Here is a 144,179-nt window from a genome sequence, read left to right as displayed (position 1 = left end):
AAGTCATTGGAACCTCTACAAAACTTCAACAAATCACTGCCAAATCACTGTCATCATCATTAGGCAAACTAGGTTGATTAGGATTCCAACCAATAACCATACTAAATATATGGGCCATCAAACTTCTCCAGAAACACTCTGTCATCAATATGCAACTCCAGAATATGTTAGACTTCCTCCAACACCTATACAACCATCTCAAGCACCCACTAACACATGTAGATCCTCTTCAAGACCAAAGGATAACATCATCAACACGAGAGACATAATCCAAGACATGGAGACCATGGAGACCCAATTAACAAGGATACTCAACTCTAACTCTTGTAGTAGACACCAAGACCTATATGCAACAACATGATCAAGAAGATCACCATCATAGGAAGGCCTCCAAGCTAGTGCAACACACCATAATCCAACTCAACAACAACATGATCATTAGGATCATGACATAGGACCATATACACATCATTCATAAACAAGCCACTTGCAGCCACACATACACATGCATAACCAACTCACCTGCAACCTAAGAAACTAGGTTGACATCAATGCCAACCAACAACACATCTAAAACACTGCAACAAACATTAATGCCAACATGATTTTTCTTCTGTAGAAGTAGTATTATAAAATCCCTTCCCTTTCTCGATTATTTTGGATCTACCATATTTCTTATAATGCCCTTATTTTCCCCTTCCCCAATATACCTTTACAAATTTTCCTAGAGATATAGATATTCTTCTATATTTATATGTCCCATTTGAGGAATTATTTTTATTTCTATTCTATGAGTGTCATGTTACACATAAAGTTCTACGTTCTAACTTTCCATGTTTTTCCATCTCATCTCCTTTGATGACAAAGAGGAGACTATTCCATCAAAAATTAAAGAGTTGCATTATTACCTATGGAAACAACCAAAATATCCCATGAGTTTGGTGGAAAACACAACAAATTGATTCACTTATCTTCATTTGAAATATTAATATCAATGGATAATATCATAATATTATAAGCTAAAAGTATGTTTAGAGAGAAAAACCCTTGATTCATTTCCAGGAGACTAAACCGAAAGAGGACAAACTTTTGATTAAAGGAAATAGTGTATAGGGAGGTCGTTAAGTCTCAACAACAAATTCAAGAGGTGATTCAGGAGGAGTTTTCACACTTTGAGATGCTTTATTTTTTTAGAAGCTTCAAGTATGGAAATCTCCTCAATGGGTAGCTCTCAATCTCCTCCATTTTCCCATGCAAAAGGTGTGTTCTATAATTAATATCTACATGCTAGTATCTTATCAAGACAAAAGTTTTTGTTGGAACTCTCTTCACAACTTGGATGATCTAACTCAATCCTCTAACCTCAATTTTTTGGGTGATTTTAACACCATTTTACATCCATGGGAGAAAAGAGGTGGCTCTTAGGTTAGCAACTAGTCTAGAGAAAATATGGAAGATCTAATGGCACATTTGGACTTGCATGACATAAAGCTATCAAACAGTAAACTTATGTGGAATGGAAATAGGGTGGGCCTGGGAAATGGGATGGCAAGGTAAGATAAGTTCCTAGTAAGCAATCAATTTTTTGTCCAACATTTTTCTCTATCCTCCACAACTTTATCTTGGGGAAGTTCAAATCACAAGCCCAATATTTTTAGAACTACATGAACTAAACTATTATGTTGCTCTCCCATTTTGGTTTAACCCTCTTTGGATCCCTTCAAAGGCGTCTCTGATATTATCTCCAAATCTTGGAGCATTTGGGTCTCTAGGTCCCCTATCTATATTTGGGAACAAAAGATCAAAATGGGTAAAATAAACCTAATTTCCAGGGAGAAAGAAAAGTATAAATCGAGATGAAAGGAGATAATGTCTCTCAAATTATATATGGAAACAATTCATAAAAATGGAGTAAGAAATCTCACCTACCAATATAATAATGGAAGAAAAACAATCATTTTAATCTTATCATTCTTCCTTGAAATCAGAGGAAGAACTTTGTAGGCTAAAATCTAGGCATTTATGGCTCAAAACAAAGGAAAAAAATACAAAATTCTTCCATGAGCATGCAAAAATGAGGATATGGAAAAATAATGTTAAATAAACTATGACATAATGAAAGAACTTCCTCATTATATAGGATCAAGGAGGACACTCACAAGAACTAGAAAAAAATATATTATGAGCAAGGTCCCCCCCGCCTTCAAGGATGACGAGGAAATGCTAGAAAACATCTCTCTCCTAGTTACTAAAAAGGAAAATAAGCTACTGTTGAAACCCATAACAGAATAGGAAATTTGGACAGTCCTAAAATCTTTCAACCTGGATAAAGCGCCTTGCCCAAACGATTTTTCAACACACTTTTATTAACACTACTAATAAAGCATCAAATTTGACTTGTGTAGTATGATTGATTTCATGTTCCACCACTCTAGGATCTAAGGAGGGATCAACTCCACCTTCATCACCTTGGTGCCGAAAGAGGTCAAGCCCTCTTTTTCTTCTAGGTTTTGACTTATTTATCTAATTTATAAAGTTTCTTATAAAATTGTTTAAAAAATTATTACATCTCATCTTAATATTTTATTTCCCAAGAGAAACTCTAAAAACCAATAGGATTTTGTGAGTAAAGAAAAATATTGGATAATAACATCTTGGTGAAATAATCTATTCACTCAAGAAAAATCAAGATAGAAAAAGGAACGACCATCAAGTGATTCATGGAAAATGCCTTCAATAGAGTAAAGCATTTTGTTCCAACATTTAATTCAATAGGATGTGGGTACACATTTTCATGGTACGTAAGCAAAGCCAACAATATTCTCTCAAATCAAGGATCTATAAGGCTATCCAACCTTAGTTGTTTAATTTTAATTAATAGTTATTAGATAATTAATCAGAGGTTCGACCAGTCATGGCTTGTGCCAGGCTGGTGTGGTTGCCACAATTATATTTAAAATGGCAGGGGTTGATCTAAACTTAAAAAAGAAAGAAAGAAATTACAGATATGACCATAAATACAAAGATGCAATAGAAATAGCACCTCATTTCAATAATAGAAATATATTTAACTATGCTTACAAACAAAATGGAAATAAACTAGCTCGGGCGACGGTAGCTTATCTCTGAGAAGAGATGTGGTGGCTACATGCCTTCGAATTGTGTTACAATGAGGCTCAAGGGCCTATTTATTATTTAATAACAAGAGAAAACCATAAACAATCAAAACCTAATGCCAAGAGATGTAATGCCAAGAGTTTGTGGGCCTCGTTGGGGTTAGTTGGGAAGCCAACTTCTTGGGGTCGTAACTTGGTCATATTATATTTTTTTGGTGCATATGATACCTTTTTGGAAATGTCTATCTGAGTACTATAGGATTTGCGGCAGGCCCCTTCCTACAACCATAGGCATGCAATGGACCTAAAAAAACACCATTTAGGGGGTCAAAACTGCTCCGGAAGTTTAGGACTCGAAAAATTTGCTAAAAATAGTAAATGCTGAAATAAACAAGGAAAGAAATGAAACCAACTAGAGGTCTAGGTGGAATAGGTAGGTGGCCACCAATATCCACCTGGATCATTCACCCCCCCTTAGGAAATAATGGTCCCCATTGTGTGCAGAGCCTCCATGAGGTGAGGAAATTTTTGTTGAATCTGGTTCCCGTTGAACCACTTTCCTTGGCGAAGGAGTTGGCCTGCTTTGATAACTCAATATAGCTGGATCCTTTATTGGCGAGTGTTCTTGACCTGTGTTTCCATGAGCTGATCAGTTTTTGCCTATTCCATGCAGTCCAGATTGAGCTCTGCTGGTGTGAGTTGTTCTGCAACATCATATGTGTCCAACAATGGTGGAAAGTATGGTCGAAGGTGGTGTAAATTGAACACTAGGTGTAGACCAAGGAAAGATGGGATGTTGAGCTCAAAGGCATTGTCATGGACAACCTTGGTGATGGTGTATGGCCCATATCGGAGCGGGCAAATCTTGCGGTGGGGTCCAATGAGTTGCTCCTTCTGCAAATGTAGCCAAACTTTGTCACCCACCTAGAACTTGTGCGACAATCAATGATGATCATGGCGCTACTTATACTTAGGATTGGCTCTATCCACTATATCATGGACCTGTTGGTGGATTTTTTGAATGCACTCAATAAATTTTTTAGCCCTGTCGGCTTCAGATTGGACATGAGCCGAATCTTCCTGTGTGGCTGCAAATGGTATGGCCACATCAATGGGACATAATGGCTGAAATACTAGCCCTACCTAAAAGGGGTTATGGCCCATTCAGTTGTGGAGAGATTTGTTGTAGTTGTGCTGGACATAGGGGAGACTTTCATCACATGTGCATGGATGCTTTGAGTTGTACATGCACATAATGTGTATGATTATCCTATTGACAACCTATGTTTGGCCATTAGTTTGGCGATGGAAAGTCGTGGACTTAGTAAGTTTTGTATCTAGCATCAACCAGAGACTTCACAAAAATGCACTCAGTAATCTACTATCCCGATCTAAGACAATGGATGTGGGATCCCAAAGTGTACCCACACTCGTTCAAAGAAGAGCTTAGGAGTGGCTTGTTCTGTGATACTCTAATTACAGACAGCCATGATGGCCATGTTAGATAATCTATCAACCATGAAAACATAGTCATTGTCATGCTTAGTAGAAGGAAAGCCTGACATGTAATCCATGGAGATATATTCCCAAGGTCTACTAGGAGTAGGTATAGTAGTATATAGGCCTTGCTTCTTGATGGTTGGTTTGGAAAAAGCGCAGGCAGTGTAGAGTCTAATATATTTCCCAACATCCTGATGAAGTTTTAGCCAATAAAAATACGTCTGCAGTACCGCCACTATTTTCTCTACTCTGAAATGTCTAGCAACCCGACTGTAGTGCACTTCCCAAATCATTTTGTCACACTGACTTGAGGGAACACAGATGTGTCCCAGGTGGCATAATAGTGCATCCTGAAGGTGAAAATTTGGAACTTGCTTCCCTTCCAGGAGTGTCTGGTATGTGTTGCCGAATTCTAGACTACTTTGGTAAAGTTGCAGCCACTTTGAAGTCTTGTGCCCACATGAGTCAAGCACAGTGATCAGCACCATGCCAGATGGTCGACTGAGAAAATCTACAACATTGTTGGTGAATACCTTCTCATACTTAATGTTCAGAAGGAACTGTTACAGGTAGTTGGACCATTTATGGCAGTGATCATTCTATAACTTCCCTTGTGTTTGTATGAATTGCAGGGGTCGGTGGTCTGTGCGGATGACTATTTCTTTCCCTAGAATGTAATTCTTCTATTAACGGTAGACTTTCACAATGGGATGCATTTATTTGTCGTAAGTCGGATACTTTTCGACTGTGTCTAAAAGTGTCTCACTGTATTAATCCATTGGATGCCCCTACTGAGTAAGAGCTGGACCAATAGCATAGTCGGAGGTGTCTGTCTCAATCTCAAATGGTTGTTTTAGGTCTAGTAATGTGATAATTGGTGTAGAGAAAAGGTGATGCTTTAACTCGTAAAACGCCTGTTGTTGGGTTTCAGACCAAATTTTTTTTTTTCTCTGCCCTTGGTGACTTTACTTAAAGGCCAAGTGATATGAGAGAACCCCAACATGAACCTGTGATAGAAATTGGTCAGACCCAGAAAGCTGCGGAGCTCTGTTAGAGTCGTTGGGACTAGCCAATCCTGAATGACTTGTATCTTGGCTAGGTGCACATGCATCCCCTACTCATCAATGATGTATCCTAAATATTGAACATGGGTCATGCCAAAAGTGCATTTCTCAAATTTGGCACACAACTTATGTTGTCGTAGGGTTTGAAGGACCTATTGAATATGGTGGAGGTGCTCTTCCAAAATCTGGTTGAAGATTAAGATGTCATCTAAATACACCACCATGAATGCATTGGTTAAGGGTCACAAGATGTTTTCATCACTCTCATGAAGTTTGTAGGGGCATTCGTCAACCCAAAAGGCTTGAAAAACCATTCGAAAATTCCCTCCTTGGATTTGAAGGCAATCTTCCAGACATCGTAGGGTTCGATAGGCACCTGGTGATAACCCGACTTCAAGTCAATCTTGCTGAAATATTTGGCCCTTTTGAGCTGGTACAGAAGGTCATCAATCCGCAGGATTGGGTGCCTATTCAAGATAGTGATCTTGTTCAACGCCCATTAGTTAATACAGAGTCTCTAGGTCTCATCCTTCTTCTATACTAGTACAATCGGGCTCCCACAGGGTGATGAGTTTGTATTTATGTGCCCTTTCTGAAACAATTCCTAAATCTACCTCTTGATCTCATCATTCTCCATAACATAGCGTCGATAGAGGAGTTGCTGTTCCTTTTCATTTATCTGAAGTAACCAGCAGTGTACACTGGCAGCTAAGGGCCCGGCTTCCGATGGAATTCACTGCTTCACTTGTGTCATATATTTTCAATTATTTCAAGTGTGATAATTTGATAGGATTATTTCTTTCTACTATTTTATTTCGTTGTTGTTCCTTATTTCTTTGCGTTGTCAGAATAGCTCTGTTTTATATAATTTACAACATTGTTGTTTAATTAGTTTCCTTTCGCTTTGGATTGGGTTTCCTAGATGAATATCCTGCTCGATGTAATAAACCGTAATGAGAATTAACTATTGTTGTTAGGCTCTCAAATTGATGCTATCGTTGTTTTTCAGACTAGTGTGTTTGATTTAAACTCAATCAGTTTCTAAGAGAAGAGTTATCACCGTTGTACTCTTAACTGATACTGTTGTTACTTGAATTGCATATTGCTATTACTTGAATTGTTGTAGGATTTGATTTCATTAAAGGATTGAGTTTTTTTTTAATTTCAATTAGAATTTACTTGCTGCATTCGTTTACTCTTGTATTTGGAAGATCTATATTGCAATTTAGAAACATTGCTCTCTGATTTAAATAGCTGCCACATACTGTGTACACTCTTGAAATAGAAAGACTTGCCCAGATTGATAATTAATGTGAAGATAATTAGGAGTTGAAAAGGCACCTTTTATCACTCAACATTTTGGCGTCGTTGTCGAGGAGAGTGTAGCCATTTCTAAGGAGTAATGCACATCTGATGATCATTATTGAAGAAGAATTGGGTTTTGAAAACGAAAGGTAAGAACCTATGTAACGAGCAAGTAAAGTGCTTGCTCCTCCGCCAGCTTTTCAACACAATTACATAAATTTGAAGTAGGTATTTGTTGCTTATCTGTTAGGAGAGATCTGGGTATTAAAAATGAAAGGTAATAACCTACGTACAGAGCACATAAAATGCCTACTCCCCCGCCCGCTTTCCAGCAGAATTATTAAGAACTTAGGGTAGAGATAAACATTTGAATTGTTTGCATGACTAAGAAGAAAAAACCTAAAAACAATCCAATTCCACTACCCAAACCAGACAGATCTAAGGGACTGGTGACCCTTGGACGATCAACGTTCATAGACGACATCTTAAAGAAAGCCGAATCTCAGCCATCAGTAGGTCCTAGAAATGTTGCTTCCAGACAACCTACTATCTCCCTTCGGGCCACAGGCTCACCATCTGTAGCCTATGCTGAGGTCCACAACGAAACAGTGGGAACTGAGCAGAGTTTTCAAGAGATTGAAAATTCGCACCCAATTTGCTCACAAGAAGGGAATTCTTGTAATATTCTTGAAGGAGGAGGAGAAATAGGGGAAACGGAGGAACCCAGATCCCCTCAGGTAGTAATTCAACAAGGAACACCTAGTATCCCAGATCGAGGGAGTGTTGTTAAGATCATTCCCACCCCTTCCAATCATCCTAGGAATAACTCTCTAGAGATCCCAGAAGGGTATTGGAACATATTTGATCAAATGGCCATCCACCCACAAGCACCTCAGACCTCTACATTGCAATATCCCATCATTGACACAGCAGTCAACACACCCATGAAAACTATTCCTCTCCAAAATATTCCTACCTTTCATGGATTAACATCAAAGGATCCAGATGCATTTCTGTTTGAATTTGATGTATTATGGCGAGGTTATGATTATACCACCGACCCCCAAAAACTGAAACCGTTTCCTTCCACACTAAAAGGAGCATCCTTGCGATGGTTTATGGGATTAGGTGGATGAACAATAAATGATTGGGATCAAATGAAAAATGCTTTCCTAAAAAATATCAAGACTATTGCAAATCTATGGAATTGAAAGATGAAATATTTCAAATGATAGCAAGACCCAGTGAAACATTAGAAGAGTATGTAGAACGCTTCCAATATAACCTCCAAAGATCTCCCTATGCAAATCTGCCTTTACCTAATAATGTGATGAAAACTACACTGATTAAAGGGATGAAAGACCAATGGATAAAGACATTAAATATTATGGGTAAAGGTGACATATATCAAGAAGATTATGCTGATATTATTAAATTGTGTATCAGGTGCTCAAGAGGCATTACGAGATTGAAACCAGTAGAACATGACATGCCCACCAGGGACAGCAAAATCTATGGCGGAACTATAACTCGTACAGAAATCGGCAAACTGCTAGAGGATTTTAAAATAGATATATTGGGAACTCTGACCACGCAATTAGACATCATGCAGGCCAAGAAAAAACAAGCCGAAGAAGAATAGAACCTGGTGATATTTTTCCCTAGATGCAAGAAGAAACATAGTCACAAAGAGTGTTCACTAGATATGGTACAAACCTGTGACATATGTACGAAAGATCACGCTACAGAAAGTTTCCCATCAATACCAGGATTGAAAGCAGTCTATAAGGAGGCAAAGGAAGAAATAGAACTAGTCTACCTACTAAATTAGCTTCACCAATGGAAACCACGACAAATAGGTACGTCGACTGATCCATCATCTTTCTTTCAAACTTTGCAATATAATTCGCAACAATACCCAGGAGCCATGTGGCAGAATCATCCACCTTTTTCCAATTGGTCACAACAACCATTCTTTATGCCACCCTGGCCCAACCAATCAAATCAAAATAACAATTGGCCAAATTCCTCTTACTTCCCACCGTTTTGGAAGAATAATGCATATCAATCCAAATGGCCACCCTCGACTTCACAGAACCGGAACTGGCAGTCAAGCTGGCAAGGACCTACAAATCAGCTAGCAGGAACAATCCCCCTAGCTCAACCCACACTGCTAGCACCCTACACATTGCAACAAAACCCTCAGACCAACCTACAACTGTAGCTCCCAGCCCAACCCAACCCGATCCCGAACAACAGATCGGTTCAATCTGTGCAAATTATTGAAGGACCAGATCCAGAAACCGAGTTAAGGGAGTGCAATAAGCTTCAATTAAGATTTGGGCCGATAATAGAATTAGAGGGGGGTAAAAATAAACAAATTGAAGATCAGTTACCTGTAGAAAAAGCACCATAAGTGGAGAACATGGTTAAACAGAAAACTCACGATCAAACGATCACCTCTTCTCCACCATTCCTAGAAAGATTAATCATACCCTGCCCAATAGAATAGCCCGATTTCGATCTTCTCGGAGAATTGAAAAATTTGTGTGTAACAATACCGCTCCTCCAGGCTATTCAGGACATTCCGATTTATGAAAAAACTATTAATGAATTGTGTATGAAAAAGCCAAAGAGGAAAATAAAAACAACCCCAACTTTCCATGTAGTCGGTACCTTATCTGATTTACTATCAGGCAGAGAAACACCTGTAAAATATGAGGACCCAGGAAATCCTATAGTCACTGTGCAAATAAATGGATGCTCCTTCCCCAATGCATTAGTCGATTTAGGAGCAGCAATCAATATTCTTACAACCACAACTTGTCAAAAGCTTGGCATTACATCCTTGGACCCAACCATGACCTTGTTGGAACTAGCTGACCGATTGGTAGTCAAACCAGAAGGCACATTACAGGATGTAATGGTGTCAGTAGACTCCTAGGAATACCCTGCAGACTTTTTGATCATCAATCCTAGAAACCGACTCGATGGACATCCCCTAATTCTAGGTAGACCTTGGCTAGCAACCGCGGATGCTTACATAAGCTGTTGAATAGGTAGCATGATTATAGAAAGAGGAAGCAATGTAAAGAGTTTAGCCTTATATCCTCCAACTCAACCAAGTTTAACAATAATCAAAACTAGAAAATGACCTGTATCATATCTAACTGAAAACATTAGATCGCCACTAAGCATAGAAGATGCTCTTGAATTTAAGGATCAAACAGAAGATGACATCATTAATACTTACATTAACCAACTAGATGTCATATCCCATCTAAAATGTCACATGATCGAAGCAGCCCTCAATAATGAAATCGAAGAAGATCCCTTAAAAGATATTAACGATCAATCAATACCAACAACTTATGTTTATAACAGCAAAACCATAGAAATTGAGCCAGGAAAAAATTTGAATATTAACAAAAATTTGATTGCTGACCAAGAGAAGAATCTTGTTCAACTCCTGAGAAAATATAAAGAGGCCTTTGCATGGGATTACCTAGACATGAAAGGGATTGATCCCCAATTATGCATGCACCACATTTATACAGAGAAAGATGTCAGGCCCATTCGACAACCTCAACAGAGGTTAAATCCTCATCTTAAAGATATTGTTAAAGCTGAACTACAAAAATTGCTAGATGTAAACTTCATCTACCCCATATCTGATAGAAAATGGGTCTCTCCATTAGTAGTGGTGCCGAAAAAGAATGGAAGGTGGCATATATGTGTTGACTATAGAGATCTTAATAAATCCACCCAAGAAGACCATTTTCCCTTCCGTTCATTGACCAGGTCTTGGACACATTGGCAGGAAAAAAATTATTTTCTTTCCTAGATGGCTTCAACGGGTAAAATCAAATTCAGATTGCCCCTGAAGATCAGGATAAGACTACCTTTACCTGCCCTTGGGGAACATTCGCTTACATGGTCTTACCTTTTGGGTTGTACAATGCACCTGTCACATTTCAGAGGACTATACTCAACATTTTTTCAGATCTGATAAATGAAGGACTCGAGGTGTACATGGATGACTTTACACCTTATGAAGATGACTTTGAGCCAGCATTACAAACATTAGAGAAAGTTCTGCAAAGATGCATTGCCACCAGACTCTGTTTAAGCCGTGAAAAATGCCACTTGATGATGACTGAGGGCCTCATCTTGGGTCACTATGTCTCAGCAGCTAGAATCCAGGTAGACCCAGCAAAAATTCAAATAATTCTTTTAATACCTACCCCTTCCACACAAACTGAGGTATGCAGTTTTTTGGGATTTTCTGGCTATTATAGAAGATTTATAAAAAAAAATTCTTAAATTGCTGCACCACTATATGCATTAACAGAAAATATTAATTTCATTTGGACTGATAAATGTGATAGTTCTTTTGAAGATTTAAAACGTCTTGTATCAACAGCCCTAGTATTAAGGGGCCCAAACTGAGATTTTCCATTCCAGATTTCATCCGACGCTTCAGACACAGCCATTGGAGCAGTTCTTGTCCAAGAGGAAGATAAAAAGCCATATGCAATATACTATATCAGCAAAAATCTATCTCCTGTTGAATTAAATTATACTGTTATTGAAAAAGAATCGTTGGCTGTAATATATGCTATCAATAAATTCAGACATTATATAACAGGATACCCTATGGTTTTATACACTGGTGACTCTACTATTAAATATCTAGCTAATAAACCTGTTACAAATGGAAGAGTGAAAAGATGGTTGATTATTTTGCAGGAATTCGATATCACTATCAAAGATCGACCAGGAAAAGAAAATCCAGTAGCAGATTTCCTTTCATAAATGCCAAAGACAGATGACTCTGCAATCGTAGAAGACTATTTTCCTGATGAACATTTATTTTTTGTAACCGTGAAAACACCGTGGTACGTGGATGTTGCAAATTACTTGGTAGTAGGCAAGTTACCCAAGCACCTGACGCCTAAGGAAAGAAAACAAATTGTACAACGCATCACGCGATTCTCTTGGATCAAAGGCTATTTATTTCATACAGGGGTCGATATGCACATTATAAGATGCGTCAAGGAAGACAAGACCTTTGAAATCTTGAAAGCTTGCCACGATGGGCCTTGTGGCAGACATTTTGCAGATTGCCGGACTGGTCACAAGGTATTACAAATGGGCTATTATTGGCTCATCATTTTCAAAGATGCCAAGAAGTTTGTCCAGGCATGTGACAGTTACCAAAGAATGGGACATCCTGGGTAGTCTGATGAGATGCCCTTGCACCCACGGATAGTCATTGAACCTTTTGAGCGATGGGTGTTAGATTTCATCGGTCCAATAAACCCATCATCTAATCAAAAGACATATATATTAGTTGCAATATAGTATGTGACTAAATGGGTGGAGGCAGAGGCACTACCAAGGGAAACAGAGGACTTGGTAATCCACTTTTTTTTCCAACTATTCATGCGATATGGCTTGCCTAGAGAGGTAATTACCGATGGAGGACCATAATTCATAGGCCATAAGATCGCTGCAACATTAAAGAACCATCATATCAGGCATAGAATCATGACTCCATACCACCTGCAGGAAAATGGCCAGGTAGAAAGCATCAATAAGGTAATCAAGGCAATACTCACAAAGATAGTTGCATCACATAGACGTGACTGGGCTACCCGATTTCCCGAAGCCCTGTGGGCATATCGCATGACATGGAGAAATACCATGGGATATTCCCCATATCAACTAGTGTTTGGAAAAGTACCTATCTTCCGAATTGAATTTGAAGTCCAGACATTGAGGATAGCTCAGGAGGTAGGCTTGGACTTAAACGAAGCATATATTAATAGGCTACATCAAATCAATGAATTGGATGAAATTCGACTATCAGCTCTTCAACACACTACACTGATCCAACAACAAAGAGCGAAATGGCATGATGCCCTTATCAAAAAGAAAATCTTCCACGAAGGAGATTGGGCACTCATGTATGATTCTGGGTTCCACGATTTCTCGGGAAAACTCCCGACCAGATGGTTAGGACCTTATGAGATACAAAAGGTGCAAGATACTGGCACCCTCACATTAGCCACCATCGATGGGTTTGGCTACTCTTTTAAAGCGAATGTACATTGAGTACGACTCTATCACAAACCGCTTACCAGGGATTCCTTTTTCCAACAATTACGAGAAGATTCCACCATAAAAATTCTTGCTGAGGAGGGTGTTAGCTCTCGAATCTGCCTCAGGCTAAGGAAGGCAAAACTCAAGGCAACATCAAACCATGCTCAGCCTCGTAACTAGCCCTACGAGGACAGGAGAGGTCTCTCTCCAGTCAATCTCGATAAAATGAGCAATAGAGTGCGAGATGACTTTAAAAGGGAACTGATTTTAGGCTAGTAAAAGATATGAAAAGGGGTTTTAACAAATGATTGGGTTTCCTGGGCTGCATGGTCAAAGGCACAGATTACTCCATAAGGCAAGGTAGGCGAGAGTTTAAGCATCCAAACTGAAATTATATGAAATGGAAGGACTGTTAAGAAAGTTGAAAGGGGCATTAATGTATGAATCCCTTTCAGACAGAGGAAGAAACATAAAACATGAATGCTTCTCCAGGGCAAAGCAGTAAGCCGAATTTTACCCTTCTCAGTTAGAAACATTCAAATTGAAAATGATTTATGAATGAAATGAAAAAACATTACAAGATACATATGAAACAGAGAAAAACATATGCCAAATTTCAAGCCACAAGAATCTTATAAATCAGAGATGTACTCTTCAATTAATCTCTGTCAAACAACTGTACAATAAAGCTCTTTGTTCTCCTCCACGCACACCTCTCAGAACTCTCCTCTACAAATGATTTTTCAATACATTAAATAAACTATGAGAGGTGATAACTGATCGATGAAAATAAGGAGCAGTTTCACCTAAAATAAGTCTGCTCTTAAAAGGAGCAGCGTTACAATTTATTCGCTGATAACAAATGAATTGGTAGAACCTGTAGCTAGACTTTCTGAACTGCAACTGAGGCCAAAAATAGGCAAATCGACCCTATTTCTCTGCTTATGGTTGGTATTCTGCATTTAATTTGGGTTTGACTATTTATTCACTTCCATTACCATTATACCACCCTCCCAAAATATCACGACAGGTGTCTCTGCTGAGGGCACGTTTCCATGCTGCCACATATGTTCTTTAGATGAATCGAATGCCCAAATAGTGCAATGACTGCCACCTAGGAAATGCCACTTTCATTTCGATTTATTTGTTGGAAGAAACAGAACATTAACTCTAACTCCCCTTATTATCAATCCTGTCATAGAAGAAAACAAATGAAAGCCTCCTCCAATGTGTCTACATATATGTTAAGCAGACAGAATCGTCATAACATTTTATGTTATAACGTTGCACCTCAGAGTTTAAAATGGCCTGAGACAAAAGCATCTGTGTATTTCAAACATATGCAATGAACTTTTCCAAACAACAATATGTGAATATCGTTGCTTGTCTTCCAGCTGTTCAACGACACCGCGAACCATATATAACAATTCAAAACATGTCCAGCAATATAGAACCATAGCGTTCCTCTACACATCTAAAGGGAGTCAAATGGTATCCTTCCTTTTCAACTGCGGCATCTTGTGTTACTCCAATATCGAGCAGATTCATACTGCAAGAAGCTCTGCTGTCTCCTTGAAAGTGGTGTCATCCTGTCAGCCGCTCAATCCAGAACTTCTTAGTTCTATCGTCGATCAAATTGGAATGACAGAGAATGAAATACAATTCTCTCTTCAACCAAGGCTTGTTTCCCAACATTAATAACACCACAATCATGCTAAAATCTACTGAGCAACCTTTAGAAGCCTACTTGCAAGTCGATGGAGCCGATTTGATAAGAAACTGGGCACAAGACAAAAAATTTCTGGGCTCTGTCACTGTATGGGTAGCGCCCCTGCCCAACGGGTAGCGCCCGACAAGTGGGTAGCGCCCGTGTTAATTAATACTGGCTGTGGAACTTATGTGGGTAGTGCACCTTATGTGGGTAGCGCGCACTCTGTATGGGTAGCGCGCACCTCCACTCCATGGTTCTGTAAACAAATTTTCGCTCTCCACTTCTCTAATTCGACCTTTACTCCATCACATTGTTCCCTCTCCAGTGATTGCCTTTGTCCAAACTCGAATTACAGAGAAGACTTCTTAGTCCATTAACAAATTTTGGATCCACACTCAAAGGTTGATTATGTTGTGCCTTATCTACGAGAGAAAGCATGAGTTTTCTTGCCAATGTCTGGCCAGCTACAAGCCACACATGGTTCACTTTCAAGATTATAACCATCAACTCCACCAAATAGTTGGGCGCGTTGTATAATTTGGCATTCTGACATTTGGATGAAAAACTCTGTTTTGTTTGATTTCTTTGTCTCTAATTGTTGATGATGTTCTTTTTGTTTGTGCTTTTGCAGGGACAAGAGCTGCTGAAGCTACTGCCATTTGAAGAGCTGGAGAATTTGAAACATTTTGACAAATCACATCGGCTAAAAAAAACACATTTGATGATTTCTTCTTCAAAACAGGGTTTTGAAGAAGAATCAATCTCACATTATTGACGATGACATCCTTGAAAAACTTACTGAACCTTCCTCTGGCCTGCACAAGACCAAACCCTGGACTCAAGAATTAAAATGACTCTTTAATGACTGCAAATGACGAGAAATGAACCTTGGTAAATTTGAATGCAGCGGACTGACAAGACAGAGTCTAACATCGGCTCCAATGGGGATGTGTTGTGGGGAAAAATGCCTATGCAGGACGATCCTATCCACCTAAGGTGTGACAGTGCCTTAGCAACAAACGAGTGCAGCTACACTGATTTCTTCCTTTATGAAACGTGAAAAAAGAGAGATCAATAGACTTACCGGTGTCTTCTGTTTGTCCCTCGATCCAATCTCCCTTCTCTTTGGGTGTTCACAGCTACTTGCCTTCTTGCTTATCCAGCTACAACTTCCTGCAAGATCACAAGAGAACAGCTACTTGCGACAAGAGAACAGCTACTTGAGACAAGAGAAGAACACTACACAAAGACAAATGTTCACATTCATAACTAGTTTAGGATTAGAAATAAACCAAATACACTAATACATTTATACATCAAAATACATCAGCATATAGGAGAAACCAAGATAGCTTTATTGATGAATAACAAGGTTCAGGAAGAGATACAACCCAGAGGGCTCCAATCCAGCATCTCCTTCCCAGCAAATGGAATTCCTATCTTCAGCCCCTTCAAAGCATTAAGCACCCAATGATTCCAGTCTCAAACCAACAACAATTCTTTGCAATAATAAAATTCCAGCCCCCAGATCTCATGGAGGAGAGATCCATATATAGATGTTTGGAGAGAGGATGAGTCAGCTTGAGATCTGACTAGTGTCCTCTCCCTCTATTAGTTCTTGAGTCCACTTGGAGGTTCTTGCTTCCACTTGGAGATTTGGAACCTCTTACTCATCACCAATCGAATTCCCTGAGGCAAGTGTCATTTTGGAAGCTTCCTGAGCATTGACACCTTGAGGAATGAGTCTGCCACTTGTCCAAACTCGCTCAGCACAGGTAGCTAGTGTTGGAGTTGACATTCAACGCAGGTAGACAGTGGAGCCACTGACATTCAGCGCAGATGGTCAATGGAGCAGTTGACATGATCCTGAATTGACTTGTTTTTGAGCAGTTTCAGGTGGAGAACTTTTGTGAATTGCTATGGTTTGTTAGCCTTGTTCCTCTAGGGGTAGGAACAACATGTTTAGGGACTTTGGATCCCTTAGATTATGGACATTTCATGCTCAATGCTGTAAGGCACAAAAATGTCTATAACAGTTGCCCCCTAAAGTATGAGGCTGTTTATCGGGCGAAATGCTTTATCAGGGGGATCCGAAGTTCATCCAATGCTGGGAGGAGACCTGTAATACAATACAATACAATACATTATTTTTCATACTACTTTCATGATCTAGCTGAGGCGGGCATTCCCATGCTCAGCTTTATAAATTCATTTTTCTGTACATAGAACAGACAATCGTCTGATGATAGACTGATAATTTTGATGAAATTATCATCCTTTGAGTAGGATGATTATCTGTTGCAACGATGTACATGTCAATGTCTTTATCTTTCCTGAATATATATCGCAGCCCGGATGGATGAAACTAGATCCGGGGTCTTCAAACTCTTTCGATCTTCACTCTAAGTACAAGTCGATCCATGTGAGAATTGCTCTGAAGTCGAACATGGAAAGACATTGCTTGATTACCGGTCAATGATGTAAACCGTTAACAAGCGCGAGAGGAATCACCGATAATGATAATGACCCTCAAGGTACTGCAGTACAATTCACGTGGTGTGAATAAAGGACTTGGCGTCGAACACCACGCAAAATCTTTCGGTCGAAGGTCATTGATGTATACCTGTCGTCGGAAGTGAGAAACTTGCCATTGAGGCATGCAAGCTTCAAAGTACTGAAGGGGATGTTCCTAGATCAACTTCTTGGATAATGAGTTGATGTCGACAAGAAGCGATCCGTCACAGGAGGGCCTTAATGAATCCCACATCAGTGACACGGAACGGAGCTAATGATTTTAATGGAGGTGAAAACGATCTGTGACATATGATTCAGGGTGGCGGTCATGAATGGATGAAGGATAATGTATGGCAGTGGATGGGACACGGTTGACTCTTTCTGAACGACTTCTCTTGAACATATGGCGACACTGATGCGATGGATCGGTAGCATTACCCCAAAAATGGATGGTATGGCGAGACCATGGTGATGTGACCGGTGAATGAAACAACCCAACCCGATTGTGGTACGGAGGAAAAGTGTCATGTTCAAGAGCGACTTGCTACCATCAAAGTTTTCTTTAGTTTCTCCCAATTTTTCCCCAGTCATTGCTGACCAGTACCTCTTTATTTTTGTCAAGCTTGAGGAGGATAACATATTCTTGTTCTATAACCTGCCCTTCGGGCAAGCCCATCGCTATGTTTTAACGAGCCTAGCGATAGTGAAACTCGTTCTCGTCTAAAGACAAGTTTGTCGCTATTTAATGATTTTAACGAGTCTAACGACAAGGATAACTCGGTCCTTTTCATTTTTAGAGAGTCTGAAAAGGTACATAAAGTTAACTCCAAAATTCCTTTTTCGTCATCTAATCCCTTAAGCCCGAAAAAGTATAAAACAATACAGAAGGGATGAGTTTTCGATAATTTTAACGAGCCGAACAAAACAAGCGCTCGATCTTTTTGTGTAATAATCCCTCAGGTCCAAAAAGATTAAAATCTAGAGGAGGGATAGCTCTTTCGGTCGCTTTAACGAGATGGAAGGCCGAAACTCGGCAATCTTTTCATATTTTACGAGTCTGTTGAAAAGAGCTTAAAGAAGACTCGTCTTTTGAGGAACGAGTGATAAACAGGGATAGCAGCTGATTCCAGGTACAGGTTGGAATTTTCCAATCACGGCAGTGTCACAAGGATGGCTAGGTGAAATCACTCTTCGCAGCTGTTCCTCAAAATGGGTAAACAATCATATGGAGGTGAACGATCGGCCAAATGAAAAGTGGAGGTGACAGGTGCAAACACGACCAAGGCTTTAATGGCTGATGATATTACATTCACGGTGGTTATTTACCGGGTAGGTTCATTTTTTATTTTAAAATGAGCTTAAACACTAGAGGAAACTCTTGCTCATTGCTTATGTTTATTTTTTAACGAGCATGAAGTCCGCGTTAAAACTGCTCGGATCTTGTGTTTATTTTTTAACGAGCATGAACTTTATGCTAAAACTGCTCGATTACCCAGTCATATGATAAGAGTGTCTCATCAAGATTCTATTTTTTATGGAGCTTCATCTCACTAAGCTTTGCTCCGGATCCTTTCTTTATGCAAGCTCGGAAACGACTAATCCTACGAGTTTAATGGGTTAGAGGTCCTAAAAATTTAAAAAATAAATAGCCGCCCCTTGCTAACACTCCAAAAGGTTTGCATGCTCCCAGGCATAAAGTATGATTTCAAGGTTACCCCTCAATTTGCAGATAAAACATTTGTTTTACCGGGAGAGGCCTACCTCTTTCAGGCTACCCAAAGATTGTTCTATTATTATTTCAACAAAACACTTCTTCGGCGATGTCTACCGAGATAAACAAAGGTGAGTGACGATACCCGCCCTCTCACATAGCTTTGACAAGAGAATCTTATTCCAGAACAACCCCTCTTCCAACCACGGACGGGGTACAGACTAGTCATATTCTCCCGTGGAAACCTACTCTATACCCAAAGTTTCCCTGCCGAAGCAGACCAGGACGCATGCCCCCTGGGTTCCAGTCATATCCTCCCGGATTACTCGTGCTCATCAGAAGGACGGACCGTGGGTTGAGACACTTCTTGCGTGTATAGACCATTTAGGGATGGTACATGACTATTTGCGATGCGTGATCCGAGAAACGAAAGTTGGTCCACGAGCTTGACCATTCTTCCTTCATGCGGAAAACACATTACTCTAAAGAGTGAGGAGACAATAGCTCCCATGCAATATATATAGTCTCGTCCAAGGAGTAGGTTATAATCCAAGGGTCCTTGAACGACCATCACATTCATTTGAACGGTCTTCCCTTTCAATGTTATAGGCACATTGGGGAGGATCCCTAAAGGTCGACTGGTTCCTTTATCAAAACCTGATAGATTTCTCATTTCAGGTAAAAGCGCTGGCGAACCAAGCGCTTTCCAAGCAATAGAGGAAAGGATACTCACAGATGCCCCCTCATCAATGATAGTGCCAGCCATTACCATTCTGTATATTTGAACGATAATTTTGAATGGTATGCTTGCTGGCAACCGGGGTCTGCCTAGTTGGTTCCAGTCAAAGGACACAACCAGGTTGCTTGGTGGTGGGACCGAATATACGGCCGGATATCGCTCTGATGAACTTCCTTCCTGCGATAAAGGAATGGTGGCATTGCCCCCTTGTTCATCAGAGTCAATGTTAATGAAGAGAATTTGGACGGTGTCGTCTTTATTCTCCTTTGTGATGGTATCATTCGAAGATAGAGCCTCTGAAGGAAAAACTGGGTCAACTGCTGTATCAACCTTTTGACATTCGTCAGGCATGGATCCAGACGGTTCATCTTCAATGATAGGTGTTTTGGCTGATCACCTGGGCGGGTCAGCCGGGTTCTCAACTAGCGAAGGATTTGGCAGGAGTCTTTGATATCCAGGAGGAAGTTGCGCTTGTAAAATCGGGCGATCTTCCAGAACTCTTTTTTCCTTGTCTAAGAAGGGACAACAGTGGATGGTATGATCGCCTTCACACAGTCTGCAGGGAAATTTAGCTTTCCCTCTCTGTCCTGGGGCTTCACTCCCACTAGTTGACGGTGAGCAATCAACATGGCTATCAGAGGTTGATGCTACCGAATTGTGCAGACGGGGAGACTAGTCCCTTAGTATTCGAGGGATACAGGGACAATCTCTATGGAAGTGGTCTCCCTTGCATATGACGCATGGCGATTTAGGCATGGTCAGTGCTATGTGTGGATTTTTGTCAGACGACTCTCGTTTGCCCCCAGTCGCCTTTGGCTCCTCCTTCTTCTTTTCTTTCTTCTTCTTCTCCTTCTTCTCCTTAGGAGCCTGGTTTTTGGTTTTACCAGTTCCGTCAAGCGAAGAGGAAGGAGGAGAGGAAGATGAAGTAGAAGGCTGGTGGGTGACTCTGGTCTGGTCTGACTGTTGACTTGACTGTTCAGGAATGGTGACGTTCTGAACGACATTGGTCGAAAAGAGCCAAACTGGCAGGCCAATTGTCAGTCCTGGAAGCGACGATGTGGCCATGTGGGGCGTACCAACATCTCCCCAAGAGGAGAAGGGACTAGGATTCCCACCAAGGGGAATTCCTTGGTTGGTGTGCTCCATCTTTCAACCTAAAGATCAACGCAGGAATTAAAGGGTGATTGTTTCGTTTAAAATAAATTTTAACGACGCTTTAGACACAACTTGCTTTTTCAGTTTTAAAGAGTCGAGAAAAAGCTAAAGATGACTCTAGTCTCCTTCGATGTTTTAACGAGCCTGAAGTGACAAATGCTCGGATGGAATTTTTCTGTTATAGAGTCTGAAAAAGGCCAAAAGGAACTGCTCTGGAGTTCTAGGCAGAGGGTGTGCCAAACTTTTCGCAAAACCGCAGAATACTTTTTAGGGTACGGGCGGTCGATCTTCGTGAATGCTGTGTTCACTGCATTGTGATCAGTAGGGCGGCCGACACGGCTTCCTAAGGATAAAGGATATATGCCTATAGGGGTCTCCCAATATATACGCGACGGTACGTGGGAGCACAATCCGTACTAGCGCTATCGTCCCTCAGGAGGAATCACCCACCTTCCATGAGATCGACAGTCACTAGGCTTAACGATGCCGGAACACGTCTCTAGCCTAGACCTCTATGTTGTGCATTATGTTACAAAGTGTTGTTAGGTTCATTCAGTTTATTTTAGGTTGATCTTTTTAAAGTTTGCCTTTCAAGGTTCACCACGAGATGTATGATACAAATTCCTAAATGCAGTCTAAAGATGATAAGCAAGCTTTATTATCTTTTCAACTTTGAAAATCCTAGCTACTAAGGGAAAAGAAAGACACCATCTTTTCTCAAAGAGCAATTAGCACACTTTAATGCACATTTCCTAAATCCAACATGCAAACTATCAAATGCAAAATGCACAATGCAGGTGTTTGTTTTCCGCTTTCTTAGTATTGATGCCTACAAAGAAAGCTTTTTGTACAACTTTGAATTTGCTTTTAAATGATCAATACAAACAAGTTCACTTCCTCGAAATCAGAGAAGATAGAAGAGATTATAACACTTAACGATTTTCGAAATAAAGACTTGTTTTGACACTTCAAAAGAGACAAATTCAAACCAATAAGCAAAAGTAAATGTATAATCAATCTGCAAACAGCTAATGAACTCTTTTCTAATATCACAATCAATCAGATCTGAATCAAAGGCTACAGGATGACTATTTTACTCATGCAAAGGAAAACTGTAAATGACGCCACAAACACATAAAAACACTCACAGTCTTTTTGTACAAAAGGAGGCGGAATCTAAGCAAAGAAAAGGAGTTATCTGACTGGTACCTATGCTGGTTAAAGGCTGCAAAAACAGAGATCAAAACAGGGCAACAGAGAGCAGAGAACCCCAGCTACACAAGGCCAAACTGGTTCAGCGCAACCTCAATGAGGATTTGACATTCAGTGCAGGTAGCCCTCATGGGACCTGCGTTGAAATGCAGACTGCCTTCACAGCAGTTGCGCTGAAGGAGAAACTCTCGTTTCTCCTGGGTTCTGGGTCACAAATTGCTCAAAAATCAACAGTTTTAGGCCAAATCAGAAACACAAGAAAGGTATGATCAAAGGGATGCTTTGAAAGCTACTAAGATCTATCACAAGGATCACCAAATCATTTGTGGATCCATTGTTTAGATCATAGACAAGTCCAGCAATTGGATCAAAGCAGTAACTTTCTACTTTGCATCCGGGAAAGATGCAGTTCGATTGTTGCTGTCAAGTCTATGATGCAAACAAATCATAGAAACACAAACAAAATGACTAAACAAATTCTCCCTAGTGGAGTCGCCAATTTGTTGTGGGGAAAAATGCCTATGCAGGACGATCCTATCCACCTAAGGTGTGACAGTGCCTTAGCAACAAACGAGTACAGCTATACTGATTTCTTCCTTTATGAAACGTGAAAAAAGAGAGATCAATAGACTTACCGGTGTCTTCCATTTGTCCCTCGATCCAACCTCCCTTCTCTTTGGGTGTTCACAGCTACTTGCCTTCTTGCTTATCTAGCTACAACTTCCTGCAAGATCACAAGAGAACAGCTACTTGCGACAAGAGAACAGCTACTTGAGACAAGAGAAGAACACTACACAAAGACAGATGTTCACATTCATAACTAGTTTAGGATTAGAAATAAACCAAATACACTAATACATTTATACATCAAAATACATCAGCATATAGGAGAAACCAAGATAGCTTTATTGATGAATAACAAGGTTCAGGAAGAGATACAACCCAGAGGGCTCCAATCCAGCATCTCCTTCCCAGCAAATGGAATTCCTATCTTCAGCCCCTTCAAAGCATTAAGCACCCAATGATTCCAGTCTCAAACCAACAGCAATTCTTTGCAATAATAAAATTCCAGCCCCCAGATCTCATGGAGGAGAGATCCATATATAGATGTTTGGAGAGAGGATGAGTCAGCTTGAGATCTGACTAGTGTCCTCTCCCTCTATCAGTTCTTGAGTACACTTGGAGGTTCTTGCTTCCACTTGGAGATTTGGAACCTCTTACTCATCACCAGTCGAATTCCCTGAGGCAAGTGTCATTTTGGAAGCTTCCTGAGCATTGACACCTTGAGGAATGAGTCTGCCACTTGTCCAAACTCGCTCAGCACAGGTAGCTAGTGTTGGAGTTGACATTCAACGCAGGTAGACAGTGGAGCCACTGACATTCAGCGCAGATGGTCAAAGGAGCAGTTGACATGATCCTGAATTGACTTGTTTTTGAGCAGTTTCAGGTGGAGAACTTTTGTGAATTGCTGTGGTTTGTTAGCCTTGTTCCTCTAGGGGTAGGAACAACATGTTTAGGGACTTTGGATCCCTTAGATTATGGACATTTCATGCTCAATGCTGTAAGGCACAAAAATGTCTATAACAGGATGGCAGCTGCCGCTTCTTGGAGGTGCCAAGAACTGCAGATATTTGGGAGAGTAGACAGTGCCTCCATCCATTGGGCGATGGAATCATTATTTCAACAAACAACACGAAATTTTCAACTCATTAATGGACTGAAACTTGACTGAAATGATTAAAAAACTGACTCAGCAAACTTCCAACCAAAACTGTAATGAAACTCAGAACGAAATGCTGCCTTTTGGCTACTTATTTATTTACAAAATCTACCCTACTTTGTTGTAAAAACAATAGATCAGGTAATACTGAAATGCCAGATTAACCATTCAAGTAAACCTGAGAATGATGCTGCTTGAGAATGTTTCCACCAGGACACAAATGTAATTGCTGGCAACCCTTCATGCACTTAATGAGCCTGATCATGTAAAAGACAGTTTGATTTGTTAGTCAAACTGAAAAACATTTCCATGTACATCAGAATAGGATCGCGAAAGCCAGACTTTGTTTGCTGCCCCAACTCTGCAATACATACATCCAGCTGCACACGATCAACGCAAACATCGGTAGGCAACTCTATTGTTTCTTGTTTCGAAGGAGGAAGAGTTTCCAAGAAATTTTTAGGATCTCGGAAATCATATGACTGGATCTACTCATTCAATTACTGAATTTCCTTCTCAATTCTTTCAACAACTAACTCACAGACACCAGTTTTAGCTTCAAGAGGAAACTTTGGAGATTTCAAACATTGGAGCAAAACAGTGAAAAAATCTTCCTTAATTTCAAAATCTGCTAACTGATTTCTTATTTCTTTTACAGCTTCACATAGTGCAGGGTTTGCCACGTACCCTACCATTGCATGAATGGATCAGCGAGCACTGGAATGTCTGGATCGAGTTGGAGTCGCCAGGTGAATGTTTCAGCCTTGCCAGTGTCTGATCGTTGTCCACCATCAACAATCAGATCTGAACTTGATACACGTACTGGGGAAATTCGCAAATCAAGGGGCACATTCACAAGCTAAACCGGAGATCGACTGAAGCAGCTTTTATCTACTATGCACTCGCAGAGCAAGAGCAGTTCGAAGGCTACCTGGCGTGACTTCAGACTCCGTCTATAGCAAATGACAGTAATAAGAAAATTTCTCCCCAATATGGTCGCCACTATGTTAGCACTCAAATCTGCCTCAGGCTGAGGAAGGAAAAACTCAAGGCAACATCAAACCACGCTCAGTCTCGTAGCTAGCCCTACAAGGATAGGAGAGGGCTCTCTCCAGTCAATCTCGATAAAATGAGCAATAGAGTGCGAGATGACTTTAAAAGGGAACTGATTTTAGGCTAGTAAAAAGATATGAAAAGGGGTTTTAACGAATGATTGGGTTACCTGGGCTGCATGGGGCAAAGACAGTAAGAGCAGAGATTTAATCAAAGGCATAGATTACTCCATAAGGCAAGGTAGGCGAGAGTTTAAGCATCCAAACTGAAATTATATGAAATAGAAGGACTGTTAAGAAAGCTGAAAGGGGCATTAATGTATGAATCCCTTTCAGACAGAGGAAGAAACACAAAACATGAATGCTTCTCCAAGGCAAAGCAGTAAGCTGAATTTTACCCTTCTCACTCAAAAACATTCAAATTGAAAACGATTTATGAATGAAATGAAAAAACATTACAAGATACATATGAAACAGAGAAAAACTTATGCCAAATTTCAAGCCACAGGAATCTTATAAATCAGAGCTGTACTCTTCAATTAATCTCTATCAAACAACTATACAATAAAGCTCTCTGTTCTCCTCCACGCACACCTCTCAGAACTATCCTCTACAAATTATTTTTCAATACATTAAATAAACTATGAGAGGTGATAACTGATCAATGAAAATAAGGAGTAGTTTCACCTAAAATAAGTCTGCTCTTAAAAGGAGCAGTGTTACAATTTATTCACTGGTAACAAATGAATTGGTAGAACCTGTAGCTAGACTTTCTGAACTACAACTGAGGCCAAAAATAGGCAAATCGACCCTATTTCTCTGCTTATGGTTCGTATTCTGCATTTAATTTGGGTTTGACTATTTATTCACTTCCATTACCATTATACCACCCTCCAAAAATATCATGACAGGTGTCTCTGCTGAGGGCACATTTCCATGTTGCCACATATGTTCTTTAGATGAATCGAATGCCCAAATAGTGCAATAACTGCCACCTAGGAAATTCCATTTTCATTTTGATTTGTTTGTTGGAAGAAACAGAACATTAACTCTAACTCCCCTTATTATCAATCCTGTCATAGAAGAAAACAAATGAAAGCCTCATCCAACGTGTCTACATATATGTTAAGCAGACAGAATCGTCATAACATTTTATGTTATAACGTTGCACCTCAGAGTTTAAAATGGCCTGAGACAAAATCATCTGTGTATTTCAAACATATGCAACGAACTTTTCCAAGCAACAATATATGAATATCGTTGCTTGTCTTCCAGCTGTTCAACGACACCGCGAACCATATATAACAATTCAAAACATGTCCAGCAATATAGAACCATAGCGTTCCTCTACATATCTAAAGGGAGTCAACTGGTATCCTTCCTTTTCAACTGCGGCATCTTGTGTTACTCCAATATCGAGCAGATTCATACTGCAAGAAGCTCTACTGTCTCCTTGAAAGTGGTGTCATCCTGTCACCCGCTCAATCCAGAACTTCTTAGTTCTATTGTCGATCAAATTAGAATGACAGAGAATGAAATACAATTCTCTCTTCAACCAAGGCTTGTTTCCCAACATTAATAACACCACAATCATGCTAAAATCTACTGAGCAACCTTTAGAAGCCTACTTGCAAGTCGATGGAGCTGATTTGATAAGAAACTGGGCGCAAGACAAAAATTTTCTGGGCTTTGTCACTGTATGGGTAGTGCCTCTGCCCAACAGGTAGCGCCCGACAAGTGGGTAGCGCCCGTGTTAATTAATACTGGCTGTGGAACTTATGTGGGTAGCGCACCTTATGTGGGTAGCGCGCACCTCCACTCCATGGTTCTGTAAACAAATTTTCGCTCTCCACTTCTCTAATTCGACCTTTACTCCATCACATTGTTCCCTCTCCAGTGATTGCCTTTGTCCAAACTCGAATTACAGAGAAGACTTCTTAGTCCATTAACAAATTTTGGATCCACACTCAAAGGTTGATTATGTTGTGCCTTATCTACGAGAGAAAGCATGAGTTTTCTTGCCAATGTCTGGCCAGCTACAAGCCACACATGGTTCACTTTCAAGATTATAACCATCAACTCCACCAAACAGCTGGGCGCGTTGTATAATTTGGCATTCTGACATTTGGATGCAAAACTCTGTTTTGTTTGATTTCTTTGTCTCTGATTGCTGATGATGTTCTTTTTGTTTGTGCTTTTGCAGGGACAGGAGCTGCTGAAGCTGCTGCCATTTGAAGAGCTGGAGAATTTGAAACATTTTGACAAATCACATCTTCTAAAAAAAACACATTTGATGATTTCTTCTTCAAAACAGGGTTTTGAAGAAGAATCAATCTCACATTATTGACGATGACATCCCTGAAAAACTTACTGAACCTTCCTCTGGCCTGCACAAGACCAAACCCTGGACTCAAGAATTAAAATGACTCTTTAATGACTGCAAATGACGAGAAATGAACCTTGGTAAATTTGACTGCAACGGACTGACAAGAAGGAGTCTAACAGAGGGCAACCCGTCCTTAGCATCGACCCAGTGAAAAATTCATTTGTTTTTGAAATTTGTACATAATTTTTTATTTCTATCTTGATTGAATTTGCTTGTATAAATTGTATATAAATTCTCTTTTTTTTCTACTTTTCCTTTGTTGTTCCCTCTAAGGAACAACTGTTGTTCCCTCCAAAGAACAGTTATCGTTCCCTCTAAGGAACAACAATTTTGTGTACAGATTTTCGTGTTGTTCCCTTCAAGGAATAGTTGTTGTTCCCTCTAAGGAACAACTATCGTTCCCTCTAAGGAACAACAGTTCCTTGTATATTTGTTTTCATGTTGTTCCCTTCAAGGAACAGTTGTTGTTCCCTCTAAGGAATAGTTGTCGTTCCCTCTAAGGAACAACAGTTCCTTGTATATTTGTTTTCGTGTTGTTCCCTTTAAGGAATAGTTGTTGTTCCCTCTAAGGAACAACTGTCGTTCCCTCTAAGGAACAACAGTTCCCTGTATATTTGTTTTTGTGTTGTTCCCTTTAAGGAATAGTTGTTGTTCCCTCTAAGGAACAGTTGTTGTTCCCTATAAGGAACAACAGCCCCTGTACATTTTCTTTTTGTTATTCCCTTTAAGGAACAATTATTGTTCCCTCTAAGGAAAAACTGTTGTTCCCTCTAAGGAATAGCAGTTTCATGTGTATTTGCTTTTCGTTGTTCCCTCTAAGGAACAACTGTTGTTCCCTCTAAGGAACAGTTGTTGTTCCCTCTAAGAAACAAAAGTTTCATGTGTATTTGCTTTTTGTTGTTCCCTCTAAGGAACAGCTGTTGTTCCCTCTAAGGATCAATAATTTCGTGTGTATTTGCTTTTTGTTGTTCCCTCTAAGGAACAACAATTTCGCATGTGTTTGTTTTCTTGTTGTTCCCTCTAAGGAACAACTGTTGTTCCCTCTAAGGAACAACAATTTTGTATGGATTTGTTTTTCCCGTTGTTCCCTCTAAGGAACAGATGTTGTTCCCTCTAAGGAATAACAATTCCGTATGTATTTGTTTTCTCGCTGTTCTATCTAAGGAACAGTTGCCATTCCCTTTAAGGAACAACTGTTGTTCCCTCTAAGGAACAATTGTTTTTCCCTATAAGGAACAACTGTTATTCCCTTTAAGTAACAACAATTTCGTGAATATTCTTTTTGTTGTTCCATTAAAGGAACAATTGTTGTTTCCTCTAAGGAACAACTGTTGTTCCCTCTAAGGAACAGCTGTTGTTCCCTCTATGGAACAATAGTTTCGTTTGGATTGTTTTCTCGTTGTTCCCTCTAGGGAACAATAGTTTCGTTTGGACTTGTTTTCTTTCCATTCCCTCTAGGGAACAACAATTTTGTTTGGACTTGTTTACTTGTTGTTCCCTTTAAGGAACAGTTTATGTTCCCTATAAGGAACAGTCGTTGTTCCCTCTAAGGAATAGCAGTTTCATTTGCATCTGTTTCCGCTATTCCATCTAAGGAACAACTGTTGTTCCCTCCAAGGAACAGTTGTTGTTCCCTCTAAGGAACAACAATTTCGCGTCCAATTATTTCTCTCTTTTCGCTATTTCTTATAAGGAACAGTTGTTGTTCCCTCCAAGGAACAACTGTTGTTCCCTCTAAAGAACAACACTTTCGGTGTGCAATTTTTTTCCTGATGTTTCCTATAAGGAAAAACACTATCATGTATATATCCTTTTGTTGTTCCTGACACGGAATAGCACCATCCGCGTGTATTTTTCATTCATTGTTCCTTATAGGGAACAACTGTTGTTCCCTTTAAGGAACAACACATTTTTGTGTGTCTTTTCTTGTTGTTCCCTACAAGAAACAACACTCTTTATGTGAGGTTTTATTTAGGAAATAAGCACTTTGTGAATATTATTTCACTTTTTATGACCCTCTATCAGGCACAAGGGTACAAATATATATGAAAGGATACAAATCTAAGCATTACTGAAACAAGCAAGTATTGAATATTATCATCTTTAAACAAGATTGCATTGTATTGATCGAAAAAGAAAGGACACAACCATCTATATCACTTCACTGTCCTCATTTCCATTATAAATCAAAGTGATTGATTATTTTACCATGTTGGTTCTTCCCTAAACCCTATAACTCTCTCTGTTAATTATCATCAAAAAAGGTTAAGGGCATACTTTCTTCTATTTGATATGTTTATACTTCTTCCGCCATTCCTACTCCTGAGGAGTGTTGAGCCACCCTTTATGTATAAATAGGAAGTGCTTTTCTAAAAAACAATATATATATCTATATATATATATATATATATATATATATATATATATGTTTACTAACAATTATATGATTTTGTTACAGATGGAGGATAGGGGGTCTCATCACGAGCTAGTCTACCATGATCATAAGGAAGTAGCAAAGTGGCATTCCCACTATGGCCACCACACCAGGGATATGATCCAATGGATGAATCAAGAAATAAAAATTCCTTGGAACAGGAGGTCTCATCACGAGCCGGCCTGCCCACCTTTTTCTCCTTCCTAGTGAATGGCAATGTGTTCATCTAGTCACCAAGCCAGCACATTGGTTTCCACTCTGATAGCATAATGCACTTTCCTTATTTTACATAAAGGACCATGGTTCCAAAGGGTTAGAAAGCGACTCTGTCAAGTCTATAAATGTCTGCAGGCAGTAGAAGCTCTGTTGATGGTATTGAAGTAATATTTCCAACATCAATAGCTATTATAAGTCCCTTTCCTTATTTGGTATCTTTACTATAGAGCAATTATGTTCCTAATTTATGTTGAACCTTTATGCATGGATATCTTCTAAAAAAATCAATCTAAGCTTTAAGAGGAATGATGACGGTAAAGTATCTTTTTTCTGTCAGATGTCCATTTTCCCTTTTTGAAATCACCTCATAGCATCTCCTCACTAATTGATAATTATCGTATATGCATTGATTTCAGCACTCCGATATCTCTTGCGATCCTTTCATAAATAGGTGTACCTTACCACTTCCACCATCCTTGTACGTCGCCACCAGCATGATTTTCCTTCATTTATTCGGTCGAAGGTGACCTATCATTTCAAAGGGGGGCGAGGGTGACTCCCAAAGTACTTATGCATGCATGTCAGTCCTTTATTTGGTTATGTTGAACTATATGACATTCCATAATAGTAAGTTGTTAACAGTATTAACGTTGAAAAATATCATCCAATATAACGATCATAACAACTTGTTGTTCCATCGCTGGCTCTGTCTATTACTGTGTTACCTGTGCTAACTTTCAGTGTGTAGAATTTAGGCAATATGGGAGGAATAACAGTGTGCAGGGAGCCGCTGATACTGGCTGTTTCTAAGGCTGCCAGAGAAATTCTAGTCTGAGCCGGGTGGCTAGCATATTTCACACGATTTCAGCAACCCAACGAAACAATCGACATAGAATTCCTGCAAAATTTATATAACGACCAATCTATGGTGAGGGGCAGACAAATCACAATCTCAGATGCTATGATTGCAGAAGTTTTTGGATTACCAGCTGAAGGACTCGTGTGGACGAATAAACAACTGAAGCTACAAGACGCCATGGAAATCTTTAAAGATGAAGGGTAAGAGCTAATCATCAAAGGAAAATGAGTTCAACCATCATCCCTTGGAGAACCGTGGGGAGAACTAGCCAGAGTCATTTAGAATTTCATTACATGTGACGGGTGAAAAGACGTGGTAAGGTCGCGTCAACTTAAATTGTTAGCAATATTGAAACAAAAATGTTTAGTAAATCTACCTGCATATTTGAATTTCTTACTGCATGATTCTGCTGAAAGAATAAGAAAATCCCAACACATAGAAACAATCGTAAGTCATCATTGTTTAATTAGGCTGATTGTTACCTACAACCTCACCCAACAACGAAAAATTTGGGAAGAAATAATATTTTCCATAGAAGGGGGTTTAGCTTTAACTTCTCCTAATCCTGTTCCAAAAAGGAAAAGGACTACCCGCACAAAAAACATTCCACAAAAATGTAGACACTCTACAAGAATAAGGACAAGCTTGGGAACAGCTGAAAATCCCCAGGGTAGCAGCAGCCAGCCCATAGAACTAGCTAGTCCAGAAAATGAGCAATATTTACAATTGGAAGGACGGGATGACCTGGAGTAAGAATTTGAGGAGGAAACATAGCACTCTAGTGAAGAGGAAAGAAATGAAACAGAACTTCCCTCAACACCAAATACAAGTCCCCCACGAGACTTACTTCATGATATTGAATTGGCCCAGATTTTGGCCAATATGAATGAATTTACACAGTTCGAAAGCTCGCTGAACTTTAACATTGGAGCAACCCAATCGTAAGAAAACTTTGGCCACAATAGGAGCATACTAGAAAATGTAATCTGTGAAGTAGAAACAAGAGCAGAAGGCATTCAGGAAGAGACGTACCAACCTGGCGATATACCTCCAGCCAGGTAGACCTAAATATAGAAAATTTAGACCAAACAGAGGACATGGAGATAGACCAAGAAGATGACAATCAATCTGGGGACGCAGTTATTTTAGAGCAGAGTCAAGACAAGCAACTAGGCCCGTTAGGAGAAAAAACTACTAGCAAAACACTCACTCCCCTAAAAAGAACAAAGACACAATTAAAAAGCTCAGGAAAGAACAGCAGAGGCTGCAGAAAACAGTGAAGAGGCTCAAACGAAAAATAAGGGATTTATTAGCAGGGAAAGTCCTAGACAAAACTCTAGAAACAATAAATGTGGCCATCCAAACTGAATTGCAGGAAACAGAAGCTATGGGGACTGAAACTGAGCCTATACCCACAGAACCTATTAGGGAACAACAGGCAATTTTTGCAAAAACAACTACCCAAACAGAGACCATACTTTCTCAGGACTTAGCCATTCAGATAGAGATGGCACCCTTCGACAACACATCTACCCAGACAGAGGGTTGGGCCTCCTATAGCAAAGGAACATAGACAATCAACATCCATTCTCATAGCAAGAGTACACAAACAAATACCCAAGCCAAATATATTATGATGAGCAACAACCCCAGCATTGTGAATCTTCAAGCAGATTTAGCCCAGGCTCAGCTTACCATAGAATGCTTTGAACTAGAAACAGTAACCCAGCAGAAATACCAGGAATTACAAAGGCAGTTGCGGGACATGAACATCTCAGAAAGTGATACATTTGATAAATACTGAAAGGCAGAAGAGAGGACTGAGAAAATAAAGCTCAGATTAGGGAAGGTAAGGAGTCAAATGGATACTATTTGCTCCTTATATAATGACATATTAGCATGCAGATCTCCTGCCAATAACTATGCCCTATTTTTGAAGGAAAGATACTTACAATTGAAGATCAAAGCTGTCAAAGTTGGAAAACTGATAGAGTTGAAAACAATTGAGGATTTTATAAACTGTTGCAAACATCATGGGGCAAAGGTTTAGAGGTTGTTGTGTGAATTTTATTTGCACAATTTTGTATTAGAGGAAGAAACTGAAAAGAACCCCAGTCCTTTTGTAGGGGATGTACAATTTCAAGCTTTTATTTCATTCGTTGTTAACCAACTGAAATGGCTCAAGGCTCATAACACGTTCCAAAGGCAGGAAAATGGACTGGACCTTTGGGTTAGAGGTGAACCAAAACACCCATTACAAATGCTGGCCAATCACAAAAATTTGATGAAGAAGGAAGGAGTAATCAAAACTCTGGCGCTATTCAGAAAGAAATTGTCCAAAAAGGAGTAGAGTATTTCCTCTCCATTCAGGAAAGCTCCTTTGGACGTAGCCAGGCTCAGATGGATAGTTTCCAATAACAATGTACAGAATAGAGAGCCATTTAATTACAAAATTTTTAAAATGGTTGCAGAATGCTTTGTCATTTATAGTAATCTCATCTTAAGGGAGGGTCCTTATTGGCCAGGATGTCGGTTCCGTAGCCCCATTATTTGGTATCCTGATGAGGGGTACAAGGCTATATATGAGTTACCTAAAGGACAAATAGGACACATCTTTGAAATCTTGGCCAAGAATCATGGTTTCAGACCACTTTACGAACTTCCTTCTCCAACTTATTCCTTGACTGCTCTGCATACCCACTACATGGTTTTCATGGGGACATGAAAAAGGGTAAGCAGGGGAGTATGTTGGTTCATGGAAAAGGTATGCATTTACTATTAACTTATTATCATTTTCCTTTATTCTCATCCTTTCTATATCTCAATGCGCTAATCTATTAAGAAATTACGGTAAGAAATATAGAAATTATTTGCAATTTTGCTTTGGCTAATTATTATCCTTCCTTATGCAGGAAAGTACGAAAGGGACAATTGTTGTTCCCTAACTAAGAAATAGGGAAAAAGAAACAAGCCAAGGAAGGAGCACAACAGTTACAGACAAGGCCAAAACAAATCAGAAGGATTAGCGTGAGAAGGGAAAGATGTCTGAAGTTAGAAAATTGCGCAAATCCCTCAGGATCGAGAGATCCTGAGGGATCGCTTTTACTATTTATATTTTTACCCCTTTCTCATTATAAAAGGCAACGATTGTAAGTAGAAAGGGGGACGACTGTTGTTATTATTATTTTAATTCTCAATTACAGACTTTCGCTGTAGCAAAGAATGCAAATACGTTGTAATACTCTATCATGATTAATATATAAGAGGAATTGTTGTTCCTTTTCATTTATCTAAAGTAACTAGCAGTGTACGCTGGCAGCTACGGGCTCGGCTTCCGTGGAATTCACTGCTTCACCTGTGTCATATATTTTCAAATATTGCAAGTGTGACAGTTTGATAGGATTATTGCTTTTTGCTATTTTATTTTGTTGTTGTTCCTTATTTGTTTGCGTTGACAGAATAGCTCTGTTTTATATAATTTACAACATTGTTGTTTAATTAGTTTCCTTTCACTTTGGATTGAGTTTCCTAGATGAATATCCTGCTTGATGTAATCAACTTTAATGAGAATTAACTACTGTTGTTAGGCTCGCAAATTGATGCTATCATTTTTTTACAGACTAGCGTGTTTGATTTAAATTCAATCAGTTTCTAAGAGAAGAGTTATCACCGTTGTACTCTTAACTAATACTGTTGTTACTTGAATTGCATATTGTTGTTACCTGAATTGTTGTAGGATTTGATTTCATTAAAGGATTGAGTTTTCTTTTAATTGCAATTAGAATTTACTTGATGCATCCATTTACTCTTGTATTTGGAAGATCTATACTACAATTTAGAAACATTACTCTCTGAGTTAAATAGCTGCCACATACTGTGTACACTCTTGAAATAGAAAGACTTGCCAGGATTGATAATTAATGTGAAGATAATTAGGAGTTGAAAAGGCACCTTTTATCACTCAACAACAACCTTATCCATTTTTTGCTAATGTGTAGAGGAGACATATCTGGAAGTCATTGCTACAACCTTCTTATTGCCCTGAGGGTGAATCATAAGGAAAAAAACTTCCTAGTCTGGGAAATCATTGCATTTATTTGTAGTGATTAAAGAGATGGTGGTAGGTAGGGCTACATCCGGTATCCTGTACAACTTTTTATCCAAATTAATAATCACAGAGAGAGGTTTAGACTCATATATAACATGTTGCTTCCACAAGTATGGGTGTCCTAATAATACATCACAAATTTCAGGAGGAGAAACATCACACAATACCTCATCCGTGAAGGGCTTGATGTTGTAGGGTAGGCGACACCGTTGGCTGATGTAGAGATCTCATCCTTGGTGAATCCACCCGGATGGTTTACATCTATGAATATGTTGTAGTCTTTAGGTCCAACTACTTCACGACCTCTGTTGAAATGAGGTTTTTTCGGCTTCCACTGTCGATAATGAACTATAGTGGAGAACCCTTCACCCACATATGTGAGTGGAAGAGGCGTTCCCCCTCCTCTGGATCTTCAGGCTTGTTCTTTTGGATCTTGGTGGTGGCCATGATGGAACTGGGCTCCACATTAATGACCAACTTCCTGTTTTCATTCCCCTTATCTGGTTGTGACTCAGACTTAGAACATGCATATCATTTAGAGGCCTTCAGCTCGACCACCAATGAATGCTTGGCCCGACACTCACTTGTGTTGTGAATGAAGCTCTTCATGGTGTTTTTCTTTGCTAGCCCCGCCTTGAATTTTTCCTTTGATCTGTGGTTTGGCGATGCCTTTCCCTTGCTTCATATTTGTAGATCCAAAGTCTCGCTTCTTCTGTTTAAACTTTTTCTCAATCTTGACAACATATTGGTATGTCGTGATGAGCGAGGAAATGTCTAGGAACTCCATGTCATCCTAGATGTACTTGTGTAGATAGTTATGGTACTTGAGTACCAAATGTCGCTCAGAATCCTTGATGCCTAGCTTCGTGCAAAGGGTATGGAAAACATTTGTGAACTCTGGCACATCTTGGTCCCTTCCTTGTCGTAGGATGGTCCACTTTATTTATTTAAATTCATAGCTCCTGACAGGTTACTATTGTCCCTTGATGGCATCTCAGAAAGAAACGCAAGTGGGTGAGGCTGAAAAAAGTGAGGGTCACTCTCGTCCTTTTGTTCACTGTAGGATTTCCACTAGTCCTTGACGTGTGGGGCGGCTTTGAGAAGTGAAAAAGTAATATTTTCCTGATTGGAAAAGTCATGAACTGAAAAATATCCTTCCAACATATTTAACCATTTATCTACAATGTTTGCATCTAACTGGCCCTCAAATATGGGAATATCAAAGTTAACTTGTACCTTAAAAGGAGTGGCACTTCCAGAGTAGTTGATGGATGAAGATGTGTCACTTGTGGGTAGTCATCAAAGGATTTGGGAAAAGTTATCCATCATCGTGTTCCTCTGTCGCTCGAGCAACATTGTGAAAGGATCTCCTACACCCTCATCTTTCTTTTCGTCTGCCATGGGAGGCCATCGAGGTTTGCGAGGATGGGCTTGCAACGGTTCAACCAGATCGAGCCCTAACTCCTTATACCCTGACCTTGTTGGCGACATGCAAGGAAAAACAGAGAAAGAGAAGAATTCTCTAATACCACTGATCCGAAATTATACAGGAACGCAAAAAATTACAAATATAACCATAAATATAGAGATGCAGCATAAACAACACTTCATTTCATTAATAGAAAAATATTGAACTATGCTTACAAATAGAATGGAAATAAATTAGCTCGGGTGATGGTATCTTATCTATGAGAAGAGATGTGGTGGATACATGCCTTTGAACTATGTTACAATGAGGCTCAAGGGCCTATTTATTATTGAATAACAAGAGAAAACCTTAAACAACTAAAACCATAACCCCAAGAGATGTAATGCCAAGAGTTTATGGGCCCCATTGTGGTTAGCTGGGTAGCCAACTTCTCTAGGTCGTAATTTGGTCATATTATCTTTGCTTGGCATGTATGATACCTTGTTGGAAATGTCTCTCCGAGTACTACATTATTTGTGGCAAGCCCCTGCCTATGACCATAAGGTTGTAGCAAGCCTCAAAAGAACGTCGTTTAGGGGGTCAAAATTGCTCCGGAAGTTTAGGACCCGAACAAAATACTAAAAATAGTAAATGATGAAATAAACAAGGAAACAGATGAAACCAAGTAGAGGTCTAGGTGGAATAGGTGGGTGGCCACCAATATCCACCTGGATCAAGGGTAGAACAGGGCGATGTTACAAACCCCATGGAATGCTAACCTGATGTTGTTCACACATATCAAATCCATGTCAGTCATGTATTCCAAGAAACCAAAGGACATATCAAGATGTTTAGTAACCACATCAACAACAGGTTCAAATTTAGTATTTCATCAAGTTTTGTCAATCATTCCAGTTGTAAATCAAAAGAAAATTAACATATGAATTAATCAAATTGTTGTATTAAATTTTGTTTTTGAGCCTTCTCAGGTCCAATGTTGAACCTTTGCTTCATATGGTGTATTTTTGGCCCTCCAGAACAATGTTTGAACCTATGCTTTGATACCACTTTGTAATGCTCCCTCTCGCTCCCTTGAACTATCTTGGGATGTGGAAGGTGTTACATAATAACTTAATCCAACCTCCAAAGTTTGTCATGAAGATAGGATTATGAAAAATGCTCCTTTTTCAAATTTTGTGGAATTAAATTTTGATATTTCCATCATACTTGGCTCAGTTAGAGCTTTCCAGTGATATAAATTTCTCCTCGATCCAAGTTCTCGATGAAAGTTCTAGTGAAAGTTATGGTGAAATTTCCTTGAAATTGCTGCAATTGGAGTATATTATTCTAACTAATTAGTAGTTTAATTGTTTACAATAATTAACGAATAAATCACATCGCAATTATTCAAAAAATAAATATTTTGTGAAAGTAAAATCAAGAACCAAGAAATAGATGCACACAAATAAAATGAACACCAATATTTTTGGACTGAAAAGTCCTTGGAAAATCCCCGAAGGGAAAATTGGTACAGCAGCTGAGGGTTTATTTTATTATTATGTAGAAAATATTTGAGAGTATAATAATCTGGATGCCCAGCTTGCAATCCTTTGAAAAATACACTGGAAAAATATATGGGAGATAATTGTCTCCCTCTACAAATCAACTCAACCTCCATTATCTTGGTCACACTCGTTGCTGGAAATTCACGCTATGCCATAAATGTGCATTGTTGGCTTGGAATAACTTGCACTTCTTGTAAAATGGCTCTAGGTGAGCCATCCTACCTCCCTTTTCCTCTATAAAATAGTTGAATTTCCTTCCAGATGATCTCCTGACCTTTGGGAACTGAAACAAACCCTCTTCGACAACTTGCATTGGGGTTTCTAGTTGATCACACTAGCTTTTGTTTCCCTCTTTGTAGATAATTTGGCCTCCCTTTTCCTACCTCTCTAGCACTGGAAGCTACTTGGAAATTCTTTGAAATCATCCTCCTAAATCATTTGTTTCTCCCTCCGGCTCAAACTACACCCTCACTGAATTTGTGAATTGGGTAGCTCAACATGCCAAGATAATTAATCTTTGATGTGTTTTTCTCCAACCCTTTGAGCTGCTCTTATAATATCTTGTTGAGAATTCAACAACCAAGATTAAATCTTCATCAACAAGTAAGATCAATTAGACTTCATCAATATAAGTCTCTGGAGAAATATTGAAGATCCTTAATTAATTAACTTTAATTAACCAACTTCCCTAAGTTAAACTTAGGAAGTAATTAAATTATTTTCTAATTAATTTAATTAAGGTGTTTCAAAGCCATATCTTGTGAAACCATTTCTGGGTATTTGATATCTTATGTTACGTAGACTCTTAGCACCACCTAAGACTAGAAAACATGTTTTATGCTACCAAAATACATAAACTAACAATCACCATTGTACCTAGCTCGGTGAGAGATTTTCGATGATATAAATTTCTCCTCAATCCAAGTTCTAGATCAAAAGTTATGCTTTTCAAAAAAATTGGCCTATTAAAGAAGGCCAATTCATCACCAAGGAACCACATGGCTTCCACCTATTCCAAGTGGCATTTCCATGTTAACCTTACGGGGTCCACTAGCACTAGGCTATGGTGGTTCACGATTATGCACACAACAAATGAGTTCATTGTGTAATGCATCTAAATGTTGAGATCTCTAAATGAAGTGGAGTGCCCAGGTCCACATCACACTAGATTTGGACTCTCTCAGCTCCAATCTCCACCTTTGTACAATGTTAACCAAGTGGCCATAAGCCCACAAGCCTAGCCAGCCCACCTTAACACATTTGTAATCGGATCGGGAAGACCTACCTCTTATTTTATTCTAATGTCTGAAGGCCAAGAGTCTAATGGGATCCACCTCTGAGCCATGTCACAACATAATAGCACCACCAACCACTCTATCTATCATTATTTGGGGCCCAATGGCCTAATAGTCGAGAATCCACTAGACCCACTCCCAACCAATTTCAGGATCGATCGGCCTAGTCTTCACCATCCATTATAACATTATCAATTTGGAGGCCAAATAATCAAAGGGATAGCAAGACCTACCACGACCCATGTCATGTCAGACCAAGGAACATCGATTTTGGTTTAGTTCAATTGTGTGATAGTTTCCTTGAAGGTCTAACGACACGAAGTTTGGTAGGTCCTACCCAGTAGCATATCAGACTGGCGAATATTGACCACCAAACTACTTTTGAATAAATGGATTTCCCTGAAGTCCCATAGACTAAACACACAATGGATTTATCCTTGACATTTTTTCAGCCTTGAGGTCTATCATCTTGTTCTTAGTCGATGATGTTTGAACACCCCAGAGGTTGAGCACCCGCAGAGTTGGCTCTTAGATTATATGCTTTAAGGTCAATAGAATTAATCCTCAAATTTTAATAAGTGAGGACACTAAGAGGGGGAGATCTTAGCCCCCAATTTCACTCCACAAAATTACTTAAGGCAGGACTCATGGACTTCACAACGCTTTTTCAATCCCATAATGAATAAGGAATTAGTTGTCCATATTTTCCCAGTTAACAATTGTTGAGACAAGAAGAGGGGCATGGCCCCAAACCAAATTTCACATAATATATCCATGCTACTCATGGAATACTACACCAATCAAGGTGATTTATACAAGTTGTTTAACTTACCCAAGATGATGTGCACTACCAAATGGTTTAACAGGAACTTCACAAGTGACATGAATTCATAAGGGAAAACTACAGCCTGAATATTATGCATTACTCAATCCTCTTGAGCAGGATGAGTTATGATTTATAAGTTATGAATCTCACGTAAAGAGTTTGAGATCTTGAATACATAATTCATTACTTTCATCATAGTGTTAACCACTACAACCCATAACTTATATCAAATATAAATAGACAATATAGTTGTAATTCATAAGTGTGGTTAAAATCTTCATCATACAAGCATTCAATACAACCATAAATTTGTATGTAACTTGTCACATCTAAATATAATCGTAAATTCACACAATCAATTAAAACATTTAAGACAACCTGCAATTATGCGTATGACAATAAACTACATAGTTGAAACATACAATCTATATTCATGGACACTTAAAATAATTGGCTAATCTTTGGCATGATTGTGAGATTCAAGTAGTTATTCATGAACATATAGGATTATGCATAAATCAAAAAACAACATGGAATACCATAGTCCTTTACAAAACATTACGTGTACTCATAGATATATAAATTGAACTCATGACCTATAAAATGACTTGCAATCAAGGTTGTGTTAATGAGTTTCCCAAATTCTTAATCCTATTAGATAATGAAGAGCATATAAGAAGGAAACAAGTTCATCATAAGTAATTTTCAGGCCACCATTCATGAGTATATCATAGAACTTGCATTTCACTAAGAAGATTGTAACCACATGATGCAAGCATTCAGTAACATCATGGGTAGGAAAAATATCAGATCAACCTTAATTATACAGTGACTCGGGTATTCGCCCATGAATAAAACAAGCCCCCACATCAAGCCATCAATATATCAACACAGTCAATGCACATAAAATCAAATATGTATTAATCAATATATTTATCTAAGTGTATTTAATGGCCAAATGAAGGAGGGACTTCCACTCTGCTACCACCATAGGCCAACTACACTGCAATATATCTTGCAACTTACTACCCCTGAGCTAGATCCAAAGATTGAGGGGATGCTTGCACAAGGAATAATATCACACTAGTGGAGTGGTCAAGTACTCAAGAGGTGGATTCCATTATTTTAGTAGTTCATCGACTCAACAACAAGAACATAATGGTCCATTCATTCATTAAGTTTCACACATGCCTCACATGATTAAATGAGGGCTCCATGGTCCTAAACACAACCACAAGGGTCATAATGGAGAATCACAAAGTATAGTTTCAACATTAGCTCTAGCACTGCCATGATGCCTAGAAAATATGCCTTAACTACATTATGTTCTTCCAAGAAAATAGGGTTACTCAAACAAAGGAAATAGGTGAATTGAACAAGTATGAGCAAGGGATGGTGAGATCTCTGTTTGAGAGACATTGTGAGAGGGCCAGTGCCAAAGAATTAGTGTTAGAGAGCTCTGCGAGAGATAGTGTGATAGAGATATGCATGATATGGTGCAATAGAGATGTGTGAGAGGTAGTGTGAAAAATATATACGAGAGATAATGCAATATAGATAACACTCGAGATAGTGCCAAAAATAGTACAAGCGAGAAATATATGGTCTCAATTTAACCAACATAAGTGATATATGGTGTAATATCTATGTTGATTGAACCTAGGTGAGCAATAGATGGTGCGAGAATTGTTTATTCTCTACTATGAGGGTATGTATATATGGTCACCTTCTGCATCCCTTAGCATAGCTAAGAGGTCATTGCCCTCGGCGTTTTGGGGTCTTCACTTCCAAATTCATCTCTTTAGGTTGTTAGAGGGGAGAGGAAGGATGGGCATTTTCCAGTCTGATCTAACCTTTCATAATGCAATAGTTGGATGGGTCTTATGACTCTATATCAGCCCGAATCGTATCTCATTAAAACTCAGTAAACAAAATGACTTTTCCCAACCACAAAAGGTTCCAACGTTTAATTCAACATGATATAGAGTATGAATTTTTAGGGTATGCAAGAAAATCCTATAATCTTCCCTCAAACCAAGGATCCATAAGGTTGACCAACCTTCAATTGTTAAATTTTAATTAATAATTATCAAATATTTAATCAGGGGTTCGACTAGTCGTGTCTCTCTCCATACTGGTGTGGCCATCACAATTATCTTTAAAATAGAAGGGGTAGAATAGAGGGATGTTACAAAAACATGGCCCTCCTTATCTTACTTAAGGATCCCCGTCTCTCTAAATCCCTTACCTCATCCTCCTTACGCTCCATTTCTAGAGAAACTCAAATCATTTTTTTGTCAATGGGGCGCATGATGGCTAATTTCAGCAGGAAGAGTTATTTTGATCCAACCAATCCTTTATACTCTCCCTCTCTATCAATTCACTATCTTCTAACTCCTAAAGGACTTAGATAATCCCATATAAATAAGGAAATTTATTTGGTAGAGCAAGAAATTAAACCCCAAAATATTTCATCTAATTAACTAGGTTTTCATTCATACTCCAAAATCCTATGGGGGCTTAGGGATAAAAGATGTCTCCATAATAAACTTAGCAATGGGGGGAAAGCATGCATGGAGGCTCATCTCAGGATAAATTGATTGGTGAAAACATGTCTTGGAGAATAAATATTTTCTCAATGAAAGAAGAACACATTCAAAACCACCAATCAAATTAAGGGAGTTTCCCTTATTTGGAGATTTGTTGATCCATAAAATATCATCGATATTCCACTAGGAATTTCGTCACAACAAATCCAATAAAAAATATATTTACAAATTTGAAATATATGTTATTAGGCCTTTATTTATTTTAAATTTTTGGCCTTTTAGATTATTCTTAGTTGTGTATGAATGCAAATTAAATTATGTAGAAGAGAGAGAACAATGAAATAAAAACTCGTAAACCATGATTTGACACAAAATATGACCTATGAAACCATTTTGAGAGAAAAACCAGCTATAAGGTGAGGTCATTCTACTCTCTTTCTCTAAATGGAAAATGGCTACAAGTACAAAGAAGTATGGCATGTGGCTCATGAGCTACTAAAATTCACAAATCCTCTCTGTGTGCTCTATCTCCTATCCCTCTTGATCCAGGGGATAAAAAATATGCTAAAAAATGAAAGTTCTCAAAATATCCTAAAATTGGTGCTAAATCATAGATCTCATTGTTCTAATTCCAACAATGCTTGAATCGCCTCAATCTGACACCATATCAGGAAGTTACCGTGTTTAGAAGTTTTTGGCAAACAACTAAAATGTTAATTTGTAGGGTTGACTGTGTAGATGCCATGTGGTAGTCCATACGCTGATGAGGTTTTTATGTCATCATGTTGATAAGGTGTACGAACTAGAAAAGTGACATCTTGTCGAGCTGACAGTAGCATCAAATTGTTGGTTAGAGGTATGCAAATGCAGTGTGGACAAGTGGGCCAATTATGGGGTGACACATGGCCCAATCACATGGTGCCACGTGGCACCCTAGACTAGACCAATTTTTTTAAAATTCGACGAACCAACTTCTACAGGAATCGAATGCATGACCTCCAGTGCACAAGTCTGCAGCCTAACCAGTGAGCCACATGTACTGCTTATTATCCATAATCGACGTGTTTTATTTAAGGTTTAACCATTTTATGTTTGGTGTTAACGTCAGGCTGGCGAGCCAACCTAGTGTGCTTCACCCTTGGTTATTTGCGTCACCTCGTGACCAGGGCATATACAACAGAGAGGGTGTGGATATTGGGAAATGACCCATAGTTAAATGGGACAACATATGACTGGAGACCAGAGGCAAGCAGGATGGAGGTCATGCAGCCTATGGCCTGTGACCCATGACCCTATGTGGCCATACGACCATCGACACATTTAGTGGGGTTGGGTATGTGGCATATCACCCACACCTATGGGCCAAGAGCATGTCGTATCGCGGGAACCAAGGGCGTGCAGTTCAATAGGGCTTAGACCTTAATGAAAAATAATTGTTATATAATTAAAACAACATGCCATATATGCCTACCCTGTCGGATCGAACCCAAGATCTCTGGGTTTCTTACTGAGCACCATACCAATAAACCACAAGACCATTTTATTGACAATTTGCATAGCAAGACCAGCTTGTAGAGTGTTTTTGCAAGTAGTTTGAAGAAGGAGGCCTACCTTGGCCATTTTTCAACCTTTTTTAGCCCAGGTAGAGCTTATACAGGGCTTTTTGGGCATTCTAGACGCAATGGAAATGTTATTTTTGAAAATTGATGCTTGTATGTTGATGATCTGTATATGAAACTGCTTGAGGATTATGAAAATTACAAGTTAATGAAATGAGTTTTTATGGTGCTTAAGTTAAATCCTTTAACACATTTAAACAATAATTTAACTCATAAATTACAGAAAATTGCAGGTAATAAAGCCATAACAGTAACCACAAAACAACAAGTGATGAAGGAGTTCACCCCTCCTGAGCTACATCTCTTGGTCCAGCTTCCAATGCTTGGCCTTCTTTCATTATGCTAAAAAAAATGTGATTACAATGAGTTACAGTGCTCAAATATCTTCAGAGCTATCAAAGACCCCTGTCTAGCCTCTTTCTGCTCCCAAAAAGACCAAAAACAGATAAAGTTATGAGTTTTCCAAGTTTTGTTGCTAGTTGACCCATAATTTCTCCAAATCTGGCTAATTGTCCTACATTTTCACCCCATTTTTCGCTAACGGAGCAACAAATTGGTGAAACTAACACAAATTGCGGGACTGTTAATTTCTCCATTAACTCCAGTGTGCTCGATGGTCACATGAGTGCCCACGTGACCAAGGGCTGGCCCCCGCAGTCTAGCTCCACTCTAAATCAGCCCTTGGTCTCAGCGCTATGGTCGAATGGTTGTGTTTTAAGGTTAGGGGGGTCAGCGCTAAGCCCTGGCCCCAGGTCCCACCCCTGGTATGTGTGGGCGCAGTGACCAGGGTTGGGGCTAGCCCTTGACCCTATAAACAAGGCCCACCCTTAACCCAATGGTAATGGTGGTAGTTTGTTGGAGATAGGTTCACGGTTTGATTCCTGTGGAGTGTTGTCCAAACTTCAAACAAATTTTTGTGGCCACCAAGATGCCACGTGGCAGCCTCTGGCTGGGCCACATGGCGGCCTCCAATTGGTCCACATAACCAACACCATCACCCAATATGAAATCGGCTTCACAACACCAATGAAGATTTAACACTTATCACACATTTATTTGCTCTTGAAGCCCAGTCAACCTTGCACAGTTAGCAGACCCAGTCAGCTGTATGGACTGCTGACTGGGCATCCTGCACAATTTTTGCTTGTTTGGGAAATCGAACAGAACTCGTTTCTGGAAGCATACGATGTTCATTTTCCACAAAATGTGTTGCACCAGATTCGTGATGATGAGATATACATGGTCGTTCAGGTTTCGCATCAATCTGACAAATTTCATTTTTGAGCATATTTTTGAGCATTAGATCACTCCTCCCCACTAGAAGCTTTTGGACCCCAAAAGATCTTTATTACTGAAAAATTAGATGAGGGTACAACCCCCTCACCCTTCCAGTCTCAATCCACTGGAATTTTCCTGAATTCAACAATTTGAGCTTTTCATGAAAACTAATCTTTTTCCTTGATTCTGGAGACCCTGTCTTGTTGTTGTAGATACCATCTTGCTGCAATTTCCCAGAATTTGCAGAACAAAAAACTGTTCTTGAAGGAAAAAACATATTCCCTCCTCGGTCATTAATCAAAGGAAACTTAAACAACTTGAAATTCTTCTCACCTCGAACACTGTCGACATGACGATGTTTATCTTGTCTTGCCTTGTACTTGGATCAACTCTTGACCAAGTGTTTTCGCCATTTCCATGCACCATTTTGAAACCCCCAAAAAGAAATTGTTGAACCTATGCCTTCTTTGTCAATTTTATTTGGCACTTTCTCTTTGATATTTTCACCCTTTATCACCGGCATCTTGTTCCCATCACTGTTCAACAATGATGTATGCTGCTGCAATTTTACCTCATTTTGTTTACCTCTTTTAGAAGGAAACATTTTGGAGCCCTGAAACAACTTATGACAACCGCTAGCAACTTTAATGAAATCAAATTGTTCATTTGATGCATATCCTTGAAAGGCCTGATTCACAAGATCTTGATGCTTGAACATTAACAAAGAAAAAATTCTACTTGCATTCACAATTCTCTTCATTTGTCCAGCATGCATAAGAGACAAAATCATCTTCTTACGATGTGCTCTAACTATGTACTCAATCCCATTCTTGAATAAGTGATACTTATTCTCATGGCGATGAAAAATTTCTCTCCTATCATAAAGGTATGGGCTTCCCAAAACTATACCACATGTATATAATGGCACTACATCAAGCTCTACCTCATCTATGAAATTTGCAGTAATGGCGAATTTCAATTTACACTTTCTAGTTACTTGCAACTATGCATTGTCACACACCCAACCTAAAGGATATGGCCTATGATGTGGAATAGTTTCCAAATTCAAACTTTTGACAATGTTTTCAACGATGAGATTGCCTTGAGAGCCACTACCAAAAAGAGTGTAAATTTTGGTATGCTTTGAAACAACTCTAACATGAAAAAGCTCAATTCTTGTTTCATCATTTTGAGTATCATTGGAACAACTTGAAGAACTAGTGCTTGCTATGTTCTTACCTTTCAAACCCATTGTTGTAATCTTGGTTTCATCTCCTAAATCTGAACCTAATTCATGTTCTATAATTGCAGTTGTTTTCTCCTTATCTTTGTTCTTAAGCTTGTTGGGTCTAATCTCTGTATGAAGTTTCCAATAATGTTATTCATCATGGCCATCTTTCAAATAGTGTTTTCATGTGCAATTTTCTTTTTCCATTTTAATAGAAACATTTTTCTTCCCTTTTCCCTTAAACTTGCCCTTTCCTTTTTCTCCAGTTTCAAGGGAACTCTCACTTTTCTCATCTGAAATGTTTTTCCTTCTTGCTTCTAGATGTGTGGCTTGAACACAAACCTCATCTAAATGTGTGGGAGTAAACATAAGAATAGTGCACCTTAGGAAACTATGTAAACCTCCAATATATCTTAACAAAGTGTCTTGAGATGAAAAATTAACACCCAATACTAGTTATCTTCTCATAAACTCTTGAGTATAATTTTGAACACTTCGTTCTTTTCCTTGTCTAAATTTTTTCCAATCCATAATTTCTTTCTGCATATAAGATAATGGATAAAATTTTCTTCTAAATGCAACAATAAAATATATCCAAGAGGTTGAAACCTTACCATACTTTTTCATTTCCTCTTGTGTTTTGGCTTCCCACCAAATCAATGCAACACTTTCCAACCTTAATGAAGCCAGTTGAATCTTTGTTTCATCATCCTTGATGTTTTGAATCCTGCAATATACTTCAAGTTGACGAACCCAATTATCAAGTCTTTCAGCATTCACTTCACCATCATACATAGGCAATTCAAATTTAATATCAAGTTTCAATAAGGGAGTTTTACCATGTCGCTTTCGAGTATGTGGAGGTGTATGTGAAGGGGTTGTTATGGAAGATGAAGATGAATATGGTGAATATGACGGTGGAGAAGAGGGTTGTTTTTCACCATTTCTTGTTGAAGGATTTTCATCATCTCCTCCATTTCCTCCGGGAGAACCCTCACCTTTTGAAGGCTTGGAGTTGTCACCCTGCAATCTTGAATTTCTCTCTTCATAGAGAAATTTCACCTTCTTAGTCATGTCAAACAAAGTTTTTCTTAAAGTTTTCTCATCATATGACATATTATCATCTCCTCCTTCATGAGACATGCTTACTGAAGCTTCAAGTGCAACTTGAGGTGAAATTTGTGGTCGAGATTGTGGCAAATGTGCTATCATTGTCCTTGTTGCAAATTGAGAACCTACACCCACAATTTTTCCTTCTCCTCTCTTTAGGTTCAACCTTCTAAGCATCATAAACACTTGAAAACAATTAAATCCTCACAACATCAAAGAAAACCTATGCTCTGATACCAAACTTGATCTGTATATGAAACTACTTGAGGATTATGTAAATTGCAAGTTAATGAAATGAGTTTTTATGGTGCTTAAGTTAAATTCTTTAACACATTTAAACATGAATTTAACTCATAAATTTCAGAAAATTGCAAAGAATAAAGCCATAATAGTAACCACAAAACAATAAGTGATGAAAGTGCTCACCCCTCCTAGGCTACGTCTCCTGGTCCAACTTCGAATGCTTGGCCCTCTTTCATTATGCTCAAAAAAAGGTGGTTACAATGAGTTATAGTGCTCAAATGACTTCAAAACACACTGCAACAGCTTCAGAGTTATCAAAAGCCCCTGTCTATCCTCTTTCTGCTCCCAAAGAGGCCAAATACTAAGAAAGTTATGAGCTTCCCAATTTTCTGCTACTCGACCCACAAATTTGTCAAGTCCATCCATCTGTCCAACAAGTTTGCTGCATTTTTCACTAATGGAGCAACAAATCAGCGAACCGCTGGCGCAAATTATAGGACCGTTCATTTCTCCATTAACTCATGTTCATGCTGGTGGTCACATGGCACTCCAAGTGACCTGGGGCTAGTCCCCGCGGTCTAGCTCCCCTCTGTATCGGCCCTTGGTCTCAGCTTTATGGTCGCATGGGTGTGTTTTAAGATTGGGGGGGGGACAGGACTAAGCCTTCGCCCTCGATCTTGCCCTTGGCCTGTATGGGTGCAGTGACTGGGGCTAGGGCTAGCCCTCAATGCTTTTTCATTACCTCCGCTCCATTAATGTTTAAATCAATATATTGTGGGCCCTATAAACAAGGCCCACCCATAAAACAATGGTAATGGCGGTAGTTTGTTGGAGATAGGTTCACGGTTCGATTCCCACGGAGTGCAGTCTCAACTTCAAACATTTTTTTGTGCTTACTGAGGAGCCACGTGGCGACTTTCGGCTGGTCTGCATAACCAGCACGATCACCCAATACGAAATCGCCAACAGAACACCAATGAATATTTGACACTTGTCATGTAGTGTTTGGCTCTTGAAGCCCAATCAACTTTGCACAGTTAGTAGGCCCAGTCATCTGTATGGATTGCTGACTCGGCAGGCTGCACAATTTTTTGCCAAAATTTCCTTGTTTGGGAAATCGATCAGAACTCGTTTCCAGGAGCATACGATTTCTATTTTCCATGAAACGAGTTGCGTCAGATTCAGGATAACGAGATCTACATGGTCGTTCAGGTTTCGCATGAATCTGTAAACTTTAATTTTTGAGCATATTTTTTAGCACCAGATTAGTTGATGTATTTGATCATTTGATCATATAATAAAAAGGACCACCATTTAGAGATGGACCCAGAGACATATCCCAAGAGGGGTGAACTGTCATTAATTTCTTGTGTTTTGATGTTGCATATTATCCATTTAAATTGTTAAAATTCTACAAAATTTACTTTAGTTTGTGTGCTTTTGCAATCTCTTATGTTGGACCTACCAACATTTAGGGGATCTCCCTGATATGAAGTCCCAATTAGGCCACACATCATTTGGTGTAGGAGTCCCATTCTAAATACTACAAGGTTTCCAATGTAGTGGGTTTTAATGATGTGCCTTGGCTGCAATAACGCATAGAGTGATGTATGATGACTTTTGCTAGAATAAGTGTGTGACCATGTGGAAAGTCAAGTGTGATGCATGAAGGTTCTAACACGTGGAAGGGAAAATGAGTGAGCCCTTAGAAGCTTGTAATAGTACACAACTTGAAAGGAACACACGAGAACAAATGAAATTAGAAGCTAATAGGATAAATAGTTCACATGTTAGCAGTGATGAATTAAACAACAACACACATTCAACAAGATTTGTATCAATGCAAATGAAATATTTCATAAGAATAAGAGTAAGTTAAATAACATGCATTGCAAACATAACAAGAATAGTCCTAGTTATTTACAACATATGCATAAAAATGTGTTGGCTCTGATCTTTTTAGTAAGTGAAAGTTCCAATCATACATATATCATTGACAGACCACTACCCCCAATATTGGAACATGAAGTCAACATCACTTGCTCCTCCAAAGAAATATACTCCCTCTATGCTATGGAGAATCCAAGGCTCTCACAAACTCCCAAACTCCTGATTCTAAGCCTAAGCCTAGCCAAAAGCTTGGCTCCCAAAAGCCATTTACATGAGTTATGAGGATATATTTATAACAATAGGGGGTGACTCTTCAACTCCCCTTTGTGACTTTTGGACTTCCCCGTGAATCATCAACTTCTTTACAAAATGACTCATTACATTACATCATGACTTCTTCACATTCCAATATTGACACTTGGAATTCACTTACAAATTAATTATAAATAATTTTACAATACACTTATACCCATATAGGAAAAAATTGGGAAGAGACAACTAGACAATGTAATAAGAAAAAACACTATCATGCTTGAGATTGGTACTCTGCGATGGTGTCTGGTTGGAAGCAGAATATAGCCTCCATGGCATCCAAGTACAATGATTTGGAACCAGTTTGAACTTCCTTCCGAAGCATGAGAAACATTGTCCTGATTTGGACAGGGCCACCAATGTAGTTCTATGTATTCTGTGTGTTCACCTCCAAATATTCCTTGGTGGAAATTTATCTAAGCTACTCCAAGTATTATTCTATCTCCTTTCTAAACTCATTCTTGGGTTTGGCTTCAATGAATGAGCCAATTTATGGGATCGTGTGGGACTTCACAAAGAAATCTAGACTCTTGTGTAATGTTGCATACGAGGCCTGAATGCTACCAATGAATGAGGTGAGATATTTGTTGTTTTGGTTTAGCATCCGCACTATTGCTTTCTCCAGCTTTGCTTGTTGCTTCATTTTCTTACCCAAGTCAAGTGGTTCCCCTTTGTATCGCATTGACCATTCATGCACGATAGTGATGGAAGACTGTACATTCCTGAGAGTTTTGAAAAAATATTTACACTTCTGCTGCAAGCCATGCAAGTGGACAACTGCCTTATGCACGGTAACAAGCTCCTCATAGAGATTTAGCATTGTCTCTCCAAATGTCAATACTTCACCAAGTAGCGTTGCCTTCATTTCCTCCACATATACTTGTGTGAAAGTTGTGTTCTAAGTTGCTATGCTAAGTTTTTCAACCTCTTGCCTGGATCCTACAAGTTCTTTTCCAATTTCTTGTTCTCTTGCCATTAAATAATCAATGTTTGAATTTGTTGCATCTGTGAAGGCCAAGTTAGCTCTGGCAATGGAATTGGGATTCTTCCTGGTGTCTGCCACAATTACCTTTTCTCTAATAAATGTAGGAGATGTGAGGTCATCTAAAAAATTATTCTTACACTCTTGTAAAATATTCTTCTAAAGTTCATCATATGACAGATTGTACGTGTCCACTACCAGATCGTCATTAAGAGGAACAACTTCCTCTTCCTTTTCTGTAGCTAAATTTTCTATTAGAAGTGGTGGAGACTGAATGGTGACCTACTATGTACTTGGCATCAGGTCGACATCTTGATTTTGTGGCTCTGGTTCCTCCTCCATGTCTACGATCTCTATCAACTCTTCAATCTTCTCATAAAACTCTGCATCCTGCATCTATCCGCTCTCCTCTGCAAATTGATATATTTGTTCTTTCTCTTCGACTTGTTTCTGTGCTATTTCTTCTGCTATTGCACTTCGCCTCTCTTCTTCTTCCTGCTTCTTCTTCTCTTCTTGTTCTTCCTTCTGATTTTTTTCCTCCAATATCCTCTGCTCTTCCCTCTTCCACTATTCTACTCTCTACATCATGTTTTTCCTCTTTGCCTCTGCTGCTAAATATGCTTTCATTAATAGTTGGATCCACTTTCATTGTGCAACTTCATTCTCCCCCTGGACTATATGCAACCTTTCTCTTTCCCTCCATAGGGTTTCTCCCTTCTGTCGGCACTACTTCCCAACAGCTTCCTTTTGCAGAGTCACCTACGAAGTTCCTGCAAAAATGACCCTCTGTTGGGCATGGAATCCCCCCAAGGCATGTTTTGGGGCTCAAAGCCCAAGTTTTGACTCGATATTATTGTAAAGACTCTGTGAATTGCGGGCACGGAGTGTGAAATGTATGATAGAGTCATAGGGTTGTCTACCCTAGTCTTGTAATTTAATGTTGACCTACCCATGGTCCATAGACCATGGGATTATATAAATAGAGCGAGGTTCTAAGTGTAAAATATAAAAAGGAAGGAGAAAGAAGAAAGGAGAAAGAGTCTAAGTGACTAAGTGTGTCTTTGGGTCATAGAGTAGGAAAAGGCTTTGCAGTTGAGTGCACACACCCCTATATCTGAGTGAGCAGGGTGGATTCGAGTCTGTAACGTCTGAGGAACAAAATAATAAAGAGAAGTTTTATCATAATTCTGTGTATCTGTTCTTGGGTTAGTGCATGTTTGATATAAATTGTAAATATACTATTTATTTACTCGGCGTACCAGTATGAATGGTTTATATTGTTAAGTATAACTTAAAGCATGCAGTAGGCTAAGTTAATCAACTAACAGTGGAATATCAGTGAAGTCTTGGTTAATGACGTAGAAGCATAACGTTTAGCCCTTAAGTAGGGCTGCGTGAAGGCAGCATCTCAAGCTGCGAGGTATGGGAAAGTGCGCGCAGGGTTGAACCGCAGACCACTTGAATTCATCAAACATCTCCAGGGTGCAGAAACCTGGTTCTAGCACCCTCTCATACTACTTCAGGTGAGACCTTAGTCCACTCTCCGCGGATCGTTTCTAAAAGGGCTAGTAATACCGGGATTTGTTTGGTTAAATCAACTTTGAACCTGGGTCATGCACCAACTTCACAACTTGGTTTAATAATATTTCCCACCCTTTAGTAAATGTCTCAATTCTCTACTGGTCGGAGATTTTAGAAGCTAGGATGATCAACAACTGATAGGCCCTCTTGAGAGATTTTATCTTGTAAGTATTGGTGAGTGTCTATAAAAAATTTGATGGCTCTTTCACCTAGCCTTTAACAATGTCTTTCGTGCCCACATTGTTGTTGGTGGCATAGAATTATGAATCTATGAGTGTTTCTGGCTCAGGAAAATGGTACATAAGACAATAATCTGCTGCCAGAAAAGTAGCAAGCTTTTGTCTAATGGCATTGCTCAAAGTCATATTCTTCACATCAATAAACAGTCTAGCTGATAACATATGCACATGGGAAGGATGGATATCTGCATGCAACCCTATGTAGCCCTGGTTTCTGGACATTAAAATATATCTGTCGGTCCTCTAGATCTGCTTCGAATATTTTTGTTAAAAATGCTTCATTCACTTTCTGCCATGTAAGATCTTATTCCTTTTCCAAAAATAGTTGAGTGTCTAAATATGCTGGACAATTTACTGACGTACTCTCAATTACTTCCCCGATATTTCTTTCTATGGTATCTTTTGAAGCAACTCTCTTGGGTGCCATGATAATAGTGATTGTTGGAAAGAAGTGCTCAACAATTATGATGCCTACAAGAGTAAAAGGAACTCATGGAAATATTACATTAGCTTTTGCAAATCAAATTTCAAAGCACGATCAAGCAGAAAACACACGGACTAATAAGAGATATTCTGTAATTCTCATTATCAAGGGAGGGATACTAGATGAGGGAATTGCGTAGTGCACAGTCTTAGCAGCTTGAGGCTTGAGACTGTGCAATATGTAGTTCAGCCTGGGTAGTGACAAGGAGAGAGTACTCATTGCGCAATCTTAGCGAGAAAGCTTGAAGGATTGAGCCCTGGGATTATGCAATGTGCAGTTGGGTTAGCCTTTACTGTTCATTGTGAAATCTCAAAGGCCAATCTATCAGCTTGAGCCTTGGACTTGCGCAATGCCCAACTAGCCAAGGAAGTGCATGGCTAAGTGCAGTGCGGAGCTACCCGGTGAGGGTGTAGGAAATAAGAAGATCTAAGTGACAATGAAATTTGAAGTGTGTATCTAACTAAGTATGGATAGATAAATGTGAATCAAGTATAGAAACACAACAAACACAAGGAAAAAGAAACATGCAAGGAGAGTCACCGAAACGATGATCACCGTTGTGCAAAAAAAAGTAAACTGAAGCGACACTTATGCAAGGTGAATGAAAAATTGAATCAACGCTTCTAAAGTGTAATGTGAGTTAAAATGGTAACAACCATGAAGAGAAACAAGTAAAATAACACTCACATAAGTGAAATGATGAAAAGCGACAGAAAAAGCAACAAAAGACGACAAAAGCAAAACTCACCCAAAAAAGCGATGTAAACTCCACCAAAGTCTCCTTGATCTCCTTGGGAATGCTAGAGCTCCAAGATCAAATGTACAAATGAGTGTTGTAGGTTTCAATAAAATAGATTTGGGTGGATTAGGGTTTATGTGGCACATGCCTAAAATCAAGGAAAACGCGATACTTAGCAGAAATTTCTAAAAATAACGATTGTGCTACCTTTGGGAAACTAATAATGACTTCCTATTTTCTAGAGATGTTTTTTCTCTCTTTTATTTTTTTCTTATTTATTTTTTGGGAAACTTTCCATGCACACTCCCAAGGAATATTGTGCAATTCCGAGGAACTAAGAAACTTCCCAACCCAGTGCATTGCACATTTTTTTAGCACAAGGGATGGATTGCGCATTTCCCGAGCTTAGTGTTGGGATGCCATCCATGACTGCATAATTCTCAAGCTCAAGGTTGAGATTCCATTTCGGATTGCACATTTTCCATCGGCAAGGATGGCTTTCCTTCTAATATTGTGGAGTTTCTGGAGGAAAGCCGAGGACAGCTACAAGGTCAAGTCAGAAGGTTAGCCTGTGACTCAAAAATATCATATCAATATCAAAACAAGTAAACACAAGCATAGAATATAAGGATAATTCTTGATCATATTGTGAATACTTGATGATAATAAAATATAAGCTCATGTGGATGGAAGTGAAGGCTCCAAAATCAAAGCATAGGAAAAATTTTAGAGGGTGGTTATAGTAGCTACAAAACTTGGTGACAAACTGTAGAACTCCAGCTCTCTGTATGGGTCTTGTCTAATGAAAAAAAGGTCTAACTCTTCAGGAATTATTTTTGATTTCGTTGATTATTGTAGCTTCTTTACTTAGCATGCGTTGAAGATATAGTCCCTGTCGTTCTCTTCATCGAAGACACTTAACCAAGCCAAGTCAAACTAGTTATTTCAATTGGGGATGAGGAGTATACAAATACAAAAGCGAAAATAATTGTTAGAGTCTTAGTTTTCATCTATGGTTTTTCTCTGTTGTCATCAGGCTTGGACAGTACATCGACGAAGTCACTTTAGGAACACAAACATTGCTTTGCTTCCAGCGACCTAGATAGTACCTCTACGGAGTTTCTTGTTTCACCTCTCTACAAAAAAAGCCTTTCTCTTCTTTCGCCCTTTATTTTATTTATTTCATCATGTTTTTTTGTTCATATAAGTATGTAAAGTAGTTATTTATTTCATGGGGTGGAAGAGGGATCCCGACCTTTTGAAAGAAGAAGAGGTTGTCCCTTCAGAGAAGAATATTTATATATAACTCTGACACACTTGTTAAGGTTTTCCTCCCCTCCTTACTCTACTTAATTTAGCTTACAAGGAACGGAAAATAAAAGATAGATTAGAGTAGCCAGTACTAGTTATAGGTTCAACCATCATGATTCAACTATGGTTTTCTCCAAGAAAGGACGTATTTTCCATCAGAGTATCATCGAATAAAATAATGAAATATTCACACAAAGAGAGGAAATAAACAGATAATAAAGCATTGATAATAGCACAAATTCCTCTTGAACTTCACCATGCTTGCTTCAAAAACCAAACATGGCCTCATGCAGAAGTTATTATACAACTGAAAATGAAAGAAAAGAGTGGAGAGGAAATTAAATTGAAACAAAACAAAATAGGGAAGACAAAACAACAAAGGAAAACAAACAACTACTCCTACTCCTAACCTAATAAAGAATAGGCCAGACTTACTTAAAATGAAACTTCCAGTGTAACCACCAATGCATCGGTTGTCCTATGTAATTGAGGGAATGTATATCAAGAAAGGAATTCAAGCTTAAAATCAAACAAGAAAGGTAAGACAATGCATACCAAGGCATACGAATTTTGAAAATGTGCACAGAAAAGTATGAAATAAAAGTGCATGCGAGGCATTCTGCAAATGCATTATGGTGTTCAAACACATTGCAACTCAAAGACATGCAAAACAAAACTTTCGAACTTCAAAACTGGGTGAACATGAAGAAAGAAGAAAACTCGTGTTTTGAAATGGTGCTCACGAGATATGACTCCTCCAATGATTGAGCGATAGGATCGTGCAATATATATGGAGGATACAAAAATTGTGAGAGATATTGATTTTCAATTTGTGCAATATTGTGATGAGTGGCCTTTGAAAAATACATTGCTATTCTAGTCGGAATTGGAACTAGAATCAAGAATATGAGAACTTGACATAACCATCAACTCGGGCTGAAGTGCCTCGACAGCTTGCGGAAGTTCCAAACCATTAGAAGATAGATCATCGAAGGTCGGTGGCTTAGTAATATCGAGAACAGAAAAATCAGAGTCGTGACCGGATGAATTGGTGAAAAGATCATCACAACCATGATCAGAAAATTCAAGATTAGAAATAGAGGCATCCTCATGATCTGATGATTCATAAAAAGGGGAAGATTGGAAACATTAAATTTCACCTTTTGTTTCTTCAGAATGATGAGATGATAGATTGGGTAGATGAAGAAGAGAAGATTTTTCCTCTCCATATTCGGATGTAATACTGAAACTCAACGCGTTTTGAGAGTGATCGAAAGTAATAATATCATTAGAATGCAATTCTTCGTAGGATTCAAAAGGAATGACAAAATATCAGAAAATGTACAGACAATGAGGGAGAGGTGCGGAAGGAAAATAATCATCCTTCATCGTCGATTCTTGTTCATATGTGGACTCCCACACATAGTAATCATAAATGATATCACAAGTTTGCTTATGAACACTATCTCCATCTAGAACTTGATCCTCATGAACATCAAAAGAAACATTCAAAATGGGTGAACACAACAACTCACAATCTAGAGGACCAAAGGAACCAAAGGATGGAGGACGAGGAGATAACACTTCATCGCAAACATCAAATTCACAATCCAAACTTGTGCCAAAATTCTGAGTATGTGAGGTGGGAGAATATGGTGATAAATCAGTGGATGAATTCTCATGTTCTCCCACCTCAACCTACGGAAATGGAGTTGTTTGATTCGAAGGAGACAGAGAGTCACTTGGTACATCAACCTCGTCCGTCACAAATTTAGAATCCCTAATACCGAGGTATGTTGGGATACTTTCGAAATATTCATATTTGTACGGATTCATTGAAATGTGAACAATAAATTCAAACTTCTCTTTCAATAAAGGCCAATCAACATCATCTTCATAAAACTCAAAACAAAAATGAATGAAACAATTGTGAAAATCATCAAGAGATTCATCAAGTGCTTTTTGCAATCGCATAATTTTCTTGAACACAGATTTATAATCATACCTATCAAAGGCACAGTAAAGAAATTTGGCAAGATGTTCGAAAGTGTGTATAGAGGTGATAGGCAATGTGTAACACCATTCCCTTATGCACCCTTCGAACGTGAGAATGAAAAACCTACAAGAAGCATCCTTGTAGTGAATATTGTGTTTTGTACAAAATTCGAGAAAATGAGAGGTGTGCTTGAAAAAGGTTGTTTCACCCTCACCATTGAATTTAAGATTTTGTAGGTTTTACCCTTGTACAACAATTAATTTGAAACAAATTCTTAAAACATAAAATATACAATGGCAAGAACATAAAAAAATATACAGAGTTTTCCCCTGGATCCCAAAACCAAGACTACCATATTTACTTTTCAATATGTTCCTTTCAATGTTACAATACATATATATATATATATATATGTGTGTGTGTGTGTGTGTGTGTGTGTGTGTGTGTGTGTGTGTGTGTGTGTGTGTGTGTGTGTGTGTGTGTGTTGAAGCATTCATAAACCCCAATCCATTAACCCTAGATTAAAACGTAACCATAGTTCTCTTGATCACATCCACATAATACCTTGAGAAAAAAACCATCATGCCCAAAACCATGTTCAGAACCCATGCACAAAACCATGGATAGGTTCATCCACCATATTTGGATCTACCCCCCATCCTTGGGTTTGGGGCACTGCCCCAGATCCTATGTAGTGAGGCTACCACCCCTCTGTAAACCCCCCGATGAGGGCGGCGGTTGTGACCACCCTGCGCATGCGACTAGTCGTGGAAAGAATATAACACACACCCAACATTCTCCAACTTGTTGTTTTATTTTCCACACAGGGGGTCATAGGAGAGATTCTTCATTGGTCCATCCCTGCAAAGCCAATTTTTCTCTACACCAATAAAAGTTCTCAATGCTCATAGACTTTGTTAATGCATCTGCAACATTCTTCAAAGTGTCCACCTTTACTAGCAACACCTTTTTGTCCTTAACCATATCCATTAGAAAGTGATATTAAACATCACTGTTCTTTGTCTTTGAATGATAAGCAATGTTCTTTGCCAAGAAAATTGCACTTTAGTTGTCACAGTATATCCTTATAGCTCGTTGTACTAACCCCATACTTGAACAAAATCTCTGCAACCAAACTGCTTCCTTGCTTGCATGAGTGGCTACCATGTATTTTGCCTCTGTACTTGAAAGTGACACTACAGTTTGTCTCTTCCTCATCCAACTAACTGCTCCTCTAAATAGGTTAAACACATACCCACTTGTAGATCTTCTCTGATCTAGATCTCTAGCCCAGTATACATCAACAAATCCATGGATTTCCAAAAATTTATTCAATCCTAGTCATCCTTAGTAGCACAGACCATGATCACTAGGGTCACTCAAATACCTAAAAACCCACTCCACTATTGTTTAATGCTACTTTCCTGGTTTTGACTGAAAAATTCTCAATAATCCCACTCCATGTCCAATGTTTGGTCTAGTACAGACCATTTCATACATCAAGCTACTAACTACACTTGCATATGGAACACATAACATATCCTCTTCCTCTTCTTATTTCTTGGGACATTGTTCAACAGATCAATTTATACCTACAAGAATAGGAACCTTCACTGGTTTAATATCTTTCATATTAAAACCTCTGCAGTATTGTCTTGACATACTTCCTCTGGTTTAACCAGATCTTCCTCTTTGCATGATCTCATTTAATTTCCATGCCCAAAATATAGTTTTCTGCCCAAGAATGTTGAATTTGGAGGACAATTGGGTCTTCAAATCCTGGATAATTTCCTTTTCATTCCCAATAACAAACACATCATCCACATACAAGACAAAATAAATAACACGGTCAACAATTAATTTTAAATACACACAGTGATCTACTTTGCTTCTAGTGAAGCCAAGTCCTTGTATATATGTATCAAATTTCTGATACCACATCTTTGGTTATTGTTCTAACTCATACATAGAATTTTTTAACCAGCATATGAGTTCTTTCTTACCCTTCACCGCAAAGCCTTTAGGTTGCTTCATGTCGATCTCTTCTTCTAGATCCCCATGAAGAAATGGTGTCTTCAAATCCATCTGTTCTACCTCAAAATAAAAAGCAGGAGCAACAAATAAAAGTAATCTAATTAAAGCTAACTTGGAAATAGGAAAAAAAATATCACCGAAATCAATTCCCGACACTTGGGAATAACTTTTTTCTACCAATCGAGCTTTATATTTCTCCACCTTTCCTTCTACATCCATCTTCTTCTTAAACACCCATTTGTTTCCAATGGGTTTCCTTCTAGCTGGTAACTCCACTAGATCCCAGGCCTCATTTTTGTCTAAAGATGCAATTTCACCAACCACGACCTCTTTCCATAGTTTTCCATCCTTTGACTCCACTACCTCCCTGACAGTTCTGGGATCATCATTAGTAATAAATAAAGAAAAATTTTAATAGAAAGTAGATGGACTATACCTTTCTAGCTACCTTCTCTCTTGAACTAATCTTCTCAAATCTGGATTTTGTTGCTCTTCATCTTTCGATTCATTTTCTGTTGTAGAGTCTAATTCTTCCTCGTTTAGCTCAAACTTTATATTCTTAAGTTCCTTTGATAGGACTTCATGTTTAATAACATATTTTACCTCTATAAAAACTACATCTCAGTTGTACACAATCTTCCTTGTTTCTAGGTTCCAAATCTTATAACCTTTTAAACCATCCTTATACCCAATAAAGATGCACCTTTCACATTTACTATCCAACTTAGTTCTTTTCTCCTTTGGAGCATGTACATATGCATCACAACTAAATGCCCACAGATGTGAAAGAGAGGGTTTATTACTAGTACATACCTCATGTGGAGTCTTATCATCCAACGCTGATGAAGGTGATCTATTAACCAGGTAACATGCGGTATCCACTGCCTCTGCCTAGAATTCCTATCCTAACACGACACAACTGAGCATGCTTCTTGCCTTTTCTATCAATGTCCTGTTCATTCTTTCTGCAACTCCATTTTTCTGAGGTGTATATGGATTAGTCCTTTGTCATGCTATACCACACTTCTTACAGAAATCTTCAAATTCCTTCTTGCAAAACTCTCCACCATTATATGTCCTCAACACCTTGATCATCTTCTCTGTCTGATTTTCCACCAGCACCTTAAATTCTTTAAACCTATTAAATACTTCAAATTTCTTCCTAAGGAAATATATCCATGTATTCCTTCAGAATTTATCTATAAAGGAGACATAGTACACATACATACCCAGTGACGGAACCGACATAGGTCCAAACACATCACTATGCACAAGCTCTAATATCCCTTTTCCATTCTTAGCACTAGTGGGGAAACTCACTCAATTTTGTTTCCCATATACATAATGTTCACAGAAATTGAAATACAAAGAGAAATTAGACATGCCTTCTACCATACCATTACCATGCAATATTTGAAGGCCCTTCTCTCCAATATGTCCAAGCCTTTGATGCCATAACATGGTCTTCTCTCCAGAGACCACTAGGTTTTCTGCTCCATTTTTAGGAACCATAGAACTGTTGCACCCATCAATAATATTTCTAACCATAAGCTTATACATATATCCAATATGAACTCCCCTCATCAATACCAGTGCTCCTTGAACCATCTTGCATGTAGCTTTCGCAAACATTATTTTTACACCTGCATCATCCATATTACTTACAGAAATCAAATTTTTGGCCAATGCAGGAATATGCAAAACACCAAGAAGTGTTCTAATCCTTCCACCTTCCATTGTTAGCTTGAATTTTCCATGTCCAATTATTTTGGCCTTCCTATCATCCCCTAAGAAGATATCACCACCTTCATATTTCTCATACTTGCAAAACCACTCCCTATGGGGAGTGAAGTGAAAGGATGCATCTGAGTCAATCAACCATGCCTCATGATCTACATGTGTACTTGAAGAAGAAGCCAAGTACACATCCCCACCTTCATCTGAGGTGGTTTTCGCCTCTACAGAAGGAGCATCATCAGATCCCTTTCCTTTCTCAGGATCTTTAGATCTATAGTCCTTTTTGTAGTGCCCTTCCTTTCTTCATTTCCAACATACCTTTATAGGTTTTCTTGTAGATTTAGATCTCCCACTCGAGGACTTATTTTTGTTTCTGTTATGGGACCGTCCTTGTACAAACAAGGCATCTCCATTCTGGCTCTCCATATTTTTTTGTCTCATCTCCTCTGACAATAAGGATGAGACTATTTCATCAAACTTCAAGGTAGATGTATTTCTACCTATTGCAACAACCATTCTATCCCACAAATATAGTAGAGAATACAACAAACTGATGCACTTATATTTATCTGAAATTTTTATATCAATCGATAACAACTGGCTTACCATATTATTAAAGGCGTTTAGATGCTCTGTCACCAAGTCTCCATCCTTCATCCTTAGGTTATAAAAGTTTTTCCATAGGAATAATTTGCTCACTAGAGACCTAGATTGGTACAAATTCCCTAAATTGACCCCCAAATCCTTCTCCATAGCTTCCTATGATACATTAAAAAATACTGAATATGAGATACACAACCGTATTGTTCTCTTTTTCTTCCTATCAACTTGGCACAATCTTCTCCTAACATTGCCGTTGGTTTACTACCTAGATCTACTGTCATCCACTAATCTTTATCCACTAGCAGATCCTCCATATTGAGATTCCACAACTCAAAACTCTGGCCATTAAATTTCATGATCTCTATCTTTCCACTACTCGCCATCTTATTTCACCACAAGAATCGATCCAACATATCTCCCACTGAACAGGTCTACCACGGGCCTGCGAAAAACCCCTCAGCAGAAAAGGCGTCCCCTTGAAGCCAAAACAACTCTGATACCAAATGTAGGTTTTAACCTTGTACAAAATTACCTGCAAAAAAAATATTAAAACAGAAAATATACAATGGCGAGAACATAAAACAAATACACATAGATTTTCCCGTGGATCCCAAAACCAGGACTATAAGATTGATTTTCATTATGTTCCTTTCAATATTGCAATACATATATATACATGCTGAAGCATCCATAAACCCCAATCCATTAACCCTAGATTAGAACATAACCATAGTTTGCTTGATCAGATCAACAAAATACCTTGAGAAGAAAACCATCATGCCCAAAACCATGTGCAAAACCCATGCACAAAACCATGGGTAGGTTCACCCACCATCTTTGGGTCCGCTTCCCATCCTTAGGTCTACATATATATAAGAAACAAATTTTGGCAGGGGAGCTACCACCCCCCTATAAACCCCTTAGTAGGGGGGGCTTCCACCCCACCTATGAGACCCCCACGCATGTGACTAGTCATGGAAATAATATAACACACACCATGTTGTCCCAGAGAATGTCTAGGCATTGCAACAACAACTCAGATCAGGGTGACAAGCCCCCAATCTTGAGCCCCAATAGATTTGAAAAGTCATCAATAATTCTCATTGGCACTTTCATATTTTTGGTTTTAGAAAAACATTTTGGGTTTGTGATTTGGGGAGAAGCCATTAATGAGTGCAAAATTTTCAAAAAGACTTCATGGGCTCATCTTGTCATCTAGGCCTCCTTTTAGTGCTAGAAATGTCGGAAGTGTTGGACCCACCAACATTCAGGGGTTCTCCCCGATATGAATTCCCAATTAGACCTCACATAGTTTGGTGTAGGATTCCAATCCATAATATGACCCGATTGTCGATGCAATGGGTTTTAATGATATTCCTTTGCTGCAATAACACAAAGAGTGATGTATGATGACTTTGGCGAGAACAAGTGTGTGACCTTGTGGAAATTCAAGTGCGATGCATGAAGGTTCTAACACGCAGAAGGGAAAATGAGTGAGCCCCTTAGAAGCCTGTAATAGTACGCAACTTGAAAGGAACACACGAGCATAAATGACATCACAACTAATAGGCGAAATAGTTCACAAGTTAACACTGATGAATTAAAAAATAACACGCATTCAACAAGATTCATACCAATGCAAATGAAACAGTTCGTAAACATAATCGTAAGTTAAATAACATATATTGCAAACATAACAAGAATAGTCCTACTATATTTACAACATATGCATGAAAATGTGCCGTCTCTTAGCTTTTTATTAAGTGAAAGTTCCAATCGTACAAATACCATTAATGAACCACTAGCCCCAATAGTGGAACGTGAAATCAAAATCACCTACTCCTCCAAAGAAATATACTCCCTCTATGCTACGGAGAAGCCAAGGCTCTCACAAACTCCCAAGCTCCTGATTCTAAGCCTAAGCCTAGCCAAAAACTTGGCTCCCAAAATCCATTTAACTGAGTTATGAGGATATATCTATAACAAGAGGGAGTGACTCTTCAAGTCCCCTTTGTGAATTTTGTACTTCCCCGTGACTCTTCAACTTCTTTACAAAAATGACTCATTACATTACATCATGACTCTTCACATTTCAATATTGACACTTGGAGTTCCACTTACAAAATAATTACAAATAATATTACAATACACTCGTACCCATATAGGAAAAAATTGAGTAGAGCCAACTAGATAGCCTAATAAGACAAAACACTATCATATTTGAGTTTGGTGACACTCAAGCTCAACAACTTCCACTTGATTTCTTTCGGTCACGTATCGGTGCCAATATTGGTACTATGAGATGGCATACCCAAGCTGTTCGATGGTGTCTGGCTGGAAGCAGACTCTAACCTCCATGGAATTCAAGTCCAATGATTTGGAACCAGTTTGAAATTCCTTCTGTAGCATGAGAAACATTGTCTTGATTTGGATAGGACCACCAATGTAGTTCTTCATATTTTGTCAGTTCACCTCCAAATATTCATTGGTGGAAATCTATCTAAGCTGCTCAAAGTATTCTTCTATCTCCTGATTGACCTAGTGTTATAGACATTTTTGTGCCTTACAGCATTGAGCATGAAATGTCCATAATCTAAGGGATCCAAAGTCCCTAAACATGTTGTTCCTACCCCTAGAGGAACAAGGCTAACAAACCACAGCAATTCACAGAAGTTCTCCACCAGAAACTGCTCAAAAACAAGTCAATTCAGGATCAATTCAGTGGTTCCACTGGCTGTCTGCGCTGAATGTCAAAGCCAACACTGGCTACTTGCACTGCAATGTAGGTAGAAGCACTACCAGGTGCGTTGAGCGATAGTTGACAAATGGCAAGTTCATTCCAAGAGGTTTCAAGACCCACGAAGCTTCCAGAATCTTCCTCAATGACACTTGCCTCAATGAATTCGACTGGTGATGAGTAAGAGGTTCCTAATCTCCAAGTGGAAGCAAGAACCTCCAAGTGGAATCAAGAACTGACAGAGGGAGAGGAAACTAGTCAGATCTCAAGCTGACTCATCCTCTCTCCAAACATCTATATATGGATCTCTCCTCCATGAGATCTAGAGGCTGGAATTTTGTTATTGCAAAGAATTGCTGTTGGTTTGAGATTGGAATCATTGGGTGCTTAATGCTTTGAAGGGGGTGAAGATAGGAATTCCATTTGCTGGGAAGGAGATGCTGGATTGGAGCCCTCTGGGTTGTATCTCTTCCTGAACCTTGTTATTCATCAATAAAGCTATCTTGGTTTCTCCTATATACTGATGTATCTCTGATGTATGATTGCATTAGTATGTTTAGTTTATTTCTAATCCTGAACTAGTTATGAATATGAATCCATGTCTTGTGTAGTGTTCTCTTCTTGTGATCTTGCAGAAACCTCTTGAAGCTGGGCGAGCGAGAAGGCAAGTAGCTGGGAACCCTCAAAGAGAAGAGAGACCGGATCGAGGGACAAACGGAAGACACCGGTTAGTCCATCTATCTCTCTTCATTCTTAATTCATAAAGGAAGAATACTAGAATAGCTGTCTCTGTTTGTTGCTAAGGCACTGTCACACCTTAGGTGGATAGGATCGTCCTTCATAGGCATTTTTCCCCACAAAAAATTGGTGACTCCGCTGGGGAGATCTGTTTAGTCATTTTATTTGTGTTTCCATCATTGTTTGCTTCATAGACTCAACAGCAACAATCGAACTGCATCTGCTATTCTCAGATGCAAAGTAGACAGCTGCTGCTTTGATCCAATCACTGGATTTGTCTATGATCTGAACAATGGACTCACAAATGATTTGATGATCCTTTGTGATAGATCTTAGTACTCCCTCAAAGCATCCCTTTGATTGTACCTTGCTTGTTTCTTTTATTTGGCCTGAAACCGTAGATTAATCAGCAAACTGTGACCCAGAACCCAGTGAGAAACTCTCGTTTCTCCTTCAGCGCGACCCCTGTGAAGAGGTTCTGCATTTCAACGCAGGTCCCGTGAAGGCTACCTGTGCTGAATGTCAAAACCCCTGTGTTGAGGTTGCGCTGATCCAGTTAGGCCTTGTGTAGCTGGGGTTCTCTGCTCTGTTTTGCCTTGTTTTGATCTCTGATTTTTGCAGCCTGTAACCAGCATAGGTACCAGTCTGATAACTCCTTTTCTCTGCTTAAATTCCGCCTCCTTTTGTATAAAAAGACTGTGAGTGTTTTTATGTGTTTGTGGCGTCATTTACAGTTTTCCTTTGCAAGAGTGAAATAGTCATCCTGTAGCCCTTGATTCAGATCTGTTGATTGTGATCTTAGGAGAGAGTTCATTGGCTGTTTACAGTTGATTATAAATTTACTTTTTCTTTTGGTTTGAGTTTGTCTCTTTTAAGTGTCAAAACAAGTATTCATTTCGGAAATCGTTAAGTGTTGTAATCTCTTCTACCCTCTCTGATTTCGAAAAAGTAAACTTGTTTGTATTTGTCATTTAAAAGCAAATTCGAAGTTGTACAAAAAAGCTTTCTTTGTAGGCATCAATACTAAGAAAGCGGAAAACAAACACCTGCATTGTGCATTTGAATTTTGATAGTTTGCATGTTTGATTTAGGAAAAGTGCATTAGAGTGTGCTGATTGTTCATTGAGAAAAGATGGTGTCTTTCTTTTCCCTTTGTAGCTAGGATTTTCATAAGTTGAAAAGATATAAAGCTTGCTTATCATCTTTAGACTGCATTTAGGAATTGTATCATACATCTCGTGGTGAACCTCAAAAGGCAAACTTCTAAAAATATCAACCTAAAATAAATTGAATGAACTTAACAATGCTTTGCAACATAACGCACAACATAGAGGTCTAGGCTAGAGACGTGTTCTGGCGTCGTAAAGCCTGGTGACTGTCGATCTCGTTGATGGTGGGTGATTCCTCCTGAGGGACGATAGCACTAGTACGGATTGTGCTCCCACGTACCGTCGCGTATATATTGGGAGACCCCTATAGGCATAAATCCTTTATCCTTAAGAAGCCGTGTCGGCCGCCCTACTGATCGCAATGCACTGAACACAGCATTCAGGAAGATCGACCGCCCGTACCCTAAAAAGTATTCTGCGGTTTTGCGAAAAGTTTGGCACACCCTCCGCCTAGAACTCCAGAGCAGTTCCTTTTGGCCTTTTTCAGACTCTATAATGGAAAAAGTCCATCCGAGCATTTGTCACTTCAGGCTCGTTAAAACATCGAAGGAGACTAGAGTCATCTTTAGCTTTTTCTCGACTCTTTAAAAGTGAAAAAGCAAGTTGTGTCTAAAAGCGTCTAAAAAATTCATTTAATTCGGAAACACATTTTCCCATTTTGTATTTTGGTTGATCGAGTAATCCGCAATCATGGAAGAAAGTCAATTGAAACCCCATCGTTCGCGGAGGCTTACGAGTCAACCGTCTTTGTCTCCGGAATCGAAAACAGTACGGACAAAGCGAACTCGTTTAACCGGTTCGAAATCTCCTATCAAAGTTAGAACAAGTGTTCCAACAACATCTGAGATTCCGGTTACTCCAAACATTTCTGGAAACCCTGCCTCTACAGAAGAAGTTCAACAGTCACAGAGGGACAGTGATACTGATCCTAGTCTGAGAACAAACACTTGTGTTACTGAACCAGTTCCATCTGTAACCGGTCCAGAGAGTATTGTTCTTCAAACATCTGTCGCTGTTGATTCAACCCCTTCTTCGGCACCAGAAATATTTTACGGACCTGACGGTCTTCCCCTTCCACCTGGTTTGATTGCGATAGAGGAAATTGTAGAAGATCCGCAAGCAAGTACTCCAACACATTTTGGAGTCGGGGTCACTCTATTTCCTTCATCAGAAGTTAGTCTACCACAAGTGGAAGTTCCTGTAGAATCGCTAGGTAATCTATTGGATAGACTCAAAATGTCTGAACAATTGTCAACATCTAGGACTATGTCGAATGACACAGTGACAACAGAACCCCCTGCCGTTACTCCGACAATGTTTTCCGGCATACCATCTGTCCCGACTAGCTCACAACCGCTAGAAGGAGTCCACCCAGGGACTATTTCGACAGTGTGGTCCGTTCCAGTTTGTTCCTCCAGAATAATATCTGGAAACTCTTATGTTGAGACTCGCCAGATTGATCCATTTGGAGGTCAATTTGGGCAATCCAGTCCCCAAGGACAAACAATCCCCTTGAGTTCCGGATTGCTACCGTATGGGGGGCAGTATGCCCTTTCATTACCCCCTCCGGGAGGATATCCATACGGGATTTCACAACAGTATTCAGGTTATACTGGAGTTACGACAAGTGGTTGGGTACCTATGCTACCTCAACAACCAAGGGTTGTGTATTCTATGCAACAATGTGTACCTATGTCGAACATCCTGACCACACCGGCAATTGTGACAGTGTCGCAAGTTCAAACGTTGCCTGTTGTATGTCAACCTCAGATTTCTCAAGTTGTAATGCAACAGCCCCTTAACCCTGTGACTCAACCACAATCGCCTACTGGTGGGGCGACATAGGTCCAAACGGGTACAATTACCCCACACCTTGGTCCAACGGTTAGTATAGCGCAACAGAACATGGCTTCGCAACCATGGTTGGTGCAATACCAACAACCACAATTCCAACAAGTATACCAAGGTTCTGAGCAGCAGATCTTTGCGCACAGTGGACAACCGTATATTCAAAATGGTCAAAACCAACCACTTTACAGTGGTCAAGTCCACCAACCGTATCATTCATACCAACATCAATTACATTATGCTGGGATGCAAAGGCCCACTGCTCAGGCGATCCCATCGTATCTTGGGTATGCTTCACCTAACCTGAATCAACTGTTACCATTCGTGGCAACTTTAGAGTTACCCGATTTACACCGGTTAACAAACGATCCAATTGCTTACACCCCTTGGTGGCCAGCGATTCCTCACAAACTTCCTTCAGACATTCCTAAATTTAATGGAAATCCAGGTGAAGACCCATCAAATCACGTGATGACTTTTCATCTGTGGTGTTCATCAAACACCCTAAACGATGATTCGACAAGGCTTCGCCTTTTCCAGAGGACGTTAACGGGTCCAGCGGCAAAATGGTATATTGAATTACCTAGAGCCTCGTTCGACAATTTCAGCTCCCTAGCCACGACTTTCTTAACCCGTTTTCAATTACCGATAAGGTATGAAACGGGAACGGAAATCTTAACCAACTTCAAACAGACAACGGCCACTCACATATCTGATCATATACATGAGTGGCGACGGCGTCGTAGGATGGTAAAAACGTATGTTCCCGATCAGTTATTAGCTGAATGGTTTATCAAGTCGTTACTTCCTGCCATAACGGAAGATGTGGCCAAGGGGGGAGTCATAACGGAGGAGCAAGTTATTGCTCATGCACAATATCTAGACTTAGTCTACACTCAGTCTGGCACTCTCTACGACAAAATACCTGACGCCCCTAGACCAGAATTCTCAATTCCTCCTCCTCCTAAATCAAATAGTGACTCTCATGCCGGCGATGGTGTGATTGGCACGGTAAACGCGAAATCGACAAAGGCTTCGTCTAAGAAAGCCCTTAAGACTTCAGATCAAAATGCAAAAGAAGAAATTCTTGCTTCGGAAGTAAATGTCGTATCAGCAGATAAAGGCAAAGAAACCAAACAACCAGGAAGCAAGAAAAAGCAAAACAAAGGGAAGAAGAAGAAACAGGGTGAATCATCTCCAAGAAAAACTTCTTCAAACCCTCCTGGGAAAGGGAAACCAAAAATTCCATGTTTTATATGTGACGAGGATCATTGGACAGCCGATTGTCCATACAGAGCTGAGCTTAAGAGATTCTTCAAAAGTTCGCAAACCTCAGCTGTGTTAACTAATCCGTTCCCAAATCCAGGTCAAAATCTAGTTGATAGTGGAAATGCTTCCCCGTCGCAAGTGCTAATGTTGTCGATCTCCAAGCAACAAAATGATGCTTTGATTTCGACAAGGAACAAAGATTACGGGAATCCGCAACCGTCGAACGACAAAGGTAAAGATCAACCAAGTAGTTCGACAACAACTTCGACAGAAGTTGTACCGCCCATCATTCCTGAACTAACAATAAAACCGCCAAAGGGAGTAGTACACAAGTCGAAATTTAATCCTCGCGCCAGAGCGGCGCAGCATTATAACATAGTGGAAGATTTGGCCCAATCGCCATCCGCTATGTCGACTCTTGAAGTACTACAAAATTGTCCATCCCAAAGGCAGGCTTTGTTATCGGCTATTGGTGGGGTTGATCCTAAGGATTCCAATCTTGTATCCTTCGACCACAAAGGATACGATCCTCAGTTACCAGCTCAACTAGCTTTCCTTATCCAAGTGAAAGCCCTCAACAAAACTGTTCACAGAACAATTATTGATGAGGGGGCATCTACATGTATTATGTCGATGAGTTGCTGGAAAACTTTAGGATCTCCAACCTTGTCGCGATCTTCGACGAAATTGAAAGCATTCTCTGGAAGGACCTATACCCCGTGCGGTATCCTAAATAGCTTGAAGGTTGAATTGGGGGGAAAAACAGTAGAAATAGATGTTGAAGTCATCGATGGGAATCTTGACTACAACATCCTACTGGGAAGACCGTGGATATATGCCATGGCAGCTGTAGTGTCGACTTATTTTAGGAAGATCGCATTCCCTTTTCAAGGAGGGATTACGATCGTCGACCAACAAGACTTCCTCCCTAATGGTTCACAATTTACAGGAAGCATTCCCATGATCCATGGAAGCAACCATTTGCTTCAAGACATCGGAGTAGGCCTACTGAAAGACCCCACATTAATGGGAACTTTCGCACTTCCACCTCCAATCTATATAGGAGAAGTAGCATTGGTAGGAGCCTGCAACATGATATCTTCCACGAAGATCTCAGAAGACGATATCGACATGGATCATGCAATGTTTTTGTCCCCAAGCCCTATAGATATATTGTAGCAATCAATGTTTCAGGCATGGGAGGCGAACCCAAATCAACGCTCATCAAGCGTTTGGGTAGATAGGTCTAGAGAATATGGTACCCCATTAGATCCTTGGTTGAGAGTGCATGAAACCGACGAAGGAATCCTACAATCAATGTTGATTGAGGGGGCACCATGGAATGATTGCCACCATCGTTCCCTTCTTCCGGATTATGAAGAAGATACTCAACATGACCTTTACCACCCTTCAGTTTTTGAATTCCTATCAAACACTGTAAATACGGTGGATTCCGAGCGAAACTTATCCAATATTGAAGAGACTATAGCCATAAATATCTCGACTAAAACAAATGTTGTAGAGAATATTTATGTCGGCAAAGGATGTTCTCCTTCAGAACTGGAAATATATAACGCTCTTTTTCACGAGTTCAGAGATGTCTTTGCTTGGTCATATGATGAAATGCCAGGCATTGACTCGAGTATCGTTGAACACGAAATTAAGATGTATCCTGATGTCAAACCAGTAAGACAACGGCTTCGGCAGGTGCACCCCAAGAAAGCCACTGCCATTAAGGCAAAAGTTGAAAAGCTTCTCCATGCTAGTTTCATCTACCCGGTTCCTCTAACCGATTGGGTATCGAATATTGTCCCTGTTATGAAGAAACAAGGGACAATTAGAGTGTGTATCGATTATAGGGATGTAAACCAAGCTTGTCCGAAAGACAACTACCCTACACCCTTCATCGACCAGATAATTGATGAATGCGCCGGATGTGAAATCTTTTCATTCATGGATGGATTTTTCGGGTATAATCAAATAAATATCCACCCACAGGACTAGTCAAAGACTGCATTCATTTGTCCGTGGGGCACATTCGCTTATCAAAAATTACCCTTTGGTTTAAAGAACGCAAGGGCGACGTTTCAGAGGGCAATGAATTATGCCTTCCATGACATCAAGAACATCGTTCAACCATACCTCGACGACCTTCCGGCTCATTCGCGAAAGCGGACTGATCATCCGCAGCATTTAAGAGTGATATTTCTACGTTGCCGACACTACAAGATAAGACTCAATCCGCACAAATGTGTATTTTGCATCGGTTCTGGTCGTTTACTTGGCTTCGTAGTCTCTAAGGATGGGATTCGTCTCGACCCTTGCAAGGTTCAGGCAATCATTAATTTGCCTCCACCTTCAAATTTGCTTCAGATTCAGAAACTCCAAGGGAAAGCAAACTTTCTGAGGAGGTTCATTCCAAATTACGCAGAACTTGCTAAAGGTTATACTCGACTATTGAAAAAGGATGTACCTTTTGTCTGGGATCAGGTGGCGCAATCCTCTTTTGACGCTCTGAAAGATTCTCTAGTAAAAGCATCATTAATGTATGTCCCGGACTATCAAAGAGATTTTAACCTGTATCTGGTTGCAGCGGATACGACCATTGCAATGGTTTTAGTTCAAGAAGTCGATGGAATTGAACATCCTATATATTATTTAAGTAAAAACTTGAACGATACAGAAAGCAAATATTCTTACGTTGAAAAGCTAGCACTCGCTGCTGTTCAAGCGATACAAAGATTTCGACATTATGTCCTCTTTCGGAAAACTACCATTCTATCAGATTGCAACCCCATGACTTATATATTGTCGCGACAGTTGCTGGGGGGAAAATATTCAAAATGGATAGCGATCCTTCAAGAGTTTGATCTGGAATTTGTAAAATCCAAATCAAAGAAAGCTTTAGTCTTCGGAGAATTATTGTGCGATCTCCCATCGTCGTCCAACAATGAAACATCCGAAGAATCAATCGTGGACGAAAGTTTGTTTCTGATATCTACGAGCAATGAATGGTATGGAGATATAATAATTTATCTCCAAACACAAAAATTCAGGCCTAACACCTCTCACTCGAAACAGAAACGTATACGATACCAAGCAAAAGACTACATGATCATCGGTGATACGCTTTACCGTCGTGGTATCGATACAGTTCTGAGAAGGTGCCTCACCCATGAGGAGGCCAAAAAAGCCCTGAATGAGTGTCATTCAGGCGCGTGTGGGGGGAATCAATCTGGATATGCTACAGCACAAAAAATCTTACGAGCAGGATACTTCTGGCCAACCATGTTCAAAGATTGCATAACCGCAGTCAGAAGTTGCCATGCTTGTCAAATTTTTGATAGCAAAACCAGAAGACCACCCGCACCTTTACAGCCAATAGTTGCTGTTGGGCCTTTCGCCAAATGGGGCATCGATTTCATGACATGTAACCCCACCTCGATCGGGGGGGATGGGTATATTATAGTCGCCGTTGACTATTTTACCAAATGGGCCGAGGCGATGCCTACATTAGATAACACTGGTGAAACAACTGCCCTTTTCTTTTTCAATCATGTAGTCGCCAGGTTCGGCGTACCACAGGCTATAGTTATAGATCATGGATCGCATTTTCGCAATCACATGATGGTTGAATTAGCTGCCGAGCTAGGGCTATCTCATGACAGCTCTACCCCGTATTATCCACAAGCCAACGGACAAGTTGAAGCGATCAACAAGGTCCTGAAGCGTATGTTGCAAAGGATGATCGGAGTTCACAAAAGAAGGTGGTACTTAATCTTGTACTCAGCCTTGTGGGCTTACCGAACATCGGTAAGGAATGTGACCAGGTTCACACCTTTCCAACTGGTGTATGGCCTGGAAGCAGTCTTGCCAATCCAGTGTGAAATATCGTCTCTTAAACTCGCAATTGATCTCCTCCCCGGAACTTCGGAAGAAGAGGCCCGTTTCTTGGAATTAATCCAATTGGATGAAACCCGTCGTGACGCCGCTTTGGCTAACGAAGCCCATAAGAAACGAGTCAAGGCGCAGTTCGACAAAAATGTCAAACCCCGTGTCTTCTCAGAAGGTGATCTGGTCTTTCTTTATGACCAAGAATCCGATAAATTGGGAGCAGGTAAATTTAATTCTTTATGGATGGGCCCCTATATTTTTAAACGAGTGTTAGCAAAAGGAGCCTATGAGTTAATGGATTATGACGGAATTCCACTGGTGCAACCCCGTAATGGGTTGTACCTCAAGCGTTACTATGCTTAAATAATAACCTGTATGCTTTTGTTGTATTTTGTTTTCGCTAAAATGTTTGTTTTGGTCGAGTAATCCACCTTTTTACATTTATTGTAGATGTCAAACCTTCTGGAGACATGTGTTGGATATGCCGACGGGGCGAGTCGTAGTTCGCGGAACCTGTCCTCCGCAGCCTGGGCCATTTTTGATCCAAGCGGCGAGTTAGTAAGTTTCAGAGGTGTATGTATCGGGCAATCAACGAATAACATCGCTGAGTATAGCGCGTTGATAGAACTACTCTCTGATGCCATCACCCATGGTATACGCCGACTAATCGTCAGGCTAGACTCACAACTCGTAATAGTACAACTCAATGGTATATATTCCATCCGCAACCCAGCTATTTATCGCATGTTCCTAAGGGTTAAGATTTTGGAAAGACAGTTTGATTTAATTCAATACCAGCATATTTCCAGAAACTTAAACACATTAACCGACTCATTAGAAAACTATGTGTTAGATAGACATTTGCGACATTTGTAAAAAGAGACACATCATCAATGTTGTACATATGGATCATATAACTCAACCAGAATAAACCCCGAAAATCAAAATATATATATATATAAGTTGTTTATTGTTTATACATGATGTTCTGTAACCAAGACAAAAATCGGTCGCATGACCCAAAAACTCAAAATTCTAGGGGGCACCCTAGCCTAGTGATGCTCATGATAGCACGTCACGGCCTGTGCAATCATGCGTAAGAGACGAGTCCATCGTCTAGGCACACCAGTAGTATGCCGCTGCAACTGTAAAGGTAACTCGTCGATCCTCACATCAGGAATGCCGAGAGTAAGGCTCTCAACCTGCTCCTGCACAGCTGTAAGGGTCTCGGCCACATCAAGGTCGCGAAGAATAACCCTCCCAGCAGTCTCCCCTGCTGGGGCAGCGACTGGCGCTCTCGGGCGAACTGCTGGACGAACAGGACCAACATCTGCATGCACACATGAGTTTGATTAAAGTCTTGATAGAATAAAGCACAAGGACATTATAAAATAAAAACAGTAAACAGTGATATGGTCAAAGATTTTACCAATAGCGCCCCACTGTTCGCCATCCGGCAGTACCAAGTCCGGATCACCTCGGAAATCCATACCAACATATGGATACTCAGAGTAGACCATCTCCTGACGCTCGAACCACCTGAAGAAGGTATCAGTGAAAGAAATTTGAGATTGACCAGCATGCCTAGACATGTGATCAACCCATCTCTGCATGTGTGGCTCGGTAGGAGAAGGCAAGTCGAGTGCGATATACTGAGGCTGCATCAGTGGTATCTTCTCCAAGGAAAAGGCAGTCAAAATAGAACCAAATCCAAAGTTCTTCAGCTTCCCGTCCTTTACCTTGGTCAACTGACTTTTCATCTGAAGAAGTACTGCATCACACCAGTTGAATATTTTCGGTTGGAGACACTCGAAGGCGTGCTGCACATAGGATCTGTTGGCAACATGAAGAGATGCACTACCGGCCATCCTACCAATAGTATACAGAATGGACCTGAGAGACCTGTTAGTAATCTCACGGATAACGACCTTGCCGTCTCTACTCAGCTGAGATCCTTCCCTGCAATACTGGCAGACATAATCTCTCACAGAGTCATTCCCTCGGGCCGAACCTGACAAAGAAATGGGGGCACCCCGCCTTGACAAGCCAGTCAAGAAGTAAATGTCTACCAAGGTCAAGGGGATAGATTTGCCCCTAATCTGAAATACTTGGTTGATAGGATCCCAAGCATCAAGCATATACTGCAGTAGGGAGATCTGTGCTCTCATACTAGAGATACGGAAGAACTTCAGCAGACCACAGTTCCGCAGCGCATTCACCGTGACAAGATCATGGAGGGAAATCATGTCCTCTTCTTCGTGTTCTCGTTCTCGCCATGTAAGGGTCATTTTGCTCCAATAATCTCTGAAAAACAAACATGAGAGGAGTTAGATCCTGGATTTGATGAGAAACTGGCAAAATTTTCATCAAAAACTGTGCAACAAAACTATTTTTCTGTGCCCAACGCAACTAGCTAGTGTTCCACCTGCGTTGAAGGTCAAACTGCCTTCATGCAGCTTGACATTCAGCGTAGGTTTCGAGTGAACCAGCTGCGCTGATGGCAGAGCGCCCTAACAAAACCCCAGGGGCTCAGGAAAGCAGGAAAACAGGCACAGAATGGAAAAAGGAAACCATGAAAAGTAAGAGCTAGGGTTTAGCTCCTACCTGGTCCAGACGGCACCGAAAATCGTCTGCAGAATCTCCCAGAATCAGCTGATGAAAATCAAGGGGGAAGAGGCACCTCCAAAGCTCCAACAAACCAAGTTCAAATGAAATGGTAAAATGAGAGGTAAAAACACTTTTTAATTGCTTTTTACGTAGTTCAAAGCGAAATATTAGGGTTTTAATCTCGTTTTCAAGCAAATGTTATTCATTTCTAACTAGTTTGATGCGGCAATTGAGGATGCAGTACTATCTTTGAAAAGGGCAAAGCTAGTTATGGTAAAAAATCAAAATTTGACCATAAAATTCGAGCAGTTTTAGCACATAGTTCATGCTCGTTAAAAAATAAACGCAAGATTCGAGCAGTTTTAGCACATAGTTCATGCTCGTTAAAAAATAAACGCAAGATCGAGCAAATGTTTCCACCCGCGTTTAAGCTCGTTAAAAAATGAACTATCCCGGTAAATAACCACAGTGAATGTAATATCATCAGCCATTAAAGCCTTGGTCGTGTTTGCACCGTCACCTCCACTTTTCCATTGGCCGATCGTTCACCTCCATATGATTGTTTACCCATTTTGAGGAACAGCTGCGAAGAGTGATTTCACCTAGCCATCCTTGTGACACTGTCGTGATTGGAAAATTCCAACCTGTACCTGGAATCAGCTGCTAACCCGTTTTATCACTCGTTCCTCAAAAGACGAGTCTTCTTTAAGCTCTTTTCGTCTGACTCGTAGAATATGAAAAGATTGCCGAGTCCTTGGCCTTCCAGCTCGTTAAAGGGACAGGAAGTGCTATCCCTCCTCTAGATTTTAATCTTTTTGGACCTGAGGGATTATTGCACAAAAAGATCGAGCGCTTGTTTTATTCGGCTCGTTAAAACTATCAAAAACTCATCCCTTCTGTATTGTTTTATACTTTTTCGGACTTAAGGGATTAGATGACGAAAAAGGACTTTTGGAGTTAACTTTATGTACCTTTTCAGACTCTCTAAAAATGAAAAGGACCGAGTTATCTTTGTCGTTAGACTCGTTAAAATCATTAAATAGCGACAAACTTGTCTTTAGACGAGAACGAGTTTCACTATCGCTAGGCTCGTTAAAACATAGGGATGGGCTTGCCCGAAGGGCAGGTTATAGAACAAGCATATGTTATCCTCCTCAAGCTTGACAAAAATAAAGAGGTACTGGTCAGCAATGACTGGGGAAAAATTGGGAGAAACTCAAGAAAACTTTGATGGTAGCAAGTCGCTCTTGAACATGACACTTTTCCTCCGTACCACAATCGGGTTGGGTTGTTTCATTCACCGGTCACATCCATGGTTTCACCATACCATCCATATTTGGGGTAATGCTACCGATCCATCGCATCAGTGTTGCCATATGTTCAAGAGAAGTCGTTCAGAAAAGTCAACCGTGTCCCATCCACTGCCATACATTATCCTTCATCCTTTCATGACCGCCACCCTGAATCATATGTCACAGATCGTTTTCACCTCCATCAAAATCATTAGCTCCGTTCCGTGTCATTGATGTGGGATTCATTAAGGCCCTCCTTTGACGGATCGCTTCTTGTCGACATCAGCTCATTATCCAAGAAGTTGATCTAGGAACAACCCCTTCAGTACTTTGAAGCTTGCATGCCTCAATGGCAAGTTTCTCACTTCCGGCGACAGGTATACATCAATGACCTTTGACCGAAAGATTTTGCATGGTGTTCGACGCCAAGTCCTTTATTCACACCACGTGAATTGTACTGCAGTACCTTGAGGGTCATTATCATTATCGGTGATTCCTCTCGCGCTTGTTAACGGTTTACATCATTGACCGGTAATCAAGCGATGTCTTTCCATGTTCTACTTCAGAACATTTCTCACATGGATCGACTTGTACTTAGAGTGAAGATCGAACGAGTTTGAAGACCCCGGATCTAGTTTCATCCATCCAGGCTGCGATATATATTCAGAGAAGATAAAGACATTGACATGTACATCATTGCAGCAGATAATCATCCTACCCAAAGGATGATAATTTCATCAAAATTATCAGTCTACCATCAGACGATTGTATGTTCTATGTACAGAAAAATGAATTTATAAAGCTAACCATGGGAATGCCCGCCTCAGCTAGATCATGAAAGCAGTATGAAAAATAATGTATTGTATTGTATCTTATTACAGGTCTCCTCCCAGCATTGGATGAACTTCGGATCCCCCTGATAAAGAATTTCACCCGATAAACGGCCTCATACTTTAGGGGGCAACTGTTATAGACATTTTTGTGCCTTACAGCATTGAGCATGAAATGTCCATAATCTAAGGGATCCAAAGTCCCTAAACATGTTGTTCCTACCCCTAGAGGAACAAGGCTAACAAACCACAGCAATTCACAGAAGTTCTCCACCAGAAACTGCTCAAAAACAAGTCAATTCAGGATCAATTCAATGGCTCCACTGGCTGTCTGCGCTGAATGTCAAAGCCAACACTGGCTACCTGCACTGCAACGCAGGTAGAAGCACTACCAGGGTGCGTTGAGCGAGAGTTGACAAATGGCAAGTTCATTCCAAGAGGTGTCAAGACCCAGGAAGCTTCCAGAATCTTCCTCAATGACACTTGCCTCAGTGAATTCGACTGGTAATGAGTAAGAGGTTCCTAATCTCCAAGTGGAAGCAAGAACCTCCAAGTGGAATCAAGAACTGACAGAGGGAGAGGACACTAGTCAGATCTCAAGCTGACTCATCCTCTCTCCAAACATCTATATATGGATCTCTCCTCCATGAGATCTAGAGGCTGGAATTTTGTTATTGCAAAGAATTGCTGTTGGTTTGAGATTGGAATCATTGGGTGCTTAATGCTTTGAAGGGGGTGAAGATAGGAATTCCATTTGCTGGGAAGGAGATGCTGGATTGGAGCCCTCTGGGTTGTATCTCTTCCTGAACCTTGTTATTCATCAATAAAGCTATCTTGGTTTCTCCTATATACTGATGTATCTCTGATGTATGATTGCATTAGTATGTTTAGTTTATTTCTAATCCTAAACTAGTTATGAATATGAATCCATGTCTTGTGTAGTGTTCTCTTCTTGTGATCTTGCAGAAACCTCTTGAAGCTGGGCGAGCGAGAAGGCAAGTAGCTGGGAACCCTCAAAGAGAAGAGAGACCGGATCGAGGGACAAACGGAAGACACCGGTTAGTCCATCTATCTCTCTTCATTCTTAATTCATAAAGGAAGAATACTAGAATAGCTGTCTCTGTTTGTTGCTAAGACACTGTCACACCTTAGGTGGATAGGATCGTCCTGCATAGGCATTTTTCCCCACAACACCTAGTTCCTAGGTTTGGCTTCAGTGAGTGATCCAATCGATGGGATCATGTGGTACTTCACCAAGAAATCCAGATCGTTGTATAACCATGCATACGAGGCCTAAATTTTACCAATGAATGAGGTGATTTGTTTATTTTTCTGGATCAACATCCGCACTCTTTCTTTCTCTAGCTCTACCTTTTGCTTCATTTCCTTTCCCACTCAAGTCAAGTGGTGCCCCTCTGTATCGCACTGACCATTCATGCACGACAGTGATGGCATCTTGTACATTCTTGAGAGTTTTGTAAAATATTTACACTTATACTGCAAGCCATTCAAGTGGAAAACTTCCTTATGCATGGTAAAAAGATCCTCATATAGATTTTGCATGCTCTCTCTTAGTTTTGATACTTCACCAAGTATCGCTGCCTTCATTTCCTCTAGATGGACCTATGCGGAAGTTGCGTTCTGAAATGATGTGTGGAGTTGCTCAACCTCTTTCTTGGCATCCCACAAGTTCTTTTCCAATTTCTTGTTCTCGTCCAGCAAATACTCAGTGTTTGACTTTACTGCATCTGTGAAGGCCAAGTGTTGAAAAGTGTAACTAGGTTCAGTCTTCATAATGACATGTAATTACGATTTTATGTAATAGATGAAAAGAATAAAAATAAAATTATTATAATGCTTGCATCATGGGTTTCATGAGTAAGATATTTTATTTTAGTTGAGGCCCCCATTGAGAGTCCTTAGGGATTTTGTCATCTACTCATAAAGTTCTAAAGAGTCATTGTCAAGTAATGAAGACATGTTACACATTGTAAAGAGTAATATTTGTCTTTTTAAGTAACCCTCCAAGACCATGTCACTAGCCGTCCTCAAGTCGGCCTACAACGAAGAGATAAATCTAGATGATGAATTTGGCCTTTCTCCAAGGGATCATGTCATCCCAACTAGTCATGACCAAGGACTATATATACTAGTGCTTGTCCTCATTTGGAGACAAGCAATTCAGTGAAGCAAGTGTAAAGAATAATTGTGAGAAACATACGAAGAAAGAGCCTTTCGATCAGTGAAGGAGGAAGAGAAGATAGCAAAGAAAAATATCATCATTGGAGGGTTGACTTTCGGCCATATTACCATCACATGTGCGAGAAATTACAGGTCTGAAGTTGACAAGTATATACAAAATTTGGCAGTCATAAAAGAGTGATCAAGTTCAGGAAAGAGCTTTGCTCTAGGAAGTCGAGTGGGGAAATAAAAGGAGTCGCTTTCTTGAGTAGACTATTCAAGGAGTGAAAATCATCTAGGGTTTATATTGTAACGTTCAATACCTATAAGAAGAGGTCAAGAATCTAAAGGAAGCCAAGAAAGAGGAATAGGTAGACCATAAGAGAAGAGGAGGTTAGTGACTTGGTCTTGGGAGGAATCTAGTGCCAAGGGTCTTTGTAATGGTCTTGGTAATCAATTGAAGGTTCTATAAGAAGAATTTTGTTTGGGTTTTCCTCTCAAAGAGTGAGAGGTTTTTGCCATGGATAACAAGCCTATATACTATCTCTTGTCTCTTTATTGTTCATAATTTGGCAATTGTCTTAATGAAAAGAACACAATAATAACTCAAGAAGAGTGTAGGTTTTAACCCTATACAAAAATTACCTGCAAACAAATTCTTAAAAACATAAAATAAACAATGGAAAGAGCATAAAACATAAAACAGATATACGCAAAGATTTTCCCATGGATCCCAAAACCAGGACTATCAGATTGATTTTTCATTATATTCCTTTCAATTTTACAATACATATATATGCAAGTCGAAGCATCTATAAACCCCAACCCGTTAACCCTATATTAGAGCATAACAGTAGTTCCCTTGATCGGATCTACAAAATACCATGGGTAGAAAACCATCATGTCCAAAACCATGTGCGAAATCCATAACACACACCCAATATAATACACAATCAGGAGCCTTGTTGTTTTCTTTCCACAGGGGGCCATAGGAGAGCTTAGTCATTGGTCCAACCCTACAATGCCCATTGTTTCTCTACACCAAGAGACCTTCTTAGTGCTCATAGACCTTGTCAATGCATCTGCAGTATTCTTCAAAGTGTCCACTTTTACCAGAAACACCTTTTTTGTCCTCAACCATATCCCTTGCAAAGTGATACTGAAAATCAATGTGCTTTGTCTTTGAATGATAAGAAGGGTTATTTTCCAAGAAAATTGGACTTTGGATGTCACAGTCTATCCTTATAGCTCACTGTACTAGCCCCATACTTGAACACAATCTCTGCAACCAAAGTTCTTCCTTGCTTGCATGAGTGGTTGTCATGTATTCTGCATCTGTAGTTGAAAGTGCCACTACAAACTGTATCTTACTCATCCAATTGACTGCACCTCAAAATAGGTTAAACACATACCCACTTGTAGATATTCTCTCATCTATATCTCCAACCCAGTCTACATCAAAAAAGCCGCGGATTTCCAAAAATCTGTCCAATCATGGGCTTCCTTGGTAGCACATACCATAATCACTAGTGCCACGGACATATCCGAAAACCCGCTTCATTGTTGTATAATGATCCTTCCCTGGTTTTGACATAAACTTGTTGAATACTCCCACTGCATGTGCAATGTCAGGTCTAGTACAAACCATTGCATCACCAAGCTACCGACTGCACTTGTGTATGGAAAACGGGACATGTCTTCTTCTTCTTCTTGTGTCTTGGGACATTGGTCAGTAGATAACGTTACACCTACAGGAATAGGAATCTTCACCGGCTTACTGTGTTGAATATTAAATCTCTGCAGTATTGTCTTGACATACTTCCTTTGGTTTAACTAGAGCTTCCTCTTTGCCTGATCTCATTTAATTTCCATGGGCAAAATATAGTTTGCAGCACCAAGATATTTTATGTCGAATTTGGAGGACAATTGGGTCTTCAAATCTTGGATAATTTCTTTCTTATCTCTAATCAACAACATATCATCCACCTACAATACCAAATAAATAACATGGTCACCAATTAATTTAAAATACACACAGTGATCCACTTTGCTTTTGGTGAAGCCAAGTCCCCATATAAATGTATCAAATTTATGATACCACATCCTTGGTAACTGTTTTAACCCATACAAAGGATTTTTTAACCTACATACTAGTTCTTTCTTACCCCTCACCACAAATCCTTCAGGTTGCTTCATGTAGATCTCTTCTTTCAGATCCCCGTGAAGAAATAGTGTCTTCACATCCATTTGTTCTACCTCAAGCAACAACAACATATATAAGTAATCTAATAGAAGCTACCTTGGCAATAGGAGAAAAAATATCACCAAAATCAATTACCGACACGTGGGAATAACCTTTTGCTACCAACCGAGTTTTGTATTTCTCCACCTTTCCCTTTTCATTCATCTTCTTCTTAAACACCCATTTGCTTCCAATGGGTTTCCTTTCGGCCAACAACACCACCAGATCCCAAGCCTCATTTTTTTCGGAAAGATGCCATTTCATCAACCATGGCCTCTTTCCAAAGTTTTCCATCCTCTGAATCTACTTTCTCCCTCATAGTTCTAGGATCATCATCAGTAATAGATAAAGATAAATTTGAATAGAAAGTAGATGGACTATACCTTTTTGTCTTCCTTCTTTCTCGAACTGATCTTATGAGTCACAGCTGGAGTTTGTGGCACTTCATCTTTTGATTCCTCTTCTGCTATAGAGTTTGACTCATCCTCCTTTAGCTCAAACTCTATCTTCTCAAGTTCCTTTGGTAGGAATTCATGTTTAATAACATATTTCACCTCTCTAAACACAACATCTCAGTTGTACATAACCTTCCTTGTTTCTAGGTTCCAAAGCTTATAACCTTTCAGACCTTCCTTATACCAAATAAAGATGCACCTTTCAGATTTACTATCCAACTCGGTTCTTTTCTCCTTTGGAACATGTACATATGCATCACAACCAAATACCCTCATATGTGAAAGAGAGGGTTTCTTACCAGTCCATACCTCTTGTGGAGACTTATCCTCCAATGCTGATGAAGGTGACCTATTGACTAGGTAACATGCAGTGTCCACTGCCTCTACCTAGAATTCCTGTCCTAACCCGAAACCAATGAGAATGCTTCTTGCCCTTTCCATCAATGTCTTGTTCATTCTTTCTGCAACTCCATTTTTCTGAGGTGTGTATGGATTAGCCTTTTGTCATGCTATACCGCACATTTTACAGAACTCTTCAAATTCCTTCTTTAAACCTATCAAAGACTTCAGATTTGTTCCTGAGAAATATATCCATGTATTCTTAGAGAAGTCATGTATAAATGATACATAGTACACAGACTTACCGAATGATGGAACCGACATAGGTCCAAACACGTCACTGTGCACAAGCTCTAATATCAATTTTTCCCTCTTAGCAGCAGAGGAGAAACTCACTTGATTCTGCTTCCCATATACACAATGTTAATAGAAATTGAAATCCAGAGTGAAATTAGACATAACTTCTACCATACCATTACCATGAAGTATTCGAAGACCCTTTTCTTCAATATTTCCAAGCCTTTGATGCCATATCATCGTCTTTTCTCTAGAGACCACTAGATTTTCTGCTCCACCTTCAAGAACCACAGAACTGTTGCACCCATTAATAAAAATGCTACCTAGAAGCTTCTACAAAGTTCCAATCCAAACTCCCCGCAGTAATACCAGTGCTCCTTGAACCATATTGCAGGTATCTTTCTTGAACACTATTTTTACACCTACATCATCCATCTTTCTTACAAAAATCATATTTTTGGCCAATGCAGGAAAATGCAAAACACCCTGTAGTGTTCTAATCCTTCCACCTTGCAATTTCAGCTTGACTTTTCCGCGTCTCACGATTCTAGCCTTCCTATCATCCCCTATGAAGACATCACCACCATCATATTTCTCATACTCACAGAACCACTCCCTATGGGGAGTGAAGTGAAAGGATGCACCTAAGTCAATAAACTATGCCTCATTATCTATTGAAAAAGAAATTAATTCAGACAAAATACATAAAGCACACATAAAAACCAGACACAAAATATTGGCGGAAAAGGCTTCAGCATCATGGCTTCCTCATGTATTCTCTCTCATTATTATTAAAATAATTGAATATAGTGTTACAAATAAATAGATGAGAGACAGTGTTCTCAAGATAGTGTGTGCTATCTTAGACACTTTTGGTTGAGATAATTTCTCCTTTGGTTGAGATAATTTCTCACCAGACACACGCCAATATAGGAGTTACCTAAACTAACTCCTATCTTAGAGGAACAACCCAAGAGTTAGGCACAAATTCCTAACTTGGAATATTTAATTTATTTATTTATAATTTTGGATTTATTATTGTTTTGTGAGAGAGGCTAACATTCCCCCCTCAATGATAAATCCAAAATAAGAACGAGGAACCATCTTCCGAATTCTCATGTTGATCCTCAAAACATTGCCTGAAAAAACCGACAATGTTGGATGCTAGAAAAACTCAAATCTGAAGAGAACATGAATCAGTTGTATGCCTGATTCATCTCTGAATGTCACTTGACAACTCCATCATGTGCCAAGCTGCAAAAGGATCCAACTATCCTTTGCTTGAAAACAGCATCTAATGTCCACTGACATAATTTGATGAACGCCCACTGGTGTATTTGCTGATGATGATCGCCCACTGGCTGATGATGTCGAAAAACAACTCAATGTTTTTTTTGCTATGATGAAAGTTGCTCACTGCTGCTTTTGTTGTCGATTTCCCACTGGCGAATTTGCTAATGTTCACTGCTGAAGAAAAAGGCCCACTGGCTAATGAAGATGCCCACTGGCTACTTCACTGATGTTGTCAAGACTTTCAGTCTGACAACCACTTGTCAATTTCATTGACAATTTCCCCCCTTTGTCAGCTGAAAGGAGAGATAATCTTCTTCAAATTATATCCGAATGCTGAACTCCCCCCCTTCAGGTGTAGGAGAGTTTCAATGTTGTACTCCCTCGTTCAACTGCATGAGAGTACCATCATCGGTTCACTATTGGCTGCACTATTTGTGATTGTAGTCGGTTGTAGAACTGAGACAATCTTTTGACTGTGGATGACCATTCCCAAGGATCAATCCATTCATAATGTATCTTCAATCTGGCTGATTTTTGTTGGTTGCGACATTTTTCTAAGGAATGATTCTGCTTGCCACAATGGTGACAAGGATGGAGATCAAAACACTGATCTTCCATATGACCGGTTCTTTGACAATGAGAACATTTCGGTTGGACTTCAACTTCAGGTTGCGTGCAATTCTGTTTGTCTGCAACTTTCTCAGAACCTGCTGAGGTGAGTTGTGCAAGAAATCCTGCACTGACGAACTTAATTGGCTTGGAATAATCTGGGATATGTAAGTTGGTGTCATCAGTGACATATCCTAAGCCTCATCGATTCTTGTTATTTTGAATTTCTTCCCAGGGCTTAATGATGGGTTTGGAAGAAATTTGAACTGGAACAACTTCGACACTTGAAGTTGTTGGGATGAATGACTTATCATCTGGATGGTTCAAAGACTTGAAAGTATCACTCTTTTCTTGCAATTCATTCCTTTGAAGTTGCAACTCGAGTTGAAGAAACTCAATGGTTTCATGTGTTTGTCGTAGATGTTGTGAAAGATCAGCAAGAGTTTCTTTGCTAATGTGCACCATGTCTCCATCACTGGAGATGATCAAACTGTGAAGAATGTTTAACAACTGAATATGTTGCGCCATCTAAACTTGCATACTTGAAATCAGGCTCTCTTGTTGTAGATGTCGTGCTTTGAACTATTTCACTTGATTTTGTTACTTGCATGACAGGCTCGCTTGCTATGGGACTTGAATGGAACGCTCCTTGATTTGTTGCTTGATTTAAACTCTGGAATTCATGCTCTCTTGATGACGATCGTGTTTGCGTGAACGCTCACTTGACTTACTTGATGACTTCAGGCTCACTTGAATGAATAGCCACGCTCACTTGATGTCGATCTCAACTTGCTTGATTAGTGTTAGAGTTGAACTTGTTTGGTTTCTTTGATGGTTGTTGCAATGAATTTCACTTTGGCCCGCTTGAAGGTTTGAACTTTGTACTATTTTGACGCAAATTTCTTGAATGAATACTCACGCTCGCTTGTAGGAGATGTGAACTTGTTGTTTTTTTTCTTTAGAGTTAAAATTCGTGCATTCACTTGATTCTGCTTAAAGGAAGGGTGTCGAACACTGTCGAAAATGCACCCAAAAGACACTTAATTATTTAATGACTCACTACAATGAATTCAAGTTGACTCAATTCAAGACTTGGGTGTCGGTTTCAACCGAGAATGCACCCTTACAATTCAATGTAATTTGAGTTTGATTACAAGTTCAATAATGTTTATCTGAAATGTTGAAGTTTATAGATTCATTAACTTGATTGTAGTGATGTAGACTTTGCTTTGAAATGCTGGAGTTTGCAGATTCATGAACTTGATTGTATTGAGTGAATTTGTTTGTTGAGGTAAAATGTAGATGTTGAAAAATTTGAGTATTTGTTGTAGTGACGCAAATGCATGTGTTGAGCTTAATTATCCTTCCTTGCAGCTATTTTGTTACAAGTGTTATGCTTGCTTGCATTGAATGTTATGTGTGTTAAATGAGATCATTTATGTGTCAAAACTAGACACAAATCAAAAAGCAACAACATGAAGCATGCACCATCATCAACACACTCTTCGTGTACCTAAGATCCCCTTATTCAATTTCGAGTGGATCTAGGAGACAATCACCACAAAAAAATGATCTCTTTATTAAACTTTGGAGTACATAATCACTCAGCTTCACAACATCTTCATGGAATCATAGTTCTAGAACTTTTTGAAAGAAAAATGTCTTCAAAAAACTACCTGCACTCACTCACTCTCAAAATCTCTCTCAAAGTAAAATATTGCTTTGGATTACAAAAAAGAATTTCTCTCAAAAAAATCCACTTATCACTCCAAATACAAAATAACTTCTTACTTTAAAAAAAACTTTATCACTCCAAAATATTAAAACATACCCTCATTATTGCATACCACTCTTATTCCTCCAAAAAAATTTACTTCAATATCACTTTATAAAAATGTGAAAACATCAATTCAAACTTTGTGTTCAAACATGCACCATACGGTTCATTCTGTTGTAATGGAATAATAAAATATTCCAAAAAATGTTATGCATGTGAAGACAACCATATACCTTTCATAAAAATCCACATGACTCATTTTATGAAGTTACTTTTTCACTTTCTTGAAATTATCCACGTGAGCCTTATTCTTAAAAAGACTGAGTGGAAAAAGCATATGGAAAATTATTTTCATGTGCAAAGAAAATACTTGCAGGCACAACATAAGCTCAAACTTACCTCTGAACAAAGTAGAGCCTTGCAGATTCGAATCAATGATTTTTGGTTGGAATAACTAATATCAATGGGAAAATCACACCTTTCACTCCTCCAATTTCTTCTTGATGTTCATGTGGCAGAAACTCCTTCAACACAGCAATGTGAAGAGCCACGCAGGGATCATTCAACTGAAATATTCATGTTGTCACGATTTTCACCTTCAATCACAAGAAACCAGAATCTGTAGCCTTGGTCTCTAGCAGATCCATCCAGTCTTTGCTTTCATTTTCAATCAAATGCGCAAAGCTATATATCACATACAAGGAACGAAATTCAATGTGGAATTTAAATATGGGTAGTGAAATTTATTGCACAACAGTCTGCCAGCCTTCGAATCTCGTTGCCAGACAAATTCAGTGGTGGCGATGAGGAAATCAATTTCTTGGACCGTATTTCAGGCGACACAATGATTTTCTTATCTCGCAACCGCAGAATTTGGGCATCCAAAATTCGGTAATTGACACGCTGACAGTTCACTCCAGCCCTTGAAACAACTTGCCCTCAAGGTCTTTCTAAACTCGGAGCTGGAACAATGTTAAATATTTTAGAGGTTTCCCTTGTCTGAGTCTTTGTGTTCTTTATAATCTTGGGCATTTTCATATCTGCAACCATGTCCCTTTTGCCATAAAATTTCATGACCAAACCTTCAAACAATTCTTGGACAAAGAACAAATGTTGTCAAGAAAATTGTATCTTGTGTTCTGAGAAACTCTGCCACTGCATTGATATCTACTTCAGAACCATAACATCTACTTGCATAGTTGTTAGCATGTTGCTTCTATAATGGAAAATCGCGTACTGATGGTGGGTATGAAAAAAAATGCGTCAAAGGGATCTGCAGGTTAAAACTCAATAGCACAGGCTTGCATGTGCACATTGTATGGAACTATGTGCTGGGGGTGAACGTTTTGATCGGATTATTGAGAGAGGACATTTTAGTGAACAGAAAGCGACTGAGTTGAAATGAATTATTGTTGAGGTTGTTGAAGCTTATAATTCGTTAGGTGTTATTCATCGATAATTGAAGCCACAACTCAATAGAAAAACGCTATAAAACCTAAGCAGCAAATCTTTAACTGTCATAAATCTCGAACGCGGTATCAAACCAGGCCAAAAAGAGAGAAAAATTCACCATCCTGTGGCTTTAAAATACTGAACACATATTTAAAGCAATTCAATAAAACAATTCGAGAAGAAGTTCAATTGTTGACCTTGTTCTATTTGTGCTATGATCCAAGCTTCTTCGACACACACAACTACTCATGCAATTGCCCAATGATGGCGAATCTGGACCAGTCCTCAAGCAATAAAAAAAATAAACTGATCTGAACTTTGGTGGCTCTAATACCACATATTGAAAAGAAATTAATTCAGACAAAATACATAAAGCACACATAAAAACCAGACACAAAATATTGGAGGAAAATGCTTCAGCATCATGTCTTCCTCACGTATTCTCTCTCATTATTATTAAAATAATTGAATATAGTGTTACAAATAAATAGATGAGAGACAATGTTCTCAAGATAGTGTGTGCTATCTTAGACACTTTTGGTTGAGATAATTTCTCCTTTGGTTGAGATAATTTCTCACCAGACACACACCAATATAGGAGTTACCTAAACTAACTCCTATCTTAGAGGAACAACCCAAGAGTTAGGCAAAAATTCCTAACTTGGAATATTTAATTTATTTATTTATTTATTGGATTTATTATTGTTTTGTGAGAGAGGCTAACATTGGCTACACGTGTACTTGAAGAAGAAGACAAGTACACATCTCCACCTCCATCTGAAGTGGTTTTCGCCTTTGCAGAAGGAGCATCATCGGATCCCTTTCCTTTCTCATGAGCTTTAGATCCATAGTCCTTTTTGAAGTGTTGATCCTTTCCACATTTCCAACACACCTTTACAAGTTTTCTTGGATATTTAGATCTCCCACTCGAGGACTTATTTTGTTTATGTTCTGGGACTGTCCTCATATAGACAAGGCATCACCATTCTATCCCTCAAACTTTTCCGTCTCATCTCCTCTGACGGCAAGGATGAGACTATTTCATCAAACTACAAGGTAGTTGTATTGCTACCTATTGCAACAACCAAACTATCCCATGAATCTGGTAGAGGACATAGAAAACTGATGCAATTATCCTGATCTAAAATTTTAATATTAATAGATAATAGCTAACTTACCACAGTATTAAAGGTGTTCAGATGCTCTGTCACCAAGTGTCCATCCTTCATCCTCAGGTTATACAACTTTTTCCGTAGGAACAATTTATTCACCAGAGACTTAGATTGGTATGAATTCCCTAACTTGTCCCAAAAAGCCTTCGTCGAAGCTTCCCCTGATACATTCAACAATATTGAATCTGAGATACACAACTGTGTTGTGCTCTTTTCTTTCTGTTCCAACTTCTTCCAATATTCATTGGACATTGTCGTTGGTTTAGTACTTTGATCTATCGCGATCCATTGATCTTTATCCACCAGCAGATCCTCTATCTTGAGTTTCCACAGCTCCAAACTCTAACCATTAAATTTCTCTATCTCTATCTCTCCACTAGTTGCCATCTTCTTTCACCACAAGAATTGATCTCGCATATCTGCCACTGAATAGGGTCTACCACAGGCCTAAGAAAAAAACCCCTTAGCAGCAAAGGCGTCCCCATGAAGCCAAAACAACTCTGATGCCAAATGTAGGTTTTAACCCTGTACATAAATTACCTACGAACGAATTCTTAAAAACAAAAAATAAACAATGGCAAAAGCATAAAACATAAAACATATATACATAGATATTTTTCCCTGGATCCCAACACCGGGACTACCAGATTAATTTTTTGTTATATTTCTTTCAATGTTACAATACATTTATACACATGTTAAAGCATCCATAAACCCTAATCCATTAACCTCGGATAAGAACATAATTGTAGTTCCATTGATTGGATCTACAAAATACCATGGGAAGAAAACCTTCATGCCCAAAACCATGTGTCAAATCCATGCACAAAACCATAGGTAGGTCTACCCACCTAATATAGGGTCCAAACAAAAATTTGTGGGGTGTTTCCCCATACCCCGTGCAAGGGAGCTACTGCCCCCCTACAAACCCCCCAATAGGGGGGGCTAACCCCCCCCTCTTGTGGTGTGGGTAAATTCTCAATGCAGACACAAACATTTCCTCTAGCCTAAGAGAGCAGGTCTAGCCACAAACAAACAATCTATGGAAAATCTCCTTAAGCTAGAATCAATTAAGAGGGCCTACCTCTTAGAATGCTATTTCGCTTGGTGATGATCATGCTTCCTCACTCCATCTATCTTTTGTTTCCTTCCTTCGAATACCTGAAACAAGCAAACAACAACAACAATAACAAACGTGACAGCATGCAATATTGTATTCAACCTACTTAATAGGTCAAGGAACATTAAGCCATAAAGGTGTAAAATGACAATTCATGTAGCAAATCAATTGATAGTTTCATTAATATAATTCAGAAAGAGATTACAACCGATGCCTTGACGTTGCTGGTCTCCTCCGACGTATCCAGGCTCCCACACTTCTGCTAGCATTTCATGGATAGCCCCAACAAATGGAAGTTTAAGGCCTCTTTCCCTCTAATCTCAAGCCAAACCAAAATCACACTATTCTCCCTCAAACACACTCTAGAAATCTACAAGATATAAATGGCTTGTTGGTCATTCAAACTTGCTCCAAAACTCCAACTAGCTTTTGCTTGGGAAAAAGAGAGGTTTATATAGCTTGGATGGATGGGAGATGGTTCCTCTCATCATGGGAGAAGGTCTTATCTCTTAAGGTTGTTCCATCGTAATAGGAGAAAGGAGCCCAAATTTATTTCCTCAGCTCTATCTGGGCCAACCATCTACCAGACATCCGTTACGAAGATTCTAGACATGGAAGCTTTGGCTCCTTAGTTAAAAAACCTTCCAAAAGAGGATCGGCATGACTGGAAAGGGATCAGTCGATCTGATCGGCGCGAGGACTAGTTTTAACCTCTGTAAATTGGCGTGAGGAGAAAACTGGTTAGTAGAGTTGGTCTTGTAAACTGGGATAGAAGGAAGATTCTTAGGAAATGATGCAAAGGGGAATTCTTCTGCTCATGAAGAGGTACATACTGGGAGTTTCTTCATGATGGGAAAGCATGTCGAGTACACTATAGAGGTCCTCCAGGATCGTAGATGGGGAGTATAGGGATAGTGACAAAATGTTGTGTAACAAATTCCCCCTAAACCGTGAAGGACGAACTAGAGTGAGGGGTGAAATTCTTTATAAGTGGAAGCGGGGAACCTGAGTCCGTCATTAGAAAACTTGCAAGCAAGCATAGATACATATACATCACTGAAAACTCTAAATAATGATACATGAATCATGGTATGGATGCAGCCATCTAGATAATGATCATGCAAATGGATCCAAGGTATGGGCATAGCCATCCAGTAGAAAGGATCATAATGAAACCAAGGTATGGTCGCAGCCATCCAATAATGAGAAGGATCACATATAACAACTCATGGTATGGTCACAGCCATCCATCTGAAAGAGACATGTATATCAAAATGACCATGTCACATCGCCCTGCAACCTGGACTTGTGTAATCTTAGCCTAAGGTCTTGCGCTCCAAACGACCCGATCAAACTACAAATCCTAACATGTGAATGAATGTGTTGAAGTCGAACATGCTAGGAAGTTTCCTAATTACCGGTCAATGATGTGAACTGTTAACAACTGCGAGAGAAACCATCAATAATGACAATGGCTATCAAGGTACTGGCAGCACAATTCATAGAATGTGAATAAAGGAATTGATGTCGAACACCTGTGAAATCACTCGATCGAAATCCAATGATGTGAACTTGTTTTTGAGTGCGAAGAACTTGCCATTAGGGCATGCAAGCTCTAAGGTACTGGAAGGGAGTCTTTTGGCTAGCTTCCTGGATGATGAGTTGAAGTTGACAGGAAGTGACCATGTCAAGGGAGGGTAATGATGTATCCCACATCATTGACAAGAGACAAAGGGATGCAAATGATTTCAGATGATACCGAGAATCAGGAGTAAGTGTAACTGCAGAAGGACTGACTATTGAACAGATTGGCGACACGGTTCCAGAATTTGACAGTTGTTGGATCCACATGATCGGTGGTCATGATGATGTGGCAAAGATCAATTGGAAGGAAAAAATAAGCGGCCCAATCCAGGAAGGTCAAATGAAAAGGAGGATATCCCAACCCGACATGAAGCAGAAAGTGTCATGTTCAAGAGTGAGCTGCCAACACGACTGATAGAATTTCCAAATTTTCCCCCACCATTTCTGGTAGGTACCCCAATTATTTTTTATCGCAAGCTTGAAGGGGATAACATATGCTTTCACTGTAAGTTCATCCTTCAGATGAATCCAACCTAGTAATTTTAATGAGCCCTAGGAAGGAGAAGCTCATGTTCGTCATGGTGACGAATCCAATGTCGTTTAATGTTTTAATGAGTCTAAAAAAGGTGTAACTCGGTATCTTTTTCATATTTAGAGATTTTGAAAAAGACACGGAAAAGAAAACTCCACATGGTCCCTTTTCATACATTTGTGTCTCTCGAGTCTGAAAAGGTAGAAAACGATACTCGAGAGAACTACTTGACCATTTCAGTCAAGGAATACTTTTTTCGTAAATAGTGCATCCCAGCCTGAAAAAGGGGTAAACGTATACTAGGTGCATGAAGTTTCACAGCCTTTTACGAGTTCAAAACAATAAGAGCTCGGCAATATTTTCGTGTTTAAAGAGTCAAAAAAGAGCTTGAAAGTAGACCCCCCCCTTTTATTCTTTTTTATGAGTCAAAAAGGGAAAAATAATCGGCGATATTTTCGTTCGAGTTTTACGAGTCGAGAAAAGAGCTGAAACATTACTCCAATACCATCATCGAAAATTTGTCACCTATTGATGCACAAGGTAAATGCATTATCTAGTTCTGAGGAAAAATAGGTCAAAAAATACTCAAAAACCATAATATTTCATGAAAAAATGAATAAAATAGGGGAAAAGTAATTATTTTTTACCATTTACCATTTTAGCTTTGTGTGAAGAGCCTTTTAGCCACTTGTGCCCTAATTTTTTCGGAGCAGATTGCGCGAGATCTGCGAGGTCATTCGTCGAGTTGTTAGTTGCAGGTAAGAGAAAAGACCTTAAGCTCCATTTTCATACTGATTTTTCCTATTTTTATCCATTTTTTGGGTTTCATGGGAAAATTTTGGCAAAACTTTTTTGCCCTTGGTCGGCGTGATTTCCCGGCACGAAATTGCAATGATCGAGGGTTGCTAAAATTGCCAACCATGTCATCGGAGTCATTGTTTTTAAAACAGTCATGCCGATGCTGTGAGCAAATAATTTGCATGTTTTTTTCTCAATTTGACCGTTTGAACCCAAATTTTTCCGGCCAAGGATGATCATTGACTTCATTACATGGCTTTTGCAGGAAGAAATCGTGAAAAATGGTGGATTGGAAAGAACACGAGCATGAGGATATTGACACTCAAGAAATAGCTGACCCAAATTGCTTAGAGGCTTTTAGGAACTGTGGGCTCCTCAAATTATTTCTTACACCATGTCTACAGGCCCAACCTGAGTTGCTACGGTACTTGATCAGTCTCTGCGATGTGAATTGGGAAATTTTCATCATCGGTGACCAAGAGCTGGAGTTGGAAACTTCAAACATTTATTTCATCACAGGATTGTCCCGGAGAGGGGAACCAGTCAATCTATATGGGTCGAGGCTGATTAGGGCAAGTGTGACCATGCTACTTGTCGAACACTACCCAGAAGCTCTCAAGTCCAAAAGTGGCAAGATCGAGATTATGACTAATCAGAATCTTGTGTTAAGAGTGCCATTGTTGACCATCATTAGAGTGGTTGGGTCCCAGGCACCGCATGAGACCAACAAGTCGAAGTTTCAGTATGCTATCGGCTACACGGCACCCACCCTCTTTAACTGGACGGAAGCTATGAAAATCAACATGAAGCGTAAGCTATCAAAAGCTAAGGTGAGAAACCTGAAGCAATTTTGCTTCAGGTCTGTGCCAATGACCTTCTTCCTGGAACGGGTTCTGCTGTTCCAATACCAGCTGATTGAGGTAGATCCGCCGATGCCACGAGACCCACGGATGGTCTGTTGGAGCAAGTTGATGCCCAGGGTTACAGGGGGCCAACAGATGTCCTATAAGCCTGCCTTTTTCTTGTGGCTACAATTACAACAAATCATAGTGGAGGATTGGCCTTACATCAGTACCGACTTCTATGGAGATCCAGATATGTCACTCCCAAAGGGGGAGGATTTTTATGATGGAGGTAAAAAACAAACAATCATGACACTTCAATTTTATGAATGCAGATTTTGGACCAGAACGCCCTGCTGGGATGTCCCTGATCGTCAGGCACATCACTTGGTAGTTTGATGTCACTCCTTATCAGGAGGGGAGCAACAATGAGGAGGAGTTTGCGGAATCTCAAGGGTTTGACCCATGGGATCCTAGAGTATGCCCGGATGGGTGATGTCCCACGCCAGTACTAGAGGCATACGGTGGGGGTGTCAAATTAGATCTGTCGACTGCTGACTCGCGTAGTCCAAGCAGTTACATGCTATCATGAGCATCATGTTGTTTAGTGCATAGGTCTAGCATTCCATGTTTTTGAGGCATGCAAGCCACCAATGTATTTCGAACACACATATTATTTTTTGAGGTTTTGATGTATGACAAACATTACCGGCACACACACACACACACACACACACACACAGATATATATATATATATATATATATATATCTATATATATATATATATATATATATATATATATATATATATATATATATATGTTGTACTTCCTTGCTTACTATGGTACAAATGTTTTTGTTTTTGAGTTTTTACATGTTTCGCAAATGTCTATCCAGCACATAATTAGCTAATGCATCTGTTAACATATTCATGTGTTTAGGAATATGATGATATGTAATGTAATAAAAATTTCTCTCTAGCAGACGAATGCGTAGATACATTCTCAATATCTAAGGGTTTCTGACAAAATATTTCCCGATAAGTTGAATAACAACAAGCTGTGAATCAAGGTTGACAACCAATTCTCGGATGCCAAGAGCAATAGCTTATGACAATAACTCGATAACCGCACCATACTTAGGGATGTTATTAGTTGTTTGACCTAGACATATACCTTGAACATCAATCAACTCACCATGGGGGTCATAAATGGCTCATGCCGCGGATCATAGATTCCGGGTACTACAAAAAGCACCATCAACAAAACCGATGTGAGGAGACACCGACATCTGCAAAGCAGGCAAAAACATAATAAGCAGGAAAGATGCTTGCAAAATAACACACCAAACCACACTATACAAAAATTAATAACCCACTATTGTACAAAAGTAACCATGCAAGATGACCTAAGCATAGTACTTTTTTACGGAGTCCATTACTGGACTCAGGTGATCAATCAACACAGATGAAAATTAGAGTTTTACCGTTGACATGACGAGTAAGCATCGACTTGGCCAAATAATAGAGTAGAACTCATATAAGGCAGCACCCCCATGCCCCCTGGGCAAGGGAGGGTTATGAGTCATAAGATGACAACCCCATTGCAATAATGGACAATCGGTAAAAACTTGGGGAGGGAGAAAAAACCTGAATCCAGGAAGAGATAAAGGTGCCCTCAGTTGAAAGATATTGATAAAATCAGGAGAAACTGACATGTCAATAGGCAGCAAAGAAGACGACTTCTCAAGACACATAGACATGACCACCGGGCCAAAACTAAGCCACGGGGAATGAGAAGACATGTCGAGAGATGAACTCGAAATAGGATGATCAAAGGATACCGAAGGTGAAGCCAAAACAATTTCCACATAATCAATTTTGGCGGGACTTAACGACATAACCTCGCATTGTTGGGTGTGGAGCATGATTATTTAGAGGTCTTTGTTTTCAGCCGGATGTATACCCTAGGAATATTTTACACCCCTCCATGCGGGGGGGTGTGGGGGAGGACTTGTCCCCCTCGTGGGGGTCCCGGGGGGGGTAATCCCCCTCAGCTGGGGGGTCCAGGGGCAAGCAGTCCCCTGGTGGGGGTTTCAAGGGAAGCGCCCCCAAAGCTAAAAACAGATGTAAAATTGCCTTGAAAAAGTATAGTAATTTCTAGTCAATATGGCCATTCATTAGGCAGATGATCTAATGGTATAATTTATGTTTAGTTTAGGGTTTTTTCCCTAGAAGGAAACCCCCTTTCTTTGTATGAGGGCATTGTGTTGAGGCTGTGTAATAGATGTGTATTCTTTGAGTGAGAAATAGAGTGGTGAGACTGTGAGAGAAAACAAAGGCTATACAATGGATCTACTGTAGGTTGTGTCTCTTCATTTTGCTGGATAATAGAAAGGAAGGACTGGCTGTTCGGGGTGGACGTAGCCCAAACTGGGTGAACCACGTATATTTGTGTCTCTCTTGTTTTATGTGTTTGTACTTTTTAGCATATTATATGTCTTGCATTTCTCTTTCATATATATTTTTCTAACAACTGGTATCAGAGCCGAAGGTCTATTTGGTTAATAAACTCGCAGGAAATAAGGGTTCCTCATTCGAGTGGGAGAAATGGTGGAAGATGGTAAGTTAAGGGTCGAGAAATTTAACGGCCAAAACTTCCCGCTGTGGAAGATGCAGATGGTAGATTATTTGTATCAGAAAGATCTGTACCTACCATTGAGCGGAAAAGCAAAGAAGCCGATGGCTATGACAGATGTAGAATGGAATATTCTCGATAGAAAGGCACTCGAAACAGTATGGTTGTGCCTCGTAGCATCGGTCGCCTTAAACATTTCGAAGGAAACAATGATAGAGGGTTTGATTCAGGCGTTGGTGAAACTATATGAAAAACCCTTGGCCTCAAACAAGGTATTTCTTATGAAATGGTTATTTAATATGAAGATGTCGGAAGGTGGAAATGTTGCAGACCATTTAAATGATTTTAATACAGTTACAAGTCAGTTAAGTTCTATAGGGGTAAACTTTGATGACGAAGTTAGAGCTTTGTTATTCTTCTGCTCATTACCAGAAAGTTGGAATGGTTTAGTAATGGCCATTAGTAACTCTGTTTCTGGATCTAGTACTTTAAAGTTTGATGATGCTGTCGGTGCTATCCTTAGCGAGGAAATGCGATGGAAAAGCTTTGGTGAGACATCAGGTAATGCTTTGAGTGCAGATTCTAGGGGAAAAAGAATGGAAAGGGGAAAGAGCTCAGGATATCGTAGTAAATCAAGGAAAGGCAGATCCAAGTCCAGATCGGGGATAGTGTGCTGGAAATGCAGAAAGAAAGGACACCTAAAGAAAGACTATAGATCTCGGAAGGGAAAAGAAGGAGATGCATAGCAAGAAAACAATCATGAAGCAAATGTGACAGGTGAGGTGTTACAAGATGCTTTGATTCTTTCTTTCGAAAATATTACTGATTCCTGGGTAGTATATTCAGGGGCCTCATTCCATGCCACGCCTGATAAGAAATATTTTCATGACTATGTTCAAGGAGATTTTGGACAAGTCCGTTTGGGTGATGATAAACCCTGTAAAATTGTTGAAATGGGTAAGGTTCTTGTAAAATATTCGAATGGAAACCAATGGCTGCTAAAGGAGGTAAGGCATGTTCCAGAACTGAAGAAAAGTATGATTTCAAAAGGGAGGTTAGGCGGTGAAGGTTGTGTGACAACTTTCACAGATAAAGCTTGGAAGGTCACCAAAGGAGCCCTGGTAATAAGAAAAGGCGAAAAGGTTGGTACATTGTATTTATGCAATGTTATTTCTAACTCTGTTAATGCTTTAACTTCCAAAGGAGCAGATGCAGCATTATGGCATCATAGGCTCGGACACATGAGTGAGAAGGGGATGAATATTCTTCACTCAAGGAATTTGTTTCTGGGTTTAAAGAATGTTGATTTGGAATTCTGTGAGAATTACATTTATGGAAAACAGAAGAGAGTTAGATTTCTTAGAGTTGGGAAAGAAAAGAAGAGAGAAAAGTTAGAGCTTGTGCATACAAATGTATGGGGACCTGCTCAAATATCATCTCTCGGTGGCTCTCGTTATTATGTTACTTTTATTGATGATGCAACTAGAAAAACTTGGATTTATTGTATTCAGAATAAATCTGATGTATTTGATACTTTCAAGAAATGGAAAGCTTTGGTTGAGATTGAGATAGGAAAGAAATTGAAGTGTCTCAAATCAGACAATGGAGGTGAATATTGCAGCAAAGAGTTTGATAGGTACTGTTCAGAGCATGGAATTCGCAGAGAGAAGATAGTTTCAAGAACACCACAAGAAAATGGTGTGTCAGAAAGGATGAACAGAACAATCATGGAGCATGCAAGGTGCATGAGATTACATGCAAGATTGCCTTTACAATTTTGGGCAGATGTTGTAGATACTGTTGTTTATCTAATAAACAGAGGGCCTTCAAGTTCCTTGGATGGTGGTGTTCTAGAGGAAGCATGGACAGGTAAAAAGGTAAACTACTATCTTTTAAAGCCTTTTGGTTGTGAGGCCTTTGTGCATATTAATAAAGAAAATAGAAAAAAGCTTGAGGAAAAATCAAATAAATGTACCTTTATTGGATATGGTGTTAATGGTTTTGGTTATCGCTTACATGATTATGAAAATCACAAAATCATTAGGAGTAGAGATGTGATATTCAATTAAAAGGTCTTGTATAAGAATCAATTGCAGGAAAAGAAATAGGAAAAAGAAAACAAGGAATACACAGTTCTTGATGAGATCACTGAAAAAGTAAATGTGCCTGAAAATAATAATAATCAACAACCACAACAATAGCAACCACCACAATAGCAACAGGTACCCCAAACACCTGTAAGTGGTGTTAGAAGATCTACCAGGATAAGTATACCCCCTGAACGATACTCTCCTTCATTATATTATTTATTGATGAGTGATTCTAGTGAACCTAAATTTTATGAAGAAGCAATGCAGGTTGAAAGTAGGAAGAAGTGGGAGATAGCCATGGAAGAAGAGATGGACTCCTTAATGCATAACCAGACTTGGGACTTAGTCAGGTTTCCTGCAGGTAAAAATACATTGCAGAATAAATGGGCTTACAGGCTGAAGGAAGAAGATGGAGGAAAACAGAGGTACAAAGCTAGACTTGTGGTGAAGGGGTTTTCACAATAGAAAGGTATTGATTTTGATGAAATATTTTCTCCTGTTGTTAAAATGACTTCAAGCAGAACTATTCTAAGTCTAGTAGTAGTTGAATATTTGCATCTTCAGCACTTAGATGTAAAGATAGCCTTTCTCCATGGGGATTTGGAGGAAGAGATATATATGCAGCAACCACAAGGATGTGAGGTAAAAGGGAAGTAGAAACTAGTGTGCAGGTTGAAGAAGAGCTTGTATGGCTTAAAACAGGCTCCAAGGCAATGGTATCTAAAATTTGACAAGTTTATGTCTGAACAAGGTTATAGTAGATGTCACTCTGATCATTGTGTTTATCTGAAAAAGCAAAATGATGGCAAATATATTATATTGTTATTGTATGTATATGACATGCTTGTTGCAAGGTCTAACATGTAGGAAGTAAATGTGCTCAAAAGAAAATTGGCAAATTCATTTTCAATGAAGGATTTGGGAGCTGCAAAACAAATCCTTGGTATGAGAATAACTAGAGACAGGAAAAATCACAAATTAACATTGTCTCAGAATGAGTACATACAAAAGGTGTTGAAAATATTTAATATGCACAATGCAAAACCAATTAGTACACCTTTTGCTAGCAATTTCAAACTTAGTAAGGAGATGTGCCAAAAGACCCATGAAGACATGGATTATATGTCTAAAGTTCCATATGCATCAGCAGTTGGAAGCTTAATGTATGCAATGGTCTGCACAAGGCTTGATATTGCACATGCAGTGGGAGTTGTAAGCAGGTACATGAACAATCCAGGAAAAGAACATTGGATGGCAGTGAAATGGATTCTCAGATATTTGAGAGGTACCACAAATCAAGCATTATGCTTTGGTGGTTCAAACATTTCTCTACAGGGATATGTTGATGCAGATATGGTAGGTGACAGAGATAACAGGAGGAGCACTACAGGATATGTATTTACTATAGGTGGAACAGCTATCAGTTGGGTTTAAAAAATCCAAAGTGTTGTTGCACTTTCAACAACAAAAGCAGAGTATGTTGCTGCTACAAAGGCTAGTAAAGAAATGATTTGGTTACAAAGGTTTATGGATGAATTGGGTAAGAAGCATGATATGGGCACGTTATACAGTGATAGCCAAAGTGCCATTCATCTTGCAAAGAACTCATCATTTCATTCTAGGACTAAACACATACAACTCAAGTACCATTTCATACGATCAGTGTTGGAAGATGGAGAGTCGAAGCTGGAAAAGATACACACTAGCCAGAATCCTACAGATATGCTAACAAAAGTTGTAACCAGGGAGAAACTGAGAATATGCTTAGTTTCAATTGGTCTTCAAGGATGACGATGAAGATGAGAAATAGCCAAGTCCAAAGAGGAGTCATTGTCCAGCAAATGAAGTAGCGGTGGAGTTGCTACAATCATTCTCCAAGTGGGAGATTGTTGGGTGTGGAGCATGATTATATAGAGGTATTTGTTTTCAACCAGATGTATACCCCAGGAAGATTGTACACCCCTCCACGTCGGGGGGTGCAGCGGGCACTTGTCCCCCCCGTGAGGGTCCAGTGGGGCTATTCCCTCTCGGCTGGGGGGTCCGAGGGCCAGCGGTCCCCTGGTGAGGGTTTCGGGGGCAGCGCCCCCGAAGCTAAAAACAGATGTAAAATTGCCTTGTAAAAGTATAGTAATTTCTAGTCAATCTGGTTTGTTCATTAGGCGAATGATCTGACAGTAATTTATGTTTAGTTTAGGGTTTTTTCCCTAGTAGGCAACCCCCTCTCTTTGTATGAGGGCATTGTATTGAGGCTGTGTAATAGATGTGTATTCTCTAAGCGAGAAATAGAGTAGTTAGACTGTGAGAGAAAACTGAGGATATTACAACAGATCGTTGTAAGCAGTGTCTCTTCATTTTGTTGGATAATAGAAAGGAAGGACTAGCTGTTCGAGGTGGACATAGCCCAAACTAGGTGAACCACGTATATCTGTGTCTCTTTGGTTTTATGTGTTTGTATTTTTCAGCATACTATATGTTTTGCTTTTCTCTATCATATATATTTTTCTAGCACACCCCATGTATCAACAAGATCCGACGAAGGAATGACCCAAGGATCAGACTTGACCGAAATCATGTTGACAGAGGCAACATGAGGAGGTGGGAGTGGAAATATGCCCATCAAGGCAGGATATTTGAAAAGTCCTACACCCACACTCTCATAAGGAGCACCGGTGTGCTTGACATATGAAACATTTCCATCCGAGGAGGAAGAGGCAAAGAAGGATAGTTGGTCGACTATGACTATCTTCCCTTGATGGGGAAAATGAATCACGCGGAAGAGGGAGGAGGCTACAACATGCATGGCATGGGTCCAGCTCCGTCCGAGTAGAAGATTGTAGTTAATATTATCGTCAACAATTTCTACTTTGACATATACCGTCTTGCCCTCCTACGTAATGGCAAGGTTGGGAAGGACACCGAAGGGTCATGAATCGTGCCCATCAAAATCTTTCAGAGTGTTAGGGGACTGGTTCAAAGTAGGAGAACCAATTTCCTTCCAACAAGTGACATACATGATGCAGTTAGAAGCACCTTCATTGATGACGGTCCTATGAATGGTTTTCTCATTAATGATTACCTGAATGAGAAAGGAAATTTGATGAGGTAAATGCGGAACGTGGTTTTCCAAGTCAAAACAGATGAGATTAGAGTCAGCTGGATCAATACCCCCAATAGCCGACAGTAACGATTTTCGCTGAGAAGGACAAATTTGAAGGACCTCGAGAGCAGACATAGCTGATGGCGCTTGAGCCAAATCTTCAACAATTTTATAATGTTGGGATTGTACGAGGACTTTCGAAGCACACCCCAAGAAGGTGGTCAAATGGCAGAATCAGGATTAGGTCGCTCTATATGGAGAGGACCAGAACTGGATGGGGTGGAAGAAGAAGGGGTACCTTCTTTCTCTTTCCCTGCTAATGGGGTAGGAGTTTGATAATCTTTTGACCTAGTAGCCACGTTGATCGGGGTACTCATCATGAACACTTGTGAACCTGAGGAAGTGGATGACTGAGGTTGGTCTACCATTTGAGTCTGTTGGGATGGAAAGGGATCTTTTAGGACAGTTGTGGTCCCTTTGAGCAAATGACTAACTTCGGACCGTCTGGGACAATCCTTAGTATAGTGATCCTCCTCACAAATGAGGCATGGATACTTAGGTTTCTGTTGGGAAGCATCACCAATAGATGGCTTAGGAGGACCCTGTTTTGGGGCATCGGCTTTACCCTTTCCTTTGCCTTTCTTCTTACCTTTAGAGGATTTATCCGCTACGGTAGACTAGATAGTGTGAACCTCTGAGGTTTTACCAGGGCTAGATGCATTGCGAGAGGAGTCATTGGGAGCAGTGTTGGAGACCAACTTCTATTTGGAAGAAGATTTTGCAGGGGTCTGAGTCACTGAACCAATTACTCCATCAACAGGAGGGGTAGCGGGAGACTTAGATGTCGTCAGATCAAATGATGGTCTAGGCACATCGGGTAACACATCATATAACATGCCAGACTGTGAATAGACAAGGTCTAGATACTAGGCACGCACGATGGCTTGTTCCTCAGTGACACATCCACCCATAGCAATGTCCTCAGCAATTTTGTTGACAAATGATTTGGTAAACCACTCGGTCAACAACTGATCAGCAATTTCAAACTTAATCAGATGGCGCCTATGTCTCCATTCATGGATGTGATCGAAGATGTGAGTTGTTGTGTCTTGCTTGAGTGACGTTAACAGATGGGTGTCATTTTCATAGCGAACCGACAACTGGAAATGTGTGAGAAAGGCCATGGCGAGAGTGTTAAAGTCATGATAGGTATTCCGAGGGAGCTCGATATACCACTTGGCTGCAGCCCCTATAAGAGTTCGTTGGAAAAGACGAAGATGAATGGAATCATCAACGTAGGAATTTGAGGAGCACTAGAGGTGATATTTCATCACATGGGCTTGAGGGTCCTCTTTTGCTTTTCCTTCAAACTTTGGACAATCGCTCAGAATATTGGACGAAACTGGAGGCCAGTATGATTGAAGAATCGGGTCATTCGTGAGTCTAGACACATCTGGCAATTCCAGCATAGCAAAAAATGGAAATTGAGTATTGAAAGACATTTGAGGTCGATAAGGGGGGCCAACTAGTGGGGCCCATCCCTACTAGTAAGGATTTTGTCCCCAAAGTGGAGGATTTTGTCCATAAGGCATTTGATTTTGTCCCCACTGTAGGTTACCTTGCCCGTAGGGAGGATTCTGACCTTAAAAGCTTTGAAATTGTCCAGCCAAAGGCTGTTGATAAACAACATACTAGTTAAAATGCTATTGAGCCTACTGGCGTTGGACATATGGATTTTGCACCTAATGTCCTTGAGCATAAGGGTTTTGGACCTGCTACCCCTAGATGAATGGGTTTTGGACCTGCTACCCCTGGACGAACGGGTTTTGGACCTGCTTCCCTTGGATGTAAGGATTCTACACTTGTTGTCCTTAAACATAAGGATTATGGACTTCCTGTCCTTGGAAAAAAGGAGGCTGAACATGTTGCCCTTGGACATAAGGATTCTGTGTCTGCTACTACAGGACTTGACCTTGGCCCTGCCCTTGCAAGGGTTGACCCTGTTGATATGAGTAGAAGGGTTGCTACTGCCCAGGTTGACCTTATGGCTGCAAGGGTTGACCTTGCGAAGGCATAGGCTGGGACGATTGCGATGCATACTGCATTTGTGGCTGCATGGTTTTCTGCAACTGTTGCGAGGGTTTCCTCTGCTGTTGTTGCAGTTGTCCCTGCTGTTGCATGGGTGGCCCCTGCTGCAACAAAGGTTTCCCTTGCAGCTACATGGATGGCCCTTGTTGTAATGAAGGTTTCCCTTGCTGTTGCAAAGGTACTTGAACAGTTCCCGGAATGATAGCTTGAAAGTTCTCGAACTGTATTTGGCCATACCCACTGGTTGTGGTGGATGGACCAGGCTAGACATAGGGTCTAGGCTAAGTGATTTATGCCAAATTAGCCATCTCTTGTGAACCATATGAAACATAAGGAGGTTGGTACTGACCTTGAGCCATATTGGGCTGCTGGTACTGGACGTGACTTGGCCCAGATGGACCAACATTGGGTTGCTGGTACTGGACATGACTTGACCCAGATAGACCAACACTAGGTTGTTGGTACTGGACAGTACTTGATCCATCAGGACTAGCAGGATTTGAAATGGCAACCAAAGAGGGTTGGTTCATCCCAACCATGTGAGGTAGTGAGCCACTCACATTGGTTGTGCCAAACATCATAGAAACATTCAGACTTTGCCCCCAGGCGGTGGAATAGCCTGCCCATTTACTGGAGGGATTGAAGAACTGACAGCGACATGACTCGAAATCACCGATTGAACCATATGGGTCACTTGGACCGACGAAACAAGAGGATTGAGAATGGTGGGTTGCACTGGGGCTGAAGTAAATGCAGAAATCACCGTCTACTAGGAGGTCAGGTTCTGAATGAACGAACCTGTGGTAGGCATAGCGTCAGATGCCCAAATTGGGTCGTGATACAATGATGGGGCAGTAGGCATGCCTGAAACCAACTGAGCTAAAGTCACGTAATTACACAATAACTCGGGATGAACACTAGTTGGAATGCTTCTTGTGTAAGGGAAACCTTCAGGAGGGAAAGGATATTCCTGCTCCTCGACTATGCGCGGAGTGGAAACCTCCGAGTGACCCAGAGAGGAGACTGGGATTTCACCTTCCGATTCCATGGGTGAAAATAGACGATGACGGACTACCAAAGATGTTTGAGGGGATAACTCTAAAGGAATACCCGGTTGATCGTATGGACTATACGGACGCTGCGGTGATATCACAATAGGATTGAACAAAGGATGTGAAAGATAAACAACCCATCCAAGCTGACCTTCAAAAGTCGGTGAACTCTCAGGAGTCTGGATAGGGTTATCCAGAGATTCCGGGCCAATATCATAAAGTGACCCAATATCTAAAGAGGGAGGACGATATGACAAAGGTTGAATACTCAAAACAATTCCAAGCTCAACACCTTGGTCCTCAAGCAATTGTGGCAATTCAGTGTTGGGCGTAGGATCCCCCAAGGAAAGTTTTGGGGCTTAGAACCAAGATTTTGGTAAAAAATTGTAACTCTGATGTAAAGACTCCGCATTTTGTGGGTGTAGAGTGTGTAGCTTGTAAAAGAGTCATAGGGTTGTCTGCCCTCAATTTTGTAATGTAATGTCGGCTATAGAGATATACCCATGGTCCGCGGACCATGGGATTGTATAAATAGAGTGAGGCTCTAAGTAGATAAAGACATCATCTAATCTAAACATGGAATACAAGTATAGTGGAAGAACAGAAGTGAAAAGTCTAGTTTGGGTTGTAGAGTAGGAGAAGGCTCTGCAGCTAAGTGCGCAGAGGCCTAGTAGTCCGAAGCTGAGTGCGCAGAGGCCTATTAGTCCGCAGTGTTAAAAAATTATATATTACAGAGAAATGGAACTCATAAAATATTGCAGAAATATAAACACAGAAAATGCATAAAACAAGAGAGACATAGATATATGTGGTTCACCCACTTTGGGCTACGTCCATAAGGAAACATCCAGTCCTTCGATTTATATTATCCAACAAACTGAAGAGATACAACCTACAGCATATCCGTTGTAATTCCATCTTCGCTCTCAATTTCCCCTCTCTTCCTCACTCTGAATACAAATCTACATAGGCACAATACAATTCCCTCATATATAGCGAGGGGTTGCCTTCTAGGGCAAAAAACCCGAAATTAAACATAACTTCTATTGTCAGATCTCTGCCTAATGAATGACCCAGATTGACTACGAAATTACAACATTTTACAAGGCAATTTTACATATATTCTTAGCTTCGGGGCACTGCCCCTGATCCCCCCGCTAGGGGGGGCCTCCCAAAAGGTCGCAGCCACCTCCCCTGTAGCGAATATTTTACGGGCGGCGTTGCCACCCCATTTCGAATTGGGGTCCAATGCAACAATACGTTTGAATACAGAAGATAATCAGGCTCCACACCCAACGCGCAGCTAAGTGAGCGGACCCTTGCAGCTAAGTGCACAGGGCGAGTTGAGTCTGTAAAAATTGAAGAATTAATAAAGAGAAGTTTCATATCAATTCTGTGTATTTATTTCATGTTTTATGCATTGAATATATTGGGTATAAATTGCACTTCTATTGTTTATGTGATGCGCAAATATATATGACTATATTGATTAAGTGAATATAAGATAGAATATCTATTTACACGAAGTTGACTAACATCTGTAAGAAGATAAGTAAGATGCATGGTGTATTTTGGGTAAATAATGCAGTTCACTACCATAACAATGTGAAATCATCTCAGCCCCTGGTTAGGGCTTCGCAAAAGGCGATTATAATAGATCACGAGGGTATTGAAGGTTAGAATAGTGCGCAAAGTAACCTACACGAAGATAGTCATAGTGGAACTAAATCGACACCACAAACATCTCAAGGGTGCAGAAACTTGGTTCCAACATCCCCCCATACTGCTTCGGGTGAGACTTCAGTCTGCGCTCCACGGGGTGATGTCAAAAGGGCCAGTAGTGTAGGGATTTATTTGGATAAATAACTTCGAAAATAGGTCAAGCCCCCTCAAGCCAACAAATGGTTCTGTTGTCAGGACCGGAATCTGCATAGAGATGTCTGATGTCGTATCATTGGAATCCAACTAAGAAGGAAATTGAAGGCTTGTTAGACAGAATAATTCACGAGTTCGCATCACAGGAGAACAGGAACCCACAACTATCAAAAGAAGAGTGGTTGGACTACTACCTGTACATGGAGCTCCACGAAATCTTCTTCACATCCTTCCTTACTAAGCTATACGAGTGGATTGTGAAGCTAGCAGATAGCCAAGGAAGGTGGAAACTTGACGATCCTATTGTGTGGACCCCAGATTTAGTGCGAAGGTTGGAAGAATTGGAGGATAAGATCATGCACTCCATTGATCATTGGCTGGACCATATTATAGGAGGATTCATTACTGAGTTCGCAGTTGACACCTCAGTTAACTGCAGCGAGGCAGAGCGACACTTTCTCAAAGGACTACGAGGTAAGTACGTAAAGTATTTGAATACTTGGACTAAAACGCTATTGTGTGAAAAGAGGTTTATGCAGTTACCTTGATGTTCGAGGCTACACAAAGTGGAAAAGCTTACATGAACGAAGGAAATAAGGGACCAGAAACTAGCCCCTTGATTTCATCTCCATGAGGGGATGAGGAAGAGCTCCCGAAGGTCTCACCATGAAGTGTGATCCATCTGATAAGGCAAAGAATTCCGCGAACGCCACCTCCACCCACATCGCTGCTAGCTTCACCACCATCACCTCCATCTTCACCCATACCACCTCCAACACCACGATTCAATATGGCAAGCACAGTAAAGTTTCTTGTGTTCAAAGGTTTGGGAAATGAGGATCCGGACCAATTCTAGTTCATGGTAAGGGCTGTGGGAAGCACAAGGAGTTACAGATGACGACATAAAGAAAGCGACACTAGTTAGCGCCCTGGACGACCACATGCTGACCTGGTATATTAAGCACTCCAATGATAATCCAAATGCAGGAATCACGTATATCCAAGCAGCGCTAAATAGAGAATTTAGAAGGCCTAGCGCTAAATAGAGAATTTAGTAGGCCTAAGTCTGAATCACAGTCGACCATTGGATTCAAAGAGATCACGATGCTACCAGGTGAGACTCCTTGGGAGCTGGATTAGAGGCTGAAATGTAAGATTCACGAAGCTAATATGAATCTAACGAATGGACAACATTGCAAGTGGTTTGTAGCTTTGCTAATGCCAGATTTAAGGAGTGCGCTATCGCAGCAGAAGATAACAACTCAGTCGGAGGTCTTATAAATTTCCATGAGGCTACATGAGACCCCAATGCAGGATCCTAAATTAGGAGTTCAATAGATCCAGGCGCAACTGAAGAATTTATTCCTTGAGATGCAGAGTCTGAAACAGGATAGGATAGCTCAATTAGAAGTGTGCAAAGAGGTATGGTGCATAAAATGCAAGGGTCAAGGTCATGACAAGGACCACTGCCCAGTTTTCGCAAATTACCTTGCAGGAGGAGGACCGATGCCCTTAAGACCAGAAGCGCAAGCAGGACCTAGCACGACACCTGCTTTGTGGTGCGCAATTTGTCAAATAGCAGGAAAACATGCCACAGACAATTGTCACTTGTTACAGAAGTATACGAAAAATTCGCAACAGTTGTTCTACAACTTTTGTAGGTCAGTGGGACATGATGAGTGCACTTGTAGAAGCTATGAGTTAATGATGGATAGAATTCCCACCTATAGAGTTCAGGTTGAAACACGGCCCCTTGATCAAAATTCACAAATGGCACGAACATGATTTTAGGGGCGTGGACGAGGCCGAGGCAGAGGAGGACTTGGAAGAGGTCACAAACAGTTGATATGCTACAATTGTAGAGGGCCAAGACATTATGCCCTCGATTGCACGAATCCAACGTGCCCATCATGTTTGTATTACAACTTGTTTTATCATGAGATAGAAGATTGTCCTACACTGATAGCTAGGATACATGAGAAAGGAGTGCTACTACCTCTCTCGACTCAGAACCTACAGATGATGAGGTCTGAGCCGCGTGAGGAAGATCTGAATGTGAACATTGCTCCGAAGTGGAATCGCGACGAGAGATGACAAAGGAAAAAGACCGGAAGATAGTACTTGGGTTCACAAAGCTCCAATGAATGAAGAAGAGTTTGATTTGGAGCGCACTCGGGAAACCTTCATGGAATCCAAGAAGAGTTTCATTGATGCCTCCACTTCCGGAAGCAAAGATAAACCGAAACTGGAGATGGACCCATCTATGCTCATGACATTCTTGGAAACATGTATGAATTTACTGCGTGACAGTAAGGCAGTGAAAAGGTTATAGGAACTCATTAATAGATGTATTGGGACCACACTAGGAGAACCACGCGTATTCAGGAATATCGGAAAACATAAGACAAGAACAGGAAGAGAAATGAGACTAACTGCACAGATCGGAGAATATGAGATGGATCAAGTCATCCTAGATTTAGGAACGGATGTGAATGTTCTGCTGAAATAGACATGGGAGTGAATGGGGTGACCTATGCTGCAGTGGTCTCCAATTCAGCTAAGTATGGCAAACCAAAAGAAAATAATACCCATGGGGAAATTGCAGGGAATAACTATGGATATTGAGGGAGCGAGTGCGTTCGGATAATTTGAAGTGATAAAGATTGTTGATGACATCAATCCCTACCCGCACTCTTAGGAATTGATTGGGCCACTGACATGAACGGGGTGATCAATCTAAAAAAGAGAAAATGATTTTTGAAAAGAAGTCACTACCTGTAATTATACCCTTGGACCCTACTGAAGGATTGCGCTATACGGAGCCAGTGCACGACTATGAAAGTGATGATGATTTGGATTGCATCTATAAGGTAACGGCGCGAAACCAGGACTGGGTGAATCCCACTGCGAATGGGTGGATTGCATGGGAGCGTGAAAGCTCTTGTACTTTAGATTCAGATGAGGAGACAAAGCAATGGAAGAATCGGTTAAATGAGGTAACTACATTGAATTGTAATATGATGACAAGGTCATTTCGCTGCATATCGACAGAAGTAAGAGACCTACCTACTTATGATGGTCTAAGTGAGTAAGATACCTTCTTGAATAAATTTGAAAGGGAGGTGCCGGAAAAGAAACGCTTCCAGGCCTTGGACTGGGTACTGTGCGCTACACCCGCAAGGTGGTGGGGTATGCACAAAGGGAGATTTGATGACTGGCGCGAGTGTAGGGAAATGATGCGCATACGATTTGGGAAGCCCAAGGTGCGATTGATAGATAAGTACAATGGGAAGGATGATTCATGCACGCATCTGGCCAGGTGGGTGCAGGCATATGGAAAACAACCTACGTGGATGTACATGAACTCCACGCTGAAATGTATGGTCAATAAGCATGTGTTGGGGGGACAAATGCACAAATGGCTCTTAATGTTGGGGAAACATTATGTAGAAAGAAAATCCGCATAGAAGGTTCTCCGTGTGGAAGCATTCAATAAGGTATGCAACGAATTGAACAAGGTATGCAACGCATTGAACAAGGTATGCAACGCACTGAATAAAGTATGCAACGCACAGCGAAGTAATTGGGACCTGCGTGTACCTACAGTATTATGGGCTTATAGGACAACATGCAAGAAACTGATGGGATAGACACCTTTTAGGGTTGTATATGGAGTAGAAGCTATAATTCCTATGGAATACATCGTGCCTAGTCTGCGCGTAGTAGCACTCACAGGTATGATGGACCGCAGAGCTCTGGAGGAGAGGTTCGCGCAGTTGGAGGAGCTCGAAGAAGGATGATTTTTTGCTGGATTTCACCAGCAGGTCCAAAAGCAACGCAAAAAGGCTTGGCAGGATCGCCATATTAAGTTGTGCACCTTCAAAGTGAACGATTTGGTGTTGTTGTATGATAGTAAGTTCGATAAATTCCCAGGCAAGCTCAGAATGCATTGGCTGGGACCGTATGTTATTAAGGATATCACAGATGGTGGCGCAGTGCAGTTGGTAATGTTAAATGGAGAACTCTTCCTAGGGAAATTCAATGGCAGTCGTTTGAAGTTGTTCATAGGGGGCTCGACCATCTGACTAGCCGACAAAAGCACAATCTTAGTGCTCTAGGCAGCTGAAAGGAGGCGCGGGACTATAAACTACTCTACCCGGGAGCTGCGCGATATCGGGACTACGTGCAGTAGCAAAGTGTCACAGGGCCCACGACAATGTGAGGGTAGTTGCACTACTGCGCGGGTCAGCCGGAAAGTGACCGTTGTAGTCACTATTCATGATGTGATGCTTAGTTTGAGACCAAATGGAGCGGGAGGTAGGCATTTAAGGCGAACTTTATGGGTTAGATTCTTGAACATATGCTGCCAATCGAGTATTAATGGACCGAATGTGGGGGGAATGGTCGAATTCAAATTCGAAAGGCGCTATAAATTACAAAAGGGTGTCCAGAAAACAACACTTGGTAATTTGAGGACTAAGTTGTTGCGTGCACAGACACTCATGAACCCAGACTTGTTTGATCTTCTGAAGGAGAATTCATTGCTTGAGAATTTACCCAAGCCGTTAAGAGAATTATGGAATAGCACTATGGCAGCACCTAAGGAAGCCATGGATAGTGGAGTAATGACTGCTGAGGAAGCCGCATAGGCCATGACGGAAATGGAAGACCCAGAAAGTGTCGAGATCGTCGCAGAAATCCATAAATTGCCACGCATTTCTATACCCAAGAGAGAAAATGGTACCAATGCAAGGATCCCTTAGAAATCCGTTAGGGACTAAGCTTACCATGGAAGAAAAGGGGAAGGATATCAATTTGGAGGCTGATGAGGAGGAAGAATTTGAAGAAATCCTGGTAAAGGAGGAGGAGGATGTAGAAATGGAGGTTTACACCCAGGGTGCGGACCCTCTTACCAGGTTGTCTGCATATGCTCCTCCACAAAAGGGTAAAGCTAAGGTGCCTAAAGATATAGATGAGAGCAAGAGCTCTCTGCAGACTCCGCTGCTCCCTGATGACATCATTTTCAAAGGAGAGCACTTGGGGCGAGTGCCTGTACTAAAATTTGAAGACTGGGATCTCGCAAATCACAAGAAGTTCCCACATTTGGGAACCGCGTAGCTTGTTGGGTTGTGTTATATTCTTTCCACGACTAGCCCACGTAGTTAACTGGGCGGTTAGAGGGGGGGCGAAGCCCCCTGTTCATTGTGCCGATTGTGTAACAGGGGGTGGTCATAGGGGGTTTGAGGTGTACTCATAACTCCACTTTATGGGGTCCGGGGCAGCGCCCCGAAAAATTTTGGTTTTGGACCCTATGTTAGGTTGGGCGGACCCACCTATGGTTTTTTTCATGATTTTCACACATGTTTTTGGACGCGATGGTTTTCGGTCCATGGTATTGGATGCTTCAGCATGTATAAATATGTATTATAAAATTGAAAGGAATATAATGAAAAATCAAGCTGGCAGTCTTGGTTTTGGGATCCAGGGGAAAATCTCTGTGTATATGTGTTCTATGTGTTATGCTCTCACATTGTTTATTTTCTGTGTTTTAGAATTCATATGCAGGTAATTTTTGTACGGGGTTAAAACCTACATTTGGTATCGGAGTTTTTTTGGCTTCAAGGGTATGCCTTTGTTGCTGAGGGGTTTCGCTCAGGCTTGTGGTACACCCTATTCAGTGGGAGATCTACGAGATCGATTCTGGTGGTGAAAGAAGATGGCGAGCAGTGGAAAGATAGAGATCGAGAAATTTAATGGTCAGAGTTTTGAGTTGTGGAAACTCAAGATGGAGGATCTGTTGGTGGATAAAGATCAGTGGATCGTGGTAGATCCGGGTACCAAACCAACAGGAGTGTCTGATGAAGAATGGAAGAAGTTGGATCGGAAGGCAAAGAGCACAATATGATTGTGTGTCTCAGATTCAGTATTGTTGAATGTTTCAAGGGAAGCTACGGTGAAGGCTTTGTGGGACAAGTTAGGGACTTTGTACCAATCTAAGTCTCTGGTGAATAAACTGTTCTTGCGTAAAAAGCTGTATAACCTGAGGATGAGAGATGGAGACTTGGTGACAGAGCATCTAAACACATTTAATATTGTGCTAAGTCAGTTAGCATCTTTTGATATTAAAATTTCAGATCAAGATAAGTGCATTAGTTTGTTGTGTTCTCTACTAGATTCGTGGGATAGTCTGGTTATTGCAATAGGTAGCCATGCAACTACCTTGCAGTTTGATGAAATAGTCTTAGCCTTTCTGACGGAGGAGATGAGATGGAAAAATATGGAGAGCTAGAATGGTGATGCCTTGTCTGTACGAGGACGGTCCCAGAACAGAAACAAAAATAAGTCATCGAGTGGGAGATCTAAATCTCCAGGAAAACCTATAAAGGTGGTGTGCTATAAATGTGGAAAGGAAATGCACTTCAAAAGGACTGTAAATATAAAGCTCCTGATAAAGGAAAGGGATCTAATGATGCTCCTTCTGCTGAGGCGAAAACCACCTCAGATGAAGGTGGGGATGTGTACTTGGCTTCTTCAAGTACACATGTAGATCATGAGGCATGGTTGATTGACTCAGGTGCATCCTTTCACTTCACTCCCCATAGAGAGTGGTTTTGTGAGTATGAGAAATACGATGGTGGTGATGTCTTCTTAGGGGATGATAGGAAGGCTAGAATTGTTGGTCGCAGAAAAGTAAAGTTGAAGTTGCAAGGTGGAAGGGTTAGAACACTTCTAGGTGTTCTGCATATTCCTGCATTGGTGAGAAATCTGATTTCTATAAGCAAGCTGGATGATGCAGGTGTAAAAATAGTGTTCAAGAAGGATACCTACAAGATGGTTTGGGGAGCACTAGTATTGATGCAGGGAGTTCAGATTGGAACTCTGTACAAGCTACAAGGTAGCACTGTTGTTGATGGGTGCAATATTTCTATTGTTCCTAAAAGTGGAGCTGAAAATCTAGTGGTCTCTGGAGAGAAGACCATGTTGTGGCATCAAAGGCTTGGACATATTGGAGAGAAGGGCCTTTGAATACTTCATGGTAAAGGTATGGTAGAAGGTATGAGTAATAGCTCTCTGGATTTTGATTTCTGTGAAAATTGTGTATATTGGAAGCAGAATCGTGTGAGTTTCCCTCTGGTGGTAAGATGGTGAAACAGATATTAGAGCTTGTGCACAGTGATAGGTTGGACATGTGAAGGTTCCATCACTGGGTAAGTCTGTGTACTATGTATCATTTATAGATGACTTCTCAAGGAATACAAGGATATATTTCCTTAAGAAGAAATCTGAAGTCTTTGACAGGTTTAAAGAATTTAAGGCTCCGGTGGAAAACCAGACAAAGAAGAAGATAAAGGTGTTGAGGACAAATAACGGTGGAGATTTTTGCAGTAAGGAATTTCAATAATTTTGTAAGAAGTGTGGTATAGCACGGCAGAAGACTACTCCATATACACCTAAGCAAAATGGAGTTGCAGAAAGAATGAACAAGACGTTGATGGAAAGGGCAAGAAGCATGCCTAGTGGTGCTGGGTTAGGACAGGAATTCTAGGCAAAGGCAGTGGAGATAGCATGTTACTTGGTCAATAGATCACCTTCATCAGTGTTGGAGGATAAGACTCCACAAGAGGTGTGGACTGGTAAGAAACCCTCTCTTTCACGTCTGAGGGTATTCGGATGTGATGCATATGTACATGTTCCAAAGGAGAAACGAACAAAGTTGGATAGTAAATCTGAAAAGTGCATCTTTATTGGGTATAAGGATGGTTTAAAGGGATATAAGCTTTGGAACCCAGTAACAAAGAAAGTTGTGTACAGCCGAGATGTGGTGTTCAGAGAGGTGAAAGATGTTATTAAACATGAAGTCCAACCAAAGGAACCTGAGAAGATAGAGTTTGAGCTAAAGGAGGAAGAATCAGACTGTACAACAGAGGAGGAATTAGAAGATGAAGAGCCACAAAATCTGGGTGTGAGAAGGTCAGTTCGAGAAAGAAGGCAGCCGGAAAGGTATAGTCCATTTTCTTTCTGTTCAAATTTTGCTTTATCTATTACTGATGATGATCCCAAAACTGTAAAGGAAGCAGTAGATTCAAAGGATGGAAAACTCTGGAAAGAGGCCATGGTTGATGAAATGGCATCTGTGCACAAAAATGAGGCTTGGGATCTGGTGGAGTTGCTGGATGGAAGGAAACCCATTGGCAGCAAATGAGTGTTTAAGAAGAAGAAAAATGCAGAAGGAAAGGTGGAGAAATACAAAGCTCAGTTGGTAGCAGCAAATGGGTGTTCAAGAAGAAGACAAATGCAGAAGGAAAGGTGGAGAAATAAAAATCTCGGTTGGTAGCAAAAGGTTATTCCCGGGTGCCGGGAATTGATTTCGGTGATATTTTTTCTCCTGTTGACAAGGTAACTTCTATTAGGTTACTTTTATATGTTGCTGCTGCTTTTGATTTTGAGGTAGAACAGATGGATGTGAAGATAGCATTTCTTCATGGGGATCTAGAAGAGGAAATCTACATGAAGCAACCTGAAGACTTTGCAGCGGAGGGTAAGAAAGAACGGGTATGCAAGTTAAAGAAATCTTTGTATGGGTTAAAATACTCACCAAGGATGTGGTATCAAAAATTCGATACATTTATACGGGGACTTGGCTTCACCAGAAGCAAAGCAGATCACTATGTGTATTTTAAATTAATTGGTGATCATGTTATTTATTTGGTCTTGTATGTGGATGATATGTTTCTGGTTGGAAATGACAAAGAAATTATCCAGAATTTGAAGACCCGATTGTCCTCCAAATTCGACATGAAAGATCTTGGTGCTACAAACTATATTTTGGGCATGGAAATTAAAAGAGATCGGGTAAAGAGGAAGCTCTGGTTAAACCAGAGGAAGTATGTCGAGACAATACTGCAGAGGTTTAATATGCAGGATAGTAAATCGGTGAAGGTTCCTATTCCTGTAGGTGTGAGGTTATCTGATGAACAGTGTCCCAAGACACAAGAAGAGGAAGAAGACATGTCCCGTGTTCCATATGCAAGTGCAATTGGTAGCCTGATGTATGCAATGGTCTGTACTAGACTAGACATTGCACATGCAGTGGGAGTATTGAGTAGGTTTATGTCAAAACCAGGGAAGGAGCATTGGACAATAGTGAAGAGGGTATTCAAGTATTTGTGTGGCACTAGTGATTATGATTTGTGCTACCAAGGAAGACCAGGATTGGACAGAGTGTTGGATATTCGTGGCTTTCTTGATGCAGACTGGGCTGGAGATCTAGATCAGAGAAGATCTACAAGTGGGTATGTGTTTAACCTATTTGGAGGTGCAGTCAATTGGATGAGTAAGAAACAATCTGTAGTGGCACTATCAACTACAGAGGCAGAATACATGGCAGCCACTCATGCAAGCAAGGAAGTATTTTGGTTGCAGAGATTGTGTTCAAGTATGGGGTTAGTACAGGAAGCTATAAGGATAGACTGTGACAGCGAAAGTGCAATTTTCTTGGCAAAGAACCCTGCATATCATTCAAAGGCAAAGCACATTGATGTTCATTATCACTTTGTGAGAGATATGATAGAAGACAAAAGGTGTTGCTGGTAAAGGTGGACACTTTGAATAATACTACAGATGCATTGACAAAATCTGTGAGCTCTGAGAAGTTCTCTTGGTGTAGAGAAACAATGGGCATTTCAGGGTTGGAAAAATGACTAAGCTCTCTTGTGGCCCCCTGTGGAAAGAAAACAACAAGTGGGAGAATGTTGGGTTGTGTTATATTCTTTCCATGAATAAATGCATATTTCATTAAATTTGGAATTAAATAGTGGATCTATAATTTTAAAATAACCAAAAATATCAATTCTAATGATGCACTTGTAATAATTATTTTCCAACTTTAATGAAATATGTGTTACTAGCCCACATAGTTAACCGGGGGGGTTAGAGGGGGGACAGAGCCCCCCCTTCGTTGCGCCGATTGTGTAGCGAGGGGGGTCACAGGGGGTTTGAGGTGTACCTGTAACTCCACTTGATGGGGTCCAGGGCAGCACCCCGGAAAATTTTGGTTTTGGACCCTATGTTAGGTTGGGCGGACCCACCTACGGTTTTGTGCATGATTTTCGCACATGTTTTTGGACGTGATGGTTTTCAGTCCATGGTATTGGACGTGATGGTTTTCGGTCCATGGTATTGGAAGCTTCAGCATGTATAAATATGTATTATAACATTGAAAGGAATATAATGAAAAATCAGGCTGGTAGTCTCAGTTTTGGGATCCAGGGGGAATCTCTGTGTATATGTGATTTATGTGTTATGCTCTCACATTGTTTATTTTCTGTGTTTTAGAATTCGTATGCAGGTAATTTCTATACGGGGTTAAAACCTAAATAGCTAATGCACTAAAAGAAAGACGTGTCGACTGGAGTCGTAGAGTTGGAGTCGCGTAAGTGGTTGAGAGGTGAAGAAAAGACAAGATTGTTAAACCTGCTCTAGGTGCCGCATTACCATCGCGCCCGAGTGACCATTTTTGTCATCAGGAAGCTGCTCTACTTGGTGCATGATGGGTGCTTGTGGCTGGATGAGCCCATCCCCATCATAGACCACTTGATTCATAGAATTACCTAGCTCCCTTGCAAAGGGGAGGACCCAACGAACATCTCGAAGGGTAAGAGTGATTATTTGGCCATTGGAAAGGCAATGAAGAAGAAGTTTAAGCTAGAGAAGAAGAAGAGAGGGTATGTCATTTCCAACATCAATAACCATGCGGTTAAAGTTTCGACGTAGATAATTGCAGGGAAGGTTATGCGGAAGTGCCGCACGGATGAGGTGCTTGTGTCGGTGGTTGCACTTGCAACGCAATGTGTAGAAGGGGTCCAGTTCAATTGGGAAAACTACTTATGCGAAGAGTTCCTTGAGAACTACTGTGAGGCACAGAGTAGGGGAATACCTTTCACTATGTCTGGCTTCTGTTGTCCATAGTACTAGTGGCATGGGAATTGCCTGAAGACAGCCAGTTCCCAACAATCACGCAGGACCTTCCGGAGGTAGCGAAGTATGCTTCGCTGTGGGCAACCTGAGATGCACAGAGGATAAGGGACAGTAAAATCTTCTTGGTGTTCATGCAGATGAACATTAGAATGGGGATTAATCACAAGCCGTGGTTATCACCCACGGTCTACAAAAGTCTGCAGAGCTTTGCGGAGTTCAAAGCAGATTGTAATGCCCCACTTAAATCTCATCCTACAAATTTTGTTAATATTTACATTATCTGAAAATATTGAGAAATATTGGTCTAATATAAATTTATGATTTCCATTATTCAAATTCCCCACTTACCTTCTCAAATTGAATATTATGTAGGATATGGTCTCTTTCCATTATTTCAAAATATATGTATTCATTTCACATTCCCCAATGTACCCTCACATTTACTTGGGAGAAGACATAGTCCTCTCCATCTTATCATCAATATATTTATTCATTTCACATTCCCCAATGTACCCTCACATTTACTAAGGAGAAGACATGGTCGTCTCCAGGTAAGTACATTTCACATTCCCCAATGTACCCTCACATTTACTTGGGAGAAGACATAGTCCTCTCCATCTTATCATCAATATATATTTATTCATTTCAAATTCCCCAATGTACCCTCACATTTACTAAGGAGAAGACATGGTCCTCTCCATGTAATTACACTTCACATTCCCAAATGTACTTTTCATATTTACTTGGGAGAAGACATGATCCTTTCCCATTAAATTCTCAATTTTATATTCATGTCACAATTCCAAATGTACTCCTAGCTTACTTGGGAGAAGAGAAGTCAACTAAGGATGGATGAGAAGTTAATGACATTAATGAGAGGTGGTTGAGGAAAGAGGGTATAAAAAGGGAAGGGGGAAGGAAGAAAGGGGGGGGTTGGAGTCTTGCTGATCCGGATTTAAACAGGAACGCAACAAATTACAGAGATAACCATATACACAAAGATGCAGCGGAAATAATACTTCATTTCATTAATGGAAAATACTGAAATATGCTTACAAACAGAAATGGCAATAAACTAGCTAGGGCGATGGTAGCTTATCTCTGAGAAGAGATGTGATGGCTACATGCCTCTGAACTGTGTTACAATGAGGCTCGAAGGCCTATTTATTGTTGAGAAACAATGGACAACCCTTAACATTCCAAAACCTAACCCTAGGAGATGAAACGCCAAACTGTGGGCCCCGTTTGGGTAAATTGGTACATCAACTTCCCGGGGTCGTAACTTTGGCATACGATCTCTGTTTGACGCGTACAATAGCTCGTTAGAAAGATCTATCCGAGCACTACCACTTTGGGAAGGGCAACATCGGTCCATGGACCCATGTTGCCCCCAGATTTCCCAAAAAACGTCGTTTAGGGCCTCAAAACGGCTCCGGAAGTTCAGGACCCGAAAAACTGCTAAAAATAGTAAGTTGTGCTACAATTAAGGAAACTGAAAATGCTGAGAAAGACAATGGTGGGGGTCCAGGTGGACTTGGCAGGTGGCCACCAATATCCACCTGGATCATTCCTCCCCCCTTAGGAAGCAATGGTCCCCATTGCGTTGAGCTCCTCCATGAGATGAGGAAACTTCTGCTGAACTTGTTCCCTGGTGAGCCACTTGCCCTGCTGAAGGAGTTGGCCCGCTTTGACAACTCGATACAGTTGGATATTCTGTTGGCGAGTGTTCTTGATCTGTGTGTCCATGATCCGATCAGTTGCAGCTTGTTCCATGCAATCTGGATTTAATTCTGTGGGTTTGAGCTATTCTGCAATGTCGGATGTGTCTAACAATGGTGGAAAGTATGGCCGAAGGCGGTCCACATTAAATACTGGGTGCAGGCCAAGGAATGGGGGAATGCTGAGCTCAAATGCATTGTCTCCCATAGCCTTAGTAATGGTGTAAGGACCATATCGGAGTGGTCTCAATTTTCGATAGGCTCCAGTAAGGCGTTCCTTTTGCAAATGCAACCAGACTTTGTCGCCCACCTGAAACTTGTGTGGCACCCGATGTTGATCATGTCGCTGCTTGTACTTGGCATTTGATTTCTCAAGAATGTCATGGACCTGCTGGCGAATATGTTGGATTCGCTCAATGAAGCTGGTGGCCTTATCTGTTTCGGACTGAACATGAGCTGAATTCATGTGAGTAGCTGCAAGTGGCATGGCCACATCAATGGGGCATAGTGGCTGGAATCCCAAACCCACCTGAAAAGGGCTATGGCCAGTGGAGCTGTGAAGAGCTCGGTTGTAGCTGTGCTGAACGTAGGGGAGGCTCTCGTCCCATGTGCGTGGATGCTTTGAGTTATACATGCGCAGAATGTGCACAATCATCCTATTGACAACCTCCGTCTGGCCATCAGTTTGAGGATGGAAGGCTGTGGACTTCGTGAGTTTGGTGTCCAGCATTGACCAGAGACTGGACCAAAAGGTGCTGAGGAACCGACTGTCCCGATCTGAGATGATAGACTGTGGGATCCCAAAGTGCACCCACACTCGTTCAAAGAAGAGTTTAGCAGTGGCTTCTGCTGTGATATTCTTCTTGCAGGCCATCATAATGGCCATCTTTGAGAACCTGTCGACGACCACAAAAACACAGTCATTTCCATGCTTAGTGGAAGGAAGGCCTGACATGTAATCCATGGAGATGGATTCCCAAGGTCGACTAGGGGTAGGCAACGGGGTATAGAGGCCTTGCTTCTTAATGGTCGGTTTGGCAATGGCACATGCAGTACATGATCGGATGTACTTCCCAACATCCTGTCGAAGATTCGGCCAATAGAAATAGTTTTGCAGTACTGCCACTGTTTTCTCGACCCCGAAATGCCCAGCAGCCCGACTGTAGTGTGCTTCCCAAATCATCTTGGCACGCTCGCTTGAAGGAACACAGAGGTGACCGAGGTGGCATAATAGGGCATCCTGGAGGTGAAAATCTGCAACTTGCCGACCCTCCAAGAGTGTCTGGTATGTGTGGCCGAATTCTGGGTCGCTTTTGTAGAGAAGTGGCCAATCAGAAGTCTCGTGCCCGCAAGAGTTGAGCACGGTGGTTAGCGCCATGATCGGTGGTCGACTGAGGCAATCTGCAACATTATTGGTGCTGCCCTTTTTATACTTGATATTCAAGTGAAACTGTTGCAGGTATGTAGACCACTTCTGATGGCGATCATTCTGCAATTTCCCTTGGGTCTGTATGAACTGCAGAGGTCGGTGGTCTGTGTGGATGACCGTTTCCTTCCCCAAAATGTAATGCTTCCATTGTCGGCAGGCCTGTACAATGGAATACATCTCTTTATCATAAGTGGGGTACTTCCGGACTGTGTCTGAAAGTGTTTCACTGTGATATGCCACTGGATGTCCATGTTGAGTAAGGACTGCCCCAATAGCATAGTCAGAGGCATCTGTCTCGACCTCAAATGGTTGTTGTAAATCTGGTAACGCGAGCACTGGTGCCGTGCAGAGGCGATCCTTCAACTCCCTGAATGACTTCTGTTGAGATTCAGACCAAAAGAATTTTGCTTTCGCCCCGCCCTTGGTGACTTGACTCAAGGGCCAAGAAATATGAGAAAATCCCAACACAAACCTGCGGTAGAAGTTGGCAAGACCTAGAAAGCTGCGGAGCTCTGTTAGAGTGGTTGGAGAGGGCCAATCCCGAATGACTTGGACCTTGGCTGGATCGACATGCACCCCCTGTTCATCAATGATGTATCCCAGATACTGAACCTCGGTCATGCCAAAAGTGCATTTCTCCAAATTGGCACATAGCTTGTGTTGCCGCAGTGTTTGGAGAACCTGTCGGATGTGGTGGAGGTGCTCTTCCCAACTCTGGCTGAAGATCAGAATGTCATCCAAGTATACTACTACAAAGGAGTTGGTGAATGGCCGCAAGATGTCATCCATTAGCCTCATAAAGGTTGCAGGAGCATTCGTCAATCCGAAAGGCATGACCAACCATTCGAAGAGGCCCTCCTTGGATTTGAAGGCAGTCTTCCACACATCTGAGGGTTCAATTGGTACCTGGTGATATCCTGACTTCAGATCGATCTTGCTGAAATATTTCGCCCCCTTTAGTTGGTCTAGGAGGTCATCAATCCGCGGGATCGGGTACCTATTACGGACAGTGATCTTGTTCAGTGCCCGATAGTCAATACAGAGTCTCCACGTCCCATCCTTCTTCTGTACCAACACTATCGGGCTCCCACAGGGCGAAGAACTCGGACGGATGTGACCTTTCTGCAGGAGCTCCTGAATCTGTCTCTTGATTTCATTGTTCTCCAGAACGGAGCGCCGATAAATTGGTCCATTGGGTAGCGGCGCACCTGGGGTCAGATCGATGGAGTGCTTGACTTGACAGTGCAGAGGAACCCCTGCCGGGGAGGTGAAGATGTCTTCGTACTCCTCCACAATCTTGTCCATCTGTAGCTGTCGTGCAGAGGAACCCTGTTTGGAGGCCGTGGCCACTGTCTTCTTCTTCCCTTGAGGGCGTATCATCAGGAAAACAAATTTCCTGGTTTTGGAAATGATCTTACTGCATTGTTTTGCAGTAATCAAAGAGATGGCGGCAGGTGGTGCTACCTCTGGTATCCTGAACAACTTATTTCCCAATGTAATAATAACAGCACGGGGCCTTGATTCATACACAGCATGTCGCTTCCACAAGTATGGTTGTCCTAGTAATACATCACAAACTTCAAGGGGAGCAATGTCACACAATACCTCATCCGTGAAGGGCTTGATGTTGTATGGAAGGCGACACTGCTGGCTCACGCGAAGATCTCGCCCTTGGTGAAGCCACCCAATGGTGTATGGTTGTGGATGTGCTGTGGTCGGTAAGCCCAACCGCTTCACGACCTCTGCCGAAATGAGGTTCTTTTGACTCCCGCTATCAACAATGAACTGTATCGGGGAGCCCTTTACCCACATCTGGGAGTGGAAGAGACGCTCCTCCTCCTCTGGATCTTCGGGTTCATTTTTCTGGATCTTTGCGGTAGCAACAGTGGCGCTGGGATCCGCATCAATGATCTGCTTCCCTTTTTCATACCCCTTATCGGGTTCTGACTCAGAGTCGGAACATGCATCTGATTCTGAAACCTTTAGCTCAGCCACCAGTGACTGCTTGGCCCGACACTCACTTGTGTTGTGAGTGGAGCTCTTATGGAACTCGCACCATTTTCCAGTGTCCTTTCTCGGCTTCGCGGCGTTGCTCTTTGCTTGCAGCTTCGGCTGGTTGTCTTGGGCTGTCCCGCCTTGGCTTTGTCCTTTGTTCTGTGGTTTAGGGGCACCTTTCCCCTGCTTTGGATTCGCAGATCCAAAGTCTCGCTTCTTTTGTTTAAACTTCTGCTCGACCTTGACGGCATACCGGTATGCTGCGCCGAGCGAGGGGATGTTTAAGAACTGTATTTCTTCCTGGATGTACTTGTGCAGGCAGCCACGGTATTTGAGTATCAAATGTTGCTCCGAATCCTTGATACCCAACTTTGTGCGAAGGGTATGGAAAAGATTGGTGAACTCCGGCACGTCTTGGTCCCTTCCCTGCCGCAGCGTGGTCCACTTTATGTATTCATCCTCATAGCTTCCGACAGGGTAGTACTGCTCCTTGATGGCATCCCGGAACGAATCCCAGGTGGGTGCGGCTGAAAATAGTGAGCCAGTACTTTCATCCTTCTGCTCGCAGTAGGTTTCCCACCAGTCCTTGACGTGGGGGGCTGCTTTGAGAAGAGCAAAAACAATCTTTTCCCGACTCGAAAATTCATGAACAGAAAAATAACCCTCTAGCAGATTTAACCATTTATCTACGGCATCGGCGTCTATCTGACCCTCGAATATGGGGATTTCAAAATTAACTTGTACCTTAAAGGGTGTGGTGTTTCCAGAGGAGCTGGAAGCCGATGCGCCGCTTCTGGGTAGCCGCTGAAGGATCTGCGCAAAGCTGTCCATCATCGCGTTCCGTTGTCGCTCGAGCGCTTCTTCGAGCAAGATTTTGATGGGATCTCCTGCCCCCTCGTCTTTCTTCTCGTCCGCCATGGGAGGCCGTCGGGATTTGCGAGGCTGGTCTTGCAAAGGTTCAACCAGTTCAAGCCCTAACTCCTTATATCCCGACCTTGTTGGGGACATGCAAAGAAAAACAGAGAAAAAGCAGACCGCTCTGATACCACTGATCCGGATTTAAACAGGAACGCAACAAATTACAGAGATAACCATATACACAAAGATGCAGCGGAAATAATACTTCATTTCATTAATGGAAAATACTGAAATATGCTTACAAACAGAAATGGCAATAAACTAGCTAGGGCGATGGTAGCTTATCTCTGAGAAGAGATGTGATGGCTACATGCCTCTGAACTGTGTTACAATGAGGCTCGAAGGCCTATTTATTGTTGAGAAACAATGGACAACCCTTAACATTCCAAAACCTAACCCTAGGAGATGAAACGCCAAACTGTGGGCCCCGTTTGGGTAAATTGGTACATCAACTTCCCGGGGTCGTAACTTTGGCATACGATCTCTGTTTGACGCGTACAATAGCTCGTTAGAAAGATCTATCCGAGCACTACCACTTTGGGAAGGGCAACATCGGTCCATGGACCCATGTTGCCCCCAGATTTCCCAAAAAACGTCGTTTAGGGCCTCAAAACGGCTTCGGAAGTTCAGGACCCGAAAAACTGCTAAAAATAGTAAGTTGTGCTACAATTAAGGAAACTGAAAATGCTGAGAAAGACAATGGTGGGGGTCCAGGTGGACTTGGCAGGTGGCCACCAATATCCACCTGGATCACTTGCTTAGGATTGTGGGGGTTGGTTGTGATTGTTTGGCCTTGTCATGATTTTGGGAGACCTTGGAAACCTGTGGAGGTTTCTTGGGTTTGAGAGGAGGAAAGTATCATTATCTAGTTTTGCACATTCTTCTTGAGGACACACTATATCTGGTTGGACTTGGGCACGGAGGGCTAGGGAACCTGTGGAGGTTTCTTGGGCTAGGAATTTATTTCCTAGTTGGCTGGGAGGTAAATCCGGTTGGGTCGGTGATAAGGAGCATTCAGTTGGAGCTATAGGACAAAGGTATCATCATCAACCACCGGAACAGGTATTTTTCCAGGGACTACTCTTGTTAAGTTGATATCAATGGAATGCTCACCTTAATTTATGTTTCTTATGATAAAATGACAAGATGTTAAATGTTTAAAGCTATGTAAGAAGGTCAGTAAGATCCTTTTATTACTTTTAAATCAGTAGGAAAATAGATCTGTTAGTGTATAATAGATTGAGGCTCTAATAATAGGAATCAGGCCCTTACACAGATTTCCATCACGTTTACATCAGGGCACGGAAGGACCCCGTGAAGACATGGCGTGAGCTATAGAAGACATCATCTTTGTAGTCCTTGAGTCGTGGCCGCCAGAATGGTGTGCTCCATCCAACTCTGTGATGGAAGAAGAAAAGTCTATCGCACAGTGGAAAAAGGACAAGGTGAAACTGTGGATGGCGCAGTTGGCAGAAAAACGCAGGAACGAAGCGGCAACATCTAAGGCCCAGGCAGCGTGTGACTCGACAAAGTTGGCGAAAGAACAGTAGAAGCCAGCTGAGGAAGAGCGCGAGGGAGGAAAGTTTCCTTCACCCGAACAGGAAACAGATACAGAGAAAGGTGGTACGGACCCGCAGACGGCGTCCACCCAGCTGAAATGACCACGCCCAAGAGAGAAGGTAGGGTCGCAGAAGAAGTCGAAGGCTTCAAAGACTTCTTTCGACCCGATCACCCTCACTAAGGGGATCTGCATGACATTGCAAAGATGGTGAGGGACGTCACTACGGAGACCTTCCAACAGTTAGCGGAGGAACACCAGATGGTGTTGGGGGCTCTCTGAGAGCAGATACAGGAGTTGTAGGTGCACACTCCATAGGCTGGCACTGTGTCAACCAGCCTCACACTAGGTACGGCTGCAACTGAGGAGATGTTGCGCGCTCGGATGACTAACACAATAGTGCTACCAGAGGGAGCGCTAGTTACAGAAAATGAGGCCGATAGGCCTATGGTCAGTGGGCTGAAGGGAATCGGGATAAATATGGTTGTGCTCCCTTAGGAGACGCTCTATGTTTTGCAGGATGGAGTTACTGCAGAACTGCGAGCCAAGGAAGGGTCCCGCGCTCCAGGTAATGAGAGAGTAGCGCATCAACATGGAACAGTTGAGCCTGCAACGCGACAAGGTAGTGGTGCAGAATAGAAATCTCATGCAAGTGTTCAAGGAAGCCTACCAAATGGTCCCGGAGTTGGCCATCCAAGCAGAGGAACCAGTGGAGGCGTGCGTCTGGAAATTAGCAGCAGGGGTGCGTGAGGCAAAGGATGAAATGGCCAGGGTTCAACTCGAACTGAACCTTCAGATATCCGAACTACAATTGAAGGCGCAACCTTCAACCCCACCGGAAGTTAAGGAATAGCACGCCAGCGCGATTACAGCAGTAATAGCAGAGGATAACAATGCAGTGACAGACTGCACAAAGCTGTTTGAGCAGTCGTTCGAGGTTCTCACCACCCTGCAGGAGGACCCAAACATACATCACCTAGAGACAGAGGCACGCGAGCTACAACAGAAATATGACAAATTAAAAGGGACCATGCAGATGGTTTCCCTTACACAAAGGCTCACAAGGATGCAGCAGGCGAAAGTGCTCAAGGAGCAGGTGGATGCTACTCGACATAAGGAAGAAGTTTTGAAGGTGTGCTTATAGCTCTGGATTGATGAGTAGTGCATCGTTACAGCCTCCATTGAAGCAAAGCTCGCGTAGCTATAGGAAACACAGGAAAAGGTTCAGGGAAGCAGTTCAGCCACAATGGTCTTTGAATAGCGCGTCGAAGAAGTACAATAGGTAGCCACTCAGTGTGCTGCTGATCTTGCAGCGATCCAAGAAAAATTGGGAGGTCTTCGCGCAAAGATCTTTGCACCGACAGAGTGACTCAAGGGCGAGTCACAATGTTTGTGTTGGGGGCCTGTTGGGCGCAGGGTCCACATTTTTTGGGTGTAGATAATGTATCTTGTAAAAGAGTCATAGGGTTGTCCACCCTCAATCTTGTAATGTAATGTCAGCTGTATAGATCTACCCATGGTCTGCAGACCAAGGGATTGTATAAATAGAGTGAGGCTCTATGTAGATAAAGACATCATCTAATATAAACATGGAATAGAAGTATAGTGGAAGAACATAAGTGTAAAGTCTAGTTTGGGTCATAGAGTAGGAGAAGGCTCTGCAGCTGAGTGCACAGGGCGAGTCAAGTCTATAATAGTTTAATGCATTAATAAAGGGAAGTTTCATATCAATTCTATGTATTTATTTCAAGTTTTATGCATTGAATATATTGGGTATAAATTGCACTTCTATTGTTTATATGATGTGTGAATATATATAATTGTATTGATTAAGTGAATACAAGATAGAATATTTGTTTACGTGAAGTTGATTAACATCTGTAAGAAGATAAGTAAGACTCACAGTGTATTTTTGGGAAATAGAGCAGTTCGCTGCCATAACATTGCGAAAGCATCTCAGCCCCTGGTTAGGGTTGCATGAAAGGCAATTATAACAGATCGCGAGGGTATTGAAGGTTAGAACAGTGCGTGAAGTAACCTACATGAAGATAGGCACAGTGGGACTAAATCAACACCACAGACATCTCAAGGGTGTGGAAACTTGGTTCCAGCATCCCCCCATACTGCTTCAGTGAGACTTTAGTCTGCGCTCCACGGGTTGATGCCAAAAGGGCTAGTGGTGTAGGGATTTGTTTGGCTAAATAACTCCGAACCTGGGTTAGGCCCCCTCAAGCCAATATTCAGGAAAAGTCTCCTCAGACGATCTTTCAGACAGAGGAGAGGATGAGGAACTAGGTGAACCAGTTGTTTCAGCCACGATGATCTTGTCTCAAATAACCAAAAGAGATATTGATTTCAAGGGCTTTAAAATGTATTTAAATGTATACTCTCGATGTGGTCTAAAAAATAATAACAGGGGCGTTATAAGATCGTGGGCAACAATTTTTTAAGACGCAAAAACCAAATGGTGCTCTTTCATGTTTTAAGAGTTGAGAAAGAAGCAAAGGTGACTCTATCACTTTCGGTTTGAAACGATCTCGAAATGACAATCGCTAGGGTGATCTTTTATTTTTAGGGATTCAAAAATATCAAAATGACTACTCAGGATGATCTAGGTAAAAAGGATTGCCAGGTAACCATGAACTGCAAAATACCTCCCGGCGAACCAAGAAGTACGAGCAGGCAAACTCCCAAAATGTTGTGTTCGGTGTATCACGTTTACAAGGCAGAAGACTCAGCTTCCTATGGATAAAGGATTGCAACCTAGTGGGGTCTCCCTTTATATACTCGATGGTACAGGGAGCACAAGTTCGTACTAGCACTGTCTAGTGCTGAAGCGAATGAAAGCTGATAGGTTTTAAGATGTCGGAACATGTCTCTAGCCTAGACCTTCTAAGATGTGATCGTTAGATTTCAAATGCGCCTTAGGTTAATTGAGTACATTTTAGAGTTTATCTTGAAATTATGTCTCGGTTTTCAGGCCTTATCGATGTGACTCAAAAACACCTATATGTACCTAAATGAGACAGGACCCTTTCAATTCGATGAATTGTCTACACTATTGAGAGTAGAAAATACACTCAAATGCAACAAAACAAGCAATTGAAAGCAAAATGATTTTTCACTGTTTCGCCTTTTGAAAACAAAACTGATGAAAAACTCTTTCCAATTCCTAAATTTCCTATGAAATGCACTTCAAGTATCCCTTTCACTAGTAAAGAGAATTCATTTCCTTTCCAATGCAAGTGATGATGCAATTCTAGCCTTCAATGATGTTATCTAACGTAACATATTGATGCAACAAACTAGAATTATGTATTTTTCAATGAAATGACAGAATGAATATTTCACAAACACTTCACACTTCAATGAAACATTCACAATGCAATCAATCATAAGCAAGAATAAAAGAAAATTCCTTTCAAAACTAATGAAGTAAAGATTGAACCAAAAACAAGATGGGGAATATGATCTATGCCTGAAAAGAGATGCTCAAACGCTAAACGAAACCTTTCAAACTTGTTAAATGGAAATCAAAGCAACAAAAGGACTAATCAAACGAAATGAAAGGAGCAAATTTGACCAGTAGCTAGAGTTTCTGAGCAGGCAAACAAGCGAATGGGTGATGACCTAGATGCCCTAGGGTTATACACCATCCAAGAACTCAAGAAACCAAGTGAAGGAAATGAAAATCAACCAATCATACAAACCAAGCTAAAAGAGCTTTCCAGCTAGGGAGAACACGGTCAAAACAAGTTGAGAGACAGAAATCAGAAGGGCAAGACACACTAGCTATTCTCTAGGGTAAACCCTGATCTTCACCTACAGGAATCGGCATGACTTCCTAACTAACAAAACGCACCAAAAGGGGGTCGACACGACTGTTTTTCAGAAACTCATGTTGATCGACTATCAGAAAAATAAACGTGTTGACAGAGGATTCAAGGAAAAAAAATAAAAAATTTCAAAGGCTAAGACCAGACTTGCCACTGTAAATTTCAAGCTCAGAACAGTAAACTAGGCAAAGTAGAGAACACTACAGGGAAATTGTGATACTAGAAAAGTTCATACAAAACCATAAAATGACAATAAATTAAATAGAAGGATTGGCTCCCCAGCGGAGTCGCCAATTTGTGGTGCAAGTAAATTCTCAGTGCGGACAAAAAGAATTCCTCTAGCCTGAGAGAGCGGGTCTAGCCACAAAAAAACAATCTATGGAAAATCTCCTTAAGCTAGAATCAATTAAGAGGGCATACCTCTTAGAATGCTATTCCGCTTGGTGATGATCCTGCTTCTTCACTCCTGCTATCTTCTGTTTCCTTCCTTCGAATACCTGAAACAAGAAAACAACAACAACAAACGTGACAACATGCAATATTGTATTTAGCCTACTTAATAGGTCAACATTAAGCCATAAATATGTAAAATGACACTTCATGTAGGAAATCAATCGATAGTTTCATTAATATAAATCAGAAAGAGATTACAACCGGTGCCTTGACATTGTTGGTCTCCTCTGACATATCCGAGTTCCCACACTTCTATTAGCACTTCATGGATAGCCCCAACAAATTCAAGTTTTAAGGTCTCTTTCCCTCTAATCTCAAACCAAACCAAAATCACACTATTCTCCCTCAAACACACACTTGAAAGCTACAAGCTATAAATGAATTGTTGGTTATTCGAACTTGCTCCAAAACTCCATATAGCTTTTGCTTGGGAAAATGAGAGGTTTATATAGCTTGGATGGATGGGATATGGTTCCTCTCATCATGGGATAAGGTCTTATCTCTTAAGGTTGCTCCATCCTAATAGGGGAAAGGAGCCCAAACTGATTTCCTTGGCTCTATCTAGCCCAACCATCTACCAAACTTCCATTACGAAGCTTCTAGACATGGAATCTTCACTACTTATTTAAAGAACCTTCCAAAAGAGGATCGAAAGGACTGGAAAATGGCTCAGTCAATCCGATCGGTGCGAGAACTAGTTTTAACCTCTGTAAATCAGCACAAGGAGGAAATTGGTCAGTAGCGCCGGTCTTGTAAACTAGGATAGAATCAAGATTCTTAGGAAATGATGCAAAGCGGATTTTTTCTGCTCATGAAGAGGGACATATTGGGAGTTTCTTCATGATGGGAAAGCATGTCAGGTACACTGTATAGGTCCTCCAGGATCATAGACGGGGAGTACAGGGACAATGACAAAATTATGTGTAACACATGTGAGCCCCCTCTACACCCAGTGCAACGAGGGGGGAGTTGACCGTCCCCACTTTAACCCCCTAGCTTCGCACCTAGGGCTAATCGTGGAAAAATATAACACACACCCAACAAAGAGAAGATCATAATCAAGAAGTAAAAGGTCTATCACCAGAAATTATCATAATAAAATAAATCAACTATCTATTGATGCCCTAGGTTTCTCAACATGGTATCAGAGATAAGGTGACAAAGTCAAGAAAATGGCAACTAATCAAAGAGACACTCAAGGATCGAGTTTCAAGAGAAGAAATTCAAAAGATATCAAAGTGAAAGTTCAAGATCTATAGTGAAGAATCAAACCCTAGATTGAATAAGTATACTTCAAAAGAAGTCTTGGGATCATCAATCAAATAATCAAGGCCAAAGACTTATTTCTACTCAAGATGAATATATCTACAAATCAAGTCTATTCATCTAAGATAAGTATTTCTAAGATCTACACTCTATCATCACCAAAGGATTTGTAGACCATTCAATCAAGAGAAGCACTTCAAGGAAAAATATCACATCATCTTGAATAAATTTGAAACTCTAGAAGAATTTATGATCTGCACTCATTCACCACCGAGGGAATTCGAAGTATCTTGAAGGCTATTTATCCAAAGAAGGCTTAAGGCATTATCTTTAAAAGTTTATAAGGAAATTTCCCTCTCATTAAGCAAGGACCCTCCCTTATCTAAAAAGAATATCATCTAAGGAAGCATCAAGTCATCCTCGCCAATCACCATCAATAAAGGGAGCTAGATCAAAAGGCATTTTCATCATAAAAGGGGCAATCGCCTTTTATTAAAGAAGGGATTTCATTTGGAAAAATATCATCCAAAAGGGCACTAATACATCTCTGTCAAATACCATCAAAGGGATCAAGTTGAAGATTTCATCTTCACTTGTGAAGTAGTATATTTTATTCTATAATCTATTCTAGTAAAATGACTTTGTTTTGCAAGGAGATCTATAAGCTGGTTGGGGTCATCGAACATCCTTGCATGGAAAAGGAGAATAGACGTAGTCCTCAAAGAAAGTGAAGTCATTGATCATGTCAATGGAAAGGTCTCCAATCCATCTGAAGGTTAAGCATTATCTAAATACATCAAAAGGGATCAAAGGGCTCAAGGGATTCTTATGGAATAAGTCAAAGGTCCCCTCGTTCCCTATATAGCAGGATTGGAGACATCAAAAGAGCTATATGATAAGCTGGTAGAACTATTCTCTGAAGATGCGATAAGAAAGGTCATATCATTTAGATCTAATCTACACAAATCAAAGGTATCAAAGGATGAAGGTATATCTCCATAAGATCTCAACTAAAATATCTGGGAGAGATGATATCAGATAAGGAGATAATCGTCATTGTTCTAAATGCACTAACTAATGAACAAGGTGTTGTTGGGAAAAGTATCCAATACGGAATGACCCTATCCCACTCTAAGGGTGATAGTACCTTAGCAACAACTGAATACAAAGCTATTCAAGATTACTTCTTTTATGAAATGTAAGAGAGAGGAGAAAGGGATCCACTAACCGTTATCTTGCGCTAATGGTTGATCCAATCTTCCCTCTTTGCTGCTTGCTCCCAGCTCCTTGCTCTTTCACTGGCCCAGCTACACAGAGATCCTGCAAAAGCACAAGAAGGGAAACTACAAGAAGCATACATCCATAATTGATTCAAGGATTAGAATAAATCAAATATACAAGTATCAATTCGCCATAGAGACACATGCATATAGAAGAACCTCAAATGCTTTATTAATAGAAGAAGTAAAGTTCTGAGAGTGTTACAACCATAAGAGGCCCAATCCAGCAACACCTCCCAGTAGAAAGAAATCTCCTCTTCACCTCCTTCAAAGCAATCACCCAATAGTTCTATACTCAAACCAACGGCACTTCCTTACATTCACAAAATTCCAGCCCCCCTAGACCTCATGAGAGAGCTCTATATATAGGAGATTTGGAGAAAGGATGAGTCAGCTTGAGGTTGGCATGAAGCTAACTAGTGTCCTCTCCCACTTCAGTTATACTTCAGTTCTTGAGTCCACTTGGAGTTTCTTGCTTCCACTTGGAGATCTAGATCCTCTTACTCATCACAAGGCGAATTCCTTGATCCAAGTGTCATTTTGGAAGCTTCCTGGGCATTTGACACCTTGCAGAATGATTGTGCCACTTGGCCAATCTCGCCCAGCGCAGGTAGCCTTCATTGCTTTTGACATTCAGCGCAGGTACAGAGTGGAGCAGTTGACATTCAGCGCAGATGCTCAGTGGAGCAGCTGACATGATCCAGAAATAGCTTGTTTTTGGGTGTTTTCAGGTGGAGAACTGATTTTCAGTGCTGTGGTTTGCTGACCTTGTTCCTCTAGGGGTAGGAACAACATGTTTAGGGACTTTGGATCCCTTAGATTATCGACATTTCATGCTTCATGCTGTAAGGCACAAAAATGTCTATAACAGTTTCCCCCTAAAGTATGAGGTCGTTTATCGGGTGAAATGCTTTATCAGGAGGATCCGAAGTTCATTCAATCGCTGAGAGGTGCCCTGTAATAAAATACAATACAATACATTATTTTTCATTCTGCTTTCATGATCTAGCTGAGGCGGGCATTCCCATGCTCAGCTTTATAAATTCATTTTGGTACATAGAACAGACGATCGTCTGATGGTAGACTGATAATTCTCTGCTGAAATTATCATCCTTGGAGTAGGATGATCATCTGCTGCAATGATGTACATAACAAATGTCTTTATATCCTGAATATATATCGCAGCCCGGATGGATGAAACTAGATCCGGGGTCTTCAAACTCGTTTGATCTTCACTCTAAGTACAAGTCGATCCATGTGAGAATTGCGCTGAAGTCGAACATGGAAAGACATCGCTTGATTACCGGTCAATAATGCAAACCGTTAACAAGCGCGAGAGGAATCACCAATAATGACAATGACCCTCAAGGTACTGCAGTACAATTTACATGGTGTGAATAAAGGACTTGGCGTCGAACACCACGCAAAATCTTCTAGTCGAAGGTTATTGATGTATACCTGTCGCCGGAAGTGAGAAACTTGCCATTGGGGCATGCAAGCTTCAAAGTACTGAGGGGGGTGTTCCTAGATCAACTTCTTGGATAATGAGCTGAAGTCGACAAGAAGCGATCCGTCAAAGGAGGGCCTTAACGAATCCCACATCAATGACACGGAACGGAGCTAATGATTTTAGTGGAGGTGAAAACAATCTGTGAAATATGATTCAGGGTGGCGATCATGGGTGGATGAAGGATAATGTATGGCAGTGGATGGGACACGGTTGACTCTTTCTGAACAGCATCTCTTGAACATATAACGACACTGATGTGATGGATCGATAGCATTACCCCAAATGTGGATGGTTTGGCGAAGACCATGGTGATGAGACCGGTGAATGAAACAACCCAACCCGATGTGGTACGGAGGACAAAGTGTCATGTTCAAGAGCGACTTGCTACCATTAAAGCTTTGAGGTTCTCCCAATTTTTCCCCAGTCATTTCTGACCAGTACCTCTTTATTTTTGTCAAGCTTGAGGAGGATAACATATGTTTGTTCTATAACCTGCCCTTCAGGCAAGCCCATCGCTATGTTTTAACGAGCCTAGCGATAGGGAAACTCGTTCTCGTCTAAAGACAAGTTTGTCGCTATTTAATCATTTTAACGAGTCTAACGACAAGGAAAACTCGGTCCTTTTCATTTTTAGAGAGTCTGAAAAGGTACAAAAGTTAACTCCAAAATTCCTTTTTCGTCATCTAATCCCTTAAGTCCGAAAAAGTATAAAACAATACAGAAGGGATGAGTTTTCGATAACTTTAACGAGCCGAATAAAACAAGCGCTCGACCTTTTTGTGCAATAATCCCTCAGGTCCAAAAAGATTAAAATCTAGAGGAGGGATAGCTCTTCCGGTCATTTTAACGAGCTGGAAGGCCAAAACTCGGCAAACTTTTCATATTTTACGAGTCAGATGAAAAGAGCTCAAAGAAGACTCGTCTTTTGAGGAACGAGTGATAAACAGGGATAGCAGCAGATTCCAAGTACAGGTTGGAATTTTCCAATCACGGCAGTGTCACAAGGATGGCTAGGTGAAATCACTCTTCGCAGCTGTTCCTCAAAATAGGTAAACAATCATATGGAGGTGAACGATTGGCCAAATGAAATGGAGGTGGCGGGTGCAAACACGACCAAGGCTTTTATGGCTAATAAATTTACGATCACAATGGTTATTTACCGGTACTGGGTTCATTTTTTAAAGAGCTTGAATGCGCCAAAACACTGCTCAATCTTATGTTTATTTTTTAACGAGCATGAACTATGCGCTAAAACTGCTCGGATCTCGCTTTTCTATTTTTTAACGAGCATAAATTCCGCGGTAAAACTGCTCGATCATATGGTCAAATTTTGATTTTTTACCATTATTAGCTTTTCTCTTTTCAAATATAGTACTGTTTTTCAATTGCTGCAACAAACTTTGTTAGAAATGAATAATATTTGCATGAAAATGAGATTATAACCCTAATATTTCACTTTAAACTGTGTAAAAAGCCATTAAAAGGTGTTTTTACCTCTCATTTACCATTTCATTTGCATTTGGTTTGTTGGAGCTCTGGAGGTGCCTCTTCCCCCTTGATTTTCACCAGCTGATTCCGGGAGATTCTGCGGACGATTTTCGGCGCCGTCTAGACCAGGTAGGAGCTAAACCCTAGCTCTTTCTTTTCGTGGTTTCCTTTTCCTATTTCATGCCTGTTTTCCAGTGTTTCTGAGCCCCTGGGGTTTTGCCAGGGCGCCCTAGGATCAGCGCAGGTTCCCCTTTCGAAACCTGCGCTGAAGGTCAAGCTGCCTTAAGGCAGCCTGACCCTCAGCACAAGTGGGAGACTCTCTGCCTGCGCTGGGCTCAGAAACTGAGTTTTTAAGGTCATTTTTTGATGATTTTTTCGCCAGTTTTTCATCAAAATCAGGAACTTACTCCTTCTCTTTGTTTTCTTTGCAGGGAACTTTGAACAAAATGTCCCATACGTGGCGAGAACGAGAACATGAAGAGGAGGACATGATTGCCCTCCATGACCCTGTCACGGTGAACGCGTTGCAGAACTGTGGCCTGCTGAAGTTCTTCCGTATCTCCAATATGAGAGCACAGATTTCTTTGCTGCAGTACATGCTTGATGCTTGGGATCCTGTTAACCAAGTGTTCCAGATTAGGGGAAAGGCCATCCCCTTGACCATAGAGGACATGTACTTCTTGACTGGACTGTCAAGACGAGGTGCCCCCATTTCCTTGTCAGGTACGGCCCGGGGGACTGATTCCACCAGAGATTATGTCCGCCAGTATTGCAGGGAAGGTTCTCAGCCGAGTAGAGACAACAAGATTGTTATCCGTGAGATTACTGATCGGGCTCTCAGGTCCATTCTGTTTACTATTGGTAGGATGGCCGGTAGTGCAGCTTTACATGTTGCCAACAGGTCTTATATGCAGCACGCCTTGGAGTGTCTCCAATCGAAAGTATTCAATTGGTGTGATGCAGTACTTGTTCAGATGAAAAGTCAATTGACCAAGGTAAAGGACGGGAAGCTGAAGAACTTTGGGTTTGGTTCTATTCTGACTGCCTTCGCCTTGGAGAAAATCCCACTGATGCAGCCTCAGTACATCATACTCGACTTACCTCCTCCGACCGAGCCACGCATGCAGAGGTGGGTCGACCACATGTCTAGGCATGCTGGTCAACCTCAGATTACTTTTACTGAGGCCTTCTTTAGGTGGTTCGAGCGCCAGGAGATGGCGTTTTCCGAGTATCCATATGTGGGTATGGATTTCCGAGGTGATCCGGATTTGGTGCTACCGGATGGCGAACAGTGGGGCGGCATTGGTAAACTCCTTGACCATATTACTGCTTACTGTTCTTATTCATAATGTTGTTGTGCTTTATTCTATCAAGACTTTTAATTGTACTCTTGGGTGCATGCAGATATTGGTCCTGTTCGTCCAGCAGTTCGTCCGAGATCGCCAGTTGCTGCCCCGGCAGCAGAGCCTGCTAGGAGAGTTGTTATTCGCGATCTTGACGATACTGAGACCCTTACAGCTGTGCAGGAGCAGGTTGAGAGCCTTACTCGCGGTCTTCCGAATGTACAGATTGACGAGTTACCTTTACAGCTGTAGTGGCATACTATTGGTGTGCCTAGATGATGGACTCGTCTCTTGCGCATGATTGCACAAGCCGTGACGTACTATCATGAGCACCATTAGGCTAGGGTGCCCCCTAGCATCTTTTTGAGTTTTTAGGTCATATGACCAATTTTGTCTTGGTTACAGAACATTATGTATGAACTTATATAAACAGCTTATATGTATTTTGATTTTCGGGTTTTATTCTGGTTGATTTATATGATCCATATGTACAATCTTTGATGATGTGTCCTTTTTATAAATGTTGCAAATGTCTATCTAACACATAGTTTGCTAATGAGTCAGTTAATGTGTTTAAGTTTCTTGAAATATGTTGATATTGAATTGAATCAAATCGTCTTTCCAAGATCTTAACCCTTAGGAACATGCGATAAATAGCTGGATTGCGAACAGAATATATACCATTGAGTTGTAGTATTACGAGCTGTGAGTCTAGCCTGACAATTAGTCGGCGTATGCCACATGTGATGGCATCAGAGAGTAGTTCTATCAACGCGCTATATTCAGCGATGTTATTCGTTGATTGCCCAATACATACACCTCTGAAACTTACTAACTCGTCGCTTGGATCAAAAATGGCCCAGGCTGCGGAGGACAGGTTCCGCGAACTACGACTCGCTCCGTCGGCATATCCAACACATGTCTCCAGAAGGTTCGACATCTGCAACGGAAAAAGGTGGATCACTCGACCAGAACAAACACTTTAGCGAAAACAAAATACAACAAAAGCATGCAGGTTACTATTTAAGCATAGTAACGCTTGAGGTACAGCCCGTTGCGGGGCTGCGCCAGTGGAATTCCGTCGTAATCCATTAACTCGTAGGCTCCTTTTGCTAACACCCTTTTAACAATATAGGGGCCCATCCATAAGGACTTGAATTTTCCTGCTCCCAATTTATCGGATTCTTGGTCATAAAGCAAAACCAAATCACCTTCTGAGAAGACACGGGGTTTGACATTTTTGTCGAACTGGGCCTTGACTCGTTTCTTATGGGCCTCATTAGCCAAAGCGGCATCACAACGGGTTTCATCCAACTGGATTAATTCCAAGAAACGAGCCTCTTCTTCTGAAGTTCCGGGGAGAAGATCGATTGCGAGTTTAAGCGACGAAATTTCACACTGGATTGGCAAGACTGCTTCCAGGCCATACACCAGTTGAAAAGGTGTGAACCCGGTTGCGTTCTTTACCGACGTTCGGTAAGCCCACAAGGCTGAGTACAGGATTAGGTGCCACCTTCTTTTATGAACCCCAATCATCCTTTGCAACATACGCTTCAGGACCTTGTTGATTGCCTCAACTTGTCCGTTGGCTTGCGGATAATATGGGGTAGAGCTGTCGTGAGATAGCCCTAGCTTGGCAGCTAATTCGACCATCATGTGATTGTGAAAATGCGACCCATGATCTGTAACTATAGCCTGTGGTACGCCGAACCTGGCGACTACATGATTGAAAAAGAAAAGGGCAGCTGTTTCACCAGTGTTATCCAATGTAGGCATCGCCTCGGCCCATTTGGTAAAATAGTCAACAGCGACTATAATATACCCATGCCCCCCGGTCGAGGTGGGGTTACATTGCATGAAATCGATGCCCCACTTGGCGAAGGGCCCAACAGCAACTATCGGCTGTAAAGGTGCGGGTGGTCGTCTGGTTTTGCTATCAAAAATTTGACAAGCATGGCAACTTCTGACTGCGGTTATGCAATCTTTGAACATGGTTGGCCAGAAGTATCCTGCTCGTAAGATTCTTTGTGCTGTTGCATATCCAGACTGATGCCCCCCACAGGCGCCTGAATGACAATCATTCAGGGCCTTTTCGGCCTCCTCATGGGTAAGGCACCTCCTCAGAACTGTATCGACACCACGACGGTAAAGTGTATCACCGACGATCATGTAGTCTTTTGCTTGGTATCGTATACGTTTTTGTTCGGAGCGAGAGGTGTTAGGCCTAAACTTTTGGGTTTGGAGATAAACTATGATATCTCCATACCACTCATCGCTTACAGATATTAGAAACAAACTTTCATCCACGATTGACTCTTCCGATGTTTCATCGTTCGATGACGATGGGAGATCGCATAATAATTTTGCGAAAACTAGAGCTTTCTTTGACTTGGATTTTACAAATTCTAGATCAAACTCTTGAAGGATCGCTATCCATTTTGAATATTTGCCCCCCAGCAACTGTCGCGACAGTATATAAGTCATGGGGTTGCAATCTGATAAGATGTTAGTTTTCCGAAAGAGGACATATTGTCGAAACCTTTGAATCGCTTGAACAGCCACAAGCGCTAGTTTTTCAACATAAGAATATTTACTTTCTGTATCGTTTAAGTTTTTACTTAAATAATAGATAGGATGTTCAATTCCATCGACTTCTTGAACTAAAACCATCGCAATGGTCGTATCTACTGCAGCCAGATACAGGTTAAAATCTCTTTGATAGTCCGGGGCATACATTAATGATGCTTTTACTAGACAATCTTTCAGAGCATCAAAAGAAGCTTGCGCCACCTGGTCCCAGACAAAAGGTACATCCTTTTTCAAAAGACGAGTATAACCTTTAGCAAGTTCTGCGTAATTTGGAATGAACCTCCTCAGAAAGTTTGCTTTCCCTTGGAGTTTCTGAATCTGAAGCAAATTTGAAGGTGGAGGCAAATTAATGATTGCCTGAACCTTACAGGGGTCGAGACGAATCCCATCCTTAGAGACTACAAAGCCAAGTAAACGACCAGAACCGACGCAAAACACACATTTGTGTGGATTGAGTCTTATCTTGTAGTGTCGGCAACGTAGAAATATCGCTCTTAAATGCTGCGGATGATCAGTCCGCTTTCGCGAATGAGCCGGAAGATCGTCGAGATAAGGTTGAACAATGTTCTTGATGTCATGGAAGGCATAATTCATTGCCCTCTGAAACGTCGCCCCTGCGTTCTTTAAACCAAAGGGTAATTTTTGATAAGCGAATGTGCCCCACGGACAGATAAATGCAGTCTTTGACTGGTCCTGTGGGCGGATATTTATTTGATTATACCCGGAAAATCCATCCATAAATGAAAAGATTTCACATCTAGCACATTCATCAATTATCTGGTCGATGAAGGGTGTAGGGTAGTTGTCCTTTGGAGAAGCTTGGTTTACATCCCTATAATCAACACACACTCTAATCGTCCCTTGTTTTTTCATAACAGGGACAATATTCGATACCCAATCGGTTAGAGGAACCGGGTAGATGAATCCAGCATGGAGAAGTTTTTCAACTTCTGCCTTAATGGCAGCGGCTTTCTTCGGGTGCACTTGCCGAAATCGTTGTCTTACTGGTTTGACATCAGGATACATTTTAATTTCATGTTCAACGATACTCGAGTCAATGCCTGGCATTTCATCATATGACCAAGCAAAGACATCTCTAAATTCGCGAAAAAGAGCGTTATATATTTCCAGTTCTGAAGGGGAACAACCTTTGCCGACATAAATATTCTCTACAACATCTGTTTTAGTCGAGATATTTATGGCTATAGTCTCTTCAATATTGGATAGGTTTCGCTCGGAATCCACCGTATTTACAGTATTCGTTAGGAATTCAAATACTGAAGGGTGATAAAGGTCACTTTGAGTATCTTCTTCATATTCCGAGAGAAGGGAACGATGGTGGTGATCATTCCATGGTGCCCCCTCAATCATCATTGATTGTAAGATTCCTTCGTCAGTCCCATGTACTTTCGACCAAGGATCTAATGGGGTACCATATTCTTTAGACCTATCTACCCAAACGCTTGACGAGCATTGATTTGGGCTCGCCTCCCATGCTTGAAACATTGATTGCTACAATATTTCTAAAGGGCTTGGGGGCAAAACCATTGTACGATCCATGTCGACCTTCGTGGAAGATATCATGTTGCAGGTTGCTACAAATGGTACATTTCCTATATAAATAGGAGGTGGTAGCGCGAAAGTTCCCATCAATGTGGGGTCTTTCAATAATCCTACTCCGATATCTTGAATTGAATGGTTGCTCTCATGGATCATGGGAATGCTTCCTGTAACTTGTGAACCATTAGGGAGGAAATTCTGTTGGTCGACGATCGTAATCCCTCCTTCAAACGGGAATGCGATCTTCCTAAAATAAGTCGACACGACAGCTGCCATGGCATAAATCCATGGTCTACCTAGTAGGATGTTATAGTCAAGATTTCCATCAATGACTTCAACATCAATTTCCACTGTTTTTCCTCCTAGTTCAACTTTCAAGTTATTAAGGATACCGTAAGGGGTATAAGTCCTTCCGTCGAAAGCTTTTAATGTCGTCGAAGATCGCAACAAGGTTGGAGATCCCAAAGTTTTCCAGCAACTCATTGACATAATACATGTCGAGGCTCCCTCATCAATTATTGTTTTGTGAACAGTTTTGTTGAGTGCTTTCACTTGTATAAGGAAAGCTAGCTGAGCTGGTAACTGAGGATCATATCCCTTGTGATCAAAGGATACAAGATTGGAATCCTTAGGGTCAACCCCACCAATAGCTGATAACAAAGCCTGCCTTTGGGTTGGACAATTTTGTAGTACTTCAAGAGTCGACATAGCGGATGGCGATTGTGCCAAATCTTCCACTATGTTATAATGCTGCGCCGCTCTGGCGCGAGGATTAAATGTCGACTTGTGGACTACACCCTTTGGCGGTTTTATTGTTAATTCAGGGATGGTGGGCGTTACAACTTCTGACGAAGTTGTTGTCGAACTACTTGGTTGATCTTTACCTTTTTCGTTCGACAGCTGAGGATTCCCATAATCTTTGTTCCTTGTCGAAATCAAAGCATCATCATGCTGTTTGGAAACCGACAACATAAGCACTTGAGATGGGGAAGCATTTCCACTATCAACCAGATTTTGACCTGGGTTGGGAAACGGGTCAGTCAACACAGCTGAGGTTTGGGAACTTTTAAAGAACCTTTTAAGCTCAGCTTTGTAAGGACAATCCCTTGTCCAGTGATCTTCGTCACATATCATACATGGACTGTTTGGTTTCCCTTTTCCAGTAGGGTTTGAAGAAATTTTTCCAGGGGATGACTCACCCTGTTTCTTCTTCTTCCCTTTGTTTTGTTTCTTCTTGCTTCCTGGTTGATTGGTTTCTTTGCCTTTATCTTCCGATACGGCATTTACTTCCGAAGCAAGAATTTCCTCTTTTGCATTTTGATCCGAATTCTTACGGGCTTTCTTTGACGAAGCCTTTATCGATTTCGCGTTTGCCGTGCCAATCACACCGTCACCGGCATGAGAGTCACTATTTGATTTAGGAGGGGGAGGAATTGAAAACTCCAGTCTAGGGGCATCAGGTATTTTGTCATAGAGTGTGCCGGACTGAGTATAAACTAAGTCCAAATATTGTGCACGAGCAATCACTTGCTCCTCTGTTACGACTCCCCCCTTGGCCACATCTTCCGTAATAGCCGGAAGTAACGACTTTATAAACCATTCAGCTAATAGCTGATCGGGAACATATGTTTTCACCATCCTACGACGACGACGCCACTCATGTATATGATCAGATATATGGGTAGCAGTTGTCTTTTTGAAGTTGGTTAATATTTCTGTTCCCGTTTCATACCTTATCGTTAATTGAAAATGGGTTAAGAAAGTCGTGGCCAGGGAACTAAAATTGTCGAAAGAGGCTCTGGGCAATTCAATATACCATTTAGCTGCTAGACCTGTCAATGTCCTCTGAAAAAGGCGAAGCCTTATCGAATCGTCATTAAGGGTGTTCGACGAACACCACAGATGAAAAGTCATCACGTGATTCGACGGGTCTTCACCTGGATTTCCATTGAATTTAGGAATGTCAGATGGAATTTTATGAGGAATCGCTGGCCACCAAGGGGCATAAGCAATCGGATCGTTGGTTAACCGGTGTAAATCGGGTAACTCTAAAGTTGCCACGAATGGTAATTGTTGATTCAGGTTAGGCGAAGCGTAACCAGGGTACGATGGAATCGCTTGAGCAGTGGGCCTTTGCATACCAGCATAATGTAACTGATGTTGGTATGACTGATATGGTTGGTGGACTTGACCTCTGTAAAGTGATTGGTTTTGACCGTTTTGGATATACGGTTGTCCACTGTTTGCAAAGATCTGCTGCTCAGAACCTTGGTACACTTGCTGGAACTGCGGTTGTTGGTATTGCACAAGCCATGGTTGTGACGCCATGTTCTATTGCGCCATGCCAACCATTGGACCAAGGTGTGGGGTAATTGTACCCGTTTGCACTTGTGTCGTCCCTCCAGT

This window comes from Pinus tabuliformis, chromosome 8 (assembly GCF_031772625.1).
Source record: "Pinus tabuliformis cultivar Carrire ecotype Pingquan chromosome 8, CPIR1, whole genome shotgun sequence".
Taxonomy (NCBI): Eukaryota; Viridiplantae; Streptophyta; class Pinopsida; order Pinales; family Pinaceae; genus Pinus; species Pinus tabuliformis.
The sequence above is the reverse complement of the archived record's forward strand: the minus strand, read 5'-3'. Positions refer to the sequence as shown.